The sequence below is a fragment of the Schistocerca americana genome, chromosome 5, assembly GCF_021461395.2.
Source record: "Schistocerca americana isolate TAMUIC-IGC-003095 chromosome 5, iqSchAmer2.1, whole genome shotgun sequence".
Taxonomy (NCBI): domain Eukaryota; kingdom Metazoa; phylum Arthropoda; class Insecta; order Orthoptera; family Acrididae; genus Schistocerca; species Schistocerca americana.
In genome coordinates this window covers 563,424,001-563,568,179 of record NC_060123.1, presented here as the reverse complement: position 1 = coordinate 563,568,179, position 144,179 = coordinate 563,424,001, and the positions used below count along the sequence as shown (strand labels likewise).

The 144,179-nt window shown below is 41.6% G+C and overlaps 1 protein-coding gene across 1 annotated transcript; it reads right to left on the bottom strand.

The window, feature by feature from the left end:
• Positions 1-91,136: 91,136 nt before the first annotated feature.
• Positions 91,137-139,003, bottom strand: LOC124616203 (G2/mitotic-specific cyclin-B-like). The gene is made up of 8 exons (XM_047144508.1): positions 138,852-139,003; positions 138,358-138,530; positions 117,576-117,798; positions 113,711-113,866; positions 112,476-112,715; positions 105,461-105,579; positions 92,310-92,448; positions 91,137-91,522 (listed from the first exon to the last, which is right to left on the bottom strand). Exons 1-8 carry the CDS (start codon positions 138,870-138,872, stop codon positions 91,424-91,426), a joined length of 1,170 nt encoding a protein of 389 aa, XP_047000464.1. The 5' UTR covers positions 138,873-139,003; the 3' UTR covers positions 91,137-91,423.
• Positions 139,004-144,179: the final 5,176 nt, after the last annotated feature.

The window sequence follows — 144,179 nt, the reverse complement described above, 5'->3', positions numbered from 1 at the left end:
CTAAAATGTACATGGTCTATGTGATAAGGTGTTCCCTCCTGTTGCGGATTAGCAGAGCTACACCATCAATATGCGAATTTACGTCTGAGTTATTGTGAAACAGAAGATGCCCAGACTTGGACATAGTAGCCACTTCACCTTTGAGTCACGTCTCACTGATTATAAGTATGTTCCATTTGAAGTTCTCCAGTTCGTATTATAAATAGCTGAAATGTTCAAGTTATTATGCAAATATTATATGCTGCAACATACAAAATTTTGATAAATCTTTTTCTATTTCCATTGTGTAAATTTTGTGGTTTAATTTGATTAGTCGAATCTTTGACCCTCTCACCCCCACTGCTTTACAAGAATGCATGTGACACACTTACATTACAGAGCAAGATTCTGAATGTCTAGCTCTAATTGCCTGTTTGAAAGTTCGAAATTTCCTTCAGGAAAGGTCTGGAACATATCTTTGCATGCTGGTCCATTGTCAGTTGAAAAGAGGTGAAGGGCTGTAGAGGAAATAAGAGAGATATGGATGGATAAACGTTTTGGGACATGTTACCACCAGGATATGAAGGTGAGGAAAAATAAGTGCATGTAGAAGCCAGGGTCAACATTCACTGAGATGATCCTGGTTTCACTGGGACTGTGAGAGATAGCAAGCTACTACTACGGCCATCACATCACAACTCTACAATTTTCATGTAAATTTTTTAGCAGCCTGGGGACATCATTCATATATAATATAGGGACTACATTAATAACACACTGCACAGACTGACGTGCAGCATAGAAAATCAGCACCACACACAGGTTCGTTCTGTCTGTCTTAAGCGTACTACAAGCTGAATAGTCGTTCAGCATTGATGTTTTACAGTTTTATTGGCAAACCATCAGAAGTGGTATTGTTGAAATTATTACAAGTATATGATTTTTATTGCTCTTTTGGTACAGTAGATTCTTGACTGTCTGGCTCATGTCTACCTGGGATACTTAATTAACATCATAATAAAATTTCTAGGTTTACGTGTCTTCTAGCTCATTGTACTGTATCATTGTTGGATTAGCAAATATATCAGTACCTGTGTGAGGAATACTGAGCTCATATGTCTGGTAAATATGTCTAAATATCAATGCACATTTTTCAGCCACTGGCCTTGTTAAGGAGTCACAGTGTTGGATGAGTGTGCCAGCACTACCAACAGAGACATCTTGTTGTGCAGTGAGTGTCTGCATGTTCCAACACTGGAGGAGTCACAGCTGTGTGCACGTGACCAGCAAGCAGGAGAATGAACAGGTCTGCACGACCTTGTTGCGATGATGACAGATGCCTTGCCCAACAACTCACCATGCTTTTATTCACTCACAGGTCTTTGTAGACATTCTGCAAGCAACTATGAATGTCTGTGATGCTCTGATTTTCTACCAAAAGAAGCTCAATGACCTCTCTGCTTGGAATGCCCCTCCATTACAGACGCGACTTTGAAGGCCACGTATAGTGCTGCCATCTATTGGAACTTCATGAAATTATGGGGCTGAAGCTACAATATTCCATGATGTCCCACAATAAATTCTGCGTTTTCTTCAGTAGTTTCAAACGTAAAGTCTGTCTTGGGGCTTATATGTGAGTATCTAGTAATTCTTTCCTTTCATAATTAAATATATGTCAAACTTAATGGTGGTCAGCCATGTATTTTTGAACCTTGCAGGATTGCATCACTGTTGATTCACTTCATAAAACTTACTCACTCGTAGGTTAAATACTCACAAATTCCTGTACTGTTAAAGCAATGTTCTTCAAATAAGCAAGCCTGATATTTTTATTCCAGTGTTTGTACTGCATTTCAAGATGAAATATTCTCATGTAAGAGTACAAATCTTTTCTCTGAAGTCAGTGATGAATGTTTAAGAGTACAAATCTTTTCTCTAAGGTCAGTGATTAATGTAATTGACAGACAGATTACCGATAATCTCGTTCTTTACTACCACTACAGGATGTTTCATAACATCAATTGCTCAAAATCTTATTTCCTTTTCATAATACTCAAATGATTCCTGATCCTATTTGTAAATTATTTCTTCTCCTAGATAACAACCACTTCTTAATATCTTTGTTTCTTACACATGGATTAAAACTTCCTGAATTATTTTTGTAATATTTCTGCTTTTAACATTATTTCTTTGTTTATAGATTTATTTTTCTTTCTTTGCACCAATGGAAAGTTGGTGGGTTTCATCATAGTAAATTAGGATTTACTTCTTTTTTCAAACACTATTATCTTATTTCTCTTTCACAACACAATAGTACATTGGCATGTGAGGAGAACTGTTATCTCCCTGATGAACAGAATGAATACCAATAAAATAAATAAAAATAAACTTGTAAGTTCCACCGCCACTTAAACTCTAACATTTAACAGGTTAGGCTACACAGTCACTTTAGGCATTGGAAGAGTGTATCAGGCAAACTAAAGACATTAATTTAAGCCACTCTTAACATTTTGTGTGAAGTTAGTGGGATAGCTGTATTTTCTCAGTCAAATGGTTCTGTGGCTACATGTTCAATTCCACAGTGAGTACAAAATTAAACCTAAAAATCTGTGTCACAAATTTAAATCAATCACCAGCTACTGTTATCATATAATGTTCCACCCATGTGTACATAGTGTCTGTCAAAACTCACATAACAGTGTACTGGGGCTACAATCTTACACATTGGCTGCAGATCAACAAGAGTACCACACTATATCCAATTGGAATAGGTCAACTCATATAAATAATTAGATGTAACAATTTGTAACAATATTGCCTCAAGGTATGCCGGTTGTAATGTGAAGTATCAGTCTGCATTGTTGACTGGCATGCTGCAGGCCACCAGTTCAAACACGATCACTAGCAAATATTTTTCTTTAGTTTCTATCAGTTCTAGAAGGTTCTCACAGTGTCTTATCTTTGTATATTCTGGAATACTCAGTGTGTGTATCAATAGCAGCATTCTCCGTCCGTTAGGCGGTTCTGTTCCACCTACAATGAAAGTGCTTTCTGTGCTAAGTGTGGAACTTCACTGATGGCCCTGCTTTCGGATTTGAACTTGATTGTGCATAATGCCTGACAATGTGCAACTGACAGGGCAAAGTAGAATGCTTACAAAGAAAGACTGTTGTCACATTGCTCAAGTGTGTGGGAGTCATACCACATAGTTGTAACAGAATATAATGCCCATATACAGAGTACAAAAGCACAAATGGTCTCAAGTTTATTTGCACTACAGATGAGCATCACAGAAATGCTGAAAAACTTTGACCAACAGACACTTGAAGACAGACACCAACTAATCTACGAAGGTTTCAAGAACTAGTACAAAGAGAAGAATCCAGGAAACTACTGCAGCCGCCATATATTGCTCTCATAAGAACTACAAAGCCAAGGTGCAACTTCACTGCCCAAGCCCCGCTACAAAATTAAACATGGACAGGAAGGACAGAGCTCAGTGACCCAGAATCATTACTGAAATTACCATAGTGAGACATGGAGTGCTGACGCATCTGATAAATGAGGACAAATGTGCTCTTACATCCATAGCCAATACATCATAAGGCATAGGCTCGGCCAGTTAAACAGAGAGGCTTTCAGAGCTTAAGATCACATTCTGTTGTGGTGTCACTGTGTCCACATTGCTAGAACCAGAGAGAGTTTCAGTAAAACCATGACACAGTGATCGATGATGGCCTACTCGCTTGCTGAGTTCAACACTGAGAGGGAGGCAACCGCAGCATGCCACAGCCATGATCTGCCACTGCTGCCTGCTGGGTGATTGAGGATGAGCAGCCGCCCTCGTCCACTACTGTGTCATCAGGAATGACCTGCAAGCTACCATTTTCACACCGACCAGGCGAAGCACATCCACAACTCATGGCCAACTCGTGAGCATCTCCTGCAGTCATGGTTGACCCTTGGTGAGTAACCTGGGCCTAGCCATAATGACAACCAGTCTCCTGGACCATAGTCAGCAGTCTCCACCTGAGTGCATGATTGGCAATCTTTGAGAGTGCTGAAGTGGTAGCTGTACTGGGTTATCGCAAAATGTCTGGGCGGCCAACGTCTTCCTTGCCCCACCACTGATGGCAGCTCAGCACATGGGCATGCCACTGATCTCCAGTGGCAACGCTACAAATCGCTGATGAGGCGTCAGCCCTCCTTTGTGGCACATGCAGTCACTCCTAGCCACTGACTGCAGCTCTGAAGAGATGGTTGGTTTGGTTGTTTCAGGGAAGGAGACCAGACAGCGAGGTCATCGGTCTCATCGGATTAGGGTAGGACGGGGAAGGAAGTCGGCCGTGCCCTTTCAAAGGAACCATCCCGGCATTTGCCTGGAGCGATTTAGGGAAATCACGGAAAACCTAAATCAGGATAGCCGGACGTGGGATTGAACCATCATCCTCCCGAATGCGAGTCCAGTGTCTAACCACTGCGCCACCTCGCTCGGTTTTGCTCTGAAGAGAGTTATACTCTTATAAACTTTGCTCATCCAATAAACGTTACTACAGATATTGCTGTATCACTGATGCTTCAAGGTGTGCACTGGACCACTCACCATCACTCTATAATCGACATCCTGATCACAACACGACCTAGGCACTTTTGATGCTGCAACATGGTGTCAGGGAGAGGCTGGTTCACAACAGTATGCTTGTCAATCCCAGTGACATCTGTACTCTCCAGTTTTAGGTCAAACAGCAATCAAGCAGCAGCATTATACACTGAAGAGCCAAAGAAACTGGTACACATGCCTAATATCATGTAGTGCCACAACACTACATGGTATGGACTCAAATAACATTTGAAGTAGTGCTGGAAGGAATTGACACCATGAATCCTGCATGGGTGTCCATAAATCCGTAAGACTACGAGGGGGTGGAATCTCTTCTGAACAGCACATTGCAAGATATCCCAGACATGCTCAATAATGCTCATGTCTGGGGAATTTGGTGGCCAGCGAAAGTATTTTAAACTCAGAAGAGAGCAATTCTGGACGTGTGGAGTGTCGCATTGTTCTGCTGGAATTGCTCAAGTCCGTCGGAGTGCACAATGGACATGAATGGATGCAGGTGTTCAGAGAGGATGCTTAGTGCTTACATACGTGTCACCTGTCAGAGTCGTATCTAGACGTATCAAGGGTCACATATCACTCCAACTGCACATGCCCCACAGCATTACAGAGCCTCCAACAGCTTCAACAGTTCCCTGTTGATATGCAGGATCCGTAGATTCATGAGGTTGTGTCCACACCTGTACACGCCCATCTACTTGATACGATTTGAAACGAGACTCGTTCGACCAGGCAACGTGTTTCCAGTCACCAACAGTCCAATGTTGGTGTTGACAGGCGCAGGCAAGGTGTAAAACTTTGTGTAGTGCAGTCATCAGGGTTATGCAAATGGGCCTTTGGCTCCAAAAGCCGCTGAATGGTTCGCACACTGACACTTGTTGGTGGCTCAGCATTGAAATATGCGGCAAATTGCGTTGAACGATTTCCTTCAGTCATCGTTGGCCCGGCTCTTGCAAGATTTTTTTCCAGCCACAGCGATGTCGGAGATTTGATGTTTTACCAAATTCCTGATATTCACGGTACGGTCATGAAAAGCTCATGCAGAAAAATCCCCTCTTAATTGCTACCTCGGAGATATTGTGTCCAATAGCTCGTGCGCCGACTATAACATCACTTAAATTTTGGTAACCTGCCATTGTAGCAGCAGACACCGATCTAACAACTGTGCCACACACGTGTTGTCTTATACACTCCTGGAAATAGAAAAAAGAACACATTGACACCGGTGTGTCAGACCCACCATACTTGCTCCGGACACTGCGAGAGGGCTGTACAAGCAATGATCACACGCACGGCACAGCGGACACACCAGGAACCGCGGTGTTGGCCGTCGAATGGCGCTAGCTGCGCAGCATTTGTGCACCGCCGCCGTCAGTGTCAGCCAGTTTGCCGTGGCATACGGAGCTCCATCGCAGTCTTTAACACTGGTAGCATGCCGCGACAGCGTGGACGTGAACCGTATGTGCAGTTGACGGACTTTGAGCGAGGGCGTATAGTGGGCATGCGGGAGGCCGGGTGGACGTACCGCCGAATTGCTCAACACGTGGGGCGTGAGGTCTCCACAGTACATCGATGTTGTCGCCAGTGGTCGGCGGAAGGTGCACGTGCCCGTCGACCTGGGACCGGACCGCAGCGACGCATGGATGCACGCCAAGACCGTAGGATACTACGCAGTGCCGTAGGGGACCGCACCGCCACTTCCCAGCAAATTAGGGACACTGTTGCTCCTGGGGTATCGGCGAGGACCATTCGCAACCGTCTCCATGAAGCTGGGCTACGGTCCCGCACACCGTTAGGCCGTCTTCCGCTCACGCCCCAACATCGTGCAGCCCGCCTCCAGTGGTGTCGCGACAGGCGTGAATGGAGGGACGAATGGAGACGTGTCGTCTTCAGCGATGAGAGTCGCTTCTGCCTTGGTGCCAATGATGGTCGTATGCGTGTTTGGCGCTGTGCAGGTGAGCGCCACAATCAGGACTGCATACTACCGAGGCACACAGGGCCAACACCCGGCATCATGGTGTGGGGAGCGATCTCCTACACTGGCCGTACACCACTGGTGATCGTCGAGGGGACACTGAATAGTGCACGGTAAATCCAAACCGTCATCGAACCCATCGTTCTACCATTCCTAGACCGGCAAGGGAACTTGCTGTTCCAACAGGACAATGCACGTCCGCATGTATCCCGTGCCACCCAACGTGCTCTAGAAGGTGTAAGTCAACTACCCTGGCCAGCAAGATCTCCGGAACTGTCCCCCATTGAGCATGTTTGGGACTGGATGAAGCGTCGTCTCACGCGGTCTGCACGTCCAGCACGAACGCTGGTCCAACTGAGGCGCCAGGTGGAAATGGCATGGCAAGCCGTTCCACAGGACTACATCCAGCATCTCTGCGATCGTCTCCATGGGAGAATAGCAGCCTGCATTGCTGCGAAAGGTGGATATACACTGTACTAGTGCCGACATTGTGCATGCTCTGTTGCCTGTGTCTATGTGCCTGTGGTTCTGTCAGTGTGATCATGTGATGTATCTGACCCCAGGAATGTGTCAATAAAATTTCCCCTTCCTGGGACAATGAATTCACGGTGTTCTTATTTCAATTTCCAGGAGTGTATATGCATTGCCGACCGCAGCGCCGTATTCTGCCTGTTTACATATATCTGATTTTGAATACGCATGCGTATACCAGTTTCTTTGGCTCTTCATTGTATAACACAGTCACAAGACCTGCTAATATCTGCATCATTTCCCTGCAATTCACACTTTGCATTTTGTCAGAGGGTTCACAGACTCACTTTCAGACTATGTTTCCACCGTTTCACTCTCAAGTAGATAAATAGGAAAAATAAGCGCTTAAACATTTAGGTGTGAGCTCCGATTTCTCTTACTTTACATGATCGTCATTTCTCTCTACAGGGTGATTCACGAAGATATGCAAATATTTTAATATGTTATTCTACAAGTAAACTAAAGAAAAAAGTTCATATAAACAGAGGTCTGCAAATGTTTGGTTACGGAGTTACAGCTAATAAAAGATTTGCCTGAAATTTAGCAAGTTCGCAAATTTGAAGCCATCACAAAACTGTATGACGTTAGAGTAATGCACGATCTCCATTTATTTTGTTGTTATTAGTCTGGTGAATCTAATAAAATATGTCCCAGACGTGCATCTACAGTAGTTTTCCAGAACATCCAGAGAAGGTTCGGAGAAGGTGACTCGTTTTGAGATATGGGAGTGCCAGAAATATGACTGAGTAGTGGCTGTAATCATTAAAGTACTTGTCAATAGGATCCAATGCAGTTATGTGCCTGAATGGAATGACCTGATTCCAAATCATGGACGTCATTTCTAGCGGATAGTGTAACACTAGAGATCTGAGAAGCTAGTGTACATTTTCGTATTACCTCAACCAGCACATCATCTACTACTTTTTGTGACCCTTCTCACTCAACCATCGCTCAGTGGATATATCACCGAACCTCTGACAAGGGATCGATACAGAATGCGCTACAAATACTGTAGAAATATCTAGCTGCAGTGGCGTGAGGGATTCGTAGATACCGGTTTCATACCACGTTCAATAGCTGAATCACTTTCTAAATTGACTAATTTTATTATGAGGTTGCACCGTCTGTGACGTGTTGGTCTGATACTATATACTCCTGCGTCACGGTACTTTTCTGGGCAAAAAACCACCTCATTCAGAGGTATTGTCGTACATCGATTTGTAAGACGAGTATAGCTTTTAACGTTGATACTTGTATGCACCTATAGAACCAAGACCGCTTGTGACAGGTTCTTTAACATATGAGACTATTATGGCGCTCTTTCTAAGACACAGTGGTATCACTCACAAGAAAAACTTATGAGACATGTCCAACCATCGCTGATTTTCTCTCAGTATTATTTTGTATCATAGGTAATCAGTTATACTTGGTAGTAGGGGGTGTGTGATAGGTTCACCTTGAGCATCAGGCGTATAAAGTAAGTGTTTGTGTTCCGACATATGCAAAGGAAATGACTATGTCCATTCATAAGGAAGGTGTCGATTTGACCTCTAGTACTGTGCTAGCAAAGGGAAGAGTATGTCATGTCATAAGAATGGTACTGGTATTTCTATTTCCAGAGCCATAGCTGTCAACAGGGTGTATTTATGATGCTTCCTTCATTCATTGTCAAATGTCGTTCAACTGAGACTACGATCGTAACATTTAGTTGTAAGTACAGGGATGAAATATATATGTGACCGATTTCTTAGGATGATTGACTCTAGCTGTGCATGCTGGGCCTGCAGCGCCAATGACCTGTGTGGGGGTGATTGGAGTTTCCCTTTAACGGTAGGAGCTGTCAGAATGGAGAGGCCTGTTGGAGTGTAGGAATGTAGATGAATAAAAGTGTTGTCCTCTAGACTACCGTATAGCGAACTAATACTTAGTATGTGTGGAAATTTTTGAATGAATATGGAGGTGCGTTTACGCTGGACCATTATTTCCTCCCATGTAAATTGTTCAGTTGACTGCTTCTGCACATTTCGCGACTTTATTTATTTGAGAGAAGATCGATCTTTGGTTGTGCATTTAGCATATGGAAGACACGTTTGCCGATTCTCTAGACATGAGAAACACCTTAGTTGACCTTGTAAATTATAGGGATGATTTCGAATCCCTTACACCACCGAGATCGGTATTCGTGGGTGGAAATATCATATTTCGTCTGTTTGTTTCTCTTTACTCAGTGGTCTAGAGCATGCTCCACCTACCTAAAGTTTCGGGTTTGTACAGAAATAATTCCCAGTCTGTGTCTTCGGAATTATATTGCGTCAGCAATCGGTAGGATACTGCTGTGTGTGAACCATGTGAAATTAGATATGTTCTTGTAGTCCCAGAGTCTGGAGATGGGTGTAGAAGCGGGAGCAAGCAGGCAGGCCCAGAAACAGTAACGCGTTTGTACCGAGGGCGGGGGGGGGGGGGGGGGGGATGAGCTAGTCTTTGCACAACAGTTCTGAGAGTGACTTCTATCCACTGACGGGATTATGATGTAAAAGGGATGATTTTGTATGGCAGAGGATATGAATTGTATGTTTACTACATCGACACGGTATGTGGTGATATTATTGCTGGGTTGGAGATCGGTTTCATGCTCTCGTATTCAAGATCCTGTCCTCAGTGGGAGAGCAGTGTAATTGAGTAAGAGTCTTTCCATATTTGACGATATGTGTGGCACTTTTCGAGGTTTAGTTATCGGTAAAATATGGCGATCAGTGTAAAATAGTTTATTGCCGCTGAATGTCACGTCTGTAGAGAAAAAGAAAAGGTAGATGGCGCTTCCCTAGGACTGAGGAGCATTGTGACATATAGCGAGTGTGATTTTGGCATATCATACATTTTTTGGGTGCTGTACAGATATAAAAGATGTCTACACTGTTTGTGTAAAATGTGTATATATTGCACTGCAAAGTTACTGTGGCTTATGTTGTGTAAAATGTGTATATATTGAATTGTGAAGTTACTGTGGTTTATGTTGTGGCATGACTAGAGAGGATGACTGTGTGTTCTATCGTGAGAGACATATAGATTCAGCACATGGATAACTGCGAGGATATAAGAGAGATTTTTTACGTGGAAAATTATGTGCACTATAGATACTGAGATTCGTTCCAGAAGCACAGCCATCAAGAGGGATATTACCTGTACATCGATCAGTATCAGGCTGTAGCAGGAAGCGTAATATTTAATTGTAGTTACACTGCTAAATATGTTCCTGGTTTCCAATATTCTTGTAGGTCTCATATGTATTTGATGATCAGTACACAACATTGCAGGTTTAACTGTCAGTGCAATTTAGCGATCTGTGCAAAATAATTTACCCACTGAAAGTCCCATCTGCGGAAAGAAAGAAAAGGTGAATGGTGCTTCGATATCGATGGCATCAGTAATTCGGCATGTAAATGCGATAAGAGCCAATCATAATGCTCGACTTATTCACACCTTTTGTGCTGGGATATATGAGCCTGGTAATACTTAATGGATTGGGGTATCACGTTAGGACCCCTGAGAAGAGTGTATTCGATATTATTCTGTGCTATTTCCAGTTAAGTCTGGTTTGACGCATCTCTCATGTCGCGCTATCAACAACGCTTCATGTGGTATTCTGTTATCAATGGTAAAGCCATGTGCTGCCCGGAGGTGTCTTGGATATCGGAGCTGCGTGAGCGCACCTTGGAGTTCTGTGATGTCAGTATAACACTGACTGTATACCCAAAAATAGAGGCAACTTTCACCTGCGTCTGGTGGCAGCTCGAGACTGTGATGGCGCGCGCGTCCCTGGAGTCACTGTGCTCCTGCCCAGTGCGTCAGTAACTGTGCCTAGGTGAGCATGTATTTCGAGAGGAATTTCTCAGGTATCAAGTATGAAAGGGATGTCGCCACCTCATGCGTGTGGGCATCTGTGCGTGGTTTGACAGCTGATGACCACGTCACTTCAGGGGGCTGCAGGTCTACTGGACAGGGGGTGGCGGACAGTGTCCAAGTATGTTGATTGCGTGTCTGTTTCATTATTTTGCGAGCAGGTCTGTAGACTGTGCTATACGTTGTTTGGGCAGTTTACGAGTTGATTTAGTGTCTGCACATCTGTCTTCTGCACTATTTAGGAGGAGTCTGCATGTCTGTAATGAAATTATTTCGGTAAATTAGGAGCTGTTTGCGTGTCTGCAGAGCGTTATTTAGGAGTAGTTTACAGGTCTGTAGGCTGTGTGGCGTGACTCCAAGCATGTGCTTTGTATCAGTGTGATAAATATACTCCATCCCTAAATAAATTGTTCCAAAATAAATAAAGTACACTCCTTTCTTACTCTATCCGGCAACCCAGCATAGGCTGAGTCATTTTCGTGCCATTTTCCCCCTCCAATCCACTATCTTCGATTACGTCACAGGAGGGATGAGAGCACCCTCTGGCGGTAGTGTTGTGTACTAGGTCAGTTGGAGTCTAGATCTCGTGATGGAGACATTGTCTGCAAAATAAAAACTTATGTCCATTGCAGACAGCGTCGTTTTCCCATCATTTCCCCCCTCCATCTTAGATTACGTCACAAAACGGGCGACAGCGCTCTCTGATGGTGGTACTATGAACTAGGTCCAGACCTCATGGTGAGCGCACTGTTTGCCGCCATATTGTATAACGGTACTTGTGTCATCAGCTGATTTCATGGCTGCCATCTTGGATTATGTCACAGAATGGACGACAAGCCCTCTGGTGGTGGTACTGTGTACTAGGTCAGTTGGAGTGTGGACCTCCTGGCTAACACACTGGATGGTGGTGCTGTCTCTAATTGTTTAAATAAAGACTGGTGCATGATTTTGACCATTGACGATCAGCAAGCATGTTTGCAGAGTCTTTTAGATGGATTGTTATTTTGACATTTTACGAGTTGTTTGGCCCTCTGGACGTAAATGTATTGTGTTATTTACGAGTGGTTTGCATGTCTGTAGTCTGTACAATGCGTTATTTTGACAGTTTACAATTAGCAGGCAATTACAACTAGCAGCAAGTGTGTAGAGCAATATAGATGACTCTATTTAGGAGTAGTTTGTAAGTCTGTAATGTGTGTGGCATGTCAGAGCATGTGTTCTGTATCACTGTTATAAATATACTCCATCCCTAAATAAATTGTTCAAAAATAAATGAAGAACACTCCTTCCTCTCTCCAGCAGCCCAGCACAGTCTGAGTCATTTGCCAGCAATTCCTAGGAAGAGATAGTGGTCGGATGACTTAGGTTAGTGGAGGTAGCCCAAGTGACTTTTTTCCCTCTGTTTTGTTAGGTTAGTAGATGTGTATTGCATAAGCCTGTTGGAATTTAAACTTCCCACCATTTTCCTGGAGAGAGGGGGTTAGGTTAGTTTAGATAATCCAATTGACCTTATTCCCACCAAAATTCAAACTTCCCACCAAAATCCGCCATCTTTAATGTCGTCATGGCCGCCATTTTTGATTATATCATGTGTTGTTGCCAAGTCTACATGCCACCATCTTGGATGACATCATCACCGCCATCTTCGATTCATCTGGCAACAATGGAATATGGGGTGACCACCACTTTGTGCCCCTACTGGTATGTGTATTCAAAATCAGAGATATGTACACAGGCAGAATATGGCGCTGCAGGCAGCAACGCCTGTGTAAGACAACAAGTGTCAGGAACTCTCCCTGCACTTTATCCTATATTCTCATTGCACCCTGGTCCTTACCTTCGCTAGGCCTTGCCCTTCAGCCACCTATTCCCTTCCCTGTTCCAACTCCACACTACACAGCCTTTTATTCTACCTATGCACCCACTAGTCTTTTTCCCCTCCTATACTTCTCTCATTTTCTGCTCCCTGACACCAACCCCACCCCCTCACCCTCCTGCCCCCCACTGCTGCGTCAACTCTCCTGACTGCACTTAGTAGCTCTACACTGTCCCCACCATGTCCCTGTATGCTCCCATAAGCAGTACTATGTCCTCCCCCATCCTTATTCTTCTACCCTTCCCCCTTCATGCCTCCTGCCCCACCACCCACTGATTGCTTCCCTCATCAGGTGCAGTTGCTCGCTGTCTGGGCTCAGTGGCCAGACAGTGGTCATGTGTGTGTGAGTTGAGATTGAGTAAGTGTGTGTGTGTTTTCCACTTTAGAAGAAGGCCTTTTGACCAAAAACTCAAACGCATAGCAATCTTTTTGTTGTGCGTATTTCCGACTCAACATCTTCTCTATATGTGATTTTGCCATCCCGGATTTTCCATTGCTTAGATAAAGAAAACAGATCTGCACATAACCTGATTTTACCTGTTGTCACACACTATGACAAATAAGAAGTAAGAAGCCTGAATGCTGACTGATATTGAACCACTGGGATAGATGTTAGAGTGGACTGCAAAACCAGAGTGGTACTTAAACTCATTTGTCTTTTATTTAACTTTCATTGTACGTAATGGACACTTCAGTTATTGTGTCAATACGTTCAAGGGAATGTGTTAATAAATAAGTAGAAAGAAATAAAATCTAAGAATGGAAACTCCAACGTGGGATATCAACAATATAAGGAAATGATAGACTGCTATTTACCATAAAGATGAAACATTATGTTACAGACAGGCACAACTAAAAGACACTTACACATTAGGTTTCAGCCATGGCCTTCATCATAAAAGGAAAAACATATACACATTCATTCACAGAAGCAAGCACATCTCACACACATACGACTGCCGTCTCCAGCATCTCGGCCCAGAATTCCAGTCCAAGCTGCAGGATATGGCGCTGATGTGTGTATGGATTGGACTTCCTTGTGAGAATGAATTTGTGTGTATTTACTTTTATGATGGAAGCTGTGGTCGAAAGCTAATGTGTAAGTGTCTTTTAGTTGTACATGTCTGTAACTAAACGTGTCATCTTTACAGTAAATAGCAATCTGTCTTTCTCATATATTGCAGTAAGTAGTATGGTTTATATACTGGAATAGTGTTAAATGCATAGCTCTATATTATGAGGAAACATTCATTGTCTAATTTTCACCTTCTCAACATTTTTTAAAAATGTGTTTAAAGCAAAAATAAATTGGCAAAATAATAATAGCAGTAGTAAAAAACATTGCAGTGGATACAACACCTCTTTACCAATGCCCACTTTCCAATAATGCTCCCTCAGTCCCCAAGCAGCCAAGAGATGATGCGCTATATGTAAACGAAAAAGGGAAAGAATGAGTTTCGTATGGCAAAATCTGTTTTTGTATTTGAGCACTGAGCCTTTCTTCAAAATCCAACATACCACACAACATTTTGTAAGCCTTTGCATAAATCAGCACAAAGTAACACAATGTAGCCCATACAAGCAACTATTCCAAGAGATAACTTCCTTTTGAAAGCTCATTTTTGGACAGTGAAGTTTCACAATGCACAATAATCAAAGTGCGAGAAAAATAAGTACATATTTATGTTTTGTTTTTCTTTATCTAAATGGATTTCCAAAAGATATGCTTACTTCATATCATTGCTCGCCAGAACCTATTCCATGACGTCTCAGGTGCTACATAGTTGAACCTTATGACAGACTATATCAGAGTGTAGTTTTTAATACGGTGATTGCAGTACAGCAGCCGCCAGCCACGCCAAAGCTGTGTGCTTGGTCTGCCCAGGCAGTGAAACTCTCATCACTATGCATGCAGCATTCAGTGTGTTAAGTAGTGGGTACTTGGGATTCCTCACAATGTACAGTGACGTGACAAAAGTCATGGAATACCTTCTAATATAGCGCCAGACCTCCTTTTGCCAGGCCACGCGGGATTAGCCGAGCGGTCTAGGGCGCTGCAGTCATGGACTGTGCGACTGATCCCGGCGGAGGTTTGAGTCCTCCCTTGGGTATGGGTGTGTGTGTTCGACCTTAGGATAATTTAGGTTAAGTAGTGTGTAAGCTCAGGGACTGATGACCTTAGCAGTTAAGTCCCATTAAATTTCACACACTTTTTTTTTTTTGCTTTTGCCAGGTATAGGGCAGCAGCTAGACATGGCATGGAATCGACAAGTCGTTGAACGTCCACTGCAGAAATGTTGAGCTATGCTGCCTCTACAGCCAGCCATAATTGCCAAAACGTTACAAGCGCAGGATTTTGTGAACGAGCTGACCTTTCAATTCTGTCCCATAAATGATCAATGAGGTTCATGGTGAGCAATCTATATGGCCATATCATTCGCCAGAATGTCCAAAAAATCCTTCAAACCAATTGTGAACAATTGTCGCCCAGTGACATGGCACATTGTCATCCATAACAGTGCCATTGTCATTTGGGAACATGAAGTCCATGAATGGCTGCAAATGGTCTCCAAGTAACCGAACAGAACCATTTACAGTTAATGATTGGTTCAGTTGTACCAGAGGACCCAATCCATTCCGTGTAAACACAGCTCACACTAGCTTGCACAGTGTCGTGTTGACAACTTGGGTCCATGGCTTCTTGGGGTCTGCAGCACACTCAAACCCTACCATCAGCTCTTACTAACTAAAATCAGGACTCATCTGATCAGGCCACTGTCTTCCAGTCGTTTAGGGTCCAGCTGATATGATCATGAGCCCAGAGCAGGCACTGCAGTTGATGCCATGCTGTTAGCCAAGGCACTAGCGTTGGTCGTCTACTTCCATAGCCTTGATGATGACGATGAAGTCCCATACTCCGTGACAGAGCGTAGGGGAACGATGTGGGAGACCCGCACCGCCGTACTAGGCAAGGTCCTAGCGGGGTTGTTTATAACACCAAATTTCCCCACACTGTCCTAACAAATATGTTCGTTGTACGTCCCACTTTGATTTCTGTTGTTACTTCACAGTGTTTCTTGTCTATTAGCACTGATTTTGGTTTTTTTCAAGGCGCAAAAATAACTAAGGTCATAAGCGCCCAAGTCGAAACCTTAGAACACTTTTATGAAAAAGAAATTAAGTCCAATCGATGGAAAGAACGAGAGCTAAGAAAAAGGTCATCCTCCTGGAGAAAGGTCCACAAAAATACGCTGGAGAGGCAACGGAGGTTCTGAACTAAAGATTACATGTCCTTCGCCATATTTCTACTATGGATAAAAAGTGAAATACGGGATACAGCCTGTGCATCGTTTGCTAAAATGGCCGATAACTCAAATGACAAAATTACATTAGAACATAGGTGATTAGAAAAGGGCATTCGTCCAAGAAATGGTGAACTGTCAAAGGTTGATGACAAGAAGCACAAAGTGATGAGGGATCACCACTTAACAAATGGCAATGGCTAAAACGACAACGTCCAATAAGCAACCTAGCCAAAATGATCCCCTTGTGGCAAGAGGGCAGAGAGGAGGTTGGCCAAGTAACTGGGAGAGGTTTAATTCCCTGGAGCTAGTTCCAAAGAAGGGAAGACCAGTGGTAAATAGTTAGAATTGACAACTCTATGCAAACACCAATACTCTCTGTCTTTAAAAGAAGGCTGTTGACGACTGTGTTGTCCCTGGTGAGAGGAAATGCCTGAAATGTGGTATTCTCAGCATGCTCTTGACACTGTGGATCGTGGTATATTTGATTCGCTGAAGGTTTCTGAAATGGAGTGCCCCATTTTTCTAGCTCCAACCATTGTTCCACATTCAAAGGCTGTAAATTTCCGTCATGTGGTCATAATCATGTTGGGAACCTTTTCACATGAATCACCTGAATACAAATGATAGCTCTACCAATGTACTGCCATTTTATACCTTGTGTGCATGATACCACCGCCATCTAGGTATATGCATATCGCTATCCCATGATTTTGGTCACTTCAGTTTATACCTCTAGCAAACCTACACAAAATTAACAAAACTGGACTAAACAATGGTAATATAAAATAAGATAACATTACAGTACTGGATTCATTCATATTGCTGATATTTCTTGAAATGTGTAAAGTGCCAAAACTTTGCTCCAGACGAATCTGGTCTATAAAATATGTACCTCCATCAGCAGTGTGAAGAAAAAATAAAAAAATGCAGGGGGTGTGCTTATCAGACTGATGGCATTAGCATTCTTACAAGACACTGTCAGCTAGCATCCACATACTTCACTCTGTTCAGGACAGCATATCTTGATGTGGTGTATCTTAAATATCATGACTGTCAGATGTGGCTTCTTATTGACATACACAGAATGTCATGTACCTCTAAATGGAATCTTACAAAGTGTAACATATATATATATATATATATATATATATATATATATATTAGTAGCACTCTGATTTCTTAATTTTAACTGCATACAGCACATTTAGTTATAGCATTCTCTTTAACATCGCCTATGTGAATATATATATATATATATATATATATATATATATATATATATATATATATATATATAGCGTGTGTGTGTGTGTATGTATGAAATTATCTTTTAAACAGACAATGGTTCACTATTTTGTCACAGATAATCTTACAGCCTTTTGAACTACAAAAATGTTAACATTGACCTGTTACACCTGGAACTTCAGTGTGCTAAATAATTGATTATAATTATTTCCTTTTATTGAAGTTATGTTATTGTGCAGGTACATTATTGCACACCAAAGAAAAAACAACATATGAACATGATCACATTCGGTTTCAGGGGCTGAAACTTCAAGGTTCGTATGTATGTGTACTTATTAGTAGCACTCTGGTTTCTTAATTTTAACTGCATAAAGCACATTTAGTTATAGCATTCTCTTTAACGTCGCCTATGTGAAAAATAACATACTTGACGTTCGTGACCCAGTACGGAAAAATTTGCATCAGAAAATGAAAATAATGACTGAGATACTTCAGTGCTTTCATAAATGCATAAACTGAATAAGATCTCAATATCCGAACTAGAAGAGTCGTACTTACCAAAAAAAGTTCTACTGACTGTAATGGAGGGCAACAACAGGGTAAGATTGTATCTAATAAAAGTTTTAATAACTGCAGGAAAGGACACAATTCTTCTATAAATAAACGATGGTTTCATTAGCAACAAATAAAATTTTGTATTCTGAAAATGATTCAGATAAATTAACAATTATTACACTTATTAAGACTTCTTAATATGAAACATAGGAAGAATGAATCTGGCTAGATCAGTAATACAATGTCTTCTCTTATCAGACAAATGAAAATTGTCTTTTTTAATCATTGCCTTCTCAGATAATAATTCGTGCATATTGTCTTTGTCCTTTTCAGTCAAGGCCTTTCACATGAAAAGTTCAATGATTATCACATATTACAGAAAAATATGGAGTCTTTTCTTCAAGTATATTCACAGGGATCAATATGCCAGGAGACAACACATAGCCTCCTGGACTGTTTATGACATTTACATGAAATATTATGGTTTAACAGGTCACGTATCTCGAACTGGTACAAGTTCATCTCATATACTACATATGATTGTATCAGTTTTCGTAAGTGAGTACGTTGAATTGTAGTTGCAGGTTTTACATTACTTGAGGTTTACAAGGTTACATACATTTTATATTTAATTTAGTGTAAAACAGATTTTTGATCACTGCAGAAGATATTTGTATTATTGCTGTGTTTACTAGTGGTGTATTGTAATATAATGTGTTGTCATGGTAGATGTATCTGGAAAATACTTTGTACACTTCCTCAGACTATATTAGTCTTTGCTTCCCCATTTGGGTTACGGGCCTGTGGAAAACCAGGATTAAAACCATCCCAGAGCCTTCAGACTACATCACCTGACATGAGTTGAACAAACTAAATTCGTATGTTGCTGTATTCTTTCACAAACGTCAATAGGATGTGAACATATATAAAGAATTGTTTGTAACATTTACGAAAATTAATTGAAAACATCAACCCTTTAATGAAGTTTATAAAATTAATTAAAAAATTATATATTCAGTCCAAGTTTTTGTGTAAATGTTGTCATACATTTGGAAAATAATATACTTGTGGTTAAAAATCAGTTCATGTTTGTTTATAATCTTCTGGATAAACTTTAAGTATGAGTGAAAATAAATGTCAAGTTTGCATAGCAAATTAGTAATGCTTTCGTCGAACTGACAGTCTACATTCTTGCTTTACACTATTACGTGATGTCAGTGGTAGACAGGTAGACAGCTCACGCTGCAGGCCGATCCGGAACGCGTCGTTCACGGTTGCAGATGTGATCCAGCTGCTAGAAAGGAAGCCAGAAACACACGCCACTCTCTGCACTACGAAGTCCAGCTGCAGTTTCCTCTGGAGCTCGTATCATCATTAATGAAAGAATGAACAACTGTAATCAGTTCATACACCTAATACCTTGCTAGGTTGCAAGGAAGGGAAGTAATGTTTGTTCCAATTCACACTTGACTTGTTCGTGGTCTGCAGTATTAATGTTTGCTCCGATTCACACTTGACTTGCTCATAGGCTTTAGTATTTTAATGTTTGAGTGTCTGTGTAGTCAGTACATGGTCCAGCTTAATTCCAGCAGCAGTACTGCAATTGATAAGGCAAGCGGCACCACAGTTCACTGTTTATAGTGTCTATAAGAGATGCACATGAATGCATTTCACTAGGTCACAGAAGCAAGCACATTAGTGCGCGCCACTACGGCGCAAAAATGCAAAACATTGATTGTTGGCCGCTGCACTGATACAGTCCATGCCATAAGGTTTGAGACTGCACACACTTCCATACAGAGTTTCATTCCTACATAATTTTTTGTTCCTATTTCAGTAAGTTCTGAAGTTATTGAGTAATTGAATGTCTTCTCATTCACGTAAAGAGTTTGAAAGGCACTCACAGAGTATCTCTATTCATCACTGATCACATTTATATGAAATGTTTTATTAGTCCACGTACATTGTAAACATCAATCATACACAGTTCATGTTTATCTTAAATCAAGTAAGTGTGGTGTCACCGCCAGACACCACACTTGCTCGGTGGTAGCCTTTAAATCGGTCGCGGTCCGTTAGTATACGTCGGACCCGCGTGTCGCCACTATCAGTGATTGCAGACCGAGCGCCGCCACACGGCAGGTCTAGTCTAGAGAGACTCCCTAGCACTCGCCCCAGTTGTACAGCCGACTTTGCTAGCGAGGGTTCACTGTCTACATACGCTCTCATTGACCAAGACGACAGTTTAGCATAGGCTTCAGCTACATCATTTGATACGACCTAGCAAGGCGCCATATTCAGTTACTATATGTCTTCTGAACAGATAATATTGTGAATCATGTACCGTCAAGAGCGACGTTCATCATTAACCCATTACTGGCCAAAACTCTATCGGATCATTTTTTGCAAACTTTTATACATAAATACGTTACATTGAGTGATTAATTGAATAAAAAGTTATTTTGAAAATTTTTAGTTTATTAGAACAAAAACTACAGACCGTCCCATTTTTGGGACATCGGCCAAATGCGCTATCCAAATTCACAACCTTATTCTCCATGCATAATATTGTAAGAAACAACACAAACAATAAATAAAGAATGTTTTAATATTATTGAATGTCTGTTCAGTATGGAATGAAGCAAAACACTTGTCTTGTACACCAACATTGCACCTATCACAAATTTTTGTTGTTTTTTTCTTGCAGTAAGCACATCTCTTCTGTGTTTTACTCTCTTCTGTGTTTTACTTGACACAATGAAGTGATTTCCTGGATCTAGTCGTGCATCTGTGCTCACCCATCCTCCCATCAATTTGCTTCCTTGTGGTCCTCTGCATTTTGGTACTGAACCTGTTTTCTTTGATAGGTAAAACATCACTATTCTCTGTCGGACATCCAAAAGTGAGAGCTTCTCTCTAAAGTACCCGCTACATCTTGTACAACAGACTCATTGTTCAATACATTTTTGTCAATGTCTTCTTCATCTGTTATTACATCTGCATCGGGTGGAACAATCGCCAATTCTACGTCATCATCTTCATCGTCACTCTCTTGATGGTTCGCTAGTTCTGCTAGAATTTCTTCAAGTGTTAGTTCACGTGGCACGTTTTTATCCTGTTGGAAACAGAAAAGTCGAATAGAACATAAAAAAGCGTATATAAAGAACGTAAAATGCAATTCTTCTCTGTATAATACGTGTATACAAGAATAGGGCACATCAACAATAAATGATTGTGTAACATGCCATTGTCCCATTATTGGGACGCATAAAATATATCGATATTGCACTTACTTGAAAAAATCTGAAGTATACTTAATCTTACATGGACATCCATATGTTCATAACAAACACGCCCAAACAACTAAAACACAGTTCATAGTCGTCCAGGAACTACCAGCAGAGCACACAGTGCTGCCAAGTGCGAGAACAAAAAATCGGCAAGGATATAATTTTCCTGACGTGAAGTACTTAGGAAAAAGTTATTTATTTTACATTTACAGGCATTATAGCAGTTAGTTGGATCAACAGGTGCAACAATAAAGGCTAAAAGCTCCATTGCTTACGTAGAAATAAGTAAATTATATGCGTCCCAAAAAAGGGACAATGGCCAGTAATATGGGTTAATGGATTAAAGTTAAGTATGAAACTAATTACGTACGCTTTCTGAATTCTAATTCCTTGCCATGTTCTAGACCTCACGTCAGTACAGTTCTACATCTACATCTACATTTATACTCCGCAAGCCACCCAACGGTGTGTGGCGGAGGGCACTTTACGTGCCACTGTCATTACCTCCCTTTCCTGTTCCAGTCGCGTATGGTTCGCGGGAAGAACGACTGTCTGAAAGCCTCCGTGCGCGCTCTAATCTCTCTAACTTTACATTCGTGATCTCCTCGGGAGGGATAAGTAGGGGGAAGCAATATATTCGATACCTCATCCAGAAACGCACCCTCTCGAAACCTGGCGAGCAAGCTACACCGCGATGCAGAGCGCCTCTCTTGCAGAGTCTGCCACTTGAGTTTATTAAACATCTCCGTAACGCTATCACGGTTACCAAATAACCCTGTGACGAAACGCGCCGCTCTTCTTTGGATCTTCTCTATCTCCTCCGTCAGACCGATCTGGTACGGATCCCACACTGATGAGCAATACTCAAGTATAGGTCGAACGAGTGTTTTGTAAGCCACCTCCTTTGTTGATGGACTACATTTTCTAAGCACTCTCCCAATGAATCTCAACCTGGTACCCGTCTTACCAACAATTAATTTTATATGATCATTCCACTTCAAATCGTTCCGCACGCATACTCCCAGATATTTTACACAAGTAACTGCTACCAGTGTTTGTTACGCTATCATATAATCATACAATAAAGGATCCTTCTTTCTATGTATTCGCAATACATTACATTTGTCTATGTTAAGGGTCAGTTGCCACTCCCTGCACCAAGTGCCTATCCGCTGCAGATCCTCCTGCATTTCGCTACAGTTTTCTAATGCTGCAACTTCTCTGTATACTACAGCATCATCCGCGAAAAGCCGCATGGAACTTCCGACACTATCTACTAGGTCATTTATATATATTGTGAAAAGCAATGGTCTCATAACACTCCCCTGTGGCACGCCAGAGGTTACTTTAACGTCTGTAGACGTCTCTCCATTGATAACAACATGCTGTGTTCTGTTTGCTAAAAACTCTTCAATCCAGCCACACAGCTGGTCTGATATTCCGTAGGCTCTTACTTTGTTTATCAGGCGACAGTGCGGAACTGTATCGAACGCCTTCCGGAAGTCAAGAAAAATAGCATCTACCTGGGAGCCTGTATCTAATATTTTCTGGGTCTCATGAACAAATAAAGCGAGTTGGGTCTCACACGATCGCTGTTTCCGGAATCCATGTTGATTCCTACATAGTAGATTCTGGGTTTCCAAAAACGACATGATACTCGAGCAAAAAACATGTTCTAAAATTCTACAACAGATCGACGTCAGAGATATAGGTCTATAGTTTTGCGCATCTGCTCGACGACCCTTCTTGAAGACTGGGACTATCTGTGCTCTTTTCCAATCATTTGGAACCCTCCGTTCCTCTAGAGACTTGCGGTACACGGCTGTTAGAAGGGGGGCAAGTTCTTTCGCGTACTCTGTGTAGAATCGAATTGGTATCCCGTCAGGTCCAGTGGACTTTCCTCTATTGAGTGATTCCAGTTGCTTTTCTATTCCTTGGACACTTATTTCGATGTCAGCCATTTTTTCGTTTGTGCGAGGATTTAGAGAAGGAACTGCAGTGCGGTCTTTCTCTGTGAAACAGCTTTGGAAAAAGGTGTTTAGTATTTCAGCTTTACGCGTGTCATCCTCTGTTTCAATGCCATCATCATCCTGGAGTGTCTGGATATGCTGTTTCGAGCCACTTACTGATTTAACGTAAGACCAGAACTTCCTAGGATTTTCTATCAAGTCGGTACATAGAATTTTACTTTCGAATTCACTGAACGCTTCACGCATAGCCCTCCTTACGCTAACTTTGACATCGTTTAGCTTCTGTTTGTCTGAGAGGTTTTGGCTGCGTTTAAACTTGGAGTGGAGTTCTCTTTGCTTTCGCAGTAGTTTCCTAACTTTGTTGTTGTACCACGGTGGGTTTTTCCCGTCCCTCACAGTTTTACTCGGCACGTACCTGTCTAAAACGCATTTTACGATTGCCTTGAACTTTTTCCGTAAACACTCAACATTGTCAGTGTCGGAACAGAAATTTTCGTTTTGATCTGTCAGGTAGTCTGAAATCTGCCTTCTATTACTCTTGCTAAACAGATAAACCTTCCTCCCTTTTTTATATTCCTATTAACTTCCATATTCAGGGATGCTGCAACGGCCTTATGATCACTGATTCCCTGTTCTGTACATACAGAGTCGAAAAGTTCGGGTCTGTTTGTTATCAGTAGGTCCAAGATGTTATCTCCACGAGTCGGTTCTCTGTTTAATTGCTCGAGGTAATTTTCGGATAGTGCACCCAGTATAATGTCACTCGATGCTCTGTCCCTACCACCCGTCCTAAACATCTGAGTGTCCCAGTCTGTATCTGGTAAATTGAAATCTCCACCTAAGACTATAACATGCTGAGAAAATTTATGTGAAATGTATTCCAAATTTTCTCTCAGTTGTTCTGCCACTAATGCTGCTGAGTCGGGAGGTCGGTAAAAGGAGCCAATTATTAACCTAGTTCGGTTGTTGAGTGTAACCTCCACCCATAATAATTCACAGGAACTATCCACTTCTACTTCACTACAGGATAAACTACTACTAACAGCGACGAACACTCCACCACCGGTTGCATGCAATCTATCCTTTCTAAACACCGTCTGTACCTTTGTAAAAATTTCGGCAGAATTTATCTCTGGCTTAAGCCAGCTTTCTGTGCCTATAACGATTTCAGCTTCGGTGCTTTCTATCAGCGCTTGAAGTTCTGGTACTTTACCAACGCAGCTTCGACAGTTGACAATTACAATACCGATTGCTGCTTGGTCCCCGCATGTCCTGACTTTTCCCCGCACCGTTGAGGCTGTTGCCCTTTCTGTACTTGCCCAAGGCCATCTAACCTAAAAAATCGCCCAGCCCACGCCACACAACCCCTGCTAGCCGTGTAGCCGCTTGTTGCAGTAAGTACTCTCCTTTTCTAAGTACTTTGACATAGACGCTATCACACATTAGTACAGTCTTTAAACAATTTCATTAGCCACATTAAGTTTGCGAATGGAATATATGTTGTCAAAATATACAGTTGAAGCAAGTATTGGGGCAAGACATGTTGCACCCCAAAGTACCATAATCACAGATGGTGCCATTGACGTCATCCAAAATGGCGGACATGACGTCATCTGATGATGGCATCGAAGATGGCCGATTTTGACGGGAAAATTGAATTTTGGCGGGAAGATAGGTCAACTGTGCCACTTCCACTAACCTAATCCCCCGCCCAGCCCCTCCCCTCCCCTAGAAAATGGTGGGAAGATCAAATCCCATCAGGACAATGCAGCCTCTACTAAGATAAGAAAATTACGGGAAAATAGGTCACTTAGACTACCTCAACTAACCTAAGTCATCCAAATGCAACCTCGTCCTAGGGATTGGTGGGAAGTCCAAATTCCATCAGGATAATGCAATACGCGATGGTTATCTCTACCAGCCTAAGAAAATGGTGCGACAAAAGATCAATTGGGCTATCTCCACTAACCTAAATCACCCAACCGCAACCTCCTCCTATGAAATGTTGTGAATTTTGAATATTGGCCAGAAGATAGGACAAGTCACGTATCTCTACTAATCTAAGAAAATGGCGGAAGAGAAAGGACAGTTAAGCTACCTCCACTAACCTCAGTCACCCAACCACCACTTCATCCTGGGGCTTGATGGGAGGGGACTCAACCTGTGCTGAACATGAGTCTTTATTATTTTGCAGGTACTATTTAGCTAAACAATTAGAGGCACTACCACCATCCAGTATAGTCACCAGGGATCCAGAGTCCAACTGACCTAGTACACACTACTGCCACCAGAGAGCACTGTCGTCTGTTCCATCACGTAATCCAACATGGTGGTCATGATATCAGCTGATGACATAAGTACCGTTATCCAAGATGGCGGAAAACAATGTGTTCACGATGAGGTCTGGACCCAATACACAGTACCACCCCCAGAGAGTGCTGCCGCCATTCCACGATGTAATCCAAGATGATTGGGGGAAAATGGTGGGAAACAGTGTGGTTCCCATGAGGTCCGGAGTCCAACTGACCTAGTACACAGTACCGCCACCTGAGGGCGCTGTCGTCCATGCTGTGATGTAACCCAATGGCTATCTGGGGTGGGGTAAACTGGCGGGAAAACGACTCTGCCTGTGCTGGACGTAAGTCTTTATTTTGCAGGCAGTGTCTCCACCACGAAATCTCGACTCTAAATGACCCAGTACACAGAACTGCCACCAGAAGGTGCTGTCATCCCTCCTGTGATGTTATCCAAGATGGTGGTCTGGGGAGGGAAAATGGTGCGAAAATGACTAAGCCTGCACTGGGCTGCTAGAGAAAGTAAGGAAGGAGTGTAATTTATTTATTTTGCAACAATTTACTTGCTGTGACATACTGGGGGCCACGCCACACAGCCCACAGACCTGTAAACTATTCCTAAATAACGCTCTGCAAGCAAGCAAACAACTCCTAAATTACTGAAATGATTTCAGTACAGACATGCAAACTCCTCGTAAATATTACAGTACACTGATGTGTACACATGCTCAGTACTTGTAAACTGTCCGATTAGCACATAGCACAGCTTATGGACTTGCTCACAAAATAATGCAACAGACACACGCAGGCACCACCTGCCATCCCCAGTCCACTGGACCTCACACGCTCCCTGAAGCTGAGATGCGCTGACAGCCCCATGAAGTGACAAGTTCTCATGTAACGGTCTCTGCAAATGGGATAAGTTTCTAGTTACTCAATGGTCTAGAGCACGCTCTGCCTAGCTAAAGTTTCAGATTCGTTGAGAAATAATTCCCAATCTGGATCTTCAGAGTTATGTTGCATGAGTGATCGGTAGGATACTGATGTGTGCAAACCGTGCGAAAATATATTTGTTCTTGTAATCCCAAAGTCTGAAAATGAGTGTAAAAAGCAAGCAGGGAAGTAGGTCCGGATTAGAAACAGTAATGCGTTTGTGTCGAGGGGGAATGAGCCAGAATTTGTAGAGCAGTTCTGAGAATGACTTCGGCGTCCTGAGTGCGGTCAGGTCACCCATCAGGAGTGGGTGACCGCCGACCTTACAGAGAAATACCTAATGCCACAAGTATACCTACGGTGCTGCCTGTCTTTGCGATAAATCTATGAATGATGTAAAAGGGTCGATTCTTGTATGGTGTAGGATACGGATTATATGTTTACTACATTGACACGGTACATTGTGATATATATTGTTGGGTTGGAGGTTGTTTTCACGCTCTAATATTCAAGCTCCTGCAGCAGTGGGAGAGCAGTGTAATTGAGTAAGAGTCTTTCCATATTTGACAATATGTAGGGCACATTGCAAGGTTTAGTTGTCAGTGAAATATGGCGATCAGTGTAAAATAGTTTTTTGCCGCTGAAAGTCTCATCTGCAGAAAGAAAAAGAAAAGGCAGATGGTGCTTCCACACAGACGGTGTACGTAATTCGGTGGGTAAAGTCGATAAGAGCCAATCATAACCCCTCATTCATTCACAAGACATCCCTTGTGCTGGGACATAGGAGACTCTACATAGTGGTGACAACGTTTATGTATGTTGAAAGCAGGAAGGGTAACACGTGGAGGATGGGGTGCCATGTTAGGATCGCGAGGAAGAACGAATTCGCGATTTCCTTGTTGTCCCATCGATAGTGATGATTACAGTACACCAACCTGTGTCGATGATGTCTTTCCAAGCAATACGTCTGCAGATGCAGTATTCATTACCACACATAGTGCCTGGCGCCTGTCCTTCATAACACTTGTTTGAGAGAACCTTGGCAGAATGTAGCACCTTCCAGAAGCGTTGATTGTAAGACTTCAGCACATAATTCCCTTGGACAGAGGAGAATCGAGACATATAGCCCGTGTGAGTGTAGGCATACCATAATTTTTTCAGGTGCTGTACAGGTGTAAAAGATAGCTCACTGTTTGTGTAAAATGTGTATATATTGCGTTGTAAAGTTACTGTGGCTTATGTTGAGTCATGAGCAGAGAAGATGAGTGTGTGTCCTATTGTGAGGGACGTATAGATTCAACACATCGATAATCGCGAGAGTTTGAGAGAGATTTTTTACGTGGAATATTATGTGCCCTGTAGATACAGGGATTCGTTCCAGAACCACAGCCATCAAGAGGACATTACCTGTACATCGATCGGTGTCAGACTGTAGCAGCAATCGTAATATTTAATGTAGTTACACTACTAAATATGTTTCTGGCTTCCGATACTCTTGTGAGCCTTGTATGTATTTGATGATCCACAGACAACTTTTGCAGGTTTAACTCTCAATGCAATTTAGCGATCTGTGCAAAATAATTTTACTGCCGAGAGTCTCGTCTGCAGAAAACTATGGCGAATGGTGCTCCCACTGGACCCGCACCGCAGCTTCCCGATCACAGTGCCAACAACGGTAAACTTTCATATGCTGTTGGCAGCAGAGTAAGAGTGATGGCTCGTGTTGTCTTGCATCTGGCATAGACACACTCTGCAAATAAGTCTTCGCTCTCGTCTGGTCGCGTCAGCAACGGTGCCTTGGTGAACATGTATTTTGAGATGACTATCTCAGGTACAAAGTATGAAACGGATGTCGCCTCCTCATGCTTGGGGGACCTGAATGCGCACCTGTGCGTGGCTTGGCAGCTGGTGGCTGCATCACTTCATGGGGCTGTCAGTGCATCTCGACTTCTGGGAGCATGTGGGGTCCAGTGAACTGGGGACGGCCGGCGGTGCCTGCATGGGTCTGTTGCATTATTTTGCGAGCAGGTCTGTAAGCTGTGCTATGTGCTAATCGCGGATAGTTTACAAGTACTGAACATGTGTACACATCAGTGTACTGCAATATTTACGAGGAGTTTGCATGTCTGTACTGAAATTATTTCAGTAATATAGGAGTTGTTTGCTTGCTTGCAGAGCGTTATTTAGGAATAGTTTACAGGTCTGTGGGCTGTGTGGCGTGACCCCCAGTACGTCAGGGCATGTGTTTTGTATCAGTGTGACAAATATACTATCTCTTAAAGTCCTTCCCTAAGTAAATTGTTGCAAAATAAATAAATTACACTCCTTGCTTACTCTCTCTAGCAGCCCAGCGCAGGCTTAATCATTTTCGCGCCATTTTCCCCCCAGACCACCATCTTGGATAACATCACAGGAGGGATGACAGCACCCTCTAGTGGCAGTACTGTGTACTGGGTCAGTTGGAGTCGTCATCTCGTGGTGGAGACACTGCCTGCAAAATAAAGACTTACGTCCAGTACAGGCAGAGTCGTTTTCCCGCCAGTTTACCCCAACCCAGACCGCCATCGTGGGTTACGTCACAGCATGGACGATAGCGCCCTCAGGTGGCGGTACTGAGTACTAGGTCAGTTGGACTCCGGACCCCATGGCAACCACACTGTTTCCCGCTTTTTCACCCCACCACCTTGGATTAAGTCACGGAATGGACGACAGTGGTCTCTGGGGGTGGTACTGTGTATTAGGTCCAGACTCATGGTGACACATTATTTTCCGCCATCTTAGATAACGGTACTTACATCATCAGCTAACATCATGACCGCCGTCTTGGATTACTTCCCGGAATGGATGACAGTGCCTTTTGGTAGCAGTACTGTGTACTAGGTCAGTTGGACTCTGGTCCTCATGGCGACTACACTGGATAGTGGTAGTCCCTCCAATTGCTTAACTAAATAGTGCATGCAAAATAATAAAGACTTATGTCCAGCATAGGTTGAGTCCTCCACCACCAATCCCTAGGATGAGGTGGCGGTCAGTTGACTTAAGTTAGTAGAAGTAGCTCAACTGCCCTTTCTTTCTTGACATTTTCTTAGGTTAGTAGACATACACGACTTGACCTATCATCTGGCCAAATTTCAAACTTTCCACCGATTCGTAGGAGGAGGTTTTGGTCAGGTGATTAGGTTTGTGGAGGTAGCCCAATTGACATATTTTCCCATGACCTATCTTGCTGCCATTTTCTTAAGTTGGTAGAGGCTGCATTGCTCTGATGGAATTTGAACTTCCCGCCATTTTCTGGGGGAGCAGGTTAGGTTAGTAGAGGTAGCCCTATTGACCTATTGACCTATTGACCTATCTTCCAGCCAGAATTCAAACTTCCAGCAAAAATCCGCCATCTTGGATAACGTCATCGGCGCCATCTTGAATAAAAGCACTTTAGGGTTGAAACGGCCTTGCCCCAATACTGATGCATTCTTACATTGCTGTTAATTACAATCCTAATTTGCATCAACGAAAAGTGTTCTCTGCATAAAAGTAAGACCACTTGATCACACTGGACTACAAGTGTCGAGTATGTTGTAATACAATGTTGGTTTTATTCATACAGATTCATGCCTTCGGCTACTTTACCATGGACATCAGTTGTTTTTACAAGATCCAGTACTATCTTCTCTTCATGGTATGTTTTGCAAATAAGCCAACATGAGAGGTCAATCATTGCAGCCCCCTCATGCATAAAGTCCCATCCCAGGGTCACGGGTTTAATCACTTGGCTTTTAACACTAATAGCCCCCACAACCTTATAATTTTGTGCGGGGAATATAAGCAAACGCTTGACCTGATTGATACGTCTGAAGAAGCTGTAATCCATAACTGAAATAGGTGCTCCTGTGTCTGTTAGGCTAGATTAGATTCAGTTTTAGTTCCATAGACCCAAAAAATGATATGATTCTCGATGGTGTGGAACATGTCAGAAAGTATAACATAAAACATTTGAATATAATACTTATTACCCTGTTCATTTGTCAGGAGATTGTCAAAAGAGCTGAATACAATGTGGTACCCTGGTACAGGTAATATTTACAGAATTAATAACCTTGCAGAATGATACATTGTTATGCATTGCTAATAAATTTATCATACACAAAACACCTAATCTTGTTTCTTGTGACCAAGTGCTGTCAAAACTAAAATCTAACAGATATTTTTACTTAAAGTGGCTTAACAGTCATTGTTAAGATATTCATCTATGGAGTAGAGTCTTTCAAACTCTGTTTAAACCATGCTTTATCTGAAACCAAGTTTTTAATGGTTATTGGCATTTTATTGAAAATGTGTGTTCCTGAAAATTGGACCCCTTTTTGGACCAAGGTAAGTTATTTCAGGTCTTCATGTAGAATGTTCTTATTCCTAGTATTGATAATATCTATTGAGCTATCGGTTGCTAATAGAGATTGTTATTTGCAAATAATTTCATTATGGAATAAATATACTGAGAAGCAGTGGTTAGAATACAAAGTTCCTTGAACAGGTTTCTAGATGATGTTCTTGGATTTACACCACAAATGATTCTTATCACACGCTTTTGCACCCTAAAAACTTCTGGTCTGATGAGTAGCCCCAGAATATGATCCCATATGACATAATAGAATGAAAGTAAGCAAAATATGCAAATTTTTCATATTTATATCTCCTACATCTGACATCATCCTCACTGCAAATACAGACTTGTTTAGATGCTTGAGCAATTCTGTGATATTCCCTTCCCAAGTGAATTTATTAACGAGATATAATCCTAGAAATCGGACACTGTCGACCTCTTCAATCTGCATGTCTTCATATGTTATACACATGCTGGAAGGAAATCTCTTACAGGTCCTGAACTGTATATAGTGGATCTTCTCAAAGTTTAATGACAGTGAATTGGCTTTAAACCACTAATTAATGTCAGTGAAAATTACATTAGCAGCTATTTGTAAATCTGAACTCGACTTGCAACTTATTGCAATGTTTGTATCATCTGCAAACAAAATAAACTTACCATCTGGCAATGTAACAGATGGGAGTTCATTAATGTACGCAAGAAAAGGCAATGGACCCAGGATGGAACCTTGAGGAACACCACATGTAATTAATTCCCAGTCAGATGAAGACAGACTGCTTACTGCAGACTCAAACCATTTCGCAGCATTGCCAGTGATACCATAATGTTCTAATTTACTTAAGAGAATACTGTGGTTCACACAGTCAAAGGATTTTGACGGGTCACAGAAAATGCCAGTAGCCACTACTTTCTTATCTAATGAATGAAGTACATTCTCACTGTAAGTGTAAATAGCTTTCTCTATATCAGAACCCTTAAGAAATCCAGACTGTGACTTGGGCAATATACTATTTGTATTCAGATGCTTAAGAAGATGCTTGAACACAACCTGTTCAGAAATTTTTGAGAAATCCGGCAGAAGTGAATTTGGCCGACAGTTTGGTGGTATCTCTTTATCCCCTTTCTTGTAAAGACGTTTAACTTCAGCATATTTTAGCCAGTCTGGAAATGTTCCACTGATAATAGATTGATTACACAAATAACTTAAGACAGAACTCAACTGGTATGAGCACATTTCCATTAACTTTGTTGATACATTATCATACCCAATGAAATACTTACATTTTAAGGATTTTATGATGGAAGCTACTTCTTTGGGAGACATGAGTGTCATTTCTATTTTACTGAAGTTATTTTTAAAGACTAGTCTGAGATACTCCATTGCACTGTTCACTAAACCTGATAATCCCAAGCTGTCAGTAACAGAAATGAAGTACTTGTTTAAGAGGTTTGCAATACTACATGTACTTGTTACCAAAGCCTCATTTATTTTTAGAGCTATCTGTTCCTCTTCCTTTTTGGCCTCATCTGTCTCTGTCTTCGCTATATTCCATATAATTTTTAATTTGTTGTCTGATGTAATTATCTTTTTCGCATAAGAAAGCTAGCTTCAATATTTTGCTGTATTCTTTGTAATGTATTACAATTCTAACATCAGAGCTGTTCCTAGATATTAAATACAGCCGCCCTTTTGTCCCACATGATTTCTTTATTCCTTGTGTAATCCACACACTAACTGTACATCAGCATCGTTGATGGAACTGACAACAGCAACTTGTACCATTTCCACATGGTGTTTCATGCAATTACTGGTTTCCTGAGACAACATCTGCGGCAGGTCACCTCCATCACTGTATCGCAACATGGCTAAGTATTGTTCGCTGTGCCTTCATTCTGTGCACAGACCGACTGACTACAGGGGTCACCCACAGTTTGTTGGTTGTGAATGTGAACTTTGCTCAATTTGCAACGACTGTCTATGTTGCTGTTGACTACTGCCTGGCATTTGTATCACCAACATATGATTAATGTGCATGTTTTTTGGCTGCAGTGGTGGGGCAGCGCTGTATTTTGCGTCCAACCACTGGTTCCGGAATTCTGACATGATCTGTTTGCAGTCCTCATATTTTTGTTAGTTGTTGTCATCAAATTTGTTATTAGTTCGTCTTTTTCTATTATAGTAGTTGTTGCTTCTGTACTGGCAGTTTCCATTGTTGTTATTGGCAGCTTGGTACTTAGTACCATTGCCCTTAGGTTGTGGCTTACTATTACTGTTCTGACCATTGTTCCTGGTGTTATTTTACCTGAAACCACCGTTTCTGCAGCTATCATCATTACATTGATTGCCATTGTTCCAGTTGTTGTCGTTCAATTTTTTGCGTCTTCCCGTGTGAGGTCCAAGGAATCGATTACTGACAGGAAATACTTCAGGTCAGGGTCAGGAATACTAACTTCTCTTGTATATTTATGGGAAAATGAGCCTTTAATATTCTGAGAACATCTTTATGAGAGATCGGTTCATCCTAGTATATGGTCATGTTAATATATATATCGACGTATTTTCTGAGATTTCCCACTTTGAGATTATATAATTCTGGACTGTGTACAAGTTTCCTAAGACATTCTTGCACACATATAGACCAGAACTGTCCTAAAAATCATCTCAAAATGCGGATATATGTTACATATCTATGCAACTTGGAGTGCCCATTGTGATGCATTTCCAGTTATACGAGACGACAAACCAAATTTTCTGCCTTTATGTCCATAATCTTGGCAGAACACTTCGGAAATTTTTTATGAATACCACAGAGTGGGTATTATTTTTGTCGTCATTGAAAGTTGGAACTGCTGATATCCGATCGATCCGATCGAACTTTCCTCTTGCATTACGTTTGTCAAAGTTAGTATGCCTGGTTCTGTGTAAGACATACTTCAGCTTGTCTCATAGCTGGTGTTTTTCATCTCTCGTTAAAGGGTTCATACATAGGCGGTGCTATTGGTGTATTATCATACTGAGGATCAGTGTGCCTCACATGATTTTGCTCTGCATTCTTTTTATTATACATTTGCTTGTCAGGTTCTCCAACCTGCGTTTGTCAGCTACCTTGCCACATGGGGATTTATTAGAAAAAGAGCATGAAGCTAATTGGGCTGCATTAGAAAAAGAGCGAGATGCTAAGCAGGCGCTCCTGTCACCGAGAGCAAAGAAAATGGCAGCTGTACATCAAACAACCAGCCCCCTGTGCACAAATATCGATAACACCTTCACTACTGGTCTTTGTCTACTACGTCCTGTGCCGAATCAAGAATACTTTTATCTATACTTTTCGTTTCTGCTTACCATGTGGGAATCGCAGTTGTCGATAAAGTCTGAATCATTGTTGTATCTGTTTTTTGGAGGGATCATCATGTGATGGCCCAGGAAATCTGCTTTCTAACTAGGCTTGTGGGGCAATTGCGTACAGTGAAAGCTGAAGCGAAAATGGTGGAGTACTACTGTAAAGAGTCTGCATCCAAACAAATACGTTTGCCTCGGATGCCAAGGCCATATGGGAGGGAACGTTTGACATGAAAAGAATGGCAACTGTCAAAATGTAAGTACTGTTGTTTGTTGGTAGATTTAATGCAGACAAAAGGGTGTAGATGGCCTTCAGTGAGGACGAGACCAACTTCAAGGAAAGTGGCATGGGAATCGGAATACGACTATGTGAAATTTAATTAGGAGAAGGTATTCAGAGATTCCAGGAATTTTATCAGGTCAGCCTCACCTCGAGTCCATATGGTAAAGATGTCATCAATGTATCTAAACCAAACCATGTTGGAAACTTATGGATCCCGGAAAGCCCCCTCCATGCGACCCTTGAAAAGGTTGGCATAGGAAGGAGCCATCCTGGTTCCCATGGCTGTATCCCTGATCTATTTGTATGTCTGCCCTCCACAACACAGCTTCGAAGCACGCCTTGGGTAAATCAGTATTATCCTGGTCTGGAATGTGTTAATCAGCTGCTTTGACAGGCCCATAACTTCCTAAAATCATGCCCTGAAATTTGATCCATTCTGTCTGAAATTTTGTCCACCACACCCAGAATAGCTTTCTGTCACCCTCCCAATCTCTGCAATAATCTTGTCAGACCATGTGCTCCTTTGCACCTATCTCCCTATTCTATGGCTTCTACACTTGCGACTGTCCCCACTGCAAGACTTGCGCTATGCACCCTTCTATCACCGGATATAATAGCCCTGCAACTGGCAAAACATATACTATCAAAGGGAAAGCCACCTACAAAACGACACTTCATATACCAGCTATTATGTAAACACTGTTCGCCCATCTACATCGTCATGACTACCACCAGATTATCGATTAGGATGAATGGGCATAGGCAGAAGGCCTATACTGGCAACTCACAACATCCTGTTGCAGAGCATGCTCAACAACATGTTTCACCACACACGCCAACTGGATTCTTGCCCCAAACACCAGTTTCTCATAATACTGCAGGTAGAAACTAGCACTATGACATGTCTCTGGTTCTCGCCACCCACCTGGCCTTTATTTACGTTAATTTCTTCTGTCTCATCATTTCTTAGTATTGGGACAAAGATCATTCTGGCCCACTCTCCATTGTTGCCAGATGTATCCAAGATGGTGGCGATGACACTATCCAAGATGGCGGTGTGTAGATTTGACAACAGCACATGACATCACCCAAGCTGGAGGCCATGACGTCATTCAAGGTGGCAGATTTTGGCAAGAAGTTTGAATTTTCGCAGGAAGATAGGTCAATTGGGCTACCTCCACTAATGTAACCACCTTTCCCCAGAAAATGGCAGGAAGTTCCAATTCCATCAGGATAGTGCAATACACCTCTACTAACCTAAGAAAATGGCGAGAAAGAAAGGACAATTGGGTTACCTCCACTAATCCAAGTCATCTGACCACCACCTCATCCTAGGATCTGGCACAAAGTTTGAATTTTGCTGGGATGATAGGTCAATCGGGCTATCTCTACTAACCTAAGAGAGTGGTGAGAAAGAAAGGGCACTTGGGCCACCTCCACTAACCTAAGTCACCCGACCGCCACATCTTCCTAGGGATTGGTGCAAAGTTTGAATTTTGACTGTAAAGATAGATAACTTGGGCTATCTCCCCTAACCTAAGAAAATGGCGGGAAGGAAAAGGCACTTGGGCTACCTCAACTAATCTAAGCCACCTGACAGCCACATCATTCTAGAGATTCGTGGGAAAAGGACCCAACCTGCACTGGGCTGCTGGAGAGAGGAAGAAGTGCACTTCATTTATTTTGGAACAATTTATTTGGGGATGGATTTTGAGAGACAGTATATTTATCACAGTGACACAGAACACACTCTCTGACATGCTTGGGGTCACGCCACACAGCCCACAGACCTGTAAACTACTCCTAAATAACACTCTGCAGACATGCAACCAACTCCTAAATTACCCAAATAATTTCAGTACAGACATACAAACTTCTCCTAAATAATGCAGTACACTGATGTGCAGACACGAAATCAACTCATAAGCTGTCTAAATAACGCATAGTACAGCCTATAGACCAGCTAGAAAATAATGCAACTGTCACACAATCAACATGCACAAGCACTGTTCACCACCCTCTGTCCACAAGACCACGCAGGAGGCTACCGGCAGCAGCCGCAAAGTGAAGCGACCGTCAGCTGCCAAACCACACACAGGTGCCCTCAAGCATGAGGCAGCGACATCCATTTCATACTTGACACCTGAGAAATTCCTCTCGAAAATACGTGATCACCTAGACACTGTTGCTGATGCGACCGGACAGGAGCGAAGACCTACTTGCAGAGGCCAGCCCCAGACGCAAGCCAACACGAGCCATCGCTCTCACGCCACTCCTACCTACATTGAGCAGGTAAAAGTGGCTTCTATTTTTGGGTAGACAGTTATAGTTCTCCGAGTGTTATATTGACGTCACAGATCTCCAACGCGCGTTCACGCTGGTCCTATAAACGAGACACCTCTGATGAACACATGTGTTTTACCATTGCTGATGCATTACTTGGGGATACTGACGTCACCGAACATCACAGTGTGCATTGTTCTTAGCGTGACATGCGAGACACGTCTAACTGAGCTTGCCGTGAAGTGAGTGTGCGTACCTACAAACCATCGCAAGTGCATCTAACAAGGTTCTCAATCTTATACTGATGTCACATGGCTATGTAAAATAAGAACTGAGTCGAACTCTCGGAAATTGTATAGTGTTCCAGAAATAGTTAACGTCCGATTTCTTGATGTCTCAGCTTGTGCGCACGGAAATTCTTGCCCTAACAGAACCTGTTTACGAAAATAGCTCAGAATAACATCGAATGCAGTCTTCCTCGCCGTCCTAACGTGGTACCCTGTACATCACATGTTATCTGTCCTGCTTTCAATACACACAAAAGTCCCCACCACTATGTAGAGACTCCTGTATCCTAGCACAAAGGATGTCTTGTGAATGAAACGAGTATTATGATTGGCTCTTCTCGAACTTACCCTCTGAATTACTGATGCCGCCGGTATCAAAGCACCGTCCACCTCTTTTTTTCTTTCTGCAGAGGAGAATTTCAATGGGGAAAAAACTATTTTACACAGATCGCCATATTGCACCGACAATTAAACCCTGCAAAGTTCCCCTGCATATCGTCAAATACGGAAAAACTCTTACTCAGCTACACTGCTCTCGAACTGAGGATGGGAGCTTGAATATTAGAGCATGAAACCGATCTCCAACCCAGTAATGTATCACCGTGTACCATGTTGATGTAGTTAACATACAATTCCTATTCTGCGCCATACAAAATCATTCCTTTTACATCATTCGTTTATATACCGCGAAGACAGACAGAATCGCATATACCCCTCACAGGACTAGATATTTCCCTGCAAGGTCAGTGGACATCCATGGGCTCACTTCCCTCGGCACAAACGCGTTACTGTTTCTGGTCTGGACCTCCTTGCTTGTTTGCTTTTCTGCACCCATCTCTAGACTCTGGGATTACAAGAACATATGTATTTTCCGATGGTTTACCATAATTTTATAACATTTTTGCGTTACTTCCCGATGTCAAGCACACAGCAGTAGCCTACCAATCGCTCATGCAACATAATTCTGAAGATATACACTGGAAATTATTTCTCAACAAACCCTATACTTTAGCGCTTATCCCGTCTGTGAAGACCTTTACACGAGAACTCGAAACAAAGAGAGGAAACTGATATTTCCGCACATGAATACTGATGTCTGTGATGTAACAGATTCCAAATCATCCCTATAATTTACAAAGTCAAATAAGGTGTTTCTCACATCTAAAGAACCGGCAAACCCGTCTTCCACCTGCTACATGCACACACCACAACTGATATTCTCTCAACTAAATAAAGGCGGGAAATGTGAAGAAACAGTCAATCTGACAACTTACATTGGAGGGAATAACAGTCCAGTGCAAACACTCGTCCATTTTCACTCTTCTCAAATTTCCACTTGATCACGAAAGCCACCTAGCACATACTAACAAGGGAACCTCCCCATCGCACCCCCCTCAGATTTGGTTATAAATTGGCACAGTGGATAGGCCTTGAAAAACTGAACACAGATCAATCGAGAGAACAGGAAGAAGTTGTGTGGAACTATGAAAAAAATAAGCAAAATATACAAACTGAGTAGTCCATGCAGAAGATAGGCAACATCAAGGATTGCGTAAGCTCAAGAGCGCCGTGGTCCCGTGGTTAGCGCAAGCAGCTTTGGAGCGAGAGGTCCTTTGTTCAAGTCTTCCCTCGAATGAAAAGTTTACAGTCTTTATTTTCGCAAAGTTATGATCTGTCCGTTCGTTCATTGACGTCTGTGTTCACTGTAATAAGTTTAATGTCTGTGTTTTGCGACTGCACCGCAAAACCATGCGATTAGTAGACGAAAGGACGTGCCTCTCCAATGGGAGCCGAAAACATTTGATCGCAAGGTCATAAGGTCAACCGATTCCTCCACAGGAAAACACGTCTGATATATTCTATACGACACTGGTGACGGCATGTGTGTCACATGACAGGAATATGTTGTCGACCCACCTAACTTGTACACTTGGCGAATGGGTAAAAAGATTCTTCCACCTTGCCCTATTTAGGTTTTCTTGTGGATGTGATAATCACTCCCAAAGAAGTGATGAAGGCATAAGAGTTTGTCACGTAAACTGCAACAAATGAATGCAACAGTTTCACAGTCGGAATACATCTCACGTATTTAATGCACTCTCGTCCAAAGTAGTGAACGGTCAACTGCCAGCCAGGGAGCCTCGTTAGCAGGAATACTCTCTCTTCCGTGCGCTGTAGTCGACTGACGTCGTGTGTTTCGATGTTTGTTTAGGTGTAGCGTCCCCATACTACGGCGCAGTTACCTCGCATCGGACGGACAGATAATAATCGTCTGAAAATAAAAAGTTAAACTTTTCACTCAAGGTAAGACTTGAACCAAGGACCTCTTATTACGCTGGTGCTCACGCTAACCACTGGACCACGACGCTCCTAAGCTCATACAATCCTTTATGTTGCCTATCTTCTGCATGGACTACTCAGTTTGTATATTTTGCTTATTCTTTTCATAGTTCCACACAACTTCTTCCTGTTTTCTCGATTGATCTGTGTTCAGTTTTTCAAGGCCTATCCACTGTGCCAACTTATAACTAAATCTGAGGGGGGTGCGATGGGGAGGTTCCCTTGTAAGTATTAGTTCGCTATTTGGTCGTCCCGAGGACAACACGGTTAAGTCATCTACATTCCTACAGTCCAACAGCTCTTTCCATTCGGACGGCCGCCGTCGTTAGCTGGAAACATGAATCATTCCCACCACAGGCCATGCATACACAGAATAATCCTACGAAATCGGTCACATACATACTTGATCACTATGTTGTTCTTGTGGTCTTCAGTCCTGAGACTGGTTTGATGCAGCTCTCCATGCTACCCTATCCTGTGCAAGCTTCTTCAACTGCCAGTACCTACTGCAACCCACATCCTTCTGAATCTGCTTAGTGTATTCATCTCTTGGTCTCCCTCTACGATTTTTACCCTCCACGCTGCCCTCCAATGCTAAATTTGTGATCCCTTGATGCCTCAGAACATGTCCTACTAACCGGTCCCTTCTTTTTGTCAAGTTGTGCCATAAACTCCTCTTCACCCCATTTCTATTCAATACTTCATCATTAGTTATGTGATCTACCCATCTACTCTTCAGCATTCTTCTGTAGCACCACATTTCGAAAGCTTCTATTCTCTTCTTGTCCAAACTATTTATCGTACATGTTTCACTTCCATACATGGCTACACTTCATACAAATACTTTCAGAAACGAATCCCTCACACTTAAATCTATACTTGATGTTAACAAATTTCTCTTCTTCAGAAACGCTTTCCTTGCCATTGCCAGTCTACATTTTATATCTTCTCTACTTCGACCATCATCAGTTATTTTGCTCCCCAAATAGCAAAACTCCTTTACTACTTTAAGTGTCTCATTTCCAAATCTAATTCCCTCAGCATCACCTGACTTAATTCGACTCCATTCCATTATCCTCGTTTTGCTTTTGTTGATGTTCATCCTTTCAAGACACTGTCCATTCCGTTCAACTGCTCTTCCAAGTCCTTTGCTGTCTCTGACAGAATTACAATGTCATTGGCAAACCTCAAAAGTTTTTATTTCTTCTCCATGGATTTTAACACCTCCTCCGAATTTTTCTTTTGTTTCCTTTACTGCATGCTCAATATACAGACTGAATAACATCGGGAAGAGGCTACAACCCTGTCACACTCCCTTCCCAACCACTGCCTCCCTTTCATGCCTCTCGACTCTTATAACTGCCATCTGGTTTCTGTACAAATTGTAAATAGCCTTTCGCTTCCTGTATTTTAGACCTGCCACCTTTAGAATTTGAAAGAGAGTGTTCCAGTCAACATTATCAAAAGATTTCTCTAAGTCTACAAATGCTAGAAACGTAGGTTCGCCTTTCCTTAATCTTTCTTCTAAGATAAATCATAAGGTCAGTATTGCCTGACGTGTTCCAACATTTCTACGGAATCCAAACTGATCTTCCCTGAGGTTGGCTTCTACCAGTTTTTCCATTTGTCTGTAAAGAATTCGCCTTAGTATTTTGCAGCAGTGACTTATTAAACTGATAGTTCGGTAATTTTCACATCTGTCAACACCTGCCTTCTTTGGGATTGGAATTATTATATTCTTCTTCAAGTCTGAGGGTATTTCGCCTGTCTCATAGATCTTGCTCACCAGATGGTAGAGTTTTGTTTGGACTGGCTCTCCCAAGGCCGTCAGTAGTTCTAATGGAATGTTGTCTACTCCTGGGGTTTTGTTTCGACTCAGGTCTTTCAGTGCTCTGTCAAACTCTTCACGCAGTATCGTATCTCCCATTTCATCTTCATCTACATCCTCTTCCATTTCCATAATATTGTCCTCAAGTACATTGCCCTTGTATAGACCCTCTATATACTCCCTCCACCTTTCTGCTTTCCCTTCTTTGCTTAGAACTGGGTTTCCATCTGAGCTCTTGATATTCATACAAGCGTTTCTCTTTTCTCCAAAGGTCTCTTTAATTTTCCTGTAGGCAGTATCTATCTTACCCCTAGTAAGATAAGTCTCTACATCGTTACATTTGTCCTCTAGCCATCCCTACTTAGCAATTTTGCACTTCCTGTCGATCTCATTTTTGAGACGTTTGTATTTCTTTTTGCCTGCTTCATTTACTGCATTTTTATATTTTCTCCTTTCATCAATTAAGTTCAATATTTCTTCTGTTAGCCAAGGAGTTCTACTAGCCCTCGTCTTTTTACCTACTTGCCGGCCGTGGTGGCCAAGTGGTTAAAGGCGCTACAGTCTGGAACCGCGCGGCCGCTACGGTCGCAGGTTCGAATCCTGCCTCGGGCGTGGATGTGTGTGATGTCCTTAGGTTTAATTAGTTCTAAGTTCTAAGCGACTCATGACAGCAGAAGTTAAGTCTCATAGTGCTCAGAGCCATTTGAACCATTTTTTTTTTACCTACTTGACCCTCTGCTGCCTTCACTACTTCATCCCTCAGAGCTACCCATTCTTCTTCTACTATACTTCTTTCCCCCATTGCTGTCAATTGTTCCCTTATGCTCTCCCTGAAACTCTGTACAACCTCTGGTTCTTTCAGTTTATCCAGGTCCCATCTCCTTAAATTCCCACCTTTTTGCAGTTTCTTCAGTTTTAATCTACAGTTCATAACCAATAGATTGTGGTCAGAGTCCACATCTGCCCCTGGAAATGTCTTACAATTTAAAACCTGGTTCCTAAATCTCTGTCTTACCATTATATAATCTATCTGATACCTTCTAGTATCTCCAGGATTCTTCCATGTATACAACCTTCTATACTTACAATTAAATGTTACGATTGTGGTTTCAGTTGAATGGCATTTGATAATGAGCGAAGTATCAGAAATACATCCTGCTGATGGCCGAGGCTCTGGAAATAGAAATATCTGTACCATTCTTATGACTCGACATACTTTTCCCTCTGCTATCACAGTATTCTTCAGCCATCTGCTTTGCACATGTCGGAAGACAAACACATACTTTATAAGCCTGATGCTCATTTAGGTACGAAAATAGGGTCACTATACTTTCGACTACATAGTTTCAACTACTTTTCCAGGTCAACCAACAACCTGTTTTTACTGTTTTACACTATAAATATGTAAAAGACGTGAACGGATTATCATAAATAGGAGATTGTTTATCGACTTTGGTAGGATGAGGTGTTCTTGCTAAGCAGTGGGTAGTTGGGTAACCAGGAAGAGTAGTTGAAACTAGGTAGTCGAAAGTACAGCGACCCCCTTTTCATATTTATATGAGGCGGTTTTACCGGACAAATACCGAGACGGTGATCGTAGAGCGTGTATTATCAGACCAGCAGCCTGGTTACATGTAGCCCACGATGCAACCTCGTGATAAAATCTCTGAATTTTGAACGTGATTCTGTTAAAGAATGTGGAATGTAAGCGGTATTTGCGACTCCCTCACGCCGCCCCAGCTAGATATTTCTATAGTATTTGTAACGTATTCTGTCTCGATACCATATCAGAGGTTCTGCGATATCCACTGAGTTATAGGCGCTGACTGATTGAGAAGGATCACAAACAGTAGTAGATGGTGTGCTGATTGAGGTCATAAGAAAATGTACACTAGCTTTTCAGATCTCTAGTGTTGCGCTATCCGCTGGAAATAATGTCTATGATTTGGAATCAGGTCTTGCCATTCAAGCACATACCTGCGTTGGATCCTGTTGGCAAGTACTTTAATGATTACAACCACTACTCAATCATATTTCTGGCACTCTCATATCTCGAAACGAGTCACCTTTCTCGAACCTGGCGTGTTATGGTACCCATAGTAACAATATGATTTACACTGTGGCATGTTTAGTTTTCTACGAGAGGCCGCTGATCAGAACATCTTAATGTCAATTTAAGACCTGACACATACCTCGAAGTCGTGGCAGAAAACAAAATATACAGCAGTGTACAAAGTGTGCTACAGCAGAAAAAACTAACTCTTCAAACAACAAGACATAGCCACAAGGAGCGTCTCTTGCGATTCACGGTATAGTCCGCAGTATTCGATCATCCTCCTACAGTGAAGGTGATGAAACTTTAAACTGGCCTCTGCAGTGGATCCATACCTGTGTATTTAATAGAATCGCCCTACACAGGCAGCAGCAGCAACAGTTTGACAGGTGAATTCAGTGACGGGTGGGCTGTTCCGTTAGGAATGCTAGGAGGAATGCACCCTATGCTATTCTGGGGAGCATGGGACATCTCGCTCTCTGCGCTGGACCCCCGCCTCAGCTATGCGTCATCGCGCCGACAACGGTGTCTAGATGAGTTCTATATCAGATAAAGTTAGTGGAGCTTTTATAATTTGTACTTTCTCTCCGATGTGTCGCACAGAATAATGATGATAGCATGTTGGACTGATAGATGTGAATAGACGTGGATCTGCTTTGGACTGTAGTATCTGTATCTGGTTTGGAGACACGCCAACATTCCACGCATTTCCACCGAATGGTCAAAACACCCTGTCCTGTTCCACTAACTCAAGTCGTTCTGTTTCTTCATGGGTTGCAGAAGGTGGTGGATATGGCTTTCTCTGACTTCTGCTAAGTTCCGACTTAAATTGGAATGATCACATGGGCAAATCTGTAGAAATGGGAGCAGTTGCAACATGCATAGGGGCTGACTAAAACCAGGTTATAATTTTACTGTTGCAGACAGGTTCAAGAAAGGTGACTCGATCCGAGGTGTGAGAGTGCCAGAAATATGATTGAGTAGTAATTGTAATCATTAAAGAACTTGTCAATAGGATCCAACACAGGTATGTGGTTGAATGGAAAGACCAAATCATAGACATCATTTCTAGCAGACAGTGTAACACTAGAGTTCTGAAAAGTTAGTGTACATTTTCTTACGACCTCAATCAGCACACCATCTATTACTGTTTGTGATCCTTCTCAGTCAGTCATCGCCTATAACACAGTGGATATATCGCAGAACCTCTGACATGGTATCAAGACAGAATACGTTACTAAGACTATAGAAATATCTAGCTGGGGCGGCGTGAGGGAATAGCAAATACCACTTACTTTCCATGTTCATTAGCCGAATCACGTTCAAAATTCAGCGACTTTATCACGAGGTTGCATCGTGGGCTACATGTAATCAGACTGCTGGTGTGACACTCCTACGATCACCATCTCGGTTTTTGTCCGGAAAAACCACGTCATTCGGAGGTAATATCGTACCTCGATTTATAAAGCCAGTATAGGTTTTAACATGGATACTTGTGTGCACCTGTAGAATGAAGGCCACTTGTGACAGTAACATACGGTACAGTATTTGTTGCAATCAGGTTTTTTAACACCTGGCCGATTACGCCTCTCTTCCTGAGACACAATGGTAACACTCGAAAGAAAAACTTATGAAACATCCACCCATGGCTGATTTTCACTCAGTATTATTTCGTATCTAGGCAACCAGTTATTGACGAAGTATTATACTTTGTTGTAGTAGTAGTAGTAGTAGTAGTAGGGGATGCATGATAGGTTCACCTTGAGCATCTGGCTTATAAAGTATGTATTTGTGTTCCGACATGTGCGAAGGAGATGACTGTGGAATATTGTGATAGCAGAGGGAAGAGTATGTCGAGTCATAAGAATGATACAGATAGTTCTATTTCCAAAGCCACAGCCGTCAGCAGGATGTATTTCTGATACCCAACAGTGAGAAGTGTGGTTTCTTTGGTACTTCTTTGAGTGTGCGTACAGTGCAGACGTGACACGAGCAAATGGCTAGTTCTTACGAACAATGTGCAGCAGTGGAGTTTTGTTTCCTGTTTGGCAAGAACGTAGCAGAAACTGTTACGATGATTCAGACAGCCTACAAAGACGATGCTCTTAGTAAAACGCAAGTGTACGAATGGTTTTCTCGGTTTAAAAAGGGAGAAATGGTGGGTGAAGATGAGCCCTGTTCTGGTCAACTTTCAACTGCTCGAAGCGAAGACAACAGCAAAATCCGTGATCTCATCAGTGAAGATCGACGCCAGACAATCGACAAACTCGAGAACTTGTCCGGGTTGTCCTGTAGCTCAATTCAGCACATCCTGACCGTCGCTTTGGGGATGCAATCAAAGTGATCGTCGCATTCAAGCCTGTCTCGAAATGATGGACGCGTTCAAAGATGATCCACATTTTTTCAACAAAATAATTACAGGTGATGAGTCATGGTGCTATGGGTACGATCCAGAAAGTAAACAACAGTCATCACGATGGAAGTCACATCAAAGGGATTGTACACTCCGAATTTGTCCCTGAAAACTAGACAGTAAACTAACAATTCTATTTGGAGGTTATGAAATGGCTTCGCAGAAGTTTGTCGCGAAAACGTCTGGCTTTGTGGGATTCTGGCGTGTGGTTCCTGCATCACGACAACTTTCCCGCGTACACGGCTCTCAGCGTTCGCCAGTTTTTGGCCTCAACGAAGACGACTACCTTGACCCATGCGCCCTATTCGCCGGATTTAGCACCCTCGGACTTCTTCCTATTCCCGAGGATGAAAAGAGACTTGAGAGGGAAGAGTCTTGCGGATGTGGAAGACGTAAAACGCAATGTCATGAAAGTGCTGGCGGGTATCAAAGAGAACGAATTTAAAAGGTGCTTCGAACACCGGAATGAACGTTTGGACAAGTGTATAAATGCTAATGGAGAGCACTTCGAATCAGATTAAGTTTGTATTTGAAAACAATAAAGCATATGCTTTCTAGAAAGAAATTCCGGTTATTTTTGGGTCCCCCCTCGTATGTGTCCAATTTCGTAGGATTATTCCGTGTATGCGTGGCCTATAGTGTGAATGATTCACGTTTATAGCTCACAACAGAGGCCGTCCAAATGGAGAGAGCTGTTGGACCGTAGGAATGTAGATGACTTGACCATGTTGTCCTCTAGACGACCGAATAGCGAAGTAATACTTAGTATGTGCTAGGTGGCTTTCGTGATCAAGTGGAAATTTGAGAAGAGTGAAAATGGACGAGTGTTTGCACTGGACTGCTATTCCCTCCCATGTAAATTGTCAGATTGACTGTTTCTTCACATTTCCCGTCTTTATTTAGTTGAGAGAATATCGATTGTGGTGTGTGCATCCAGCAGGTGGAAGACGGGTTTGCTGATTCTTTAGATGTGAGAAACACCTTATTTGACTTTGTAAACTATAGGGATGATTTGGAATCTGTTACATCACGGACATCAGTATTCACATGTGGAAATATCAGTTTCCTCTATTTGTTTCGAGTTATCATGTAAAGGTCTTCACAGACGGGATAAGTGCTAAAGTTTCGGGTTTGTAGAGAAATAATTTCCAATCTGTATCTTCAGAATTATGTTGCATGAGCTATCGGTAAGCTACTGCTTTGTGCTTGATAAGGAGAAGTACTGCGAAAATGGTATAACATTATGGCAAACCATAGGAAAATACATATGTTCTTGTAACCCCAGAGTCTGGAGATGGGTGTAGAAAAGCAAGCAAGCAAGCTGGTCCAGACCAGAAACAGTAACGCATTTGTGCCAAGGGGAAGTGGGCCTGAATTTTTAGAACAGTTCTGAGAGTGCCTTCGTTCTGCTGAGGGTGTTCTGGTCACCCGTCGGGCGTGGATGACCGCCGACCTCGCAGGGAAATATCTAGTGCTGTGGAGGGTATATACAATGCTGTCTGTCTTCATGGTATATATATGAATGATATAAAGGGGATGATTTTGTATGTCGCAGAATAGGAATTGTATGGTTACTACATCAACACGATACACGTTGCTATATTACTGGATTGGAGATCAGTTTTGTCGTCTAATATTCAAGTTCCTGTCCTCAGTGGGAGAGCAGTGTAATTGAGTAAGTCTTCCCTTATTTGATGATACATAGGGGCACCTTGCAGGGTTTAATTGTCTGGTGCAATATGGCTATCTGTCTAAAATAGTTTTTTTCCCGCTGAAAGTCTCATCTGCAGAAAAAAAAGGCGGACAGTACTTCGATACAGGAGTCTCTACATAGCAGTGGGAACGTCTGTGTGTGTTGAAAGCAGGAAGGGTAACACATGATGGATGGGGCACCACTTTAGGACCACGAGGAAGACTGCACTCGATGTTATTCTCCACTATTTTCGTAAACATGTTCTGTTAGGGCAAGAATTTCCATGCATACAAGCTGAGCCATCAAGAAAGCGAGCATTACCTATTTCTGGGACGCTATACAATTCCTGAGAGGTCGACTCAGTTCTTACACTACTGGTCATTAAAATTGCTACACCAAGAAGAAATGCAAATGATAAACGGGTATTCATTGGACAGATATATGATACTAGAACTGACATGTGATTACATTTTCACCCAATTTGGGTGCATAGATCCTGAGAAATCTGTACCCAGAACAACCACCTCTGGCCGTAATAATTGCCTTGATTGCCTGAGCATTGAGTCAAACACAGCTTTGATGGCGTGTACAGGCACAGCCGCCCATGCAGCTTCAACACGATACCACAGTTCATCAAGAGTAGTGACTGGTGTATTATGACGAGCCAGTTGCTTGGCCACCATTGACCAAACTTTTTCAGTTGTTGAGAGATCTGAAGAATGTGCTGGCCAGGGCAGCAGTCGAATATTTTCTGTATCCATAAAGGCCCGTACAGTACATGCAACATGTGGTCGTGCATTATCCTGCTGAAATGTAGGGTTTCGCAGGGATCGAGTGAAGGGTAGAGCCACGGGTTGTAACACACATGAAATGTAACGTCCACTGTTCAAAGTGCCGTCAGTGCAAACAAGAGGTGACCGATACGTGTAACCAATGGCACCCCATACCATCACGCTGAGTGATACACCAGTATGGCGATGACGAATACACGCTTCCAATGTGTGTTCACCGTGATGTCACCAAACATGGATGCGACCATCATGACGCTGTAAACAGAAGCTGGATTCATCTGAAAAAATGACGTGTTGCCATTCGTGTACCCAGGTTCATCATTGAGTACACCATTGTGTGTGCTCCTGTCTGTGATGTAGCGTCAAGGGTAACCGCAGCCATGGTCTCCGAGCTGATAGTCCATGCTGCTGAAAACATCGTCAAACTGTTTATGCAGATGATTGTTGTCTTGCAAACGTTGTGGAGGAAGCAATCCATTACAGCCGTGCGGATAAGATGCCTGTCATCTCGACTGCTAGTGATACAAGGCCATTGGGTTCAAATGGCTCTGAGCACTATGGGACTCAACTGCTGAGGTCATTAGTCCCCTAGAACTAACCTAAGGACATCACACACATCCATGCCCGAGGCAGGACTCGAATCTGCGACCGTAGTGGTCTTGCGGTTCCAGACTGCAGCGCCAGAACCGTGCGGAAGGCCATTGGGATCCAGCACGGCGTTCTGTATTACCCTCGTGAACCCCCCCCCCCCCCCCCCCCGATTCCATATTCTGCTAACAGTCATTGGTTCTCAACCAACGTGAGCAGCAAAGTTGCGATACGATAAACCGGAATCACGATAGTCTACAATTCGACCTTCATCAAAGTCGGAAACGTGATGGTACGCATTTCTCCTCCTTACATGAGGCATCACATCAACGTTTCACCAGGGAAACTGCTGTTTGTGTATGTGAAATCGGTTGGAAACTTTCCTCACGTCAGCACGTTGTAGTTGTCACCACTGGCGCCAACCTTGTGTAAATGCTCTGAAAAACTAATCATTTGCATATCACAGCATCTTCTTCCTGTCGGTTAAATTTCGCGTCTATAGCACGTCATCTTCGTGGTGTAGTCATTTTAATGGCCAGTAGCGTATTTTACATAGCCATATGACATCAGTAAAAGATTGGGAACCTTGTTAGATGCACTTGCTATGGTTTGCAGCTACACGCTCACACTTCATGGTGTTCCGTCAGTCACGCTGGGCAGTTAAGCACAGTTAGACGCATCTCGCATGTTGCGCTAAGAACAATGCACCCTGTGGTATTTGGTGACGTCAGTATCCCCAAGTATCGCATCAGCAATGGGGAAACACACGTGCTGCTCAGAGGTGTCTCGCATATGGGACCGGCGTGAGCGTGCATTAGAGTTCCGTGACGTTAGCATAACACTAGGAGGACTGTAACTGTATGCCCAAATATAGAATCAAGTGTCACGTGCTCGCTGCAGGCAGCAGCAGCAGTCACAGCTAAGTGCTTGGGGACAACGGGCGGGCTGTACTGTGGTGGGGGCAGTTGCGAGGGCAGCGATTGCCGGTCGCCTCCTGTGCATTCCTGTGAACAGGGGGTGGCGGGCGGTGCTTTCGCACGTTGTTTGTGTGTCTGTTGCATTATTTTGTGACCAGGTCTGCAGGCTGCGCTATGCATTATTTGGACAGTTTATGAGTTGATTTCATGTCCGCACATCAGTGTACTGCATTATTTAGGAGGACTCTGTATGTCTGAACCGAAATTACTTCGGTAATTTAGGAGTTGTTTGCATGTCTGCAGAGCGTTATTTAGGAGTAGTTTACTGGTCTGTGGGCTGTGTAGCATGATCCCAAGCATGTCAGAGTGTGTGTTTTATATCAGTGTGGTAAATATACTACCTTTCAAAATCCATCCCTAAATCAGTTGTTCCAAAATAAATAAAGTATACTCCTTACTTACTCTCTCCAGCAGTCCAGTGCAGGCTGAGTTATTTTCCTCTCCAGAAAGTCACCTTGGATTATGTCACGAAATGGACAACAGCTCCCTCTGGTGACAGTATTGTGTATTATGTCCATACCTCTTGGCGACCACACTGTTTCCTGCCATTTCCCCCCTACTGTCTTGGGTTACGTCACAGAACAGACAACATTGCTTTCTGGTGGCAGTACTGTGTACTAGGTCCAGACCTCGTGGAGAACAGTTCCACGCCAAAATCTGGCATCTTGTATAATGGTACTTGTGTCATCAGCTGACATTATGGCCGCCAATTGGGTTTATGTCACGGAAAGGACAACAGCGTCCTTTGGTGGTGGTACTGCATACTAGGTCAGTTGGACTCCTGACCCCATGATGACCACACTGTTTCCCGCCATTTATCCCCCCCACCCTAGACCGCCATCTTGGATTATGTCACAGAACGGACGACAGCACCCTCTGGTGGCAGTACTGTGTCCTAGGTCATTTGGAATCCAGACCTCGTGGCAGACACACTGGATGGTGGTTCTGCCTCTAATTGTTTAAATGCAAAGTAATAAAGACTTATGTCCAGCACAGGACAATTCCTCTCTCCGCCAATCCCTAGGAGGAGTTAGCAGTCGGGTGACTTAGGTTAGTGGAGGTAGCCCAAGTGACCTATGTTCCCGCCATTTTCTTTGGTTAGTAGAGAGAGCCCAAGTGACCTTTCTTTACCACCAAAATTCAAACTTCGCACCAGTTCCTCAGATGAGGTGGCGGTCAGATGACTTGGATTAGTGGAGTAGCTCAACTGCCCTTTCTTTACCACCATTTCATTAGGTTAGTAGAGGTGTGTTGCATTATGCTGATGGAATTTGAACTTCCCGTCATTCTCTGGGTGAAGGGGGTTAGGTTAGTGGAGGTAGCCCAGTTGATCGATCTTCCCGCCAAAATTCAAACTTCCCTGTACTGTAACTACTATTTGTTCACTCCGATTTAGTTTTTTACATCTTTCATTGTCTTTCCCAACTAGTTTCCATGCCTCCCCTCTGAGCTGTGTTACATACAATGTGCTTAGCTGTTCACTCTCATTAATTCATGCATAATGTTTAAGGAATAATCTCTGTCTTCATATCACCCTGTCTTCCACCATTAAGCTCTCAGGTTTCCAAACCTCATCTGATGCAGTCCCCAATGATGTCCTTCCTTTATCACCCTGTATGGTAAGTCTTCCCTGACCCATGGTTCTGGGTGACTTTCCGACTTTCCCTGAAATCTACCACTTTTCCTAGACCTTTCTGGTCCTTTACCTTCACCCTTCTTCCTTCCCCTTTGACCTTTCTGCCTGAAGAAAGAGCCACTGTCTCCAAAAGCTTACCAATTACAACTGTCCTTCATGTGTGTGTCCTGCTGCCACTTGCTGAATAGATTTTTTATCTATCCAATTACATTCATTAGTATGATACAACCTATGACTATATACATACAAAATTCAATTGTCATTTAAACAGATAATGATTAATTATTTTTATCACAGATCTTCTCCAGACAATCTTTTAAACCGTAATACTGTTAACACAGATTTATTACACCCAACACTTCAGTATGCTAAATAACTTGCTCAAACTTGGGATCTTTGACTTTCGTGGGCAAGTGCTCTACCATCTGAGTTACCCAAGTGCAACTCACGACCCGTCCTCACAGCCTCAGTTCCACCAGTACCTCATCTCCTACCTTCCAAACTTCACAGAAGCTCTTCTGCAAAACTGTCAGAACTAGGACTCCTGGAAGAAAGGATATTGTGGAGACATGGCCCTTGCTCTTGAAAGGCAAAGGTCCCATGTTCGAGTCTCGGTTCAGCACACAGTTTTAATCTGCCAGGAAGTTTCGTATCAGTGTACACTCAGCTGCGGAATGAAGATTTTGTTCTGCTAAATAACCGATTATAATTATTTCCGTTCACTGAAGTTATGTTATCATGCATATACATTATTGTACACCAAAGCAAAAATAACATATGAACATGATCTCATTTCATCTCAAACTTATGGGTTTGAGTATACGTATATTCATTGATAGCACACAGGTTTGTTAATTTTAACTGCATAAAACATATTTAGTGATAGCTTCCCACCGATCTGGACCCGACCACAACATGCTCTCTGTTGGTGGTGGTCATGGGATGGAGTGAGAGCAATTATGATGACATACTAACTGGTGTGAACATGTTGAGGTATAACAAAGGAGTCAGTATGGAGCAAGAATTCCTTGCTAAATCAAATAAACAAAAACCATGAAAGTCTACAAGCGACAATTGAAGCAAAAATTTATGATATTCCATTGAACCTAGTCATTGACACAGGTGCTTCTGTTGTGTCCTCAGTTTGGAATTGTTTAAGGCTATGGGGAAAGGACGGAAGGTACCAACCTTTCCAGTTAATAATTGTAAGGTGCCTGGACCATGCACAGTCACAATTAATTAAGTATCGGGTGCAGATTTATATAGGAAATGAAGCAATAATTAGCTCGTTCCTAGTTGTAAAGGGATTAAGAGTGGCCTGCGTCCTGGGTGTTAATTTCCTCAGAGAGAGGAATGCAATTATCCACCTCTCTTCTGGGAAATTCAGCAATGTAAATAGATGTAGATGAATCGAACTACATATGTTTTGGACCAAGGAAGTACTTGTGCCTTGTTATAATAGACTAAGCATAAAATGTAGGAACCAGGGGGTACTACATTTACATGACAATTCACTGGAACAAGAGTCATATTATCCAAATTATCAGAGTAGTGATTATCAAGTAAAACTAGATGCAATTCAGGTTAAGGTACTGGACAAAAACAAGCACTTACACAGTTACTGTTCTGCCACGAAAATGTGTTCTCAGAAAAGCCAGGAATAATACATAGGTACACCTACTACATAGAAGTTGTACCACATCAAACTTCTGTAAAGCAACTTACTCCATCCCATGGACAAAAAAAAGGCAATGGATGGTGAAATAAGAAAGATGGTAGAATGGGGCATAATAGAATCCTCGCTATCACTATACAGCAGCTCACTTGTGGCTGTGGCCAAATCTAATGGTAAGATCAGGCTCGTACTTGACACACGAAACATAAATAGGATAATAGCGCCCATCAGGACACAAACAGAAAATTTAGAAGAACAAATACAAAATTCCATGGAGTGCAGCACTTGACCTTCATCGATTTGAGTGCATCATACTGGCAGAGTCTGTTCATGCAGGAATCACAGAAGTTCACAGCATTCATTTTCAGAGCTAGGAGCTACCAATTTAAAGTATCTCTCTTCGGGCTGAACGTCAGCACCGGAGTATTTATTACAGTGTTCAACAAATTCCTCGGACAGGACTTACTTGAAAGGGTTACTGTGTATGTGGATGACTTAGTTACTGCTGCAGCCATGTGGGAGGAACATGTAGAACTGATACACAGTGTGTTAGAGAAATTTGAACAAGCAGGTGTAACAGCAAATCTGGAGAAATCCAAATTTGGACAAGATAAGATAAAGTTCTTAGGTCATATTACTACACCACAGAGGATCCGTCTTGATGCAAGGAAGCTGTAATCTATACAGAAATTCTCTAGGCCAAGGACAGAGAAACAATTAAAATCCTTTGTTGGATTAATGTCATTTTTCAGGTGGTTCGCACCTGAACAATTGCTTAACAATGAGGCGCTGCTTAACCTACTCAGAAAAAACATGTAACTGGTGTGGTCTCGGGAATGCCAGCTAGCCTTCAAAGCAATAAAGACAGCATTAGTAAATTCTAATATACTCTAGCACCCTGATATGATGAAAGACTTCTGTCTAGCAATGGATGCTTCCTCTTATAGGCTGGGGGCATGTTTCTTTCAATTAGAAGAAGGCAGCAATCCAGCTGAAATTAGAATTGTTGGATACCCAAGCCAAACATCAATCAGCTGCGAGAGAACATACTCCGCCGCGAAGCTAGAAGTGCTTGCGGTAGTGTGGCAAAAAAGAAATTCCATTATTACGTGTATACAGCAAAGAAATTCGCATATACAACGACCATCAAGTCTTAAGCTTTTAATGTCTACAAACTGTTCCACACCAGATTGAAAAGGTGTAGGCTCACATTACAAGAATACCACATCAAAATTATGTATATCAAGGGAAAGGACAATATAGTAGCCAATGCATTATTGCAACTACTGACTACCTGTAGAGTTACCTGAATTCCTGAATTATTGGACCTCCTGGAGCAATCCACAGAATGTAAATTACTATTAGTATCAAGGGTACAGAAAAAATTTTCTGTATATGAATAAAAACATACAACATTTACAAGTGTGGACCCCATATGGGGAGAAATTGTATAGGATATCAGAGCTGACAACAGTAAATATCAGCAGAACTATAAGGTAGTTGATGGGGGTGCTGTTTCACAGAAGGAAGATATCTGAAGACCAGTGGTGAGAGTGTGTGTGTGTGTGTGTGTGTGTGTGTGTGTGTGTGTGTGTGTGTGTGTGTGTGTGTGTGTGTGTGCCCAGCCAGTCTATAACAGGCATAGTGTGGCATACACACCTGACATGGGTTATGTAGGCATTGGGAGGTTTTGCAGACTTCCTTGGGAGGTACTGTTACTTCCCATGGATGAAAAAACAAATCCGTGTGGTTTGTCAGATGGCAAAGCACAACAATGTGTCTACGCAGTTTGAATTACACCCCATCATACCAGAAAAACCACTTCAATTGGTATCGCTGGATGTAGCAGGTCCTTATCCAGAGGCCAGGGGAGGCCTAAGTTATGTATTAGCTGTATACGACATCATCACAAAATATCTCAAGATTTACTCTATGAGAACATTCACAGCAAGGGAGATCGTTCAAAAAATAGGGACAGAATACCTACCAAACGAAGGAAAGCCAGAAACCATTGAGACAGATAACACAATGTATTTCACTGAGCACATGTGGAAAAATTACTGCAGGGAACAGGGAATACAACATGTCTTGGTATCAAAATTCCATCTGGAAGCAAGTTTAGTTGAATGAAGCTTTAAAGAGATGAACAAATTCATATGGATGTATATACCTGCACAACATTTAAAGTGGGCAGAATTAATATCATGTTATGAAGAAATTCACTATATGATGCCCCTTTCAGCTACAGGATATGCGCCTGTGGAAGTAATTAAACGTAAAGATAGTGGAAAACACGAGTGGCTTACGCCATTGGCACATTTACCAAGAAAGGAAACGATGAAGTAAGAAAAAGTTAAAGATGTGCTGGGCAACCTGACTAAGCATGCCCAGAAGAGAAAACAAAAATATGATCCATCTGTAAGAAATAACAAAAAATATAACATAGGAGATTTGGTATTGGTGAGACACCATCCGAAATTGTCCACTGCACAGAAACAAAATAGCAAATGGCAACTCATATATTCAAGGCCATTTGAAGTGGTAAAACTACTGCATGGGTGTGGTTATTTACTAGCACATCCACAAACAAGAAGAGTAAAGGGTCTATACCCACTCACAGAGGCAGTAATAAGGTGTAAATAGTAGTATTACAAAACTAGTATCTTTGTGTTAGAACGTAAGCATAGCTAGCCGTAAGTTCAGACATCTGTTAACTGATACACCATGTGATCAAAAGTACCCGGACACCTGGCTGAAAATGACTTACAAGTTTGTGGCGCTCTCCACCAGTAATGCTGGAATTCAGTGTGGTATTAGCCCACCCTTAGCCTTGATGACAGCTTCCACTCTCGCAAGCATATGTTCGATCAGGTGCTGGAAGCTTTCCTGGCAAACGGCAGCCCATTCTTGATGCAGTGCTGCACTGAGGAGAGGTCTCTATGTCTATCGGTGAGACCTGGCATGAAGTCGGCGTTCCGAAACACACCAAAGGTGTTCTATAGGATTCATGTCAAGACTCTCTGCAGGCCAGTCCATTACAGGGATTGTTGTGTGACCACTCTGCCATAGGCTGTGCATTATGAACAGGTGCTCGATGGTGTTGATAGATGTAATCGCCATCCCCGAATTGCTCTTCAACAGTGTGAAGTAAAGAACATGCTTAAATCATCAATGTAGGTTTGTGCTGTGATAGTGCCACACAAAACAACAAGAGGTGCAAGCCCCCTTCATTAAAAACGTGACCACACCATAACACCATCGCCTCCGAATTTTACTGTTGGCACTACACATGCTGGAACATTATGTTCACCGGGCATTTCCCAAACCCACACCCTGGCACTGGATCGCCACACTGTGCGCCACTATTCGTCACTTCACACAATGTTTTTCCACTGTTCAATCATCCAATGTTTACACTCCTTACACCAAGTGAGGCATTGTTCGGCATTTACCGGTGTGATATGTGGCTTATGAGCAGCTGCTTGACCATGAAATCCAAGTTTTCTCACCTCCCACCCAACTGTCATAGTACTTGCAGTGGGTCCTGATGCAGTTTGGAATTCCTGTGTGATGGTCTGGATAGATGCTGCCTATTACAAATTACGACCCTCTTCAACTGTTGGTGGTCTCTGTCAATTAATGGATGAGGTCGGCCTGTACACTTTTGTGCTGTACGTGTCCCTTCAATTTTCCACCTCACTATCACATCGGAAACATTGGACCTAGGAGTGTTTAGGAGTGTGGAAATCTCACGTACAGATGTATGACAAGTGACACCCAATTTGAAGTCCGTGAGTTCCGCAGAGCGCCCCATTCTGCTTTCTCACGATGTCTAATTACTGAGATCACTGATATGGAGTACCTGGCAGTAGGTGACAGCACAATGCACCTAATATGAAAAACTTATGTTTTGGGGGCGTCTGGATACTTTTGATCACATAGTGTATTTAATAGAAAATAATTATTAAATATGATTGTTTCAAAGTTGAAGACTTGCTACAAGCATGAACTGTGTGCAAGATGTAAAAACTTGTGTCAAACTGACAGTGTAGCTTAAATATTTTTTCTGAGAACCAGTGAAAGACTGAATAATTTTATTGTATTTTTCACAGTAATATTAGTAAAGAGGATAATTTGTGCAAGGGGAATAGTACCTAGTGTACAGGCTTTATTTTTCACATTGCTTGGTATATAATATGTACTTGTAATCAAAGAGTTAGAACCCTGAGAGAGTCTCAGAGAAAAATTGTAACATTTTAAAAATAATGAGCAAATACACAAGGGCCAACATCATGAGTGACTTAGATATCGGCACTGAAACGTTCTTAAATGAATTCCAAACCCGCTAAAACATACGTTTTTGTATGGAAACTTAGCTTCTCTTTAAGCATGAAAAACATTCACAATTTTTTTTACTTGGATATGCGAAACACTAAATATTGTTTACTATGAGAAAACTACACTGTAGTCCCATAGGAGTGAATTTTATGTGACAACTATTTGAAAAGTAAAAGTATTTATTGGAGAGTATGCCAACATCTAGCTAATGCACAATATATATATATATATATATATATATATATATATATATATATATATATATATATAGACACACACACACACACACACACACACACACACACACACACACACACACACACACACACACACCAGAATATGTGCAGTGCAACGAATTTTTATAATATAAAGAATGTAAACGGATAATGTAAAATTTCTAAAGGATTGATGTGTCATATTTAAAAAAAAAAGAGGGAGAGAGAGAGAGAGAGAGAGAGAGAGAGAGAGAAGCCTGATTATTACAGATATAAGAGGTAGACAAGAACAGAATATTATGTGATTGTACGATACAGAAAAATGACTGTTCAGACAACAACAATTGAACATTGTGTAAAAATACAGCAGGACAGAATGTGCAAGTAAAGTGCTTTTGATAAACAATAAATGCGCAGTAGGCCACATAATGTGTATTCTTTCCGTTCGAAGAACCTGCACAACACCATGTGTCTCTAACAGTTTGAACATGAACTACATAACAGAGTCCAAAAGGGACAAACATTCAGTATTTGTGACCAACATTTATGTAATTTAATTATGTGTAACTTTCATTATTTGTGACATGTTTATCTCTTGGGCAAATATGACAGTATGGCAATGTTAAGCCAGTGATATGACCAAGGGCTCCGGCACAGTTTTCCTGGGTTTCCTGTTGCACATTGCCCATGTGGGGGAGCCATGTAAAGCAACTGTTCCCAGGACTAGGTGATTTCAGGTGTCTCAAGATATAAATGAAAAATATACATTCATCTGTTACAAAACTGAATTAAGACCAGCAGACAAATCATGTGAAAAACAATTAAGTAACTGCACAACTTAACAGTGATAAATCTTGTGAAATATGTATATAGTTCAGTGATTGTGTCACATTAGTGACTCCGCAGTAACAAACATTTCCATGTGTCTCACTACAAAGCCAGGTGGCATTATAATGGCTCCTGGATAAACAAAACATGAAATCATGATAAATTGTACATATTCATCTGAAATTCTTATTATTGACTCCCATAAGACGCAATGTAACGTAATTTGCAATGTAACATAATAAACAAAATTAAAATCAAACAAAATGGGAGACAGAATATTACATAACACTGACATGCAACTAACCTTTTCACATTTAAGTTTAGTTTACAGAAAAGCATTGTTCCAGCTGCAGCAACACTAAGATGGCACTGAACAACATTTTTTAATATACCTGAGGACTGCTACCTTCCAACTAAGAAACAACAGTATCTTCCACAAATTACTAAAATTAGCATAAAAAGGGTGAACTGATACTGAAGAGTTGTCTGGTGGCATTGTTGGAAAATACAATAAGAGAAGGAAAGTGTGTGAACAGACCATATGTTCAATGCAGTACCATCCCGGAAATGAAAATCTAAAACAAGCAATTGTCCTTTAACACAGCAAAGGAGAACCTGTAGACATTTCAAACTGAATGGCTATTTACTTCTCACCCTTATAACAGACCATTCACTAGTACCACAAAATCATCTGAGCTGCTCTTTAAAGCAGAGTAAATGAATCAATATTGTGTAAGAAATTAACTGGAAATACAAACCAAATAACTGAAAGGTAGAAATTTTAATATTTAGTGGCAGTGTCAATTGAGCAAAAATTTCCACAAGGTTTCAGCAAACAATGAAGACTGCTACAATTTCTCGATCCAATAACAGGAAATACACAATGCCACATCCTGACAGTTGTGTAAGAAACAAATGGGAAAGCGTGCGAAATCATAATTTCTGTGATTCTTGAGCTCCAAAGCTTTAGAAAAAGTGAAGGAGGTAGCCATGCACTGTGAAAGCTGCAGCAAATGGCTCTGTGCACCTCATTATTCAAAATTGCTGTATATTTGCATTCATAACTTTACTACTATGTATATGTTATACATGATGGTTTTCTTAACTTACATTCTCCATAGTTTCTTTTTATTTCTCACTCTCAAGCCGCTGTCTAGGCACAATACATTTAAATGTTACAAAGACACGCCATGTCTGTTAGCATCTTTGAATTTTTTATTCCAAATAGTGAAACTAATGACCCGTTTCTTTTTCTTTTTTTTTTTTTTCCTTAGGGCGTAAAACATCTAAGGTCATAAGAGCCCAGTATAGAACCACAAAATGCTGGGATCGCAAGAGTTAAAAAGCATTTCAAGGTCCAATACAGAAAGGAAGAAAAAACAAATCTAAAATGTCGACACATTATGGAAGAGTATCTAAAATATGTCAACAAGAGTCACCAGGTAGAAATCAAATCTCTTTTGTCATGTTACTGCTCTTAAAAAAAAAAAACTTAAAACACAAGCCACAGTTCGCACGTCATCCACTAAAATGTCCGGCAAAGCAGGCAGCAGCACGACCGTGAGATGTAAGTGGCTAAAATAGGCGCAGAGGATCAGGAAATGTCTGACTTAATGGCTGACTACAGAAAGGACAGCTTGGTGCAGGGTTGCCACTCAACAAGTGGTGGTGACTAAAATGGCAGAGACTTATACGAAACCGAGCTAACATTATTTTCTAACGGCGAGACAGCTGGGAGGAAGTCGACCAGGCTGTTGGGAGAGGTTTGACTTCTCTGAGATTGTTCCCATGAAGGGAAAACCAATGGTCATGCCAAAGTGACTGATACGCCAATAGAAAAAACAGAGTAAGAGGCGGGCCAAAAGGAGATGGACTGCAGCCATGGCTGCAGCATCAGCAGCATCATTTTCAGGCACACCAAGATGGCCAGGAACCAACATGAACATCACTTGGGCTCCCCCATCCGGGAACAAACAAAGGCAGTCCTGGATCCGTCGAACGATGAGGTGGACTGGATCTGGACCATCCAGACTGAAGGGCACTGAGGAAGTCAGAGTAGATCACACAGCAAGTGAGCTGGTGCTTCCAGACGTAGGGAACAGCCTGATAGAAGGCAAAATGCTCTGCAGTAAAAAATGTGCACTGGTCGAGAAGCTAGTATTGAAACTTATCATCCCTGATGACAAAAGCACAGCCAACACCGAGGGTGGACTTGGAGCCATCAGTGTACAAAACTATGCTATCGGCAAGTTGTGATTGAAGTTTGAGAAATTTGCAGTGATGGTCAGCTCGGGAGTTGAATCCTTTGGGAACGAGCTGAGGTCAAAATGAACACAAACGTGTGCCTGAAGCCAAGGTGGTGAGGGGCTCTCACCCAGTCGGAAGGTGGCAGGAAGTGTGAACTGCAGCTGCAAAAGCAGGTGATGAAAGTGGACGCCGGGAGGCCGCAGAGAAGAAATTTACAGTCTTGGACACAAAAACTGGCCGCCGGCCAGCCGCCACAGAGACTAAGTCCGAGTCGTTCACTTAAGGTGGCCAATAAAACTGGCCGCCCCTGATAACTCTCTAAGTCCGGCCATCTGCACAATCTGGCAACACCGTAAGATGCGGAAGTGTTAGGAGGAAGTGTTGTCTACTTCCGATGTGTGCTCGCACTGTGTGAGCCCGTGGTCTAGCGGTAATAGTCGCGCATTCTAAACTGATAGTCGCCTGTTCGCGTCCACCTATATAATTTTTTTTTTTTTTTTTACTACATTTCGGCCCTCGTATAAAGTTATGAGTCTGATTGGACATCGAAGATAATTCGCTTGACATTCTACTCACCAGCAATAACAAGTATTCCAGAAACAATTCCGCAGGACAGCTCGTGGCTGCGTCGCGATCATAACAGCTTACGCTCGAGCGTTTCCTCGCGCTGCAGCGGCTAGCCGGCTACCGGCCACCGGCCAGACGCCACCCGCCGCCTGAAATCCGGCGCCGCCCATGTGAACGCGGCGCGACGCTGTCAGTATATGTTTTAACTGTCATTTTCGAATTTGAAGTTCTAGTTATCATCTTGCAGTGAAGCATTGCATTTTGCATACTTGAAAATCATGAACTACGGTTATGCATTGTAAAATTGAGTCGCAAGTGGAAGAAGGTGTAACATCTGCAACACAACGTTTACTTTTGGTATAACAGAGGGGTGAATGCAGAGGAGGCAACTAGAAAGATTTGAACTGTGTGTGGAGCGAGTGCTTTTGGGAAAAATACGCCAGAAAAAGATATTCTTGTTTCAACAAAGATCGTTCTGGCATGAATGATTTTCCACATTAAGGAAGTCTCGACTACTGATACATGTGATAGATTACCATTTCACCATCATGCGACATTTGCAATCAACAGGCAAAGTTCAGAAGTCTGGCGTAGGAGTACTGCATGCTCTAATTCGAAACAACAAAAATCATGGAGTGACTATTATTGAACGTCATCTGGTCGCTCATTGAGCATTCGTATGCAGTACTGTTGTTGGTGACGTGTTATGATGCCTTTATCGTTAACTTCCTGAGAAGAAATGAAAGGCTGAGCCCCACCAAAAGACGTAAACTCGAGCAAAGAGTAGTGTGAGCATAATATTTTACATCTGATAGCTCCAAAAGTGTGTTTTGGGCTACGAATTTTGCTCGAGCGTTGTCTTACGATTCCCTTATTGAGTTTGTATCTGCCTGCTTGTAGCTCTGCTACAAAAGAATTAAAAATCTGGCTTTCAGCGAGTCTCTAAAGGCGAACGAAAGCAGCTTGCACCTGGTAGCCAAGCATGTTACCTCAGAACTGGTTTTTTCCTGAAGTGGGAAGACATCCTTTTGAGGTTCAATTGTTGGCAAATGTCAGTCAGACATGTGCCGTTGGTCTAAACGTTTCGGTGTGTTGAATTTGTACCAATGATTTTTCTACAGGTTTTTTCTGTCCCAAATAGAGAGTTGAAGTCTCCCATTAGTATTTTCACGTCATCTTGGTGAATTTTGCTCATAGTATTTTGAGTGTGTTCCAGAATTTTTCGACATTTTCGGTGTTTTTCTTATTTTCGATGTTGGTGGGGACATGTGCATTGATGAGTTTATATTTTTTACTGGGGCTCTTAATGGGCATAGTCATAAGTCGGTTGTTGATGGGCAGGCCGCGGTGGACGAGCGGTTCTAGGCGCTTCAGTCCGGAACCGCGCGACTGCTACGGTCGCAGGTTCGAATCCTGCTTCGGGCATGGATGTGTGTGATGTCCTTAGGTTAGTTAGGTTTAAGTTCTAGGGGACTGATGACCTCCACTGTTAAGTTCCATAGTGCTCAGAGCCATTTGAACCATTTCATTGTTGATGGGTGTGATTTCTTTGACAGAGTTGATGATAGATATGTGTTCGAGAGATTCAATGCCAAAGATTGACGCCTTTCGCTACCTTTTGTTGTATTTTGCTCTTGAAGATTCAATGGTTTCCGTAATGCAAGGATTCATTGTCAGTTAGTCGTGGTTCATGAAGAGCAAGGGTGAGAATTTTTTGTCGGTCGATTTCTTATGTGAGATTATTTAGTTTTCGTGTTTTGATCAATGTGTCGATGTTTAGTTTTCAAGTGCATGTTTTCTGCTAGTAGGGAAATTTACCAGAGATCTTCGATATTCTCTGCCGTGCTAACCTGGACTCCCCAGAATCCGAAAATCCGACTGCCGCCTGTCGACAGGCGGGTTGTGTACCACCTGGGGTAATGTTGACTTTGCTTGCATAGTTCATGTTTCTTTGTGTCTCATTGGTTTGGCCTGGGTGATTCCAGGACCGGACAGGACCATAGGGTGTTGAAGCCTTTGCAACCAAATATTTTCAGCTGAACTCATTGAGCTGACAGACGGTGACCAGAGTAGCGGTGATTTTCACTCAGACGTGTCTGGATTTTGGGTTCAACGGATTGAGTAGCCGTTCAGGATTGTGTTAGTATTTGGTTCACCCCAAGTATTTGATTTCCTCGGTACCACCCATATGGGGGAGGGTTTCCCCTATCCGCCGCACTGGATTATTATTATTATTATTATTATTATTGTCATTATGTAATCAGCAAATCCGATATGGTGTATCTTCGAACCACTGAAATAGATGTGTATTGTTCGATTCAGTATTTCCATCACATAAATACGGGTTATAATTACGTTACATTGCTGCTAGTAGACATATTTCTCACTTTATCTTAAACAGTTGCTACCTGTTACTCCATCATAGGAATTTATGTGCGCAGCGTTGTTGCAATACAGTCGTTCAAATTATACGATTTCTGTAGTTTCATTTCGATACCAGATCGTTCTAATCGGATTCAGTCAGTCAGTCTTAATGTGGATATTCGACTACGACCCTCATCATATGATAGGCTGGGTAAACCACATTCTTAATCGGACTGTTGAATCTAGATCACTTATCCATGACAGGGTCTGAATTCTTAAACACTGTGGAAAATAATAATCCAATGTGCTTATAACAAACACGTTATTTAAATATAAATATATGAACTAACGAGATAACAGTTTATTTACAGGAGCAGAGCCCCATCCATCATAGCAGAGCAGTGCGAGATTGGTTTCAGGGCCAAGAGAGGATAAAGCTGTTGCCGTTTGTTGCACGATCGCCGAACATCAGCCAGATAGAGAATATGTGGGTAGAAGTAACAAGGTCATTGCCATGTGGACCTACAAATGCAAGCGACCTTTGGACGAATATAGAAATCGTATGGTGGGAAGTAATCCATCACGCTACACTGTCGACAACTTAATGAAATCAATGCCCCTACGCCTGCGAGAAATCTTACGTAATGGCCGTTGGTCGGTTGGTTACTAAAAGTATAGTCCACAAAACCCATGTGGACAATTTTCTGATAATCGGTCAAGCTTTGCTTTGTCGCAGCTCTTTAGCATAAAAGTCCATTTACTTTCAGTCTCCTCCTTACAATTCTTGCAATGCAAGGTAATTGAAAAATCTCATCCACTCGACGCCAACTGAGGAATTGACTGGTGCATATGTTGTTCAACACACAGTAGTTGTCACCCTCACTGGAATCAATGACTGTTTGTGCGTGTGTGTGTGTGTGTGTTTTCGTGTTCACGCACAATCTGAATCAATACTACTAACATTAGAGAGACAACCAACAATAAATATTGCATCAAATATGACTGTAAAGTATTTTAATGCGATGAAACTGAATTCTTACCCAACCCACGTCCTGCGTATTACGTTAAGTAAGATGTATTAACTCCATAGTATCGTTAGCAGAGACAGTGCGCTCTTGTTGTCGAGGCTCGCGACAAGTGCAGCGATTAGCAGTGCCCAATGCCGCCGCGCTTTGTTTATGCTGGCTGAGCGTGGACACTGCAGCAGACGCTTCGCCACAAACACAAGGAAATCACCTGGGCTCTGACAGCAGTGAGCGGATATCACTGCCTGCGTGTTCTTATAGTAACCAACGTGAGACTCTACTCACAGGTGCCATGGAGCAATTGCAACGGGTATCATGTCATTAGTCATCAGAGTATCAACCAGTGATGAAATGTCCACTCTATTTGAATCCCACGAAAACAGGAACCTTATCAGAAAGGAATGTGAGGTGGTATTAAAATTTATCCAACATACAAAAATTAACTGCAGGGTTTTCAAGTATGCAGTAGCAGCACACAAGGAAATATTATGTCTTGGAAGCGTATATTTCATTTCCTCTTCTCATATTAACGCCCTTGTTTTAGTATGAAGTGAGAAAATAAACACGAAAAACTAAAGTTCCTGAGAAGTATTTAAGTCATTATCTCTTCTCATATCACGTTTGTTTTAGTATGAAGTAAAAAAATAAATAGTTTAGGGTTCTGAAGCACAGTATGACACCAGATTCTTATCGTAGGCGCTATCGGAAACGCAAAAACAGGGAGCTGTCCATCCTTTTGTCCAACAGGCTGTTTCCTTTCATGCCTTACTCTCGCTAGGAGATTCTTATTTAAGGACTTGTGGGCATCAAGTTCTTCAGCAGAATAAGCCTTATCTTATTGTGCTAATTACGGTACGGAAAAAAATGCAACAAAGACGAGTTCCCCTGAAGCAGTGAGGATATTTGCACATGTCTGTATTCAGCAATGACTGCCAGCTGCCACAACACTTCACAGAAACCATGCGGCAGGCAACACAACTGTGCGTGCGCTTCAGACTTCATTCAGTAAGCCGTCAGGAGTTGGATGGAAACGTCAAATTAACGTCGCTTTCCGAGTCGTACTCAATCCAGAATGAGGTGTTATTAAGGTAGTTGAGCGTTCTACCAATTACACTTTCATAATTCCAATATGAGTATCCCGACAGCCAAAAGAACCCGTTAGTGTGAAACCATCGGGAACTGCATTAATAGCAAACTGCAAGAACTTGAGGCAATACGTCGACTCTTTTCTTCGCTGGGTGACCTACTACTGTTATTTAGGATTCTCTGTGTCCTAGCCGTAATGCAAATGGAACTTCAGAGGCGCTTTCCGCTATTCTTGACAAACATCAGCAACTTGTAATCACTGCGAGTTACAACTGCGTGATGATAATGGTTCAGGTTGTCAGTAGTTGTGGTGGTGTTATGCTGTCAAACTGCTTACAGTAACGTTAATGTTGGCGCACATAATTTAGCGCAAACTACCTACTTAAGTAAAGATAGTATTGTAGCGTCGTCGCTTCTCTTTATTTATCCTCAGCTTGAGTAATACAATTTTACGAACATACTACACCATTCGCGAGCTGCTAATGATACAGTATGACTACAGAGGTCATCGTGCGGGTATTACATTAATTCTGCAATGAATTGCTTAGCAAATATTACCCTCAGCTATGCAGCTGGAATGACTCATTACACAGGTACTCTATGTTGCATTTGGTTAAGTGACCAGTTCGCTGCAATCCTGCTTCTACTGTTCGTAAATACTACTATATACTTAAAAAGTGGTTCAAATGGCTCTGAGCACTATGGGACTTAACTTCTGAGGTTATCAGTCCGCTAGAACTTTGAACTACTTAAACCTAACTAAAATAAGGACATCAGACACACCCATGCCCGAGACAGGATTCGAACCTGCGACCGTAGCGGTCACGCGGTTCCAGACTGTAGCGCCTAGAAACACTCGGCCACCCCGGCCGGCATACTTGTATGCTGACCATCCGTTATTTGACTAAATATGAACTACAATCTGATTCGCATATATATGACATGGGTTATCGCCGGCACAAAGTAATGACTAAGGGTTGGATGCCGTTGAAGTCCCGTTACATTGATGGCAAGACAAATGTTCGCAAATCTCCTGTGCTGCCACAAAAAGCAATTGCATCTGAAGTATCGAAGGGCCGACGTCCACACTGTCACAGCGCTTTGAAATACAGCAACGATGGCAGATGAAAATTTGTGACCGACTGGGCTTCGAACCTGGACCTCCTAGTAACTAGACAGACGTGCTGATCACTGCACTATTATTATTTTTTTTTTTATAGTTTGAGAAGACTTTCAGCACCAGGTAGGCGGAGGCAAAGAAGGCAGGTGTCGCAGATCCGAGGCCTCGCCGCAATGCTTCCCCCGCACCTGTCACTGAGCACCTGCGTTAATCCCATGTATTCCATGTTTGCGCCCATATATTCCTTTAAATTGTAGAACAAAATTGAAGTAGTAATTAAGGTAAAATAAATTACAGTTGCCGCCTCCAATGGCGTGCATTCCTTGTAGAAAATAACTTATAACAGTGAAAAAGGTGACGGAAAAATACATGACAAACATTCATTCTGAAATATATTCACAATTTAGGTTATTATGCACTGGATGCATATGAGGTCTGTAATGAAGACATACATTTATCAACAAATGAAAAACGGTTCGGAGCTGGAGGGGTTTTGCCAAATTAGAACAGTTCTAATTTTAGGACCAACGTAAAAGAATATTCCGGGAATAAAAAAGTGAAAGAATAGTATTCTGCTTCTAATAAAAAAAACTGTCCCCCTATTTGTAGCTCACATAAAGCAATAGATAAAAAAATTGATAGCATTCCTTATATTTATTATTCTTCTTCAGCTTAAAATGTTCTTCTGCAATATAAAGCATGTACTCTTCTTAGTTCTAAGTTTTGGTTGTTACGACATAAAACCCAAACGATCCCAGATGTCACGAATAACTGTTATTCTTTGCGGACGGGCAACATTTCCAGTCGGATTGTAAAGCTTCAGTTATCGGTATCTGACTTCTTGCTGTTCTGTGCTAATTTCTTCTCAGTCCAGTTCCAAATTCTGATTCTATTTTCACATAAGAACATGAGCGCTACAGTTTCTACCAGCCGACATTTGTGGCAGTATGGAGATGTTCTCAATTTGATTTTCCATAATCGTTCCGCTGTGGGTATGGTTTCGTTTACAACGTCGCACCATACGGCATTGACTCTAGTTGGTAGAATTTTATTGTTGATATTTTTCCTGACGTTCCTCCAGTCTTTTGTAGGTTAATTTACCGTAATTAGTTTGTGAAGACGATGTCTGGTAATATAATAATCATAGACGGTTCTAGTGTTGGTTTGTGCTGGCGGAAGTCTTATACAGCTCCAATCGCCATAGTACTTTCGGACGTAATCTAGGCTGGCATGCTACATTAACAGGAGCGTTCCTATCCCCAGGATCTAACGAGAGGAACAGAAGTTTCGTAACGCCTGTCTTAGTAGCATGTATTAGTTTAAAAGCACCTCTTCAATTCCAAGTCCTCTGCCTCTGCAAGTCATTGCCTCCGCAATGTCGCCGTGTGGAAGGATACTTTGAAGATATTTTGTTTCCACACATACCAAGAGGCTACAGCTAATAATTTATGTGCAGTGACCTGCGGTATCGGTAAGACTGCTGCGACATGATATATTTTGCTAAGTATGTATGTATTTCTAAACTGAACTTTCTGCAGTCGGTCTAACGATCGCATGTCGTTGTCCTTCAACAAGGTTCCGATGACATTAAGTTTGCGCTTCCAATTGTTCGTAACCATGCGCTTGGGATTCGTCCTTAACCACAATCCGAGTTCGAGTCTCCACTCGCTCGCGGATACATTGAATTCCTGCGATGGTTCGGACGATGACGGGCGTCTAGCACTGAAAATTTTCGATTACTCGTCGAGACCCAAATAATCATACAGGATGTGTCAGGAGGAATAGTAAATATTGTAGGAGGTGGTAGTATAGACAAATTGCAGAAAAAAGCCATATAACATGTGTCCAATTTTTATTGCGTACATATAGCTGGGTTCAACGCATTTTCGTTTCGTATGTTGGTCCTTACGGCACCCTGTTGTCTACACTTCCTTGAAAATGAGCTTCCAGCGTTATTGGAAGAGTTTCATTTGGCTACAAGGATGGGTATGTTCCTTCAACCTGACGGGGCTCCTGCACATTCTAGTTGTAGGTGACACAGTATCCAAACCTAGTATTTCCTGTAAGATGGATCAGTAGATATGGGCACTTTTCTTGGCCTTCAAGGTCGCTGGGCCTTATCGCTTTGGATTTTTGCCTGCGGGGATGGTTAAATGCGAAGTCTACAAAGAAAAAGTAAACCCAAGAGCCGATTTGATCGTTCGGATTATGAATAGTGCAGTCCTCATAAAAGAACGCAAAGACGACCTCAGATGAACTACACGTGGTGTTATCAAGAGAACTCAAATGTGCATTGAAGTTGGTGGGGGAAGTTTTGAAAATCAACTCTGAACGTCCTCATTTGCCTTTGCTTTGAGTTTGTTAGGGTTACGTACTAACAGCTGTATCTCTGTACTCAATAAAAAGTGGACGCATTTATTTGGAATTTTTTATGCAATTCGTCTGTATTACCACCTGCTAAAATATCTATTGTTCCTCCTGAAACACCCTGTATATGGATATATGTGTGTTGTCTGTTCTTTCGAACATGTCCGAAAGAAAAGACACTACAAATCCGGGTTCGAACCTGGTCAGAGACTAATTTTCATCTGACGCCGTTGTTCTATTTTAATGCCCATGACGGCCTGGACATCTGTCTTTCAATCTTTAATTGTTTAACAAGGCTGTCTATTTCGATTCGTAGTGTCTGTTCTTTCGGAAATGTCCGAAAGAACAGACACACACACACATACACACACACATTTTTATCTTAAGTGATATTCGGAAAATGTTCGGCAATTCAGTGATAGTGCCGGACTGGAGCTGCATTAGCCTACTCATTTCACTAGATATAGTTGTAATTTTCTGAACAATTCCTGTTTAAAAAATGACAGCGACAGTGCCTCTAATCGTTTACTTTGTCGGAAACCTGCTTCTTTCTGCCCTAGCCTATACTATAGCAATGAGTGATTGCTCACATTCTTGATACCTCACTGGACGTGCTATTGCAACTGTAGCCAAAGATTCAAATCCCGCTGGATAAGTATGTTTCAAGTCAGATGGTTTTGCTCCTCCCCTTTGTGATTGAAAACGATCTCAACGAAATTAAGTATAGGTATCCTATGAAACCCTTGAGTTCATATTGCGGTGCTGTGAAGATGGAAAAAGTAGTTTTTCACAATTATCAGATGACAGATGGAATTTGTCAGATTCCACTAATTATGATTGCATTATTAACTGTTAGTTCAAAGGCGCTTTTCTGCCGCTAATTGTAACTGTTATTTGAATGTTAGAACTGGAAGAATAGAAACATCAAATTTTCGCCATATGGAATGGTCGAATTCACCTTAAGTCTTCACGTTTCGAGGAAAGGTAGAATATCTGTCAGGAAAGCTGACAACAATAAACAAGGCCATGCCTGTCTTCTGGGGGATATGCCAATGACAGTGATCTCAATAACAATATTGCACAGCAACGAGACATTGCCAACTCAACCACTGGAGAAGCTCCAAAATTGTGAATCGCGTCTGGTGAATACGCTTTCAAGGTTTCGGTCCGATGAAGACAGTAAAACACAAATAATTGTCGCAGTATTAATTTATGACATTTAGTTTGCATTCAGTACATCGATGTATTACAAGTAATTGCATTCTAGCTCCAAAACCTAGTTACAGAATGTGAATAAGACTCATTGACATATAATGAGGGTCTTGCGGCCCTAGCCACCCGCAACTTTGAGACGAAGCTACAGTCACTTCTGAGGTCACTCACAGAACACATCAGCTGGTATCCTTCCTGGCAGTATAACTGATACTTGGCAACAGCGCAGAATATGTTTGGCAACTCTGTGACCGACGAGTTACTTCCTTGATGGCATAGAACTATCCTGCTAAATTCACTTGATATTATCGTGTCATTTCAATTGAATACTGCGAGTGATTTTCTCTTGAGATGTGACATAAGGAGATCAGTTAATGCTTTTGAGTCAACGAAAGTGGTTCCACACGGGAAATACAACTACTCTCGTATCTTATGTTGCGATTTATCTGCCATAGCGGCTACTGAGCCAGTAAGTACAGCAAAGGCCCGCACCTGTTCGCTAGCTCCTTGGTAAAGTGCTTGCCTGTCAGGTGCAAGCTGCCTTTGTTCGCCTTTCAAGACTCGCTGAAAACCAGATTTTTTAGTTCTTTTGTAGCAGAACTACAAGCAGACAGATACAAATTCAGTGTGGGAATCGTAAGACAACGTTCTAGCAAAATTCGCCTTGCTACATTTAGTAAACCTTAGTGTCAAGGCAAAAACCTTACGGTACTGCCAAACTCATAATGCCACTCTTGTTTTCTGCCGACATATTTTTTGTTGTTGTGAATACGTAATTTTATCTATGAACTGCCACATTTTCACAATACTTGCGAAGCAAATCATGTGAAGTAACACTTGGGAAGGTGGAAAAAGCACTACCCTTTCTGGATGCTCTCTGTATCTTCCTGTAGGTCGAGGGGGTTCTAATAATACGATCTTCGAGTAAGTGGTTAGAGATGTAGAAGCTAGTGGTGAATGAACTAATAGATGAGCTGAATGCGAGAGACTACTCTTGAAAAGAATAATCAGACGATTTATTCACAGTAAGACTCAGAAAATGTGCTAGTACTGTTCAACCTATGTGCACTGAAGATTATGGAAAAGTATTTAAAGACGAGCCCCACGAAAATTGGTGTAGTATTATTTATGGAGAAGCATGCCCGGCACACATACTGAGAAATTATGTTTCTCGATGAAACTGTAGAGAGACTTGTAGTGCATCTAGCGGTAGCCCTGGATGGAAAACTATTATGAAACCTCACATAAAGAATATGTTCCACTGCGAAAGATAATCGTATAAGCACTAGAAGCTGCTGTAGGGTAAACTGGGGTCTAAACCCAGTACGTACTGGATATACATCCCTGAAAAAAGACCAATGATAATTTGTTGGCCTACAATAAGAACAAAGTTGAACAGAAGGTGGCTGCTAGGGAGTCTGACAAACTACAGAGACTGCCGTGCTTTCACAAACAGATGGGATTAGCAGCCCTCTTAAAATGAATATTATGCTAGACGTGCCTCCAATACACCTGTGGCTTAAAATGGAGGCAGCGGCAGGGGCATAAAGGCTAAAAATTGGAAATAACTGGATATAGTTAGAATATACGGAATCCCAAATCAGTATTGCTATGGCTGGGGAAATGCCGACTAAGTATACAATAGCTTATAGCTGTTACAATAAATCTTGCCATGTAATAGTTGGAAGCAGGGATCAGTGGAAGAACGAACCACAACACCGTGCAGGAGACATAATATAGTGGTTTACTGACAGGTCGAAAACAGATGAAAGTACCAGGTCTGGTGTACTGCCTAGAATCTCTTTAGGGATGATGGCCACAGTACTACACGGTATCTTCTATCAGCATGTGCACGGAGGAGAATTAGAGTAGACCCTACAAAAATCGTAACATCTACTTTTATTCAGGCAGCCAAGAAGCTCTGAAATATCTATCAGCCCCTGCAACTAGCTCGAAGATCGTTGCAAAATGCCATGAAGCATTTTCTTTCGGACATGTCCGAATGAACAGACACCACACATATATATATCCATATACAGGGTGTTTCAGGAGGAACAGTAGATATTTTACCAGGTGGTAGTGCAGACGAATTGCATAAAAAATTCCATATAAATGCGTCCACTTTTTATTGAGTAAGCTGGCCGCGGTGGTCTCGCGGTTCTAGGCGTGCAGTCCGGAACCGTGCGACTGTCCTTAGCTTGTTGTTGTGTTTTTGGCGCGCAATTCAATTGCGTTGGAGCAACACGCTACCTAGTATTACTAGGAGCGTGTTGCTGGAAAACTCACTTCCGGTGCGATTGCGTAAGCTGATAAGAGTCCACATCCGCTGCGTGCGCCAGGACTGATGCTATAAATAGCACACTGTTCTGTCTAGCGCATTCACTTGGTTTGAGTGAATAGCCACTGAGGCACTGCTTCTTACAATGACGCGTAAACGTTTAAGTAGTTCTAAGTTCTAGGGGACTAATGACCACAACAGTTGAGTCCTATAGTGCTCAGAGCCATTTGAACCATTTCTTTATTGAGTACAGAGATACAGTTGTTAGTACGTAGCCATAACAAACTCAAAGCAAAGGCAAATGAGGACGTTCAAAGATGATTTTCAAAAATTCCCACACCAACTTCAATGCACATTTGAGTTCTCTTGATAACACCACGCGTAGCTCTTCTGAGGTCGTCTTTGCGTTCTTTTATGAGAGCTGCACTATTCATCATCCGAACGATGAAATCGGCTCTTGGGTTTACTTTTTCTTTGTAGACTTCGCCTTTAACCATCCCCGCAATCAAAAAGCCAAAGAGATAAGGTCCGGAGACCTTGAAGGCCAAGAAAAGTGCCCATATCTACTGATCCATCTTCCGGGAAATGTTAGGTTTGGATACTGTGTCACCTGACGACTAGAATGTGCAGGAGCCCCGTCATGCTGGAGGAACATACGCATCCTTGTAGCCAAATGAAACCCTTCCAATAACGCTGGAAGCTCATTTTCTAGGAAGTGTAGACAACAGGGTGCCGTAAGGACCAACATACGAAACGAAAATGCAGTGAACCCAGCTACATGTACGCAATAAAAATTGGACACGTGTTATATGGTATTTTTTCTGCAATTTGTCTATACTACCTTCTCCTACAAGTTTATCTATTCCTCCTGAAACATCCTGTATAATTACTCAGGTCTCGACGGGTCATCAAAAGTTTTCAGTGCTAACCACCCGTCATCGTCCGAAACCTCGTGGGAATACAGTGTGGCCTCGAGAGAGTGGAATAATGGACCGGGGGAATTTGCGTCTGACAAGGAGCGCGTGTAGATAGGTGCTGCAGTGAGGTTGCCTGTTGTGTCCCGACAGTGTCCACCGTCGGGGGTTCGAGTCCTCCCTCTGGCATGGGTGTGTGTGTTGTCCATAGAGTAAGATAGTTTAAGTTAGATTAAGTAGTGAGTAGCAGCTTGGTCTCATAAGTTCTTACCACAAATTTGCAAAACTGTAAATCCAAAATACTGCATCTCGGTTCTTACAATATTGCATTAGGTGCGCCCTGGTTAGATGTAACTGAAGAGAGACTCCAACTGGGATTGTGGTTAAAGGCGATTCCCAAGCGCATGGCCACGAACAATTGGGAGCGCAAACTTAATGTCATCGGAATCTTGTTGAAGGACAACGACATGCGATCGTTAGACCGACTGCAGAAAGTTCAGTTTAGAAATACATACATACTTAGCAAAATATATCATGTCGCAGCAGTCTTACCGATACCGCAGGTCACTGCACATAAATTATTAGCTGTAGCCTCTTGGTATGTGTGGAAACAAAATATCTTCAAAGTATCCTTCCACACGGCGACATTGCGGAGGCAATGACTTGCAGAGGCAGAGGACTTGGAATTGAAGAGGTGCTTTTAAACTAATACATGCTACTAAGACAGGCGTTACGAAACTTCTGTTCCTCTCGTTAGATCCTGGGGATAGGAACGCTCCTGTTAATGTAGCATGCCAGCCTAGATTACGTCCGAAAGTACTATGGCGATTGGAGCTGTATAAGACTTCCGCCAGCACAAACCAACACTAGAACCGTCTATGATTATTATATTACCAGACATCGTCTTCACAAACTAATTACGGTAAATTAACCTACAAAAGACTGGAGGAACGTCAGGAAAAATATCAACAATAAAATTCTACCAACTAGAGTCAATGCCGTATGGTGCGACGTTGTAAACGAAACCATACCCACAGCGGAACGATTATGGAAAATCAAATTGAGACCATCTCCATACTGCCACAAATGTCGGCTGGTAGAAACTGTAGCGCTCATGTTCTTATGTGAAAATAGAATCAGAATTTGGAACTGGACTGAGAAGAAATTAGCACAGAACAGCAAGAAGTCAGATACCGATAACTGAAGCTTTACAATCCGACTGGAAATGTTGCCCGTCCGCAAAGAATAACAGTTATTCGTGACATCTGGGATCGTTTGGGTTTTATGTCGTAACAACCAAAACTTAGAACTAAGAAGAGTACATGCTTTATATTGCAGAAGAACATTTTAAGCTGAAGAAGAATAATAAATATAAGGAATGCTATCAATTTTTTTATCTATTGCTTTATGTGAGCTACAAATAGGGGGACAGTTTTTTTATTAGAAGCAGAATACTATTCTTTCACTTTTTTATTCCCGGAATATTCTTTTAAGTTGGTCCTAAAATTAGAACTGTTCTAATTTGGCAAAACCCCTCCGGCTCAGAAACGTTTTTCATTTGTTGATAAATATATGTCTTCATTACAGACCTCATATGCATCCAGTGCAGAATAACCTAAATTGTGAATATATTTCAGAATGAATGTTTGTCATGTATTTTTCCGTCACCTTTTTCACTGTTATAAGTTATTTTCTACAAGGAATGCACGCCATTGGAGGCGGCAACTGTAATTTATTTTACCTTAATTACTACTTCAATTTTGTTCTACAATTTAAAGGAATATATGGGCGCAAACATGGAATACATGGGATTCCGTCTCTAATGACCTCGTTGTCGACGGGACGTTAAACACTAATATCCTCCTCCTCCATGGGATTAACGCAGGTGCTCAGTGACAGGTGCGGGGGAAGCATTGCGGCGAGGCCTCGGATCTGCGACACCTGCCTTCTTTGCCTCCGCCTACCTGGTGCTGAAAGTCTTCTCAAACTATAAAAAAAAATAATAATAGTGCAGTGATCAGCACGTCTGTCTAGTTACTAGGAGGTCCAGGTTCGAAGCCCAGTCGGTCACAAATTTTCATCTGCCATCGTTGCTGTATTTCAACGCGCTGTGACAGTGTGGACGTCGGCCCTTCGATACTTCAGATGCAATTGCTTTTTGTGGCAGCACAGGAGATTTGCGAACATTTGTCTTGCCATCAGTGTAACGGGACTTCAACGGCATCCAACCCTTAGTCATTACTTTGTGCCGGCGATAACCCATGTCATATATATGCGAATCAGATTGTAGTTCATATTTAGTCAAATAACGGATGGTCAGCATACAAGTATGCCGGCCGGGGTGGCCGAGTGTTTCTAGGCGCTACAGTCTGGAACCGCGTGACCGCTACGGTCGCAGGTTCGAATCCTGTCTCGGGCATGGGTGTGTCTGATGTCCTTATTTTAGTTAGGTTTAAGTAGTTCAAAGTTCTAGCGGACTGATAACCTCAGAAGTTAAGTCCCATAGTGCTCAGAGCCATTTGAACCACTTTTTAAGTATATAGTAGTATTTACGAACAGTAGAAGCAGGATTGCAGCGAACTGGTCACTTAACCAAATGCAACATAGAGTACCTGTGTAATGAGTCATTCCAGCTGCATAGCTGAGGGTAATATTTGCTAAGCAATTCATTGCAGAATTAATGTAATACCCGCACGATGACCTCTGTAGTCATACTGTATCATTAGCAGCTCGCGAATGGTGTAGTATGTTCGTAAAATTGTATTACTCAAGCTGAGGATAAATAAAGAGAAGCGACGACGCTACAATACTATCTTTACTTAAGTAGGTAGTTAGCGCTAAATTATGTGCGCCAACATTAACGTTACTGTAAGCAGTTTGACAGCATAACACCACAACTACCGACAACCTGAACCATTATCATCACGCAGTTGTAACTCGCAGTGATTACAAGTTGCTGATGTTTGTCAAGAATAGCGGAAAGCGCCTCTGAGGTTCCATTTGCATTACAGCTAGGACACAGAGAATCCTAAATAACAGTAATAGGTCACCCAGCGAAGAAAAGAGTCGACGTATTGCCTCAAGTTCTTGCAGTTTGCTATTAATGCAGTTCCCGATGGTTTCACACTAACGGGTTCTTTTGGCTGTCGGGATACTCATATTGGAATTATGAAAGTGTAATTGGTAGAACGCTCAACTACCTTAATAACACCTCATTCTGGATTGAGTACGACTCGGAAAGCGACGTTAATTTGACGTTTCCATCCAACTCCTGACGGCTTACTGAATGAAGTCTGAAGCGCACGCACAGTTGTGTTGCCTGCCGCATGGTTTCTGTGAAGTGTTGTGGCAGCTGGCAGTCATTGCTGAATACAGACATGTGCAAATATCCTCACTGCTTCAGGGGAACTCGTCTTTGTTGCATTTTTTTCCGTACCGTAATTAGCACAATAAGATAAGGCTTATTCTGCTGAAGAACTTGATGCCCACAAGTCCTTAAATAAGAATCTCCTAGCGAGAGTAAGGCATGAAAGGAAACAGCCTGTTGGACAAAAGGATGGACAGCTCCCTGTTTTTGCGTTTCCGATAGCGCCTACGATAAGAATCTGGTGTCATACTATGCTTCAGAACCCTAAACTATTTATTTTTTTACTTCATACTAAAACAAACGTGATATGAGAAGAGATAATGACTTAAATACTTCTCAGGAACTTTAGTTTTTCGTGTTTATTTTCTCACTTCATACTAAAACAAGGGCGTTAATATGAGAAGAGGAAATGAAATATACGCTTCCAAGACATAATATTTCCTTGTGTGCTGCTACTGCATACTTGAAACCCTGCAGTTAATTTTTGTATGTTGGATAAATTTTAATACCACCTCACATTCCTTTCTGATAAGGTTCCTGTTTTCGTGGGATTCAAATAGAGTGGACATTTCATCACTGGTTGATATTCTGATGACTAATGACATGATACCCGTTGCAATTGCTCCATGGCACCTGTGAGTAGAGTCTCACGTTGGTTACTATAAGAACACGCAGGCAGTGATATCCGCTCACTGCTGTCAGAGCCCAGGTGATTTCCTTGTGTTTATGGCGAAGCGTCTGCTGCAGTGTCCACGCTCAGCCAGCATAAACAAAGCGCGGCGGCATTGGGCACTGCTAATCGCTGCACTTGTCGCGAGCCTCGACAACAAGAGCGCACTGTCTCTGCTAACGATACTATGGAGTTAATACATCTTACTTAACGTAATACGCAGGACGTGGGTTGGGTAAGAATTCAGTTTCATCGCATTAAAATACTTTACAGTCATATTTGATGCAATATTTATTGTTGGTTGTCTCTCTAATGTTAGTAGTATTGATTCAGATTGTGCGTGAACACGAAAACACACACACACACACACGCACAAACAGTCATTGATTCCAGTGAGGGTGACAACTACTGTGTGTTGAACAACATATGCACCAGTCAATTCCTCAGTTGGCGTCGAGTGGATGAGATTTTTCAATTACCTTGCATTGCAAGAATTGTAAGGAGGAGACTGAAAGTAAATGGACTTTTATGCTAAAGAGCTGCGACAAAGCAAAGCTTGACCGATTATCAGAAAATTGTCCACATGGGTTTTGTGGACTATACTTTTAGTAACCAACCGACCAACGGCCATTACGTAAGATTTCTCGCAGGCGTAGGGGCATCGATTTCATTAAGTTGTCGACAGTGTAGCGTGATGGATTACTTCCCACCATACGATTTCTATATTCGTCCAAAGGTCGCTTGCATTTGTAGGTCCACATGGCAATGACCTTGTTACTTCTACCCACATATTCTCTATCTGGCTGATGTTCGGCGATCGTGCAACAAACGGCAACAGCTTTATCCTCTCTTGGCCCTGAAACCAATCTCGCACTGCTCTGCTATGATGGATGGGGCTCTGCTCCTGTAAATAAACTGTTATCTCGTTAGTTCATATATTTATATTTAAATAACGTGTTTGTTATAAGCACATTGGATTATTATTTTCCACAGTGTTTAAGAATTCAGACCCTGTCATAGATAAGTGATCTAGATTCAACAGTCCGATTAAGAATGTGGTTTACCCAGCCTATCATATGATGAGGGTCGTAGTCGAATATCCACATTAAGACTGACTGACTGAATCCGATTAGAACGATCTGGTATCGAAATGAAACTACAGAAATCGTATAATTTGAACGACTGTATTGCAACAACGCTGCGCACATAAATTCCTATGATGGAGTAACAGGTAGCAACTGTCTAAGATAAAGTGAGAAATATGTCTACTAGCAGCAATGTAACGTAATTATAACCCGTATTTATGTGATGGAAATACTGAATCGAACAATACACATCTATTTCAGTGGTTCGAAGATACACCACATCGGATTTGCTGATTACATAATGACAATAATAATAATAATAATAATAATAATAATCCAGTGCGGCGGATAGGGGAAACCCTCCCCCATATGGGTGGTACCGAGGAAATCAAATACTTGGGGTGAACCAAATACTAACACAATCCTGAACGGCTACTCAATCCGTTGAACCCAAAATCCAGACACGTCTGAGTGAAAATCACCGCTACTCTGGTCACCGTCTGTCAGCTCAATGAGTTCAGCTGAAAATATTTGGTTGCAAAGGCTTCAACACCCTATGGTCCTGTCCGGTCCTGGAATCACCCAGGCCAAACCAATGAGACACAAAGAAACATGAACTATGCAAGCAAAGTCAACATTACCCCAGGTGGTACACAACCCGCCTGTCGACAGGCGGCAGTCGGATTTTCGGATTCTGGGGAGTCCAGGTTAGCACGGCAGAGAATATCGAAGATCTCTGGTAAATTTCCCTACTAGCAGAAAACATGCACTTGAAAACTAAACATCGACACATTGATCAAAACACGAAAACTAAATAATCTCACATAAGAAATCGACCGACAAAAAATTCTCACCCTTGCTCTTCATGAACCACGACTAACTGACAATGAATCCTTGCATTACGGAAACCATTGAATCTTCAAGAGCAAAATACAACAAAAGGTAGCGAAAGGCGTACCAATCTTTGGCATTGAATCTCTCGAACACAGATCTATCATCAACTCTGTCAAAGAAATCACACCCATCAACAATGAAATGGTTCAAATGGCTCTGAGCACTATGGGACTTAACAGTGGAGGTCATCAGTCCCCTAGAACTTAAACCTAACTAACCTAAGGACATCACACACATCCATGCCCGAAGCAGGATTCGAACCTGCGACCGTAGCAGTCGCGCGGTTCCGGACTGAAGTGCCTAGAACCGCTCGTCCACCGCGGCCTGCCCATCAACAACCGACTTATGACTATGCCCATTAAGAGCCCCAGTAAAAAATATAAACTCATCAATGCACATGTCCCCACCAACATCGAAAATAAGAAAAACACCGAAAATGTCGAAAAATTCTGGAACATACTCAAAATACTATGAGCAAAATTCACCAAGATGACGTGAAAATACTAATGGGAGACTTCAACTCTCTATTTGGGACAGAAAAAACCTGTAGAAAAATCATTGGTACAAATTCAACACACCGAAACGTTTAGACCAACGGCACATGTCTGACTGACATTTGCCAACAATTGAACCTCAAAAGGATGTCTTCCCACTTCAGGAAAAAACCAGTTCTGAGGTAACATGCTTGGCTACCAGGTGCAAGCTGCTTTCGTTCGCCTTTAGAGACTCGCTGAAAGCCAGATTTTTAATTCTTTTGTAGCAGAGCTACAAGCAGGCAGATACAAACTCAATAAGGGAATCGTAAGACAACGCTCGAGCAAAATTGGTCTTGCTACTTTCAGGAACCCTTACGTTAGTGTCAGAACGAAAACCTTATGGTACTGCCAAATTCATAATGCCACTTATGTTTTCTACCTACATATTTTTTGTTGTTGTGAATACATAATTTTATCTATGAAATGACATTTTCATAATACTTGCGAATGATACACGAAATGAAGTAAATACAGATCTTTTCGATGTCAAAAGTCGGTAATATCCTACTAATTCGCGTTAAAATAGGATCAATCGTCTTATAGACACTTAATGTTTTATTAAGATAGACTGCCGTCGTGTTGTTACTGTAGTAAGCTGAATTTAATTTGTATAAGTACAGTGAATATTTTAATTAAATTTTCCATTAGTTTACTAAACGCATCAGTAACCGCCAAAGGGAAATTAATCAGGAGCACAATTTTCTTTCACGATATCTAAAACAATCTGACAATGCTAATGTTGTTTACAAATTCTACGCCCGTAAAAACCCACTAGTTCTAACGATGTCATTAAACCAGTGTAGTTTTAAGAGTATTTTCGTCTAGAAATGAATTGCCTTGACGGTTGATCGATCAAGAGCGGGAAAGGTAAATTTTTACGAATATATGACGAGAGGGACATGAGCTTGAGAGAGGACTTCCCTATCAATACAAATGCCTGAGAGACGACTTTACTATCAATCTCCTGGACAGTTTTGTTTCTCAAATCAACAGAGTGCGTCATCATGCAGTAGCACAGGTGATGTAGTTTTGTTGCTCGATTTCCTTACACTGCCACCAAAAGGTGTCTTAGTTGTTGGCAACAAATTCCAGCTGTGTTGCACACACCCCGTGGGGCATAATTCGTAGCCCAAAACACACTTTTGGAGCTATCAGATGTAAAATATTATGTTCACACTACTCTTTGCTCGAGTTTACGTCTTTTGGTGGGGCTCAGCCTTTCATTTCTTCTCAGGAAGTTAACGATAAAGGCATCATAACACGTCACCAACAACAGTACTGCATACGAATGCTCAATGAGCGACCAGATGACGTTCAATAATAGTCACTCCATGATTTTTGTTGTTTCGAATTAGAGCATGCAGTACTCCTACGCCAGACTTCTGAACTTTGCCTGTTGATTGCAAATGTCGCATGATGGTGAAATGGTAATCTATCACATGTATCAGTAGTCGAGACTTCCTTAATGTGGAAAATCATTCATGCCAGAACGATCTTTGTTGAAACAAGAATATCTTTTTCTGGCGTATTTTTCCCAAAAGCACTCGCTCCACACACAGTTCAAATCTTTCTAGTTGCCTCCTCTGCATTCACCCCTCTGTTATACCAAAAGTAAACGTTGTGTTGCAGATGTTACACCTTCTTCCACTTGCGACTCAATTTTACAATGCATAACCGTAGTTCATGATTTTCAAGTATGCAAAATGCAATGCTTCACTGCAAGATGATAACTAGAACTTCAAATTCGAAAATGACAGTTAAAACATATACTGACAGCGTCGCGCCGCGTTCACATGGGCGGCGCCGGATTTCAGGCGGCGGGTGGCGTCTGGCCGGTGGCCGGTAGCCGGCTAGCCGCTGCAGCGCGAGGAAACGCTCGAGCGTAAGCTGTTATGATCGCGACGCAGCCACGAGCTGTCCTGCGGAATTGTTTCTGGAATACTTGTTATTGCTGGTGAGTAGAATGTCAAGCGAATTATCTTCGATGTCCAATCAGACTCATAACTTTATACGAGGGCCGAAATGTAGTAAAAAAAAAAAAAAAATCATATAGGTGGACGCGAACAGGCGACTATCAGTTTAGAATGCGCGACTATTACCGCTAGACCACGGGCTCACACAGTGCGAGCACACATCGGAAGTAGACAACACTTCCTCCTAACACTTCCGCATCTTACGGTGTTGCCAGATTGTGCAGATGGCCGGACTTAGAGAGTTATCAGGGGCGGCCAGTTTTATTGGCCACCTTAAGTGAACGACTCGGACTTAGTCTCTGTGGCGGCCGGCCGGCGGCTAGTTTTTATGTCTAAGACTGTACATCTCATATTGGCAGTGAAGTATGTCATCAAAAAAAGGGTCAAAGGTTGGGTAGCCTGGCATGGAAGAAAGCCAATGCGCATACCTACTGAGTAGGATGTCGCGCTGATATGACAGTTGTAATTCACTGCCTTCTGTGTGCGGACTCTCAACTGGGCTAGTACGGAAGGCACCAGTGATGAGACGAATCCCCAAATGGTGGACTGTATTTAGATGGCATAAGACAGACAGACGGCAATGCAGAGGAGAAGACAATGCATCCATAATCCAACTTGAGGCAGACAAGAGATCGGTAGAGATGGGGGAGAACAGTCCAGTCAGCTTCCCAAGAGGTACAACTCAATACACGAAGGACATTGAGGGACTGAGTGCAGTGTAGGACACGTGGGGAGACCAACTGAGTTTCCTATCGAACGTAAGCCCTAAGAACTTCGTTGCATTCATGAACAGGGGAGCATTTTAGTCCAGTCTTAAGGACGATGGAAGAAACATCTTTTACCACCAGAAGTTGATGCAAACTGATTTGGTAGCAGAAAAGCGGAAACCACTTACGACACTCCACGAATAGAGACGGTCCAGACGACGGTGAAGACTGTTGCAGGAAACACATCCACTGGTAGTTGCAATAAATAGCAAAGTCATCAACGGAAAGAGAGGCAGAAATATTTGCTGGAAGGCAGTCCATAATTGGGTGGGTTGATGGCTATGGCGAAGTGCACGACACTCAATACGGAGTCCTGAGGCACCCTGTTCTCCTGCAAAAACGTGTGGGATACGACATACCCAGAAAACTCTGTCTGTTAAAAATTCACGGATGAAAGTAGGAAGACGGCTGCGAAGGCCCCATGTGTGCACAGTACGTAGAATGCCTGTCTGCCAACAGGTATCATAGGCTTTCTCCAAACCAAAGGACACGGCCACCATTTGACGCTTCTGCAGAAAATTATTCATGACGAACACCGACAGGGTGATGAGATGATCAACTGCTGAGCACCACTTTCGGAACCCACAATGAGCATTAGTGAGAAGAGAAGATGGTGTGACTCCAGCCACCATACTAATCGACCATTGATCATGCATTCCATCACCTTACAAACGCAGATGGTAAGGGAAATTGGATGATAGCTGGAAGGAAGATATTTATCTTTACCAGGTGTACTTCACGCACATAGTTGCTTGTAGTGGATGCAGTTCATTAAAGTAGAGTGACTGTGAAAGACACAAAGCACATGTTGTCGGGCATGACTCGCATTGCTGTACTCCACAGTCCACCAAGGGACCAGGACCCGATGGGGAGGAGTAGAAGTAGAAGTAGGAGGGACAGAGGATTCGACAGCCGAGAGAATAACGTCCACGAGGTGCTTGACCAGATCATCACAGCTGGGAAATGGCCATTCGTCAAAGACTACCAAGGAGGAATAGAGCCTCCAGTCAGCAAGAGAGAATTTCCAATGAGTGGGCTGCTGTGGCAGAGTACGACTGAACAGGCGAGTCACAGAAAGGAAGTGGTCATTCGAGTAAGTATCGGAAAGAGCACAAACGCCAAAAAGAGAATCTCTCGGGCAGGCGACAGGCGAGCCCCATTGAGGATGATGGGCCTTGGCGTCACTGAGGAGCAGAAAGGGTGGAGAAAGATGAGCAACAAGCTGCATCAGGTCCACCCTAGTGACAGCAGAAGACGAAGGGATATAAAGGGTGCAGACGGAAAAGATAAATTCGGGAAGGAAAACACAGGCAGCAACTGCTTGCAGGCGGGTGTGCAAGGAGATAGGACGATGATAAACATCATCTCGTATAAGCAGCATGACCCCACCATGAGCAGGAATCCCCGCTGTAAGGGGAAGGTTCACCTGTAGCGAAGTAAAATGGAAAAGAGCAACATGGTCTTGAGGACATAGCTTGGTTTCTTGGGGACAGACTACAAGTGGGCATTGCGATCGCAGGAGCAGCTGGAGGTCCACCCTGTTAGACCAAAGGCGACAGATATTCCATTGTAAGAGGGCCATAAAAATTTAGGAACACTGGAGAAGGAATAAGAAACACTCACCTTGACGGTCACTTAAGGCGAGCAATCAAGGGAGGACGGCCACTGGAAACCACAGGTGGAGGATGTTCGTCCATTAACTCAGAGGGGTCAATGGAGCTTCCCCGGTGTCGGTCAGTTGAAATGGACCGATGGGTCTAATAGGGCCGACGAGGCCAGAGGGCCGACGAGGCCGGAGGGCCGACGAGGCCGGAGGGCCGACGAGGCTGGAGGGGCGACGAGGCCGGAGGGCCGGCGAGGCCGGAGGGCTGACGAGGCCGGAGGGCCGACGAGGCCGGAGGGCCGACGAGGCGAGAGGGCCGACGGAGCGAGAGGGCCGACGAGCCGAGAGGGGGAAGACTGTTTGCCTTTGGATGATTGTTTTGACTTTGCAGAAGAGCCAGACAGCTGTGAACTCGTGGTATGCAAGAAACCGTCTCGGGAATAATCCTTTCTGAACTGACGGTTTGCTGGCTGCATTTCAACAGTCTTCACTAGTGAGGGCGAAGAGCAGGTAGCAGAATCTACAGCCCAGGAAGCGGAAAGGAGTGTCAGCTTTAAGGCGAGGCGACTGTCACCATCACACTGAACTGTAAGTCACAAGTTAGCATAGCCATGTTTTTTGTGGGACAGGAGAGGCTAACATGGTGCTGTAGCTTCCTGATGAAGGGACATTCGGTTTACAGTTCACCAACAGTTTCCAGGCTACAGAAAAAGGTACTTTTTCCTTCACCCTTATCTCCTGAACAGCCCGCTTGTCCTGACTGACGGGACAAGAATGAGAAGAAGCAGCAGCAGCAGTATGTTCTCCATTACAATTGATGCAGCAGGGGGAAGGAGGTGTGTTTTTACATGACGTACTGTTATGATTAAACTAGTGGCAGTTATAACACTGCAATGGATTGCAAATGTAAGAGATGACTTCATAGCCTGCCTTTATCTTGGTAGGAAGTGTTAACTGATCAAAAGTTAGGAACAACGTATGAGTGGGCACCAAATTGGCAGCTCCCTTCTTCATAACTCAAACAGCAGAAATGCCCTGATCCAATAGATAATTAGTTACTTCGTCCTCCATTAAACCGTCCAACAGCCGCGTGTAGACAACCCCGCAGGACGAGTTAATTGTCCTGTAAGCCTCCACTTTTATAGGATATTCGTGGAGGATTTAGGCCTTAAGTAGTTTCTGGGCCTGGAGAGCACTATCAATTTCCAAAAGCAGAGTTCCACTGCAGAGACAAGAGCATGACTTCACAGGGCCAGCGATGTAATCCACATCTTTCTGTATAACAAAGGGGTTAACAGCAGCAAAAGTCTGGTTTTCGTTTAAACGTGAGATGACTAGATATCGAGGCGCAACAGGAAGAGACATTGAGGCAGGAGCCTCATTCAACTTTCATTTATGTGAAACACTGAGAAAGAGAAGGAAAAATCAGTCATTGGGAAGAAGTCCTCCACAATTGCCAGTGTCTCCAACGGCACGCTCCTTCCAGCCGGGGGACATCCAAAGGGGAGCCCCCTGCCTTAGGTGATTGTCCTCACCTTAGGTCACACCTCCCAAACGACAGACAGAGGGACCAATGGGCAGAGGAGAAAGGTAACAGCGCAGGCAATCACCCCTCCCTGTGCCTGGCCAGTACCAGGAGGTAAGTGCGGGCCCTACATGCCATTCTGGGGCTGGGAATTACCCATTACCCATTACCCAGTCTCCTGCTACGCATAAAACGCATGGGTGGCAGTCAGGCGCACACAGGGAGGTGAAGGAAAGGAAGAGACAGGGAGAGAGCGGCACAGGGAGAGAGCAGCAGAAACCAATGCAAATGAGCTTCAGGAGCCCATGGAGGCACGAGACATATCCTCAAGAGAGGGGCAAAGAATAGTAGAAGAGGAGACAAGCAGCACAGAAAGAGAAGCGGTGCTGCAAGGGCTGGGGCCCCGTGGTCGCTGAGCACATTCTCACTGAAGAGCGGTGAGCCCCATGGAGGAGGGGAGGGGAGGGGTGGTGGTGGAAATGGTGAGCTGAAAGATGACCACATGTTTAAAATGTTTGTCCAGTTTTTGAACAAAATACAACAGGAATTCTGCAATACATAGATTTGCCTGGATGACTGTATGCACTGCAATCTTAAGTGGGTGTCATTGAGTCTACATGGGAATACACAGGGGTCAGCTGCTGCATAGCCCCATGTTCAACGACATGCACTGACCAGTTTACTCAGGATCACTGGTGCCTGGACCAACAGTCTACTCTCATCATACCTGCCATAGATCACCACCTATTCCATTTTGAGGAGCAGGCAAGCTTCTGAACCCCACATACTGTGATGAGAATTGGAAACCCATCATCATCTTGGCTTATTTTCACCATCCTTCAATCATTTACAGAAATATCACATAGATGATAACAACAGAACATCAACAACCAATCAGCTTCACAGTTCCCAAGATACTTGCTCCAGACACCAGCCTATAACAATCTGCCGTTCGCCAAAGTTGTTTATATTAGTGAATTTCCCCTTTTGATGCCCATACTGTCACTAGAATGATTCCCATTCATCTATGCTCCACCTATATAATTTCCTTACCATGCCACATGCCTACTACTACTACTACTACTATTATTGTCTTTCCTTTCTCAGACCTTAGGTCTGGTTCGGAATGAAAGTGACGCGGACCTTGATCAAGCGTCACTTCCTTTTAACTGTACGGTATATGTTACATTGCGTTTAGGAACTTTCGGGTAATTGAACATGTATCAATAATTACGGATTTCTGAAGTTGTATATATAAGTTTGGATGTAGCTGTATTGCATTGATGTACTGGTGGATATTGCGTGGTATGACTCCTGTAGTTGATAGTATAATTGGTATAATGTCAACTTTATCCTGATGCCACATGTCCTTGACTTCCTCGGCCATTTGGATGTATTTTTCAATTTTTTCTCCTGTTTTCTTCTGTATATTTGTTGTATTGGGTATGGATATTTCGATTAGTTGTGTTGATTTCTTCATTTTATTGGTGAGTATGATGTCAGTTTTGTTATGTGGTGGTGTTTTACCTGTTATAATGGTTCTGTTCCAGTATAATTTGTATTCATCATTCTCCAGTACATTTTGTGGTGCATACTTGTATGTGGGAAGGAGTTGTTTTATTAGTTTATGTTGTAAGGCAAGTTGTTGATGTATTATTTTTGCTACATTGTCATGTCTTCTGGGGTATTCTGTATTTGCTAGTATTGTACATCCGCTTGTGATGTGATCTACTGTTTCTATTTGTTGTTTGCAAAGTCTGCATTTACCTGTTGTGGTATTGGGATCTTTAATAATATGCTTGCTGTAATACCTGGTGTTTATTGTTTGATCCTGTATTGCAATCATGAATCCTTCCATCTCACTGTATATATTGCCTTTTCTTAGCCATGTGTTGGATGCGTCTTGATCGATGTGTGGCTGTGTTAGATGATACGGGTGCTTGCCATGTAGTGTTTTCTTTTTCCAATTTACTTTCTTCGTATCTGTTGATGTTGTGTGATCTAGAGGGTTGTAGAAGTGGTTATGAAATTGCAGTGGTGTAGCCGATGTATTTATATGAGTGATTGCTTTGTGTATTTTGCTAGTTTCTGCTCGTTCTAGAAAGAATTTTCTTAAATTGTCTACCTGTCCATAATGTAGGTTTTTTATGTCGATAAATCCCCTTCCTCCTTCCTTTCTGCTTAATGTGAATCTTTCTGTTGCTGAATGTATGTGATGTATTCTACATTTGTGGCATTGTGATCGTGTAAGTGTATTGAGTGCTTCTAGGTCTGTGTTACTCCATGTCACTACTCCAAATGAGTAGGTCAATATTGGTATAGCTTAAGTATTTACAGCTTTTGTCTTGCTTCTTGCTGTCAATTCTGTTTTCAGTATTTTTGTTAGTCTTTGTCTATATTTTTCTTTTAGTTCTTCTTTAACATTTGTATTATCTATTCCTATTTTTTGTCTGTATCCTAGATATTTATAGGCATCTGTTTTTTCCATCGCTTCTATGCAGTCGCTGTGGTTATCCAATATGTAATCTTCTTGTTTAGTGTGTTTTCCCTTGCCTATGCTATTTTTCTTACATTTGTCTGTTCCAAAAGCCATATTTATATCATTGCTGAATACTTCTGTTATCTTTAGTAATTGGTTGAGTTGTTGCTGCCAGTTTTAGATCATGTATAGCAAATGTGTGATTTTGTGTGGGTATGTTCCAGTAATATTGTATCCATAATTTGTATTTAGCATGTTGGATAGTGTGTTCAGAGCAAGACAGAACCAGAAAGGACTTTACGACTCCCTTGGTATATTCCATGCTTAATCTTTATTGGCTGTGATATGATATTATTTGATTTTGTTTGGATATTAAGTGTGGTTTTCCAATTTTTCATTACTATGTTTAGGAACTATCAATTTAGGATCTACTTTGTATATTTCCAATATTTGTAGTAACCATGAGTGGGGTACACTATCAAAAGCTTTTTGGTAATCAATGTATGCACACTGTAGCGACCTTTGTTTAGTTTTAGCTTGATATGTCACCTCTGCATCTATTATCAGTTGCTCTTTACATCCTCGTGCTCCTTTGCAACAGCCTTTTTGTTCTTCATTTATAATTTTGTTCTGTGTTGTATGAGTCATTAATTTCTGTGTAATGACTGAAGTTAATATTTTGTATATTGTTGGTAGGCATGTTATGGGGCGATATTTAGCTGGGTTTGCTGTGTCTGCTTGATCTTTAGGTTTCAGATATGTTATTCCATGTGTAAGTATCAGGGAATGTGTATGGGTCTGCAATATAACTGTTAAATAATTTAGTTAGATGTGAATGTGTTGAGGAGAACTTCTTTAACCAGAAATTTGCTATTTTATCTTTTCCAGGGGCTTTACAATTGTGAGTAGAATTAATTGCTTGGGTGACTTCATGTTGCAAAATTACCACTTCAGGCATTTGTCGTATCATCTTTTATGTATCCACCGTGCATGCCTGTTATGTTGTACCGGGTTTGACCATACGTTGCTCCAGAAGTGTTTCATGTCTGTTATGTTTGGTGGGTTGTCTATTTTAATGTGTGCGTTATTTATTGTCTGCTAAAATTTCTTTTGGTTTGTGTTGAATGTTTGGTTTTGTTTCCTTCTATTTTCATTTTTTTGTATCTCCTAAGTCGTTTGGCCAATGTTTGTAATTTCTGCTTCTTTTCATCTAATTGCTCTATCACTTCTTGTTGTGAGATTTTACCTAACCTTTTTCGTTTTTTGTCTGACATTTCATTTCTTATAAATTGTGTTAGCTGTCCGATGTCTTCTCAGTTTTTCTATTCTGATCTGTAGCCTGTGTTGCCATGCTGGTTTTGTGGGTTTCTTCTGTGTTGGTTGGTTCTGATCTCTGCCTAGTGTGTATATTTAGTGTAGTGAGTGCTCCTATATAAACCAGTAGGTGTAACTCTTCCATAGTTTTTTTTCATTTATTTTGTTGTGTATGATTGTGTTGATACTTTTTATTGTTTCGACTTGTGGGTTATTTGGCGGTCTATGTGAGAATGGTCTAATATCTGTATTTGTGTCTTTGTATTCTATACATGTCAGCTGAAATTTTTCTTCTATATCTAACATGTGTGTCGCCTCGTGTTCTATTTGTGCTTGTTCTGGTGGCTGTCTTAAGATTTCGTTTTCCTCTGATTGTTTAATTGATGCGTGTTCTTTGTTTGTTTGCTCTGGGATGTTTGAGCCCATTACTGTATTTTCTTCTTCTTCTGATTGCACATTATTTTGTTCCAGTATTTGTTGTACTTGTTTGATGTTTTCTAATTCTGACTGGGGTATCCTGTTATTTTTGGTTATTACACGGATCTGATCAGCTAGTCGTTGTTCTGTTAAAAATTTTAATTCTGGGTATCTGGTAATAAATGTTGTGTATACTTGTGATCTGTATCCAGTTGTGTTGGTTCCTAGGTTTGTTGCTTGGTAATAACAGAACATGAGGTGTCGATTAACTTCATCTGACCATCTCATCCTCTGTCTGTTTTCCTTCTAGGGTGGTTGCAGGAAGCATATCCTGCAAAACACCTCTATTTGGATTTGAATCATTTTCCAGTTGGCTAGCAGTGTCGTTACCATTGTGGGCGGGCATAGGGTTCAAGCGTCGTCCCCGACCATGACGGCGCTTGTCAGAGGCTTCTTTAGTTCTGTCCTGAACCAACTAATCACACTAAAAGGGGGGTTAGCCCTATTAGTGGTTTGTTCTTTTCGTCACCATTTACGACTGGCAGAACATACCGGAGGCCTAGTCTTTTCCCGGGCCTCCACGGGAATTATTATTAAATTTTAAGGAAGAGGTCTTCTGGCTACTAGGAATAACACTTAGATTTTAGATAATAGTATTTTTCAGTCTATGATCAAATAGCAAAAATAAATTACTTTTAATATCAAAGCTATATTTCCTCCGTTACTGACCAAAACACTGTCAATGAGCAGTGTTGGTGGGAGAAAAGTTTACAGTTAATAATGATCTATGAATATTTTCTGGAACTCCCACTGGTTTCATTGAACTTTCTCACTGGCCTTTGTTCAAATTTAAGATTTTTCTGTTCCTTTTGTCAGAGCTGGGATGAAAGTATTTAATACCAATTCTCTAGTTCCTACTTTATTTATTACAGACTGTACAGTAAAATAAGGTCACAAATACACTGGGATGAGACAAAGTAGTTTTCTAAAATTATAAAACTACACCGTTAGAAAGGTCACATTACCACACACACGCTATTCCAAATATTACATTTACACATTTACACACAGTACAAAGTTGACAGAAATTTGTTTCATCATTTCAGAGTCGATCATATAAAATGTTCATTATGTTACTTCATACAAAATTACAAAAACTATGGATTAAAGCAGAGTAGTGCCTTAAAACTAAATCACAGAAGTTTAGTCATCCTCTTCAGGTTAACAGGTGATACTTCAGGAAGGGTGCTCACTTTCAGGTACTTGCTTCTGGAGTACTTTTGGTACAATGCCTGAAAATTAAGAGAAATATAGCAGTATTAATGGCAAACAGAAAGCATGATGCAGTAACTGAAGAGTACACAGAATTCTTCTAAAAGCTCCCAAGCTTTTATGCATCAGTGTGTCCTGTGTTCTGGTTCATTACAGAGTTGCTAGTTGCCCGTGCATGGTCACTTTGAGGCCACTGACTCCCTGAATTGTTCTAATGTTACTGCAGAGTGATTCAGTATGTTCTGCAAACACTAGCACCAGCAACACTATCACTTATTCCTAAGCATTTTAATTACAACAAAACCAAAACGTTGCTCAAAATTTTTTCAATACTTCCTACCAGTTCATGTATATCAAGTTCTGCAGGTATTGCTCAACTATTATTACTAACATTTTATTGAGCCCATCAACTTATAATGCCTTTTTTTCAACAGTCCTGACATTTAAGTGAAATTATATTCTCAGGAGACAAAGCTGTCAACCTCCCTTGAAAATGCTGCACACAGTTTTTTCTAATAACTACCACACTTAATCCTGGCACAATACGTCAACTTTATATTGTACTACACCGAATCACTATAGTTACAACTCCTTCCGGCCTTTGCATCTATTATTCTTGCTTTGTGCTGATCCCCCTCTCTTTCCCTTTTCCAAAAAATGCTTTAAATTTAGCAATTGCTGTGTGGTTAAGTAACTTAATATACTACAATAAATTATAAAATATAACAACAACATTCTTTACCAGGGCTCAGATGACTACCAATGCTATGGGAACACTACATACCAAAATATGAAACAGTAACATACCTGATATTTAGAACTTTCAATGTTCATGACTGCAAATGCAATTTTTTTCGCAATATCTGCAATGTCTTTTAGTTTGTATTGTGAGTAGTAGATTAGCGTTTCTGACCATACACTGGAAGTATCAGTCTTGCTCCTCAACCTGGAAGAATGGAGGGCAATGACTAACATTTTATTCATTCTATATACACTCATCTGAGCAACTGACAATAAATCATACATCTGCTTTACATGAACACTTAAATATTTATAAATGAAGTAATATATGAAATACACCAGCACTATATGTTCACAAAATGTTGTGCATTATTTTAATTAAGAGAGAAAAATGGCAATTTAATTGGGTTTATAAAATAATGAATGCATCAGTTCCACATTTCACAATGTAATTGACCAGTAATCAAGAATTTGAGTACAATTCTAACAGCAAAAGATCTCTTACATTTTCACAAATACTGCACCTCCACAAAATTGGAAACCAGCCATTTACTGACAAAAAGCTTGTCCAAGTATGTGCTTGACAATGAGCACAGCACTGTGTTGCATTGCATCACAGAGGGAATGGAACAATTACTAAAAGTTCTGGTCGCTAGTACCATATTAAGGAACTGTCAATACTCTGTATTAAATGCCTTAAAGGTAACTGGACTAGACTTTCCTTCCCCATTCCACTTCTACAGTAGAACATGTTATGGAATTAGTAGAGTCAGTATAAATTTGACTATGTAATTGGACAAGTTAAATATCGCCTAATACTGATTTTTGAAAGAGACTTTACATCCACTGAAATAAATATCGAGTACCTGAGACTATCCGAGTTTGAAAGACGTGTAGAATAAGAAATGAAAGAATCTTTATGCTATGGAACGGAATATGTGAACAAGATACTAATGAAATTCTTAGAGGACAAAGGAGTATAATATAAGATGACCATTCCCCATATTCCATAACAAAATGTGTAGTCTAGAGAATTTGGGACAACAATGACACGACATCGCAAAATTATGAAAAATTTGTCGGGACGTGGAGAAAGGGCTTCGAAAGACACCATACAGAAACGGAGGTCCAAAACTAAAACTTAAATGGCCTTCACCATACTGCTTTGATGGATAAAAATTAGAAAACAGTCGCAGCCTGCACATCATTTGCTAAAACAACTGGGAACATAAATGTTAAAAAAAAAAAAAAAAAAAAAATGGGATTCCATCAAGAAGTGACGGACACTTAAAACTCAGCTTAATGTGTACAAAGTGGTGAGGAGTGCCACTTATCAAATTGCAATGGCTAAAAAGGCAGTGCCCAATACGCAACCTAGTTAAAATGCCATCCCGGAGGGAGGGCTGAGAGCAGGCCATCCAAGCTACTGGGAGAGGCTTAACAATCCTGAATTTATTCCCATGAATGGAGGACCAATGGCGATGCCAAAGGGACACCACCACCTGACAGATGGCAACACAGATCATTGGAGCAAATACAGAAACTAGTGGGCTGAGGTATGAGGACTGCAGCCTTGGCAGCAGCCTCGTTTCCTGGCAGAGCAACATGACAAGGAACCCAAGAACATTACAGTGGCTCCATCAAGAGTGAGCACGTGACAGTTTTCCTGGGCTTGTTGCACTTTAAGAGTACTGAGAGTGTGAGCAGAGGGCAGAATTGAAAAATCTGTGTCGCTGGATGTACTAAGTGGCATGATACAGGGCAAAGAGCTCAGCTGTAAAAACTGAGCAGTGTGCTGGAAGCCAATTTCGGAAGACGTGGGCGCTAATGACGAAGGCACACCCAACACCATGGCCAGCCCGAGAACCATCAGTGTACCCAAACATGCTACTGTGAAGTACTATACAAACACTGTGAAACTGAAGGCGATAGAGCAAGGCTGGAGCAGTGTCCTTAGGAAGAAAATGAAAGCCAAGGTTAACAAGGTCTGTTTCGTGGAGCCAAGGTGGTGAAGGGTTCACACCCACCAGGAAAGTTGCAGGTAGTGTGAAGTTAAGCTCCTGGAGCAAGTGCCGAAAGTGGACTCCAGGGGGTAACAGAAGAGGGACGCGCCCCATACTGGTGAGCAAAGGAATCATCAAAGGAGGCATAGGATTGGTGGCCATGCATGGCAGACTAATGGCATGCATACCTGCTGAGGAGAAAGTCACAGCAGTAGGACAGTGATAGTTCAGTAGCTTCAGCATATAGACACTCAACCAGGCTAGTGTAAAATGCGCCAATGGCCAAAGGGATGCCATGATGGTGGATAAAATTGAGACGGCATAAGAGGGACAGATGTGCAGAGACAAACGAAGCACCCAAAGTCTAGTTTCGAACAGACAAGGGACCGGTACAAAGGGAGAAGAGTAGTTCGATCTGCACCCCAGGAAGTACCACTGAGGGCACACAGGACATTGATGGGTCGCACACAGTTGGTTGCCAGGTAAGACACTTGGGTGGACAAAGTGTATCCTATCAAGCATGAGCCCCAGGAATTTTGTAATTTCAATGAACGGAAGAGCAACAGATCTAGGATATAAAATGGTGGGAGAAACCAACTGTGTCACCAGGAATTCATACAGACTGTTTTGTCAGTGGAAAAACTAAAGCCATTGTCAATGCTCCAGGAGTAAAGACAATCAAGACATGACTGAAGACATCGCTCAGTGAGACAGGTCCACGAAGAATTGCAATAGATTGCAAAATCGTCAACAAAAATGAAGCCGGAGATGCCAGGCAGAAGACAGGCCATTATAGGGTCAATGGTGATAGCAAAGAGAATAATGCTCAGGACGGAACCCTGAGGTACACCAGTTTCCTGGATGAAAGTGGTCGACAAGGCAGCACCCCAGCCAATAACTTGCAAGCAAATGAGTAAGGCACTTTTTCTTTTACCTGGATCTCCTGGACAGCCCGCTCATGATACAAGGGACAATCTCGAGATGAGGTGGCATGGCTGCCATTGCAGTTGATACAATAGGGAGGCGGCAGCACACAATCGCCCTCATGTGCATCCCTACCACAGGTTACACATTTGGCTGGGTGTTGACAAGACATTCTAGTGTGCTTGAAACTATGACACTGGTAGCAGCGCATCGGATTCAGAATGTACAGTCTGACTGTGATAATTTCATAGCCTGCTTTGATCTTTGACAGCAACACCACTATCAAAGGTGAGGAAAAGAGTGCGGGTGGGTACTAAGGAAGAATCTACCTTTTTCATTACACAATGGACGGCAACGACACCCTGATCGGAGAGGTAACATTGTATTTCAGCCTCTGTTGGACTGTCCAGCAAGCTGGTGTAAATTACACCACGGGACGAATTCAAAGTGCGATGGGCTTCCACACAAACAGGGTAGCCATGGAGACGTGAGGCAGCAAACAATTGTCGCATTATGAATCATAAGCCGTCTCCAAAAGCAAAGTCCCATTCTATAAATGAAAGCAGTATTTCACAGGGCCAGCAACTGAATCAACACCTTTCTGAATAATACGTGGATTTACTGCAGCGAAGGACTGAATCTTTAGTACATGAAACCATGACGAACCGTGGTGCAGTGAGAAGGGTCTTTGAATACTTAGCTTCATTCAGTTTATGTTTCGGAGACTATGATGTGAAGGTGATTGGCTCATTGCAAGGAAGTCCCCCACAATTTCCAGCATCCCCAATGGCATGCTCCTTCCAACTGTGGGCCCCCCTTCACAAGTGGCGCATCCTCCTTAGGTGATTGTTCACACTTCAGGTCACACCTCCTTAACACCTGACAGAGGGACCAATCGGCAATTTGGTAAGGTGGCAGCTCAGGCAATCACTCCTCCCTGGGCCTGGCCTGTACCAGGGGTATGTGCGAACCATACCTGTCGATCCCGGGCTGGGGATTACGTGTTACCCAGTCACCTTTTACACATCAGACACGTGGGCCAGATGTCGAAGTGCACAGGGATTTGAGGGGGGAGGGGAGGAGGAACCTTAAATGCCGAAGTGGAGGAATGAGAGGAAGGAAACAAAGAAAGGAAAGGGAACAAAAAAAAAAAAAAAAAAAAAAAAAAAAAAAAAAAAAAAAAAAAAAAAAAAAAAAAAAAAAAAAAAAAAAAACCACTGGTGAGACTGTTCTGATGTCAGCGCCAGACAATACAGAACATTCCCATTAACACCCTAGACATGTTCTCCACGGAAAGGGAAAAGAATAGAGGATAGACATGCAGCACAGAAGGGGAAAGATGCTGCAAAGGCTGGGGCCCGTGGTAGCCAAGCACAAATTTGCCTAAGAGTTGCGAGCCTGCTGGGGGAGGTTGTGTATGCGACGCCAAACAAAAATTGCCCTACTTCCATTGAACTGCAGTTCAGTAGCAATTTTAACTGTTAACACCACACTTCCTGAACTCTTGTGCAATGAATCTTACCAAAAGTGACAGATTTGAGATATCTTTATTGCAGTGCAAAAATTAAACTATTTTTGTAACATGCAAGTGAAAGTATGGTAGTCTTTGCGAACACAAATTAACACTGGGCCTATTCAGTTTGCTTCTATCAGCCAATCCCTGCATAGGATGTGTATAGTGCACAAATATCATTCATGATAAAATTAATTTAAATTGTGCTGCAAGAGGTAGTTTGAAAGTTTCTTAAAAATACTGGAGTTCATTACTTTACAATCTATCTTAAACTGCAGGCTATGGACCACACTGTCACCACAAAATTCATTAAGGAAATGGTAAAAAAAAAATAAAAAAAAATAAAAAAAATAAATAATAATAATAATAATACTAACTTGATATTGAAATAAACATTCTCAGTGTTATGTGTGATGGAAACAAACCAAGCATGCACAAGTTTATGTGCGTGTGAAGCTGTGGGGCTATATTTGGTGGTTTTCATGTCGAAACCTGTGCACTACAAAAATGTGCACTGTAATTGATGCAGTGCATTAAATATGTCCTTGTTGGTAATACCAAGAAATGTGATTCAGCAGGATGAAACTGTTACTTATGTTCCAAGTTAAGATTTCCTCACTATTGTGGCAAAAAGGAATTTCCAATGAAACAGCTTTCGAGAAGGAGGGACAAATACTTCAGCGGACGTCAAGTAAACACAAACATTAGGTTGCACCTTAAAATTAGGCTAACAACTCTTATGGCCAGAGATCCATACAAGTCTGCGTTTAGCACAGACTTGTTTCAGCCATAGGGTGATATAAGGTATGTTAATGCTGACATGGCAAAGAGCCCGTTTTGCTATGGCAGGATTCAACTGGGTAAATATTTTAAAGAGATAGTAATCCCTTTAGTATTTAATGGGAAACTCCCAAGGCAGCAGGAAATTTGGCCATTGTTTTATTATACCACAGCAACAGACTTACCATCACAGAAAAGGCAAGATTTTTGTTATTTGATGAGAAACAGCCTACAAAATATTCAAGGGAAGGAATCTCCAGCATAACTTATGTTATTAAGAAATCACAGACAGTAAATTTGAACAACGAACAGCCAAAGCATGTTTTTACAAAAGAAATCAGGTCTCTCATATCAGATATTCTGTATTGTGATCATATACCAAAACCCAGCCGGCATAAATGGAACTTTTTTTTTTTTTTTGCAAAGTGCATACTTACAAGGGAAAAAACAGCAAAGATTATCAGTTCTACTCCTTTCAACAAAAATTTATACAAGCCTGGAACATAATCAAATAATTCCATTCATAGACCAAAAGGAAAATAATAAAACAGAAGAAATTTAGTAAGAACTGGACCATTGAGGCATATGAAGGACAAACAGTAGGTCTGATAAGAGCACCTCAGAAGAATCACATTCAGTCAAAATCAAAGAAGACTAAAACCATCTCAATTTTTCATAATCAGATGTTTTCTTAAAATGAAGATCATAGAAATTGGGACATTGGGTGTCCTGTCATACTAAAGGTTCATATGAATCAAAATCAACTCTGCAAAAAACGGCTTCCGCATATACATACATACATACTCTACAAACCACCATACGGTGTGCAGTGGAGGATACCCTGTGCCATTACTGGACATTACATGCTCCAGTCGCAAATAGATCAAGGGAAAAAACAACTGTCTATATGCCTAAGTTCTAATTTCTCATATCTTATATAAGTGATCCTTATGCAAAATGTGTGTTGGTAGCAGTAGAATCTTTCTGCAGTCCACTTCAAATGCCAGTTCTTCAAACTTTCTGAACAGTGTTTACTTAAAAAGAATGTTGCCTATATGTTGTTTGAACCTACCGGTGTCGAATTTAGCAATCCACCTATGAACTGCTGCCACGTTTGCCTTTAATCCGCTCTGGTGTGAATCCCAAACATTAGCAGTATCAAAGAATAGGTGGTAGTAGCATCATATATGCTGTCTTCTTTACAGATGAACCACCCTTTCCCAATAAACTGAATTTGACTATTCACCTTATCTACCACAATCCTCACGTGCTCATTGCAGTTCTTATAGCTTTGATGTGCTAATGTTTTTCCTATTCATCCACATTCATGTTTTTTCTATATTTAGGGCTACCTGTCATTCATCACACCAACTAGAAATTCTGTTTCAGTCATCTTGTATCCTCCTACAGTCACTCAGCTTCCTATACACCACAGCATCATCAGCAAACAACTGCTGACTGCTGTCTACCAGATCATTTATGCATACAGGACACAATATCAAGGAAAGTTCTGGTCAAGAATAGCAAATTATTTAGGAATATAAAGTAGGATCAACCTTTAGTTGAGTAGTCTTCTTTATTCCTAAATACTTCGATAATAATAGCATTCTTATCACAAATCCCTTGAGCACTCCTCGCAATACCCTTCTGCGATTACAGGACACGACCTAATATCATGTCTAATCTCCTTTTGCCCTGAATAGTGCAGCAACTTGACATGGCTATTCCTTGAAGAAATAATGAGTCATGTTGTCCATGCTGCCTCTATAGCTAACCATAATTCCGAAAGTTCTGCTGGTGTAAGATTTTGTGCACAAACTGACCTCTCTGTCATGTCCCATAAATGTTCGGTGGGATACATGTTGGACAACTCGTGTGGCCAAATCATTCCCTGCAACTGTTCAGAATATCCTTAAAATCAATCATGAACAATTGTCACCTGGTGACACTGTGCACTATCATCCATAAAAATTCCACTGTTTGGGAACAATAGTCCATGAATGGTTGTAAATGGTCTCCAAGAAGCTGAACTTTTTCCACTCAACAATCACTTCAGTTGGATCTGAGGATCCTGTCCATTCCGTGTAAACATAGCTCACACCATTTGAAGTAACCACCAGCTTGCACACTGGTTTGACGACGACTTGAGTTACGGTTTCATGGGCTCTGCACCATGCTCGAACCCTGCTATCAGTTCTTACCTGATGAAATCCAAACTCATCTAACCAGGCCACAATTTTCCAGCCATCTAGGATCCAACCAATGTTATCATGAGTGCAAGAGTGGCACTGCAGCTGATTTAGTGTTTTTGGCTGCCATAGCCCACTTACACCAAATTTTGCCATTTTGCCACATTGTGCAAATGTGGTACATTTGTCATACGTCCAACATTGATTTCTGTAGTTTGTTAGAATTCAGAACTCTATGCAAATGCTGCTGCTCTTTTTCATTAAGTGAAGACTGTCAGCCACTGTCTGAGGTGATAGGTAATGCCTGAAATTTGGTATTCTCAGCTTATTCTTCACACTGTGCACCTCCAAGGATTGAATTCCTGGAATGGAATGTTTCCTGCACCTAGTTCCGACTACCATTCCATGTCCCAATCTGAACTCCTTGTGTGTGGCCACAATCATGCTGGAAATCTTTTCACACGAGTCAACCAGAGTACAAATGACTGCTCCACCAATACACTGCCTTTTTATACCTTGTGTATGCGATATTACCACCACCTGCAAATGTGCATGTAACTATCCCACAACCTGTTATCTCAGTGTATATCACGGGAGAAAGGCAAGCATAGTTTCACACAAATGAAGTTTTCTAAAACAGTATTTACTTATGGAAGTAAGCTTTTCCATCTCTAGGAAACTTATTAAAATAACTCTTGCAATTTAATAACTGAATAACATGCAGAAAATCAGATGTAGGTAATGGAAATCCTGCTTTCGCACAGGAAAGTTATTGATACCGAACAGTTTCTTTAAGATGAATAAGGACAAATACACTGCTCAAAAGAATTAGGGGAACATCACTTGGGCATCTGCCACTCGCCAATGAGCAATAATTGAGAACTGTGTATATCTACATTATACCATTATCGTTCACAGATTAACTACAGAACAAATCATCACATTCTCAATTGTTCATATAAAAAAAATTATAACATTTGACAGGCGTCAAAAACGAAGCGAAAATCATTCCTCCCGTCATCCTAGGCGCTTTTCATTGGTCAGAGCGTCAATAATGTGTATGCCTCCACGAGCATTTATTACTGCCCGACACCTATGAGGCATGCTCCACGTACATCTACAGGGGTCACCCTGTGGTATCCATTCCCATTATTCAATGACAACACGGAGAGTTCTCGAAGAGTGTGATGGAACAGGACTGCCATGACAATATACATAATGGAGTTTAGGTTGTGATTCACCACTGGCAGTTCCTTTACTTCAATGTCTAGCCTAAGACATTCCTGCTGATGCTTGTCACATGGGCCCTGGCATCAGAAGGAACTTGGGGCCACCATTGTACACAGCAGCTACCACATAGTCCAACACAATCTGATGTTCTGCCTGGCAGTAAGGTAACCACAGAAAATGACAAGATCCATATGGTTGGAAACACTCAAGCCACTCTCAGCATCACGCAACCTTGGAAATCTGGCAGACATTTGGCAGGTATCTCTCACCATGGGCCGCTGCACACAAGCACAGCCACCACCTTGTATCTGAGGAGATCTGGAGTCATCTGTGACTAACATGTTTTGCTGGTCACTAAGTTGTCAGAGGCATATGGTCCTTTCTATTAAAATGTTCATCATAGTTATCAGACAAGAGGCTCCACTGGCCCTTCTGAGATCTTGCAGGACTGGCAGTATTTGTACGACACCGAAATAAACATATGGCCAGATATCTGTCTTCACTTGGAGTTGTAATGCTTCAGCAACCTGGTCCAACTCTCTGTGTTTTCTGACCTGTCTCTCTCTAATTTGTGTACAACGTATGGAAGACACAATGAGAGGTATTGGCATCTGCAGCAACACAATTGGTAGTTCATCCTGGTAGATCAAATAGACCGAACTTGCAACTTGCACTGCATTAAGATATCACATTGCATGTGTTTAGCCGAATACAGGCTGTGATTCAAAAGTTTGAAGACTTAACTCAGAACTAGAAATTTATTGGACATTTAAGTACAACGGACTGAAATGCTTCAAAATATGATCCTTCAGCATCAACACAGCGCTGCCTTCCACCGTTTGTAGCCCTGCTGGAAGGCCTCGGGTGTCATGCTGTCAATGGCTCTCATCACAGCCTCTTGGATGGCGGTTGATGGAGTCTAATTGCTTCCCTTTTAGGCCTGCCTTGAGTCAGGGGAAGAGGAAAAGGTCACTTGGAGCCAAGTCGGGGCTGTAGGGTGGCTGTGGTAGTGTTGTCACATTTAACTTTACCAAAACGTTGGCGGCGGCACGTGACTTGTGAGCGGGCGCATTGTTGTTGTAAAGAATCAAATCGCCCTTGATTGCCAGGCAGATGTGGCGAACTCCATCCCTTCCATCCCTCAACTGGCAAAGCACTCCAGCATAAAAGGCACCTGTGACTGTCCATGGGGGAGCGGAGGGGGAGGGGGGGGGGGGGGGGGGGGAAGAAGATGTGTGTTCATGCGATCTTTCTTGGGATTCAGCAAGGAAGCATTGCGCCATTCTGAGCTTTGACGCTTCGACTTAGGATCGGACTTTTAGACCCAGGTCTCATCACTAGTAACCACTTTCTCCAGAAGGTTCGAATCAACATTCAACTGTTGGAGCATTTCCTGGCAAACAGTCGTGTGCTGTTTCTTCTGATCCATCAACAACTTTTGGCACACACTTTTCGCATCATCAAATTCTCCATCACAATCCTCCACACCGTACTCTGCCGATGAGCTGGGACTCAGTCAATTAATCTAGTACTAAGACGACGGTCATTGTTTGAAAGATCCCACACTCTCCCCACATTTTGATCTGGTTGGCTTGATGATGGCCTCCCAGAGTGGTCACTGTCTTCAATATTCCCGCAGCCATCTTTGAAACATTTGTGCCACATGAAATCCATTGCACTGGACATGGCTTCTTCCTTAAAGGCCCCTTGAATCACACCGTGAGTCTCCGTGGCAGTTTTGTTCAGTCGCACGCAAAACTTAATCGCATAACGCTGCTCCCAGTGCTCCTCCATTTTCGCCTCTCCCACTTTTCGACCGAGGTCAATGACACACACACACACACACACACACACACACACACACACACACACACACTCTGCAAGTGATGCACACTCTCCAGGGTTCCGGAGGCAACTGCCGCAGCATCAGTTCATTCCCTGAGACACCACCACCCCCCCCCCCCCCCTACTTCCCCCAACAGGCTGAACTGGTCCATGCTCGCTCCCCTACTCAGAAATGAATCATCCTTGAAACATCTGAATCACACTTTGTAGAATGTCCACAAATAATTATTGCCAGCAGTGTAATTCACTAGAAAGACTCGAGTACTCTTGTCCTGAGGGGTCACCTGACACTAATGCATAACACAACCAATAGATGGCTAATTATTTTAGTTCTTGCCTATACCGAAAGTGACTATCAATCCATGTGAAGACCACAGATACCACCTGCATCTAAACAGATTTAACATACTGGACATTGGTAGATTTTCTCCTAATTCTTTTGAGCTGTGTATTTTTCCATGAAGCCTACCTGGCAGTTAAGGTATCAGCACAATTTAAATGTGCACACCGAAGAAACGTATGCTCTCACCGTGTAACAATTCACTTAGATACTTGTTTTGTCTAGACACTAAATACAATTGGGATTTATCATTCGGTGTAGTTCTAGGTCTTTTCTAGGGTGATTAAGGAAGACATCTATGATAAAATCCCATGGTTAACCGAGAGACACCAGAAAAGACAAGAAAATATTAGGGAAAAAACAGTCTACAGTCTTATAAAAAGAAGTCTTGTTGGAACATCATATGGATAACAATCTAGAATGTTTAAGGTTCAGCATGTGAATGGGTAGTCCTCTAGTAAATTCAAGGAAGAGATATACTTAGCCTACCAGTTGATGTAGATATCATGCTGACTAAGTAAAATCTGCAGTAAAAATTGCCTTTAAGGGGAGGTTTACTATCTTTGGCCCGAAAGAAGCATGTTCTTTGAGAATTTTTTTCTCGGGATCTGTTATGGGTATCTATGTCAAATTTGGTCAAAATGTTTACCGACATTTCCTCTACAAACTGGAATTTTTTCGACCAGAAATGTTGAAGAGCAAAGGTGGAAGTGCTGTCGGAACAAAACAAAATTTTTATGTAGACCTCCACGCGTGGTATGTCACAGGTCGGCCGGCTCGTCTCAAATCAAAATTGAGTTGACATTAGCGAAGTATATAAGATTATTTAGGAGTTGTACCTCGCTTGAGTTATCTGGACTATAGGGAACAAAATGGCGGCCATTTGAAAAAACTAGCGTTTTTTCATCTATTTCAAGAGGGGAAAAAAAAGGGCGTTTGAAGTTTAGACTACATATAAATGTAATATTATGCAACTTATGTTCGATCTACTATTCCAGATCCATAAACTAGGCCTTCCTCTTCCTCATATAGGGCGTTGTGCTCGATCTAGGCCATCCTGCACTGCTCCACAGCCACCCGTACAACCGGTGACAAGCGGTTTTGGCTGCTTGAATCCGGTGGTCATCCGAATGCTTGGTGAACTGTGTCGAATAGAGCCCCAGGGTGATTTCTATTGTTATGGTCTTCAGAATTGCTGAGTACCTTTCGTTGAAGCTGCTCACTGCCAGGAAAGTCACACTCTCCACAGTCTTCACACCAGAACGCAAATGCTTGCGGGTTAACTTCCGAACACACGCGTTCAAACTTTCATTTGAATTTTATGCTTTTCCTTCAAAGCAACAGTACACTAACTCTTCCTCCGAAAGGGCTTCGTAGATAGGATGAATCACTTTTTGAACTTCTTTGGAGAGCGGCTGGTCGTGCTAATATTCTTCCAGAGGTCCAGTAGCCTCTGCAATGCGCCACTTGCACCAACTAGTTTCCCCATCACTTGTGGAAGTACGTTGCCCAAATTGCCGCCTCTGTTACACCGAATTGGAATGCCGTCTGATTGTCAAGCCATAGTACGTCATAAGCTTCTTGATCATTTTATCAGTTTTAGCCATGGGCAAGCACATTGAATAAGTTTTCAGGGCTACAAAGTCGAAATTCCCAGAAAAAACTGGTGCGTGAAAAAGGCCGATTTCAGGCAGGTATATTTTTTGTTCAAGTGCGAACAACAAACATTTCCGTTCCATATTCGGAAAAATGGAGACCAGACAGCGTAGTCATCAGTCTCATCGGATTAGGGAAGGAAGTCGGCCGTGCCCTTTCAGAGGAACCATCCCGGCATTTGCCGGGAGTGATTTAGGGAAATCACGGAAAACCTAAATCAGGATGGCCGGACGCGGGATTGAACCGTCGTCCTCCCGAATGCGAGTCCAGTGTCTAACCACTGCGCCACCTCGCTCGGTAAGTATATAGTTGCATACAGATTTGAGTAGAAAAGTTCATGATCAGATACTACGAAATCTAATGATCACTAGACATTTTGAACTAGTATCTCCTAAAGGTGATGAACTTCACAGCAAAAGATACGGTTATGCCGAGTGGGCCGAGGGCATCAATAACGAAAACCAGTCATGTTTCTTTATGTCACAATGTGCAGCAAATTCATGAAACAGCTAAATACAGCCCACAGGAACATTCTGTAACACAATCAGGGTATATTTCATTAACTTCTGCCTGTCACAAAGCTCTCTTGATGCAATGACTAAGAAGGCTTGATTCAGCTATTTTGGGAGTACAAATACAAACACATTTTGCACCCCAATAAGCAGATTTCATCTGGAAGAGGGAAACCATTATTAAAAGAATTCAAACTGACATTTCTGGGCTATTTTATATCTTACCTCAGTGCGAGATACAGAGCTGCTGCTGCCAGGCGTGATGGAGCTAGGTAACACAGCTCATATTCCATTAAGCACATTTCTTGGAAGTACTTTGCTAGAGTGTACGTTACTTCATCTGGCTGAAAGTTACAAAACCAAGTGAATACACAAAAAACAGCAGGAAGAAGGAAGGAAGCACAGAAGAACTAATTACTATAGTATCTCTAGGAACACGGAAAATTTGTGTAATCGTAAATTCCAGCAGTTCCTATTTTGTTTGAGAAGAAAGACACCAACAAGCTCTTTATAAGTAAGTTACTTAAATTTGTTATGGACAAGAAAACAACTGAATTAAAAATCTGAAGGAAAACTGAATGGACACAGATTTCAGAAGCATTTCTGAATGTAAATGACTACCAGGTGTAGATGGAATTGAAAACTTATTGTCTTAGCAAGCACATTTCTTTAAAAATGCTGCAAAATTAAACAGCATTTCATTGTTAGTCTCCATTTGCATCCACCCCCCTCCCCCTCCCCACTCCAGCACATTCTACATCTAAATACAACAGGATATTAACCAAGTCAATAGACAGATAAGTTACATAGGACTTCAAGTTTCTTCCTAGAGGTTGAACTCCCAACACAAGACAGAAATTAAAAATTATGTGTGTGTTAGACAATTATACAGCATAAGCATTAATTAAAGGACGATTTGAGGACAATGACAAGTATCCTATTAAAAACAGATCTGAAACCCAACACATTCATCAATACAACATATGCAGAAGTGTGGTTGTGCCAATGTTACAAATACTTTAATGTCTGTGGCTACATTTATTTCATAACACTGCACGTGAAGCATAAATTATGAAGTGATAAATGAAATTCCAGATATTTAAGTACTGATAAATAGCATTTCAACAAGTGTATCAGTCACAGCTAACCAGTACCATGCCCTCCTACATTCCCCAACTTGAACCCATTTGACGCTTTGCGTGGGGACTTAAGAGATTTGGTGTAATGCAGTGCTGTTGCTAGTTTAACTCTGAAAACACATTGTCAATACTTCTTAATAATTCAGAACACGCGTGACATTTTTGAACATGTCCAGACACCATTGAGAAGCCCTGTTTAAATCTGCCTTCAGATAAGTGGTGGTTATATTGATGTTGAACATTAGCAATCTTTATGTCCTCAAGTATACATTTGCAATTTGGATCCTTTGGGACTATTTTACAGTGTTTTTTGTACTCAGCCTTATGTTGTGTTTGTGAAACCACTGGTTTCCAGACTCAGGACCATTTTCTCATTTCATTGTTCTCTACATCCATTTCATTTGTACTTACAGTGAACAACCTGTACAGGAAACATGACTAACTACAGGTTTTGTATCTGGCAGAGAACAGAGAAACAGTTTGGTGGTGGTCAGAGAGAGAGAGAGAGAGAGAGAGAGAGAGAGAGAGAGAGAAAGAGAGAGAGAGAGAGAGAGAGATGGTTAGAACAACATGGAAACTAAAAGGAATGCAATGTCGAAAACTGTGTGTACCACATGGAAGCCTGAAACATAATGCCCATTTTAATACAATGAAACTGGAGGACCAAGGGATCAAGGAGTTAGAACAATGTATCAGATGGACATGGCTGGCTGACCACAAGAATAAAGAAAGGACGACCCAGGCACTCGTGAACAAACTAGAACTGCCAGCCTAAACGCTTAGACCAGAGTCCAGACATCATAAAACTTTAGTCACACTCATCATCAGCTCCACCCGAGGACAAATCCCCACCGTTATTTGCCTCCGCCCTTGCATCACGGTATAAAGTGCACCCTGTCAAAATACAGCATACTGTAATTTATATGCCACAAGCACCACAAAATGGGGGATCCTTTCACTATAGTAAGAAGCCACGTATAAGAGTATAGTGCTCGATGTTAAGACATGTAAGGGTCACTTCATCCTGCCTGAGCAACTGGCAGGAGAAATGCCACGGATGGAGTGTTAATTTCACAAACCACAGCTTATCGCCATTCACCGCCAGCCATTCTTCACCCCATACCTGCATGAGCTTCCTACATAATGCAGAAATGACAGCCTGCAAGGGAATAGGACAATTTGCTACATCTTGTCCTCTGCACGCCTCCTTGGCAGCCCAATTGGCCTGTTCATTTCCCAGTATCCCTAAATTCCCTGGCACCCAGCAGAATGACACCTGTTTTCCCTGCCAGAGCAACTATAGTTGATTATATATCAGCTGGGTCAACAACTCAACTGGTTACAGAATCTGGAAAGGTAAGGCACTGAGGGAATCTGAACAGATGAGAAACTGTTCGCCTTTAATATGATGCATCTGCTCCAGTGCCTTCAGGATCGTGGGGAGCTCCACTGTGAAAAATGGTATACATCAGGAAAGGGAATTCCCTTGTTTGGAGCCATCAGTGTACACGACTTGTAAACTGTGATGCATGTCTAAAATGCCAGGAAACAGATTGAAACGTAAAATCTGACTTCCTATCTTTCTTAAAATTGGTCAGGTCTAAAATAAGCCTAGGACTCTACAGAACTTGAGGTGCAAAACTGCTCCAACCATGATGTAAAACATCAAGACTGGTCACACCTTCTCTAGAAGGCAATCCTGTGCACAAATCTCAGAAGTTCTGTTGCCAGTTACATAAAAGCCTTTCCAGTGGAGGCTGAGCAATGGTATGGTAGGTGGGTGTGTATGGTGTGGACAGTGTTTTTATACGCCTGGCACACCATAAGCAGCCGTCACCTGATGTGAAGGGGAGGTTCACCAGCCGCTGCACAGAGGCTTGGTATGGGGATTGTTCCGAATGCCACAGTGGCCAACTGAATCCCTTCATGGTGCACCACATCCAACATCTTTAAATAAGAGGGTCTCGCAGACCCATACACCATGCACCCGTTATCTAGCTGAGATCGCACAAATTCCTGTAAAAATCACAACAAAAAAAAGTCCTGTCTGCTTCCTATGTATTGTGGCTAAGACATTTTAAAATACATAGACCCTTAGGAGGCCATTTTTCAGGTCTTTAAGATGTGGCAACCATGTAAGTTTAAAATACAATATAAGGTCCAGAAACCTCACTGTGTCTTTAAAAGTAAGAACAGTGTCCCTTGTCCTCAACTTAGGAAAGTTTAAAATGGAACAAGAATGGTTAAAAAGAACACATACTTCTCAGTTGAAAATTTAAACCACTCTTCTACGCTCATTCTTCTAAATGTTGAAGAGTTAGTTGCACCTGATGTGTTGTCATTGCAAGGCTTGAAGAAGAGCAAAACACACAAATCACCCACAAAGAACACTGGAGAGGACTTATTATGGATATAATACTATTCACAGCTATGGCAAAGAGGCACACTTAAAACACTAACTTGAGGGGACACTGTTCTGCTCAGAGCAATCAGACAGAGCGTCACTGACTCTGCATTGAAAATGCCACGGTGAGAGAAAGGACCAGATTAAAACGGGAAGATATCTATGGAAACCCCATTCGTGAAGCTGCTCGAGGATAAGATGCCTTCAAGTACTATCTTATACCTTCTCAATGTCAAAAAATATACCTAAAAGGTGATGCTGGCATAGAAACACCTGTTGTATAGCTGCCTCCAGCAGGGCCAGGTCATCAAAGAGAGCAATACCTCCTGAGCCCACACTGACAGCGACTATGGAGTTGTCTGGATTCCAAGATCCAGATGAAGTGACAGTTCACCTCCACTCCGAGGTCTTCCCCATGCAGCTAGTGAGGGCAACACTATGCTAACTACTTGGGCACGTACGGTCTTTCCCAGGATTTAAAAGAGGAATTAAAATTGTCTCGCGCCACAAGTTGGGAAAGTGACCTGACGCCCAAATGGCATTAAACAGTCTGAGGAGGATATTTTTATTATGCCTTGTGAGCTGCCACAGCAAACTATAATGGATTCTGTCATAACCAGGGTACTTATAACAAGCTGCAGACACATTAGAAAATGAGGAATTGTAATCTTCAGCAGTGGACCGGTAGTGCAAACTACACCTCTCAGCAACTGCTCTATGGCACTGGAAACTTTGACCCTGACTGGCTGTTGCAGTAACTGTGGCAAAATAGGGCGCCATAGTCTGGGCAATGTCTTGCCAAGTGGTTTGAAGAGTGTCATTCCCATTACAGCAGCCATGGAGCACCTCACTCCTCTTCCAGAAATCTTCCTCATGGTCTCCCATACAACTGAACTCTTGGTGGAACAATTAACGGTGTTCAGAAGCCGTCGCTATCTCTTCTTGCTCTCTCAAACAATTCTACTACACTTTGCCCTCGCCACCTGAAAGACTTCCAAGATTCTCTGCAGTTGGCCGACACTTGAACCTATGCAGAGCTGCATGCCTAGCCCCGATTGCAGACGCATTTGTCACTCCACCAAGGAACAGGTTGCCTCTTCTCATGTCCCATGGACTGTTGAATGGATGCTGCAGTGGTGAGGTGGATCATTCTGGTAATCGACACATGCCTTGACATTGGCACAATGATCGAACTGGGCCAACTGGCTATAAAGTTTCCAGTCGCCTCTACCGAGCACCCATCGGGGTGGTTTCCTTTCGGGTTCCACTCCATCTGGCAGGAGAATCCAGATTGGGAAGTGATCACTTCCATGGAAATCACCGAGCACTTCCCATTGACCAGTGTGAGCAAGAGCTGGAGGGCAAAGTGAGATCAATGGCAGATAACCCAGTTGCTGTGCAGAAATGTGTGCTCTGTCCTCTATTTAGCAAGCACGTGCGTGATGACATGAGAAGCCTCTCAACTGCTCTACCCCTGGGGTAGGTAGTTTCAGAGCCCCAAAGCACATTGTGTGCATTAAAATAATCAGAGGATGAAGGGGTGTGGGAGGGGGGAGCTGTGTAATAAGGCCAGTTAGGGCCTCTTCATTGAGCACATCATGTGGGGGCAAGTAAATGGAATGTACAGTCAATGGATGACGCACATAACACAGATATGGCAACTGCTTATAAAATCTTAGTAAGGGGGAGAGGTGAGGAGTGCTACTTAGTATTGACAAAAATACCTATGCCTGCTCTAGCTTTCTGTCCACTCAGGTCGTCTTTTTTGTGTAGGACATAGCCTCGTAGCTCAGGGGTGTACAACAGAGAGATTAACCTCCTGGAGACAGACACAGTGGTCTACCCTGAGAGAAGATAGTTCCTCCACATGCGTCCTGAACCCCTGCAAGTTACACTGTAGGGTGGGAGCCATTTCATCAATGTGGTTTTAGTTTACCCCTACCTTTGCACTGTAGAGGTGAAGCACTTTTAGAGTGAGGAGGAATGGAGGGACTGCCTGGATCTGACGGATATAGCTCCATGATGTCCTCATCAGACATGAAAGAATGATGTCCGACTGCTCAGGACAGCTTCTGAACCAAAGGTCGTTAACCTTTCCCTGCACCCCATCCCTTTGAGGATGAGGGAACAGATGCAATGAGAGGTACTCTGCTTTTCATGTGCCTTCACTGAACTTGCTGTTGCTGGTTGTTTCTGTCGCAGCTGCTTGCATTGCTTCATAATTACTCACTTTGCCTTCACATGTACACATGCAAGTACAGATGCTGGTGGTGGATGGTTGTACACTGGACAACGTATGCACCGAAGCATCGACCTTAAGAACAGGTTTCTGTGCCTTGGAAGCATAAGAAGTGGTAAAGGCGGGAGGGTTTTGTCACTTTATATTCCTTTTTGATTTCAGCATAGGTGATCCGGTTGGTGATCAAGTTCCTGAATTTTTCGGTCTTCTGCAAAAGTGGGGCAGGGCAGTCTCTGCTCCAGACTGGGTGGCTCCCAGGGCAGTCAACACAGACTGCTGGAAATGGACAGTCAATCCCAGCTTCATAGGCACGGCATGTGACCACACCCTTGCCAGAGTTGGGCAGTTCAACACTTACATCATATTAACACAATTTTTCGGACTTCTTAAGTAGTTCCACTTGCTTTACCCTGTTAGTCTACCAGGGAACTATTCCTCAGCTACTTTATAGAAGGCTTCTAGCAAGTCTTTCCAAGCCTTTATGGATATAGAAGGGAGTCACTTTTTCAAATGTCCTGTCCTTCCTCTTATCACCGAAAACTTATTCCGATTTACGACTCCTTGAGCCCTGTTACTCCTACATTCATTTGGAGGATTGGGTATGGATACTCTGTTCCTGCTGGGAGGAGAAGGAGATTGCAATATACTACTTACTACCTCCAGAGCACCACTTAATTCACTACCAGTTGCTCAGCTGTCCAGATTTAAGTTTTTCATAGTTTTCTGGATGAATTAAACTGAATTCTGACATGGTTCCTTGGAAACCATGAACTATTTCTTTCCTTATTTTTTAACAATTGAAACATGCAATCGGCACCAAATGATGTCTACAGACAACCCAGATTTCACATTGAGCAGAAGGCTAGACTCATTCAAAAGCAATAGTGCCAATGAAAAAAAAAAAAAATGATCTGACAGTATGATAAAAGATATTAAACACCAAAGTACCTTATGTGCATCTTCCAGCAATTTGAGCCTATGAAAGAAGATTTGTAACTTGGCATGCAGTGTAAATTACATAATATTTGCAATAATAAAAAACCACAAAAATAGTTATAATACTAATGGAAAGTTGGTTGATTCATTTGATGTAAGGGACCAAACAGCAAGGTCATCCAGCATTTGCCTGAAGCAATTTAAGAAAATCACAGAAAATCTACATCAGGATAGTCGGATGCAGGTTTGAACTTTAGTCCACCCATATGTGAGTCCAGTGGACTAACCACTGCACCACCTCACTCTGTAATGGAAAATTGCGAAGGGAACAAATGGTGATTTATGCGTGTATTATGGAAGGAACCATGGAAAAGACTTTTTTTTTAAAAAACCATTCTACAGTTTAAATTCCTAATAATTTGGAAATAGTTTAATGCAATGTCCTGGGGAAAGTGTCAAAGCACAGCACTCATTCAGACTTTAAGCTCTTGAAATTCAGAGCATAAAAGTAGCCATACTTACTGAACATGCTTTGCTGTACCGACGAAGGAAGTGGACACTCAATGGATAGCCAATAAAGAAGTCCAGGGTCCTCAAGATTTGGTTTTCCATTTTTAATATTTCATTTTTTGTATAAAGATTACTGCAAATATATACAAAATTGCTTATCTCTGGAGGGTATGTTTCTTCATATTTGCTGGCTGTTAACATTGATGCTGCACCAAGTAACTGTATCTTCTTTTTGTCTATTATATGTACTTTCTGAAAACAAGAAACTGGCTAAACACCTCATTTTGCAGAGACATGCACTAATTAATATTTGTCGACAAACATGTACACCACATCACGAGCATTGTGAGACTAACAATTGCATTATGTTAAGAAATGGAAGTTTAATTTGTGTTTCAGCTAATTTAAACTCCTGCAAGGGTGAGGTGGATACTTCCTTTGATAAAAGGGGTAATTGAGGGTCATTTCACCTACAATGTCACAGCAGCCGTGTGTTTTAAACAAGTTCCTCACAATTCTTTCTAATATCGTTGGACAGGGAATCAGTTTAAACACCTAAAAACAAACTGATTTTCAAGGCTCTGTGCACAACCTAAATTATCTCAAAGTTTTGGTGAATGGTGTGGCAAACAGGTATCCTTGGTACGAAATGAACAACTGCAGTTAAATAGAGTATTTCGGTTATTTGCAAGTTTTTCCAAAGGTCAAAACCAATTCTTGAACATATTTTACAAGATTTATCCATAATAAACAATGAACAATGTTACAAAAAACTTGCAACTTGTCATAGCTTTAGAGTAACAGCATAATCTGTAAGAATTAAGATATTTCTGCCAGTTGAATACTGAACTAAATTCATGACAACAGGGAATGGCAACAAGAAAATCCTGAGAACCCATTACCCGAGAAGCTCTAATGGGGGAGGGGAGGGGGAAAAAAAAAATACAGCAATTTTTTTCTTATTTCTTTTCTTTGCAACTGTTAATTGTATTCCCAAATCACATTATGCTCATGGAAGTTTAATATTTAGTTCTGTTCTAAAGAATTCAATGCCTCTAAATACTAATTGCTTCCAATTTGGTTATCAACTGTATGCAAGCAGTATTTCTATTAACTTAGAAATTACAGTTAATTAACAACCTATTAATTGTAAAAGTTCACATGTGAAGGAGACCACAAAATTTAGTGCCACATGTAAGTACCATTTTCAAAACTATAAATGTATAAGACACAAATATTTTTCTTACCTGTAAGTATCTATCTATGATAGCTACCGATAGAAACATTGTCTCTGAGAGCAAAGAAAATTGAAGCTGTACATCGAACAACCAGTCCACAAGGACTAATCGCATCCGTGGAGTGACTGTGCCACACAGGAAGTTTGGTCTCAAAGGATATTTTATCTGTAATAAGATTAATAAAAATAAAGGGAAAGTAATGTTTCTAATGTTCAAAGAATGTCAAATTCAATAAACTCAAAATTACCTTCTAAAACTTAGGTTGTTTCACAATTAATGTAAAATGAGAACAAACAGTGTACGCAGTAGTCAGGAACACCAAAGAAATTTATGTTTCCTGAATTGTTAAATTGTGCCCATATTCTCTGTGTGCCTATTTACAACTCAGCATTTTAACTATTTATTTTTAAATCAGTGTGTAGTTGGTAACTGCTGACCTTAAGCTATAGATACCTAGACTAAACAAGCCCCATCTCTACCGTGCTGAGGCAGGGACAGGAAAATGGTACAGCCGATTGGGTAAGGACTGGTCCTTGGCAAAATGTGCTATAGAAAAGCTGACAGCCATAGCTGGTCATTTATAGCTGAAATCTAATGCAGGTATTAATATTATAATGGTACTATAATTTTGCTGCACAGTGCATCATATCTACTTCCCTGATCAAATAAAACTGGAAGACGACCTATCAGTCCCAAACGAAGAATTTCACCTTCGTTTGATTCTACATATATACATTCACAATATTTTTATTGCATTATCAGAAATCAGCTTTTATCACCTACCCTTTGTTCTTTACGTAATGGGCATTAACATTATTGAATATAGTACAGATCTGACACAAAATTAGGACAAGCAAAACTGCCATTTAAGGTTGGATCTGAGCAGCAACATAAATCTCAGCTTTCTGCACCAAATCTTAACACAAATTAACTTTATACTTGACATTAAATCTATACACCACATTCTATTATTAAAATTCTCCCTCATTACTATTTATGCTTGGAGCAGCACCTCTTATTCAACAGCACTAATATTACTGTTTCTATGATTTTTTTATATTAACTAAAGCACACTTCAACTAATTTCTTTTAGATCAAATTAAACTATACATATATGCAACCAAAGATTATGCATAAACTCCAGTCATACTGATGAAAGTACAGGCAAAATGCATCTCATTCCACTGTCCAATTAACACTTCTTGATCATTTCTCAAAAGCGTAGCTTTATTTTTTATTTATTTATTTATTTAGTTAAAAGTAGAGGAAGTAAAAATTAGTGGCATAAACTAGTTTTCTTCTAACACCAGAGCTATCAATATCTAAATATTCAGTAAGGGAGTATTTACAGGTTAGCTTTGTTTGGTTGAAAGCATCCTTTTGAAGGAAAGGATAAATAATTTTCAGCAGTGGCAAAATTTACCAGAATTTCTGATTAGATAACAGTTACCAAGTTCAAATTTTGAAACTTAATAGAACTTTATACTTAATAAATTTCAGCACATTTTTGTGAGACTACCTTTATATAATCTGTATACAAATTATTCTTTAACATAAGTGTAGTTGTATTTGCATAGTAATCATATCACTCCTTACCTTCAGCATTTATTTTAACAACTTTATCCCAAAACATGTTGGCAAAATTTTACTATTTTCAAAAATTTATTTGTGGAATGAAATATTGCTCCCTTTCTCACCTTTTTTTATACACCCAAATGCTGCGGAAGACTAGCACAAAAGCAGGACTATATAAGAAAAAACTAATTCCACAAACTGCCTGCAACCGTCATCAGTCCTTTAGTTCAGGGGTAGTTTAGCTGCAGTCAGTGATGTCTGCCAGGAATGTATTCGGATTAAGAAGGTACATAGAAGCAGTAAAAATCAAGGTACTGAAGATACTCATGCCCGAGATGAGAAATAAGTTACAAAGATGCTTATAGATTGGAATGGGACGTAGGTCAGATCACACGAGTGGCGTTTCGCAAGGCTCATTCACAGAGAGGAACTACACCAGCATCCAATCCCCACCAACATGATTAGGCAAAGAGTTACAGAGTGTAATGGACATCAGGTGGTCGCCAATAACAAAAAGATGAAAAACAGGTATGGCAGTAGATAAGTGAATCTGGAGCACTGCATATGACTAGAGCCCTCCCACCCCTGATCCATAATAGTCGAGGCATTAAATAGTGCACACTATTCAACAGTGCATTATCCCCAAAATGGAAAATAGGGTGTAACAGAATGAGACAAAACCACTTCTAGACGCAGTTAAAACAGTAAAAAAGGAATGAAAGAACCAATGGGCAATGTAGGTAGACTTAAGTAGTGAATGAAAATTTGTACGAAGGTCAAAAGACAAACCCAGATCGCCTGCTCACTTAATCACATGCACTAACCAGTAAAACCCTGTCACAATGTCTTTGCACAACCACATTGACTACCCTAGCATATCACCCCCTCCCCCCAATCACTGTTCCTGCCACTTTCAGTCTGCACATATACGCTATGTGATCGAAAGTATCCAGACACCTGGCTGAAAATGACATACAAGTTCATGGTGCCCTCCATCGGTAATGCTGGAATTCAATATGGTGTTGGTTCACCTTTAGCTTTGATGACAGCTTTCACTCTCACAGACACACAGTCAACCAGGTGCTGGAAGCTTGCTCTCTCAAGGAGCACGGGACTTCTTCACCATCACCATCACCATCCTTCACGGAGTGCTGCACTGAGGAGAGGTATCTATGTCTATCGGTGAGGCCTGACATGATATCGGTGTTCCAAAACATCCCAAAGTAATACAGCAGGATTCCTGTCAGGACTGTGCAGGCCAGTCCGTTACAGGGACGTTATTGATGTGTAACCACTATGCCACAGGCTGTGCATTATGAACAGGTGCTCGATCGTGTTTAAAGATGCAATTGCCATTGCTCAATTGCTCTTCAACACTGGGAAGCAAGAAGGTGCTTAAAACATCAGTGTAGGCCTGTGCTGTGATAGTGCCAAGCAAAACAAGGGGTGCAAGCCCCCTCCACGAAAAACACAACCACACCATACCACCACTTCCGAATTTTACTGTTGACACTACACACGCTGGTAGACGATTTTCACCAGGCATTTGCCATACCCAAACCCTGTCATTAGATCACCATATTGTGTACCACGATTCGCCACTTTACACAACATTTTTCCACTCTTCAATCATTGTCCTTAGACTGAGCGAGGTGTCATTTGGCATTTACTGGCTTGATGTGTGGCTTATGAGCAGCCGCTCAACCACGAAATTCAAGTTCTCTCACTTTTCACCCAACTGCCATAGTACTTGCAGTGGCTCCTGATGCAGTTTGGAATTCCTGTGCAGCTGCCTGTGGCCAAACACTAGGAGTGTCTTAATTGTGCTTTCTTTATGCTAAGTAGCAATCTGCCTTTTCCTACATTATCGATATTCTTATCTGGAGTTTCCATTGTCTGATTTATTATTTGTCTTGCTTCTAAGTATAGAAATTTTATCCTTATTTTAGTTTCTTTACTTTATATGCTATCATCTTTCTTCAGTTGTTGAGGTTTGAGAAAAACTATTACTCACTATTAATTGCACTGGTTTCAATCACTTTAGGACATTAACAATATGTCCTGTGTTCAACGCCATACCACTATGTTAACATTTTATCTCCTCATTTCAAGACACGGAATGACAGGCTCATGATCTGTTGCTTAATAATTTAAACTGAATAAAAACTATTAACTATGTTCCTAAAATTTATAAAGATAAATACTAACATTAAATAACATCAATCTACCTAAGATATATTCCATGTCATATCACAAATTGTAATTTCACATTACACATCATTAAATATTTCTCAATTACCTCAAGTGCTCTGAGATATTCAAAAATATCTTTTGCATATTCCCCAATAAAAAGTACATCATTTGCAGATTCTTTGTCTATGTCCTGTATATTATACAGAGTTGACGAATATGAAGTCTGTTCTTTATTAACCACCTTTTTTTCTTCTACAGGAGGTGGATCTGCATCATTTATGGCAACACACTTTAATGTTTCTGTCAAGCGCACAACTTCATTTTCCACACTGAAAGCAAGCAATGATAAGCATCTTAATTCAATGCATGCCATGAAAAACTTTTCCTACAACTTAGAAATGCATGTACAGCCCACAGGAACACACAGTATGTGCACTGATTATCACAGAAAGTTTTTTCTTAACAGTTGTAGACTCAGAAGCAACACTAGGATAATTTTAGTAATTATATAAATACTTAATGACACACATTCAGAAAGCATTGGTTGGAATTCAGTTTCGAGTTAACTCTTGTTGAGACCACAACCTGTACCTTTTGAAACACAGACCACCACTTTCCACAGGACTTGGTAAAGAAATAAACATGGCAAAGAACTATAAGTATTTAGTCTATAGAAACACAGAAGGTCAGAGTGCACCTAAAATCTATCAATTTTGGTTAATTTTTAAACAATGTCTCAGATTTCTGATTTTCTGTTTGACAGTACTTACTAACATGGCCACTTCTACCAACTTTTGAATGTGCCAGTTTGTTTTTCAGTTTTAAAATTGGAAATGTGGTTTCCCAAATGTGTTCCTTAAAACATCTGAATATAACAAGAACTACTGAAGCCATAGCACTTTGTCTGGTACCAGTTCAAATATCTTTAACTGTGCTTTAATTTGATATTAATGTTACAGTAATATGAAGTCTTGCAAAAACCTATAAATTACAGGTTTTTTTAACACTCAAAAACATTTTCCTCAGACAGACATTTCTTAGATGTGTGATTTTCTGAGAAAATTTGAGAAAGGAGAAAGGATATTTTCCACTGAGAAATTAGTTTGGCAAGTATCATAATGCACATGTTACCTAGCAGTTCATATTGCAAGTAATTGTCAACAACGAAAAAGTGTGGAATTTTGATGTAGCTTGAATTCTACTGATAGATAATAGTTTTATTTTCCATTTTAGTGTTTGAAGATATTGCATGAACCAATTATGAGAAGCACTATAATCATGTATGGGGCAACTTTCTTAGCACTTAGGTGCCGACGCCCGTAAAAATATGGGCGTGCACGGCCTGCCCTAAAGTCCGGCGCCTGTAATTTTATGGGTGCGGGTTCTCGTTCTTCCCCTTCCTTCCTTCGAGTGTTCTTATGGCTCCCGCTTGTCTGGGAGGTGCTGCATGGACTGTAGTTTGAGTATTGGTCACTAGATGGGGCGGGCATGCTGTGGAAGGGTGTGCTTCCCTTTTCATTTGTTGTGTTTTGTGAGCGGCGATTTTTTCCCGCGCGGTCTCAGTAGCGTCGACATGGCGAAGCGTGGCTTGACGGACGAAGAAATTGCTCGCGTGTTACATCGTGATTTAGAAGAAAGTGATGTTAATTTGTCGGAGGAAGATATTGCAGAGGACTGATGATGATCTGGACTATGTTCAAGAAGAAGTTTCTGGCAGTTCAGGTAAAGAATTCTGACAACAAAACATTTATAATTTTTGTTCAGATTTTCACTGAAAAACTTTCAGTACGTAATTATGATTTTATTTGCAAATACTACTCTTCTGATAGATTCAGAAGAGGAGAGCAGGTGTCCAAGCACTTCAGCAAGTAATCCCATCTACATTGTACCTGAAGAACGAGCAAGGCTGACGGCGAGGGGGAAGCCGAGACCTGTGCGCCGCACCAATTCTGAGGGAGGTTGGGCGACTACTGATCATGCACAAGATATCGATCTATTCTCAGGACAATCTGTAATATGCAATGTTGTCAGTTTAGACAAGAACAGTGCACCTCTAGAATTTCTCACATTTCCTGTGAGACAGTATGATGAAACATATAAAGGAACAAACTAATCTGTATGCTCAACAATGCATCAGGAAATTACAAAGCACAAATTCCCTTTCACCCACCAACTCATTATCAAAGTGGTAAGGAGTTACACTTATGGAAATAAGGAAGTTTGTGGCAATTGTAGTCCATATGAGTAAGTGTGAGGCCACGTATACGAGAGCACTGGTCCAAGAACCCTGTTGTGTCGTGTAATTTCTGTCTAAACCATCTTGAGCCATGAGATTTCTTTCTATTTTGAGAAACTTCCACATTAGTGATAATTCCTTAGCTAAGAGGAAAGGAGAAACTGGTTATGACCCACTGCACAAGGTGAGACCCCTCCTAGATAATGTGTGTGCTAATTTCCAGCGTGCGTATACACCTTCTCAAAAAATTACAACAGATGAAGGCATGTGTAAATTTCGAGGTCGTGTGTATTTCAAACAGTACATGCCACAAAAACCAACTAAATATGGTATCAAACTGTACATGTTATCCGAATCTGACACAGGTTACATCTGGAATTTCTCTGTTTACAGTGACTCTGGTAAAGACATTGCTTGCAAATCTTTCAGGAAAAGGCTACACTTTGTTTACAGACAGATTCTACACAAGTCCAATACTTGCTTCAGAACTGGAAGCTGCAAAAACTGCTCTTGTGGGAACAAGAAAATCTCGGCAGGGATTGCCTCGTGCTATAAAAGATACGAAACCTTCAGCGAAGTGAACTTATTTTCAGGCGTAAAGGAAATATGTTAGCACTGTGTTGGAAGGACAAAAGAAATGTGCATATGATAAGTACAAGGCACACTACTGAGATGGTCACTTTCACTGATCAGAGAGGAAGAGAGAAGTCAAAGCCAGCCTGTATAGCGGACTACAATAACAAGTTTGGTGTTGACTTATCAGATCAGCGATTGTCATATGGCGCATTTGAACATCGAACTTTGAAGTGGTGGGGAAAGTTGGCATTCCATGTTATACTAATGGTGATTGTAAATTCCTGCATATTATATAATAATGTTACTGGAAAACACCCCACATCATCTCATTTCATGACAGTTATCTGTGCAGATCTTGCACAAAGCAAAGATCTTGAACCCCGACCTGGTCCATCTGGACACTCAAGACTGTCAACTGGAAATCATTTCCTGGAAAATGATTGAGACAGAAGTAGGTAAGAAACAGAAACAAAAGCAGTGTGTAGTGTGTTCTCTGAGAGGAAAAAACCTGCCTGGAAAAGTGTGGCGAAAAGACACAAGCTACCAGTGTAGTGAATGTAAAGTAGCATTGTGCAAAATGCCGTGCTTCAAAATTTACCACACAAAGAGCAAAATTGCACCCTAAAATAGTTACAGGAAGTTACTGTAGATAAGACATACTGTATCCATCATAATTACAATTTTTGTGTCAAATATAAAAAAAATTCCTTCTATAAAATACAGTGAATATACCTTTGACCAATTTTTCCTTTTTTCAAAAACAATGTTATAAAAATAACACTTGTCAAAAGTATGTATTAATTCAAGAGAAAGGTATTATATATGGTTTTAAATAAGAAAGTCTAGGTCTTTCAATAAGAGTAATTTTACTGCTATAACTGAAACCTTTCACAAGTTGTAGTAGTTTAAAATACGTTAAAATCAGCAGGCGCAATGGCTCAGGACCCGAAGTGTTAGGTACGTACTGGCAACAGTCATCACTGGAGCTGCCACTGAAAATAACCAACTTCTTTTAGAAAATCTTTGGTATTCAAAGTGAGAAATGAGTTTTCTGGTCAACTAGATTAACTTAGACAAGTTCTCATAACCTATGATTTTGTTGGAAATGACATTTCTGCTTCAAGATGAAATTCCATATTACCAATGGACTATCAACCGAGGAACACAGCATCCTTTAGCTGTGTACTACAATGAGGATAGTAGTTAACTCTGTAGAGCTTCGCTTTCTGCGTAAATTCTAGAACCACTAGTCCTTCCACCGTCTCAACACACAATATTTGAAAAAGTAAGGGAGACAGAATGTACATATTGTGCGACACATTTGTGTGTGCAGGCTGGAAAGGAGTCACGAGCACAAGGTAGAAGCGACAGTCTAATGGTTCCCACAAGTGTTTGCCGCTCACACCACAGAAGTCTTACTGGAAGAACAATGAGTGTGTATTATCTTATGGTTGAAAAATTGTTAATTGTATTTCATGTGTTGTACTTTCTAGAAGCAAAAAATGTTATTAAATTACGAGTGGTTCTTAAACCAACTCGCTTATGAATGTTAATTTAATGCATTTCTAAAGCTCGAAATATGAGTGAAATATGAGAAGACGGAGATATATACATGTGAAATGCGAGAATGTTATTCTGCATAATACAATACATCATTGATTGGTGAAAACAAAGTTTGTATATTTACTCCATATGTTCTATCATCTAAGAAGTGTTAGAACGTGGCAACCAATGGAATTGGGGAGGGGGGGTGAATTTTGAGAGTAAATTGAAGCAGAAGATATGATGTGTTGCCATAGCAACCAGGTATAACAAGACAAGAGAACTGTTGCATGGAATTGGATTCGACTTAAAAGTTAGAATGGTGAAAATTAATAAATGCACTAAAAGAGATGACATAAGAAAGATATAATGTTAAAAGGGAAGATTCTGATGTTTTAGACTAAGAAGAAATATGACAAGAACAATTCAACAAAGAAGATCCGATGTGGGGAGGAAGCGGCTCTGATCCACATTGTGGGGACACAGATGTGGAAACCAGCCAAGTCAGTCGACGACGGCACAAGACGCTAATCACCGGTGCCAATTCCACATATGCTCGTCGACACCGAAACAGACATTCAACGCCACCAGCGCCAGTGCACTTCACCAGTGCTGATTACGCATCCTCTCACCAATGCGGCTAGAACTATGCCAAGTGAGCGCAAAATAATAATTGTCTGAATGTAAAGTTAAAGAAACTGTTGAATAATAGACTGTTAATATAGTTATTGAACTCAGTGTAGAATTTTTTTTATGATTACTAGATCTAAAAGTAAGAAGAAAATGGATAATACAAATACTTGGGGAAACTCCGGAACCAGCTATGGCAATGAATGTGAGTAAGGAGGTGCCAGACTGGTCTGAGGTAGTAAATTTAATCAAAGCCCAAAGTGCAGATTCAGTGGCTTTAAAAAATGAACTAAGTCTTAAATTAGACTCAATAAATACTCAAATGATAAAATAGATGACCAGGGCGCTTCTTTGAGAAATGAAGTAAGTGCAACTTTAAATGCCAAACTAAAAGCCCAGAGTTTGCAGTTAAACTAAACTATAAATTCTCGACTGGATGATCAAAATACAACTTTAAATGCTCAAAGTCTTAAATTAGATTCAGTGAATACTCAATAAGTTGGATGTTCAGAATGAAACTTTAGGACTGTTAAGTGCTAAGATAGATTCACAAATTTAGTAATTTATGTGAAGGTATGGGAAATCTGAAGACAGAATTTGACGCTTTAACTATTAAACCAGAAAATTTTGAAATAGGTTTGAAAGAGGAATTAACTAGTTCGTTAAGCAGTCATGTAAACGAACAGTTCACTGACTTTAGTCAGACACAGAGTTACCAATTTAAGGACTTCGCTAAAAAGTTAGAATGTGACATTGAAGGTAAACGTAATAATGTAGAATCTGAATTAGTGAGAAGTTAGGATCATTTCAAAATGTATGTAATGTTTGATGCTGTAAAGCAAAGATTACACAATTTAAGAGAGAATGTTGGAAGACAGTAAGTTATTACCAATGAACCACTCGCAGATTACAGGTGTCGGTACACGAGTAAATAATGTAGAACAGAATTTCAGAGAGAATATATCCAGCTTCTGATATTACAAGTGTATGTAGTTTAGAGGAACCATTTGAGGAAATGATAGATCGAGGAGTTGCCGGAAGAGTAACCTCCGGAAACATTTCGACTATCAAATCTATCCAGAATGCAGTAGAAAAATAGAATACCTTTACTTGATGTTTTGTTACCTAGTAAAGTGGCGATTGTTTTGCCGTGGGGAGACTTTCACACAAAATTTAACGAGAAGTACTGGTCTGCACTTGCTCAACTGAAGTTAATGTCTGATCCACAGGATCCGGGCAGAGTCACACCTATCCCCCCCAGGGACAATAACATTCTGAGTTAACAGTCGGAGTGACGAACCTCTGATCCCGAGTTGTTTTCGGTGTTTCTTCCAAGATAGTTTTCCCTGCACTAAATTCTCTTCAAATCTTTACCTATTCTATAATCGATTCCTAAAATCTTAAACTATCCTATAATTTTAGTACATAAGAAACTAGATATGACAGTTAAGTAGAAAACTTACGAGAATCACCAATGAACAGTGATCTCTGGACATGAAATGAAACGAATAGAATGTTATATTAGTGAAAAGTACAATACGATGGTGCTATTTAAACAGAGTGATGTTGAGACTACATAAACTGAAGAGAGGATTTTATGTAAAAAGATTATATAAAGTGACTAACTAGATAACTGTTTTATAGTAGTGTATAATTTTCTATTTGGTATAGAATATTTTATACCTTTTATGAAATGTGATGTAAATGGGAGGGTTTGTATAATTTTTGGAAGGGGGTGGGTATTTTAGATTAAAACATGATTTACACCAACATATAAATCATGGCTAACACAGAATACACACCACACCTTTCAAACAACCCTCACAAACAAGTGCGATTTATTCTTCACTATTTGCCGTTCCATAGGGGTTGCTAAGATTTTCTTGAGGGACCTCAAAGGTGAAAGCGAGAATGTCTTCTGTAGGAGATGATTTAACACCATCCCTCCTCCAGCTTCTCACTCCAGTACCGGTGAGGTAGGGATTCTGGGGAAGAGGTGTGGGAAGGGTTTCCTGTCTTTGGGGCTATGTTCTCTCTTTCTCTTGTTCGATCTTAGTAACCATTTCTCTTTTTTCCTTCCCTACTTATCTTTTAAGTACCTATCTATTTTACCCCCTCTTTTCATATTCATCTACTTCTATCACAGAAGTCCTTCCTGGTTTCTGTGGTTTCCAATAACCTACAACTTATCTTCAGATAAGAAGGCCGAAGAATCAGACTGCACAAATACCAATCATCATACACACAAAGATATACAAGTATGCAAACAATGAAATGAGAACTATGACGATTTCTTATCGCATATATACGTAAGTATATACAAACTATGATAATTCTACATCAGGTATACATAAGAAGGAAATGTAATTGAGGAGAACAAAGGCTAGAGGAATTTATTGTGCTTAATAATAAGGAGTGTCAGTATAAGAAATATTCTGATGGTTTGTAGGATAGTGGGACTCTTATAACCTAAGTAAACTTATATTGAATAGTTTATGGAGACATAGTATACACCAAGTATGTATAACTTGAAAAGTAGGGGAGGACTCTAGGGACCAAAGGAAGTATTAAGAAGGATATACAGAGTGTATAACAGATGTACACATTTACCAGGAAATATTCAATTATAGTGCACATAAAGATGTATACTAGGGCAATTAACCATGAGGCCTACTCAATGGCTAAGGGGGAAGTTCTGTATTCCACTAGCATTGTTATGATTTATGTGAGTTTACTAGGGTAGAAAAGAACACTCATTTGCCCAGAGTTCCTCCAGACTACAGACAGTCTAATTAATGAGACTTATGTACTAAAGACGCAGTATACAGAACCAGAATAAAGAGTAAAATACGCAAGTGTCAGGAACACCTGGGGCTTATGATTGGAAACCAAAGGTTTAGGCCTCATGACTCCTAGATATAAAAGAATTGACTCCAACATTGAGTTAAATACTCCTGTTATATAATCAAAGTAAAATGAAAACGCAAAAGCTAAATAGTAAATAAAAGGGTTATAAGCGGATTACACTCTTCCTTCTACCATCTCGAACATACGATATTTTTTTTTTAAATAAGTGCGAGAAAATGAACATACCACACAACACATATTTGTTGTTTGCAGGCAGAAAAGGAGTCACAAGGGCAAGGTAGATGCGATGGTCGAACGGCATTGAAAAAGTGTTTGCAGCTCATGCCACGGAAGTTGTATTGGAACATGGGGTGTTTATGTATCTTATGGGGTTTATGTATCCATTATTGTAACGAGAAAAAAGAAGAACAGTTGAAAAATTGTTGATTATACTTCATGTGTTGGACTTGCTAGAAGGAAGACATGTTCATAAATTATGTCGTTCCAAAACTACACTATAGTAAATGTATTTAATAAGAGTTTAATGCTAGATGAATAGTTGACCTGCAAACATTCGAATATTTATGTGAGAAGTGCTGAATTTGCTCTTTGTGGAAGTTGAAATATACCAAGACTAAACGAAAAGTATTCTGTGAGTATCCACTAATTTCATGATGGGGGAGGGGGGGAAAGAGAGAGAGAGAGAGAGAGAGAGAGAGAGAGAGAGAGAGAGAGAGAGAGAGAGAGAGAGAGAGAGACACTGAAATTCCATTAACCAGCAGTATTCTTCAGAGATCTACTTAGCTGGCTATCCAGAGAAGAAAATCGACTGTGCATACCATGTAAGTAAACAAGTAAACTTAGGTGAGAGAGGTGTGAATTTTGCATGCAATTTAATTTCACACCACACTCCAGGTCACCTAAAGCATTAGAACTCAAACATCTACATTACATTTCTGGCTGCTTAGAAAACGAAACAGCAGCACTTAAAGTTTTCCCATTAAAGCTGATATCAGAAATATTTCGAATGTTAGCAATTTTTGCTTTGGTATTATTATTCTGGTGGCTGTTCCACACAATGTAAAAGACAAAATCTTTAGAGACCCTCACAAGACTGATTACAATATCGATGCAGAATGGCACTATTTTGCCAGAACTCTTGGAGAAAAACGTTTGCAGTGGACTTAGCTTTAAAATCCTAAAACTGCTACAGCAAGTTTATAATGGCCACTTAAAAGTCATGACATCCAAGTAGTAGTACGATTCTGATCAAAAGACTTTTCCTGGCACCTTTATGAATTATGTACAGTAGAGGAATACAAACAAAATGGAATAAGTTTACAGTTCTGATTCAGTAATTAAAATCATTCCTGCATCAGTGTCAGGCTGCAATTAAAACACTAACTGGTAAACTAAGTACGCAAAATATTTCTGAACTGCATAGTTCCTCAGAAGATTTGAGCATTGCTGATTACAACTGCCGTAACCATTACTGCTAATCCTGTAGTAGTATGTTGTGTGCATTTTTGGCAAGTATTATTAACCTAAAATATTCAAAATTTGTGTTCGGAGAGTTTTTTCCGAAGAAAGGTATACAACTAAGCCATCATGTAATATCATCCAAGTGAGTGCTTTGTGCAGCTTTTTTATTTTACTTATTTTTATCCCATGTCAGAAAAAAATTGCTATAAGTTCTTGTAAGAAAAATGCATGTTTAACTTTTTGAAATCTAAGTCATGTGTCCTAACATCACTTTCCATCCATGGTAGAACTAATCTAACGCAATGTTTAACTAAAAGGCACTCTTGATCAGTTGGTGCATGTGTGTAGCGTACTGTACTGCGTTGCGATCACACGGAAGTCACATGGAACTACTGAAGATTATTTGAGCAAAAATATGTGATACTATACACTGATAAGCAAGTACAGGCTTGGCTAGAAATAAGAAGTCTTTATATGAGGGAGGATCGGAAAGTAACGCACAATATTTTTTCTCTCTCGTGGTACTGCAGTTGGAACATCGAAATTTCATTAAGATACAGTTTGAAGTTTGTACAGCAGAGAATATTTCATTTTCATGTGTAGATCTAGGGAGAGAAGCCTGAGCTACAAAACAAATATGGCTTGCACAAAAGTGTAGTTTGCTATTTGTGGGTCAAAGGGCACAACAGAGGGACATGGGTAGTGTGTATGGGAACGACTGTATGGACTGTAGCAATGTCTTCAGATGGTGTGCATTCTTTCAAGAGTGCCACGTAAACCTTAGTGACTTGCCACATTCCAGGGGACTGGTAAGAGCTGAAACCCTATAGAATGTTTGAGCCATTGAGGCAGCAATTCCCAACGACTGGCACGTGCAACTGCAAACATTACTGCAGCAGTTCAACATTTCCTGTGGTGCGATGTGCCATGTTGTTCACGACAGTTTGAAACTTCATAAAATTAGTGATTGCTGGTTGCCTAAGAACCTAGAAAACTAGAAGAGCCAGTTAATGATAAGCTTGGATCACTTAATCCATTACACCACAGAAGGGCCCGAGTTTCTGAAAGGAATGGTCATTGGTGATTAGTCATGGGCATACCATGACACATCTAAAACCAAGCAGACCTCTATGAAGTTTGTTTTGCTTTGAGGGAGGAGAGGAGGGGGGGGGGGGGGGGGGGGGGGGGTGCGCGCGCGCAAGGGAAGGCTCGCATCATATGCACCCCAAGACAGTCAAAACTAGAGAACATGAACACTGGAGATAAATGACTATGCATCAGTCCCAATGGACAGAATAGGAGACAGCTAAAAATGTGGAGGGAGAGGGGAAAAAAAAAAAATTTAATAGAGGCCCAAAACTAAAAATTAAATGGCCTTCACCATATTGCTGCAGCAAATAAAAAGCTAAACACAGTCAACAGCCCACACGTCATTCGCTATTGCTAATAAATATATGCTGTAGGTAGTGTGAAGTTAAGCCGCCATAGCAAGTGGCGAAGGTGGACTCCAGGATGTAACAGAACAGGGACGAGCACCATACTGATGATCAAAGGAATCATCGAAGAAGGAGGCATATGATGGGTGGCCACGCATTGCAGACAAACCGCATGCATACCTGCTGAGGAGAAAGTCATGGCGGTAGGACAGCTGTAGTTCAGCAGCTTCAGCAAGGTGCCCATGACCAAACAGATGCCATGATAGTGGATAGTGTCGAGACGGCACAAGAGGGATGGGCGTGGAGGCACATAAAGCACACGTAGTCAAGTTTCGAACTGACAAGGGACCAGCACAAATCGAGGAGGTTTGTTTGATCGGCACTCCAGGAAGTACCTGTGAGAACACTTAAGAGATTGAGGGACCACATACAGCAGGCTGTCAGGTAAGACACATGGGAGGACCAAGACTTTCCTATTGAGCATGAGCCTGAGAAAAGTTGTAGTTTCAATTAAAGGAAGGGCAACAGGCCCAAGATGTAGAGATGGTGAGAGAAACCATTTGCGCTGCCAGAAATTCATACCAAACATTTTGTCAGTGGAAACGCAAAAGCCATTGTCGATGCTCCAGGAGTAAAGACAATCAACACAGTGCTGAAGACAGCTCAGTGAGACAGGTCTGTGGAGAACTGCAACAGATGGCAAAATAGCCAACAAAAAGAGCCTGATATGCCCGGCGGGAGACATGCCATTATAGGGTTAATGGCAATAGCAAAGAGGATGATGATCACGACGGAACCCTGAGGCACACCATTTGCCTGGATAAAGATGTCTGACAAGGCAGAACCCACATGCACCTTGAAAACTGTCTTGTAAAAAATGCCCGAAGAAAACAGGGCAGGTGCCCACAGAAGCCCCGAGAGTAAAGAGTATGGAGGATACCACTTCTGAGGCAGGTGGCAGGTGTCTTAAGCATTCACCAAATCAAAAAACATGGCCAGTCTGTGATTTCAGCAGAAAATCATTCATGACCTGGGTGGACAAAGTAACGAGATGGTCAACTGTATAACACCACGCACAAAATCCACACTGTGCATTCGTTAGTAAATGGCAAGACTCTAGCCACCACACCAGTCGGGCATGAATCATACGCTCCATAGGTCATGGTTAATAGATGTGCGAGGAGTTGGAAAGGAATGTGGGCACTCCAGTGTAAAGGCATAAGAGGTTGAGCAGCTGTCAAGATAGATGGGCTGTTAGCTAGAAGGAAGGTTTTTGTCCTTACCGGGCTTAGGTATGGATATGATGGTGGCTCCACACCACCATCCAGGAAATGTGTCCTCTGTCCAGATGTGGTTGTACATGTTAAGCAGAAAGTGCTTGCCCGCAAGAGAAAGGTGTTGCAACATCTGAATGTGGATAGTATCTGGCCCTGTGGCTGAGGATCAGAATTAACAGAGCATGATCTAGCTCCTCATAGTGAAGGCGGCACTCTAGTACTCCCGATGCAGAGAAGGGTATCATCCGAGCCTCCTTCGCGCATTTCTGATAGTGGGAAGATGTCGAAACTTCGGTAAAATGGCAGCCCAAGGTGTTGGAGATAGCAAGAGCGTCCACAATGACATCGTCAGCGACTCTCAGGCTGGAAATTGAGGAATGGATATTTGTGCCAGAGAGCCGTCCAAGGTTTGCCCACACAACAGAAGGTGTGAAACTCTTGAAAGAGCTAGTGAATGAAAGCCAGCTAGCTCTTTTGTTATCCCGAAGAATGCGGCAACACTTTGCAAGCATCCGTTCATAATGAATGAAGTCTGCCAGCGTAGGGTGGCAGTTAAAAATGCAGAGAGCTTGTGGATGTGCGAGAACTGCGTCGCAGCATGCTTCAGTCCACCAAGGAATAAAACGTGGTAAAGAGGAAGTGCGAGGAATGGAATTTCCTGCAGCAGTAAGGATAACGTTTTTATGAGATAGTCCACCTGGTCACCACAACTGGGGAATCTTGTTCTGCAAAGGTCACCAGGGAGGTGCAAAGCTGCCAGTTGGCCTTAGTAAGCTGCCATTTGGGCATGCACGTAGGTCGGGTAGGAGTCAACAAATGGATAGCACACGGGAAATGTTGCTCTAGTAGGTGTCAGACAGAACAAACCACTCCAGACAATGGGCAAGCTGGGCAGTACGAAAGGATAGGCCCAAATTGTAATAGGTGTGTCAGAAGTTGGAAAGGAATGTGGGCGCTCCAGTGTAAAGGCATAAGTGGTTGAGTTGTTTAAGGTCAGCCAAGAGGACACCTCTCAGACAGGGCCTGGGAGAACCCCAAATGGGATTATGTGCATTAAAGTCACCGAGAAGCAAAAACAGTGGAGGTAGCTGCCCAATAAGCTGAGGGAAGTCTGCCCTGGTGACATTGAATGACTGAGGTACATAAATGGTACAGAAGGAAAAAGTCAGGCAGGGAAGGAAAAGGCGAACTGCAACAGCATGAAGACAGGTAGTCAGGGAAATGAGTTGACTATGTAGGTAATCCCATATGAGCAGCACGACACCCCCACGAGATGGAATGCTGACCTCAGATGGAAGGTGAAAACGAATCGCTAAGTAATGTGAAAGCTCAAAGCCATCATGAAGGCGCAATTTTGTTTCCTGAAGGCATAGTAAAAGGGGATGCTGCGATGCTGAAAGCAACAAGACAGTCATGAGGAGGAAGAGATGTAGGGGTGTCCACTCGGCAGCCACCCCGAGTGACAGCCGGTGAGGAGTCACAACTACAGGGCACAGAGGCAGGAGGATATCCTGCTCCATGGGGTCCACAGAAGCTTGTGCGGTCGGTCCGTGGCGTCTAACACTGAAATACGGTTAGTGGCATGCACCAGCGAAACGGGGGTCAGCTGGGCTAAGGTACCACACGGTGACACCGTCATACACGATCTTCGAGTTGGCGAAGGAGAAGACTGTTTGCCTTTAGTAGAGTTCTTCGAGGCTTTCTGGTTAGAGGAAGACTCAGGTGGTGTTTGGCTGGAGAGATGGAGGAAGTCTTCATGGGATTACTCTTCTGTCCTTTCCTGCCTACTGGTTGTGTAGTTGGTGGCTTTGCCCTTGAGGTGAGAGTTTGACGGTTTGTTGCACAGTGGGACGAGGGGATGGCAACGCCACCTTAACATTGGGCAACTTCACAACCTCAGAGCTGAATTCCAGGTCGCATATCTGCGTGGTCATGTCCTTCATGGAGCAAGGGGCAACAAGAACAGAACTATAGGTGCCACACGGGAGAACACAGGGTTTCTGACTAGCCAGTAACTTTTAAGAGGAGGAGGAGGAGGAGGAGGAGGCGGCGGCGGCGGGCTATCGCCCTCATGTGCATCCCTACCAGAGGTTACACATTTGGCTGGGTGTTGACAATACATTCTAGTGTGCTTGAAACTATGACACTGGTAGCAACGCATCGGGTTCGGAAGGTACAGTCCGACTGATAATTTCATAGCCTGCTTTGATCTTTGATAGAAGCACCACACTATCAAAGGTGAGAAAAAACAGTGTGAATGGGCAGTAAGGATGAATCTACATTTTTCATTACCTGATGGATGGCAATGACCCTGGCCAGAGAGGATTTCGGCCTCTGTTGGACTGTCAAGCAAGCTGGTGTAAATTACACCACGGGAAGAATTCAAAGTGCAATGGGCCTCCACACAAACAGGGTACCCACGGAGAAGTGAGGCAGCAAACAATTGTTGCATTATGACTCATAATGCCGTCTCCAAAAGCAAAGTCCCATTCCATAAACAAGAGCAGTATTTCACAGGGTCAGCAATTGAATCAGTGCCTTTCTGAATAATAAACAGATTTACCGTGGCAAAGGATTGACCGTCTTCAGTATGTGAGACTACAAGAAGCCATGGTGCAGCAGGAAGGGTCTTTAAATCCATGGCCTCATCACATTTGTGTTTGGTAGACGTTGAATGGGGGGAGACGATTGACTCATCGTGCGGAAATCCCCACGATTGCCAGCATCTCTGATGGGATGCTCCTTCCAACTGGGGGCTCCCTTCACAAGGGGGCGCACCCGCCATAGGTGACTGTTCACACCTAAGGTCACACCTCCCGGATATCTGACAGAGGGACCAATCAGCAATTTGGGAAGGTTGCAGCTCAGGCAACCACCCCTCCCTGGACCTGGCCTGTACCAGGGGTATGTGCGAGCCCTATCTGTGTCTGGGGCTGGGAATTATGCATTACCCAGTCACCTGTCATGCGTCAGACACCAGGGCCGGTCTTCAGGAGTGCACAGGGAGGGGGGGGGGGGGGGGGGGGGGGGGGGGGGGGGGGGGGGGGAAAGAGGATCCTGAAACACTTAAGTGGAAGAACAAGAGGAGAAGAGAAACAAAGGAAATGGGAGCCACAAACACAGGCAAGACTGTTGATACGTCAGCGACAGAATGCAGAACATTCCCAAAAATTCCCCAGACATGTTTCCCAAGAGAGGGGAAAAAAAATAGCAAGAGGATAGACATTCAGCATGTAACAGAAAAATGCTGCAGAGGCTGGGGCCCCGTGGTAGCCAAGCAGGAACCCGTCAATGAGTGGCGAGCCCCCTGGTGGTGGCGGCGGTCGTGGTGGTGGTGGTGGTGGTGGTGGTGGGGGACTTCTATGGAGTAGAAACATGCTTGTTCCCCACTATGAAAGAATTTGAAGTGCTTCTGACAGTGTTCTGGGATATTCATGGCATGTTATTGGTGAATTTACTGAACAATGGACCACTGTTAATGCTGCAGCCAACATTAAAACTTGTGTCAATCCACAACATTAAGGGTGATTGTGTCTAACTTTACAAAACTGTTTGCCCCTATGTTGCAGCCAAATTTGGGTAGGAGATGTTCCAGCATCTACCACTGTCTGGATCTCGTACATCAAACTTTCATTTGTTTTGTGCCATAAAGGCAGATTCCACACGAAGAATGATAGGAAGAGAAATAAGAGCAAATAAAGTCAAAACAACGATAAAAAAATGCCAAATTACTGGAAATAACATTACATTTACACCAATTAATTGAATAAAAAAATAAAGTCTTGATTGTATTTAGAAAAATTAAAATTTTGTAGTATTTTACGAGATTCAAACCTACGACCTTCCGTACATACTGTGACCACTGCACTATGACATTACATTGCTGAGAACTAGCTTGGTTGCAACTTCCTGTATTTGTGCCACAGGGTTAAGAAGTGTAGGGTCTCCCTAATTGGGTCAGGTGTGCACCTCATATCTGAGGCTGCTACTGACTGTGGGGTGCCCACAAGGATATATATATATATTTTTTTAACAACAATCCAATACAGATAACAGCTGTAGTAAACACAGACGTATCAGTGTACGACGAAGCAATGCCTACCACAGGTAAGAGTATTAAAAATCCTGATCAACTGCCGAGACATTCACAACAAAGCGAGAGTTTGAAGCCCTCCTGAAAAGCAGTGAAGTTCACATAATATTAGGTACAGAAAGCTGGCTGAAACCTGAAAATGATAGTGAGATTTTTGGCGAAATTTTGAATTATATCTAAAGGACAGGCAAATGGGAAATGCAGGTGGTGTATTTTTCACAGTAGACAAGAAACTCAAATCCAGCGAGATAGAAAATGAAGCTGCATGTAAAACTGTTTTGGCAAGACTCTTGTATCATGGTGGGCATAAAACGATGACTGAATCTATCACCCACCAGACTTTTCTCCTAATGTAACCGAAATCTTTAGAGGAAATCTCAGTTCACTTGTACGCAAGTTCCCAATCATATTGGAGACTTCAATCATCCAACAGTTGTATCTCAATGAGGAACTTTAAACTTTCAGCAAAGGGCGAGAGCACATAGGGGAACTATGGCTCAAGTTTAAAAGAATAGTAACCAGTACAACAATTCATAATGGGAGGGAACCATTGTGGTATATGATCACTAAAAATACTTCCACAGAAACAAACATTACTGCGTAATAAGTGGAAAGCTAAGCATAGGGCTGTACATAGAGAGAAGTTGCATGAAATGTGTTTGACTATCAAGACAGCAATGCCCAAAGCTTTCAATGACTACCACAGCAGAATATTGTCAAGTGACCTTTCACAGAACCCAAAGAAATTCCGGTTGTATGTAATGGCTGTTAACAGCACCAAAGTTATTGTCCAGCCCCTAATGAATGAGACAGGAATGGATATTGAGTGTAGCAAATCTAATGCCGAAATGCTTAGCTCTGTTCCCAAATGTTCCTTTTGGAAGGAAAACTCAGCAGAATTGTCATAATTTAATCCTCGTACCACTAAAGAGGAATGAAATAAGCAATGGTATCAGTGGTGTTGAGAAACAGTTTAAACTGTTAAAATCTGAGAGCTCCAGGGCCCGATAGAATCCCTGTCAGATTCTATACTGAATTTGTGGCCGAGTTGGCCCCTTTTCTAACTATAAAATACTGTAGATTCCTCAAACAAAAAAACAGTGCCCAGGTCAAATCTGTCTGCAAGGAGGACAGTAAAAATCCACAGAACTACCATAAAATACTTTGACATTTATTTGTTATAGGATCTTAGAAAATATTTTGAAATCAAACATGATGAGGTATCTAACAGAATGAGCTACTCCATGCCAATCAGCATGGCTGTCAAAAACACTGATCACGTAAAACCCAACTCCCACTCTCACATGACATACTGAAAGTTTTGGATCAAAGCAGTCAGGTAGAGGCAGTACTTCTTGATTTCTGGAAAGCATCCGACTCCGAACCACACCTACGCTTCTTGTCGAAAGTACAATCTTGTGGGTTATCAAGTGCAAATTGTGATTAGGTTGAGGCCTTTTTGGTAGGGAAGAGATAGCATGTTATCTTTGATGGACACTCATCACCAGACCTGTATATCAATAAATGTATTGTAATTTATCTTTCTATTTAATCTTTATTTTCACTAATAATAAAGTGTGTTGGGACTGTTCATGTTGTATATCAATGACCTTGAAGACAATAGTAACCTCAGCCTTTTTTTCCTGCAGATGATGCAGTTATCTATGATTAAGTACCATCTGAAAGAAGCTGCATAAATTTTCAGTCAGACCTCAATAAGATTTTGAAGTCACCCAAAGATTGGCAACTTGCTTTAAATGTCCAGAAATTTAAAATTTTGCACTTCAAAATGAAAAAACGTAGTATCCTATGACTAATAGGAGTGAGTCACTGGTGGAATCTGTTAACTCATACAAAAATACCTGGGTCTAACACTGTAGGAATATGAAATGGAATGACCACATAGATTCAGTCAGGGGTAAAGCAGTTGGTAGACTTCTGTTTATTGGTACGACGATACTGGGGAAGAAGACTGCTAACATATCACTCATGTAACTGGTTCTAGGATATTGCTCAACTGAATGGGACCCGGACCAAATAGGGCTAACAGGGGATATCAAACAAATACAGATAAGGACACCATGAATGACCACAGGGTTGTTTGAACCAAGGCAGAGTGTCACAGAGATACTGAAGGAACTGAACTAGAAGACTTCTGAAAATAAAGAAAAGATCAAGATCTAAACAACAGGTATCATTTGTGTCAGATATGAGCCACAGCTCTAAGATGACTGCAGCCAGCACCCTCAATAGCTGCAAGCAGTGCCACCTCCTGCTAGATTTGTAACTGCTGTTCAATCAATATTCAGCAATTATGGAAACTGCTCTAACTCAACTGGCAATCACTGGAGAGGTGACCCTTCCACGAAACACTCAATACTGCCACTTGCAGCTGACTACAGAACAATTCTACTACCACCAACAAATGCAATGTATGAGGACTGAAAGAGAACATAAACAGAATCTGAGCTCATAGAGAGGCAGACAAAGTGATTTTTCCCTTGCTCCATTTGCGAGTGGAACAGGAAAGGGAATGAATAGTATTGGTACAAGGTACCCTCCTTCCTGCACCATATGGTGATTTGCACAGTATGTATTTAGACGCAGAAAAAGCTCACAAAAAATCGATGTAGTGCCACAAACAATCAGTAGATACCAGTGTATCCAGTCACTAACACTTTAATCAACTGAAAATAATTTACAGACTATATTAAGACAAAGGAAATCTACAAGAAAGTGGTTAAAAAGATACACAATAAAATCAGTTATAGGAACAGCAAACAAAAATAAAATGGAGTTAAAAAGAAAAATGCTTAAAATAAAGACAATTTTAAAAATATCAGTATTATGCAGTAATCTAATTATAGCAGATTACATAAATTACTACTACATTTTTACTCCAGTCAACCTGACTGGCTACTGCTTTAAGGATTGTAGATCCTCAGTTTCAAGAGAGTGTTATTCCAATGCTATTAGCCCTACAACTAACTTAGAATTTCTTAAAATGAAGAATAATTACATAACTTACAGTAATACAGCTGGGTGATGTTGACAACTGATAATACTTCCAACAGATGCAGACCCTGCAATTTTCAAGGACAAACTGCAGCAAGTAAGTGTTGTAGAAGAAAATTTAACTAGCTTTTGAAAGCTGTTGCTGCTGTTTTGCATCATAAATGGCAGGGTATGCACCTGACAAAATACTGGCACTTGTCTGTCATCCAACTGCATTCCCCCCAATTTATTTGAACACTATATACAGTAGATGAAACCAACCTTGATGAAGAATGAAATAACTTACAGCTCAACAGGGTAACTGATTCAGTCAAACATGTAAGGGTCACAACAAAATCATTCCCACATGTCACATTTCTCAGATTTTAGATGCATCTGGCACTGATCTAGACTATCAAAATTTCCTCAACTGTGCATCCCTAGAAGTAGTTTAATTGAATTTTACATGTCAATTCAATAGTCAATCATTAAGAACAGACAGGAAATTGGAAATGCCCAGACATTCAGAAACAAACTGAAAGAATACCTCATCCACTCCAACATGGAAGATTGGCAACTTGCTTTAAATGTCCAGAAATTTAAAATTTTGCACTTCAAAATGAAAAAACGTAGTATCCTATGACTAATATCAGTGAGTCACTGGTGGAATCTGTTAACTCATACACATGACATGTGGGAATGATTTTGTTGTGACCCTTACATGTTTGACTGAATCAGTTACCCTGTTGAGCTGACACATGACTAATGTTGGTTTTCAGAAGGACCTGACCAATACACGGCATAGGTAGTGTGTCTGTGTACGGTTACATGAATGCTTTGTTTTAAGTAAAACCAGCAGATTAACAGCTTAAATCAAGAGCACTAGTTGTTAGTATACCTCACATAAGTTTTTAGACAACATAGTTGTATGGAGATAAACAGCGATTAATTTACCTAAAATCAACTATTCAAAATGACAGTCACAATCGCATTTTTTATTTTACCGCCAACCGGTTTCAACCCACGGAGGGGTAGTCTTCAGGGCGATTTACACCATTTGGTCGCTTGCTGGAGTCGTCACCAACCATGCACAGACAGGGTGAAGACTCCAGCGAATGACCAAATAGTGTAAATTGCCCTGAAGATGACCCCATCGCAGGTTGAAACCGGTTGGCGGCAAAATAATGTGATTGTGACAGTCGTTTTGAATAATTGACTACCTCACGTAAGTAGCCTTCGGTTGCTACTTCTGCCACTAAATTACAAATTTGGATATTCTACATGCCTGAAACCGCTTCAGGATGGGATTTACAGAATCTTATGTTCGACAATGAATCATTAGCTCTTTTACAAGAAAATTTTCCAGACTAATGAACAGAAGGGGGGGGGGGGGGGGTAGAAACGAAATTATATATATTCGGAATACTAATCTCACAGAATCTGGAGACGTTACAAGATAATTTTAAACACCCAAAATCATTTCTGAAAATGAAGTGACATTACGATCACACTTTGTAATTAGTTAAGTTTTAATTTATAATAGTAATTTTGCGACACATCTAGAAGTCAAAATTTAAATTCTTAAGTATAGGAAGCTACAGAACCCTAAAAAATTTGGACTACACGAAACACTGAATACCTAACACGAATTTAACAAAGACAGTCGCAACATATCCTTCCATTACACTTTACCCCAACTACACAAGCAATAGTACAATTCTCACTACCGCAAAATTTTGTTTCCTCAGAGATTCCTTACAATCCCAATTACTTACCCTTTCAAAGGTTTCCTTATTACGTTGGAGACATTTGTTGGCTTCAGTGGACGCCTCGCATCTTCTTCCACATTATGTGAGCGTAATTTATTGCCAATTTCTGCTAGCACAGACGTCTTTTGAGTGCCATGTAATGGAGGCCTTGCTTTCACTTGGGCTCCTGCTACATTCAGCTAAAAATCAAGCATCACATACTGAAACTGAAAAACGTGCCGTAAAATCCTAGATTATTCAATTGCTGACTCCTCTGGTTAACACCAACTAGCTGATTACAGACAACGCTTTTGACAAGATATGATATCGTCCAAAAGCTGTTGAAAGTCACTATAAATATCTTGGGTATCCAACCCGAAATATCAGAACCTGAACTTAGTAAACTTACTGAAGCAGTACAGGTATGAATAGGACAACCACTGACATATCCCGCCAATTAGGAAAATACTTCATAAAATTAATAAAACATCGCAAAAAATTACATCTCTATGTTTACTTACATGATGCGTACGGAATGCCATTCTCTATTACACACAAATACTGATTGCATGAACAACACCAATGCAAGCGAGCTGCACACAATTTTAAATAGTCCACATTATTTTGAACTCAGCCATAGACATTAGTCCGTTAGCCACCATAGCCAACACCGCATCGCGGCAGCCACTACCAACCTTACAAACGCACACACCGAAAAAAAGCTAGGTATTGCGTATCCGAGTATTTGGCTGTGGTATTCACAGGCAATGTAAATGAGCACACGGACCTGGGATAACAGTTTTACATTCACAAATACTAACGGAACGAATACAAGACGAGTTAAGTAAACTGAAGAACACGATCGACACTGAATCTATAATAGAATACTTACAAGATTATAAACTAAGACGCCCTTTTGGGGCCAACGGCATCTTGCACGAGATATGTTTCCATATCGTAAGGCGTTGTGAATACTGGGATGAAAAAGATACTTTAAATCTCATAACTTACCAAAAAAATTAAATCAACAAAAATGATACAAAATAGTGTAAGCTGAACGAGTGTATTTCTTTTCGTTACGTTACGACCTGATTTACTCTAATACTTTGAAAAATAATGGGGATTACAAAATAAAGTGTGCCGTGTTGGCATTATTACAACATTTAAAATCCATTGATTGGAACACTGATTATTTCTCATAGTAGTTTGTTTGTTGAGAAGCATTAATTATTGAGTTTGGAGGAGTGAGAAACTTAATCTTGTCTTTTGGGGCATGGTGAAGCAGTAAACCCTTATTTAAAGTGATATTACGTCTGTGGCTACATAAAGAATTATTCTGGTTCTGGCAATTAAGGTTTAAGATAAAACATGTGGAGCAGTACTTCGCAAAATTTGTCTAGAACGCTGCATAATGCCAAGAATGCGCATATTCTGGCCACAGCTGCGAGTGTGATTTCACATGACACTACAGAAATTCTGAGGAATGAAAGGAAGGAATGTTTCACCTGGTGACACTGCCAGAATTGGAATGACACCACACAACTTCGTTTTCGCCTGATGGTAACATCGTAACATCGACCATCATATCATCACCGGCTGCAAGCATCGAACGTCGGCTGTACATATTAAAAATCACAGTTAGATATATGCTACAGTTTATCACAACACAGTCCGAGCAATCTGGGTGCTGGTGGTTAGTTTTGTGCTTGTCTCAGCTGATTTTCTCGTTGGTGCTCCTGACTGCTGGAATCTGTGCGAATGGTTTATGATTTCGAAGAGATTTTTTTAAATAACTTATGGAGAGATTTTACGTATATCAGTTTCTTTAGACTTTGGGCGGGAGTGAAACAAGGGAAATAGCGGAATGCTAATTAAGTATTCAGAAAAAAGAAATGGAGGAACCAGAATAGAAGAAAGAAATTTTGGAACCATTTGGTTTCTGATGCTTCAGATACTGTGGCAGATTCCGGATAATATGCTGAATGTTTCGTGTAGTGTAAAATGGAAAAGTATAGGAGAACTAGACTATGTTTTCAATGAAACGGTGAACACAACCCAATCCACTCATATGATTCCATGTCCCCTGATTTCTTTTAACGTCGCAATATACGAGAAACAACACAGTAGGTAAATCATAAAACCAACAACTACATACATTAAGCATCCATTACTTAATGATTCAGCTTTACGCTATGTCATTACTTAACTTGCGTTTCTTGTTTGAATCCATTCACTGGAAGAAAAAGAGAAAGAAAAATGTACAGTGCGTAGAGTACACCCTTCTTGCGCACTCCGACTCACAAACTAAAACATTTTCATTAGACACATAGCTGCCAATCAATCACAGTTTTTCACGGTACAGCCAGTGCACATCCGCTTACCCATGTGTCACCATATATGGCACAATGATCTATCGACATGGTGTGAACAGCCTCAAGGCCGTTGCTGCTGCTCTGCCAGCAGTGTAGATCTCACTGATGCAGAGAATTAGGTCTAGCAATCCCACACTGGTTGCTGTGTTGGATGGACACACTCTCCCTACACCTGCACAGTGTCGATATTTGGACTGGATCCAGTTCAGTGCTCAGTGGGAGGGAGCAGTCCAATCCTCTCATCTGCACAATACTAACGTCTGTCCATGCAGATGCATTAAACATCCCCTGTGCTATAAACTGGAAGAAAAATAAATACCACCTAAGCACCCATTCACAGTCAACATTACAACATTGGGAAAATAACTTACACTCAAAAAGTTGGTGTTGAACACCTATGTGCCCTTGCTGTCACTATATAACAACGAGGCTTGCAGTCTGTCTTCTTTCTTCCTCTTTCTATTGTTCTATCTCATGCTGTAAAGTAAGTTCTTCTTCTGTGGTACGCACGGGACAGTACGAGTCACCTGTCTCATTAGGCTTTTTAGTCCCATCCATGCTTCCCTCTTGTTTCTTTGCTGCGAATTTTTCTTATTCAGTTTAATTTTCTGGTACTTTGGTCTGTCTTCATCCGTTTTGGTAACATTCTCTTCAATTTTCTGGGTAATTTTCCGTTCTTCAATGGTGTTTTCTTCCTCTTCTACTTGCTGTTTCAAAATACTATATTTTACATGTCGCATTTGTGCCCTCTTCCTACAGTCTTAATTTACCATAGTGCAATATACAGTACATTTACGTCCGAAGTCAAAGGATAGCGATACGCACATTTACAGATGGCGGTAGTGTACCTTATACAAGGTATAAAAGATTGTGTATTGGCAGAGCAAGCATTTGTACTCAGGTGGTTCTTGTGAAAAAGTTTCCAACGTGATTATGGGCACACAATGAGAATTAACAGACTCAGAACGCGGAATAGCTGCTGGAGCTAGACATTCAATTTCGAAAATCGTTAGGGTATTCAATATACCGAGATTCAAATGCCAAGAGTGTGCTAAGACTGTCAAATTTCATAAATTACCTCTCACCACAGACAACGCTGTGGCCAATGGTTTCCACTTAATAACCGAGAGTAGTAGCTTTTGCATAGTGCTCCCAGTGCTAAAGGACAAGCAAACACTGTATGAAATAACCACAGAAATCAATGTGGGACATATGGCGAATGTATCTGTTAGGACAGTGTGGTGAAATTTTGTGTTAATGGGCTATGGCAGTAGATGACCAACATGATTGTCTTTGCACACAGCATGACATCAACTGCAGCACCTCTCCTGGTCTTGTGACCATATGCGTTGGACCGTAGATGACTGAAAAACCATGGCCTGGTCAGACGAGTTCCTATTTTAGTTCGTCAGAGCTGATGGTAGGTTTCGAGTGTGGAGCACTCCCCACGAAGTCATGGACACAAGTTGTCCACAAGGCACAATTCAAACTGGTGGTGGCTCCATAATGGTGTGGCATATTAACAAGGAATGGGCTGGGTCCTCTGGTCCATGTGAATAGATCATTGTCTGAGAATTGTTATGTTTGGCAACTTGGAAATCATCTGCAGCCATTCATGGACTTCATATTCCCAAAAAATCATGGTTTTTTTCTATGGATGACAATGCCCCACGTCCCCAAGCCACAAATGATCATGATTAGTTTGAAGAATATGCTGGACAATGCGAGTGAGTGATTATCCCAGCCAGATTGCCCAATATGAATCCTATCGAACATTTATGGAACATAATCAGGAGGCCAGTTCATGCACAATACCCTGCAATGCAACACTTTCGCAATTGCGGATGGCTATAGAGGCAGCATAGCTCAATATATCTGCTGAGGGGGTTCTAACAACTTGTTGAGCGCATGCTACTTCCAGTTCCTGAACTATGTCGGCAAAAGGTGGCCCAACACCATATTAAGAGGTATCCTATGACTTCTGTCACCTCAGTACACTCTTACAAATGCCTCTGTATTCTCTACAGTTTTCTTCCCTTTAGATGTAACCATTCACTCTCTTTCCCTCTTCCAAATCTTCATTTTCGCCAAAATTAACCTCCACCTGTCATTCAATCGTTAAGTCTTCTTCTAAAGTACCGTCCACATACAAAGTTGGTACTACTAAAGTCTCCATGGCATAAATTTCTCCCTCTATTTCGGTTACATTGCTATCCACTAATAGTGTATCACTCGTTTCTTTTGAACTGTCTTCTTGATCTAAATATGCGTTCATTACTATTTTTTCTCATGTGTTTGTGGATGTTTCAGTTTGGCCATGGGTTTGTAAGTCGCGTCCATTTCAGAAATAGTAATTGATTTTTTTTCTACACCCTCATATCTGGCCATATCTTTTCCTAGCTAACTAGATGATGACAACAAAATTTCTTCAGATTATTTTGTTGTTTTTGTCCAAAATTCTTCTCATATCTTTCTCAATCGTTCTTCATATTCTTCCTCGCTTTTATTCACTCGTTCTTCATGTTTTCTCCATCACTCTTCCATATACGCCTTTAACATTTTCTCCTGTTTTTCCATTTGTGTCTCAAACACCTTTATTATTTCTGATTCACTAATAACTGTTTCCTCCAGTTGTCGCCCTTCACATATCCCTCAACAAGGTGTGTTATTGCTTATAAAAATGATTTTCACCTTCAGCCATTACGAAAAATTTTGTTGTATTTCATGCATAATAATTTGGCCAAACACATAAAGTGCAGACTTAATGCAGTTCACTTTCAATCATCATCAATTATTCACACTCCAAATGTATGACAGTTTCAATCAGTTGTCTACTACAGCACTTCTTGCAGCTGCAAACTTATTGTTTGCTGTCTTGAACTGTTGTTTTCTGTTGGGTCCCCTTGAACGCTGAAAGCTACTCCATGATGTTTTAAAATTTCTTCTGCCATTTCAATTTTGTGAATATATCCCATTTACTTGAACAACTGTCTGAAAATTCCTCTTCATTGGCACAGTGTCATCCATTATGCTGTTCATCCACTCGATAATGGGTAGCATCCCATCTACTGTGAACATTTGCCTCTGATTCTTTTATGATCATGACTTAATTTTAATAGTTCACACAGCTTGTCCCCCCTGTGTAATTCTTGTACAAAGATTGTACAGTTAGTGCGCACCAAACATAATGCATTGGTGAAAAACGAACAGTTAATTACAATATGCCCCAGTATGTCAGTCATTTATGCTAATTAATTCTCCAAACACACAATTAATCTAGAGAACTGTTGATTGCACATAACTTCATCACTCACATATTTACAAACATATACTTTTTGCCTCTTAACTGCACTTAGGCTATTTTCATGTTCCTCTAACAATAACATTAATTGTCTGGCACTGCAGCCTCAACAACAAATCACTCTCCTTAATCTGAACACAAATTTATCTACACATTGTAGCTTTTTTGATAGCTTG

Excerpts from the sequence above, each read along its gene's own strand:
- LOC124616203 (XM_047144508.1), bottom strand. The coding sequence starts at position 138,872 with ATGGCATTCCGTACGCATCAT. Across the intron at positions 117,799-138,357 it reads ATAAGGAAACCTTTGAAAGG|TGTGGAAAATGAAGTTGTGC; the intron begins GTAAGTAATTGG and ends GCTTGCTTTCAG. Across the intron at positions 112,716-113,710 it reads TCATAGATAGATACTTACAG|AAAGTACATATAATAGACAA; the intron begins GTAAGAAAAATA and ends TCTTGTTTTCAG.